The sequence below is a fragment of the Daphnia carinata genome, unplaced genomic scaffold (assembly GCF_022539665.2).
Source record: "Daphnia carinata strain CSIRO-1 unplaced genomic scaffold, CSIRO_AGI_Dcar_HiC_V3 NW_026453017.1, whole genome shotgun sequence".
Lineage (NCBI taxonomy): Eukaryota > Metazoa > Arthropoda > Branchiopoda > Diplostraca > Daphniidae > Daphnia > Daphnia carinata.
Genome location: NW_026712501.1, coordinates 1 through 122,828, shown reverse-complemented (window position 1 = coordinate 122,828; position 122,828 = coordinate 1). Strand labels below are relative to the sequence as shown.

General features: G+C 40.3%; 5 protein-coding genes, 1 long non-coding RNA gene, 4 other non-coding genes and 2 pseudogenes across 11 annotated transcripts; 5 read left to right on the top strand and 7 right to left on the bottom strand.

The window, feature by feature from the left end:
• The first annotated feature begins 7,160 nt into the window (after positions 1-7,160).
• Positions 7,161-7,232, top strand: Trnac-gca (transfer RNA cysteine (anticodon GCA)). The gene has a single exon. It is a non-coding gene; the product is annotated as a tRNA-Cys (tRNA).
• Positions 7,233-8,914: 1,682 nt separating this feature from the next.
• Trnal-uaa (transfer RNA leucine (anticodon UAA)) lies at positions 8,915-8,997 on the bottom strand. The gene has a single exon. It is a non-coding gene; the product is annotated as a tRNA-Leu (tRNA).
• Positions 8,998-10,613: 1,616 nt separating this feature from the next.
• Positions 10,614-11,765, bottom strand: LOC130693974 (uncharacterized). Its single transcript, XM_057517137.1, has one exon. It carries the CDS (start codon positions 11,763-11,765, stop codon positions 10,614-10,616), a length of 1,152 nt encoding a protein of 383 aa, XP_057373120.1.
• A 341-nt stretch (positions 11,766-12,106) lies between these two features.
• Positions 12,107-12,781, bottom strand: LOC130693973 (uncharacterized). Its single transcript, XM_057517136.1, has one exon. The coding sequence runs from the start codon at positions 12,779-12,781 to the stop codon at positions 12,107-12,109; it is 675 nt and encodes a 224-aa protein (XP_057373119.1).
• Positions 12,782-12,917: 136 nt separating this feature from the next.
• Positions 12,918-13,487, bottom strand: LOC130693971 (uncharacterized). The gene has a single exon (XM_057517135.1). It carries the CDS (start codon positions 13,485-13,487, stop codon positions 12,918-12,920), a length of 570 nt encoding a protein of 189 aa, XP_057373118.1.
• Positions 13,488-20,869: 7,382 nt separating this feature from the next.
• Trnal-uaa (transfer RNA leucine (anticodon UAA)) lies at positions 20,870-20,952 on the top strand. The gene has a single exon. It is a non-coding gene; the product is annotated as a tRNA-Leu (tRNA).
• A 1,682-nt stretch (positions 20,953-22,634) lies between these two features.
• On the bottom strand, positions 22,635-22,706 carry Trnac-gca (transfer RNA cysteine (anticodon GCA)). The gene has a single exon. It is a non-coding gene; the product is annotated as a tRNA-Cys (tRNA).
• Positions 22,707-32,924: 10,218 nt separating this feature from the next.
• Positions 32,925-36,840, top strand: LOC130693970 (endocuticle structural glycoprotein SgAbd-1-like). Its single transcript, XM_059497446.1, has 3 exons — positions 32,925-32,982; positions 33,054-33,348; positions 36,486-36,840. The coding sequence occupies exons 1-3, from the start codon at positions 32,925-32,927 to the stop codon at positions 36,781-36,783; spliced, it is 651 nt and encodes a 216-aa protein (XP_059353429.1). The 3' UTR covers positions 36,784-36,840.
• A 4,236-nt stretch (positions 36,841-41,076) lies between these two features.
• LOC130693968 (synaptojanin-1-like) lies at positions 41,077-122,242 on the bottom strand (annotated as a pseudogene).
• On the top strand, positions 59,542-61,460 carry LOC130693979 (uncharacterized). 2 transcript variants are annotated; one of them, XR_009001845.2, is made up of 5 exons: positions 59,542-60,008; positions 60,067-60,224; positions 60,305-60,494; positions 60,569-60,833; positions 60,976-61,460. It is a non-coding gene; the product is annotated as an uncharacterized LOC130693979 (long non-coding RNA). The 2 variants fall into 2 exon arrangements; XR_009001843.2 differs by having other exon boundaries at positions 60,067-60,494.
• Positions 67,477-77,643, bottom strand: LOC130693978 (4-aminobutyrate aminotransferase, mitochondrial-like; annotated as a pseudogene).
• Positions 105,749-106,590, top strand: LOC130693975 (larval cuticle protein LCP-22-like). The gene is made up of 4 exons (XM_059497447.1): positions 105,749-105,789; positions 105,863-105,980; positions 106,041-106,170; positions 106,253-106,590. The coding sequence occupies exons 1-4, from the start codon at positions 105,781-105,783 to the stop codon at positions 106,548-106,550; spliced, it is 555 nt and encodes a 184-aa protein (XP_059353430.1). The 5' UTR covers positions 105,749-105,780; the 3' UTR covers positions 106,551-106,590.
• Positions 122,243-122,828: the final 586 nt, after the last annotated feature.

Here is a 122,828-nt window from a genome sequence, read left to right as displayed (position 1 = left end):
ATTACCTAATCAGGAGAACAACAGAAAACCATACTATGGTTGTGCATGTGAATCGCCTCAAGAAATGGAAAAGCAAGGAAGACGCGGAAAACGTAGCTAAAGAAAGGGAAGAAGGTAACAGCGTTAATGAACGTAACCCTAGGAGGGAATCAGAAAGCGAAGAAAGAGAAACACAGAGTGAGATAGAAATTGAAAGTAGGGAAAGGGAATTGAGTATCCAAAGTCAAGGAGAGACAGCAGCAACCGCTGTAAGACAAGCAACAGAAGGGGAAGATAGCAATCGGCAAGAAACAGCACAGTTACCGACCGAAAGCGGTAAAGCACAAACTAAGCAACCTAGAGTGAGACGGAAAAGGCAGGATGATATCGGAATACCTGTTAGAAGATCGCTAAGACAAGCAATCAAACAGCCACAAAGACTCATTACGGAAATGTAATTACAGATGAGGAACGTTATCGCAACTCTCGTCTTCATTATAGCTGTAGGAATAGCCCACTCAATAACCATCGACACCTGCAACTGCTCACAACCAGTAATAAAAGGTATTTTAGATTTAGACGATCCCGACTACTGTTCACACCCTGAACCAGTAGAAATTCCAACTAAAATCAATTACCGATTCCTAACCAAAAACAAAGAACCCATAACATGGGAAGGGTACGCATGCACCCAGTGGTTATCAACCAAAGAAATATCCACTAATTTCCTTTTAAGTCATGACACTATTTTTAAGAAGCAAATTTTAAAAGTTAGTGCTAATGAATGCTGGAACACGGCACAGTATCCAAATACATGCGTGAATAGCCCGATGGTAAAGGACGGAAAAACATTTAAATACCTCCAGGAGCCTGAGGGAGAAGGTCACTGGATGACAACACAGGTCTACACAACTAAGAATTGTGTAACTCAAATAGTTCAGTTATCAAAGGATTGTCACGATTGCCCAGTAAAGTCACCGTTTGGTATAATAGCGAATTCTAGTAAGGCAGAATTTTCGAATCATAATGAACTAACGATCGTTTGGAAAGCACCAGATGCAAAAGAGCCCACCTGTGAAATAAATTCGGTATTTCAAGGTAGAGGTAACTTAACGAAAAGTAAGAAACAAAATAGGATAGAAGATCATGCAGCTCAGTTAGAATTTATCATATCTGCTAACAAAACGCAAATCTGCACGAACATAACCGTCTATCCGGTAATCGGGTTACCCGATTCCTACATAGATATTATAGAAACCCCTAGCGACAGAAAAGAAGCTATGATAGAGAAGTGATAGGATTATTAATGTTAGCTAGCGATCCTAGTCGTTGTTTGGCGTACATGCCACGCAGTGGAAAATTCTCGACCCCAACTTGTGCATTCGACACCACCCTGTCAATTGAAAAAGAAACGCAGAAGGTGATAACCAACGGTCAAGCTTTCAAATTTCTTGCTAATGGAATGGTAATGCAAAGCTATCTCGAGCATTGCATTCACCAATTTACAGAAAACAACACGGGAGTCAAGAAATGCGGTAGTAGTTTAGATGAACTAAATAACCCGACGGATGTATGGTCATTAGAACCCAACCCGATGACATTTGGATTAGTTCCTTTCCATATGATTCAAGCTCACACAGGTAATTGCTTAACCGTAAACATAACACTGGATTATCCTGTAACTGTTACACCGTGTGAGAATGGTAACGTGAACCAAATATGGTTACTAGAAATTCTAGAATCATCCAATGAGGCAATAGATGGGGAATTACAAGAACAAAGAGGGCCACAAGTAACTAGATGGGACAGGAATCGCACACGAAAGTTCGACAAAATGAGTGACCACATACCGTTTAATCCACCAACTTTATACGGTAAAATTCAGCCCACCACCAATTTGGATTACTGTCTAACTATATCGGAACAACAGACCCTCACGTTACTGTTTTGTAACCAAAGTAGCTCTATCGAAGGTTACCCTAAGCAGGATTTCGGCTACGTAAATGGGAAACTAAGAATTCTCACAACCAACACTTGTGTTACGCCGATGACGGCGCAGTCATGCGACAGTGAATTTAGTAATAGAATGTTATGGAACTACAATGAGATTGACAGGCAATTTGCCTTAAAGGACAATCCATTTTGTCTAGTTCCATTTTACGAAGACAAGACGGTGCGAGCACTTCCCTGCGATTCCTCACAAAAGTTGCAAGAATGGATTTTCCAAAGAACCCTTGCAACCCCATTTTTTCCAATGGACAGAATAGAAGAGGTGACTACCATTTCGAATAGAAGGGAAGAGAGAAACAAAAGAAGACAAGAAAGGTTAATTGAACTAAATGATTCTGGTGAAGTTTTGAACACCAAAGGCAACGAGACAAAAACTCAATTAACAGATAGCGTTAGGACGTTGCTAGACATTGAAAATCGCCAGTACATTGAAGGGCAGGCGATCAAACACGAATCACAATTGGCCAACGAAGTCCGTCAATTATATTGCAAAATTACTTCACTACAGCGTAATCAAGCTATGGTTTTAGCACAAACAAATGGACTGCTTGCAGCCCGTGCACTAAATCTAGATACATGTAGTAGAATAACCGGAAACGGCAAAAGTTTAATTTTACAGAAATGTGAAATTGTACCTGTAAAAATGGCCGCTGTACAAACACAGTGCGGCTATCAGCCATTTTTTCAGGCAGACCCGAAAACCAATTTCACTGTTGGAAAGGATGGTTGGTCACTTCATCCTTTCCAGGATTGTTTCTGGAACGGTCAATATGTAAATTTCAACGATAAAACCTATACATGGATAAATGGAGAATGGAAACTCCAAGAACCATCAATTCATGTGGTAAAACTAAAATTGATTACAGCATTTGAGGAATTACCTCTAAAAACGTACGATTATTTGCCTCAGCATCATTCGATGTATGAGCCAAATAACGTAGAACAATTAAATGTTTTAACGGAATTAATTGGTAGAGTACAACTATCTAATACTAATTCACTTTCTGGATTAGTCTTAGATAACAAGGCCCAGGTTGATTTCTGGGATATATCCAATTGGGTTTCCATATTTAAGTATGGAATACTAGCAGTGAGTGTAATAGCTGTAACAATCTTGATTGGATATGTCTGCATTGCATTTATACCATTTGCTACAATCTTCAATTTGTGTAAAAAGAAAAATAACACTAACAATCACGAGCAAGAAATTCCCATGCTGTCACATATCCATAATGATACACAAATCATTCCGGGTAAGGGACTCTGTTGGAATGATGGATGCCTCATTGCACCCCAAAAATGAAATTTGTAACCAGACAAGTAGAACAAATTTATATGCGATGTTAAACGTAAAATTTGTAACGTCTATGTAACTAATAAACCTACCTATCATCTGTACCTAGCCAAACCTTAAAAAAAAAAAAAAAAAAAAAAAAAAAAAAAAGGAAAAAGGAAAAACGTCCATAGACAACCAACCTTTAAAGTTGTGTATTCTACTGGAAATACAAGGAACTAACCAGCATAAAATCGGTGCCAATCAAAAGCCGACGGAGAAGACGGTGTACGTTCTGCATTGCCACTGAGTGATGGGATTCTTCTTGCAATTGTTCATTGAAGAAGAGCGATGAACGACAGTTGCGGTGATAGATATCCTCACCAGACTCGAGCCACCAGAGGAATCGTGCAAACCGGATCGGGTAAATGTCGCGGTAGCGAGCATAACCTGGAAACTGACTGGAAAAGAAAAACAAGTCAAATGGAATGCTAAGAAAAGAACCAATTTGCGACTTACACATAATAGCGGTCGGTGGAACTGACTCGTCGGAACCCGAAGTCAAGAGGAGGACAATTTTCAACACTCATCGATGGCCGATAGCAATTGAAGAACAGTTCTCGATCAGTGGGAAGAAATCTTCGGAAGAGCAAATGAGGCTTGTGATACGCTATAACTTCGAAAATCCACAAAGCAGTATCAACGGCAGCACGATGAGACACAACGCATGTAAAATCAAACTCCATCATGCACAAGGGAGCTCGACGAAGGGCAAGAAACGAATGAAACACACCGGAACAAAAAGCAACAATTATAAGGTTCGCATCAAAAAAAAAAAAAAAAAAATAACCCTTACCTATCCCCTCCACTATTCCACTCTCTTACTAACAAGAAATGTTTAGCAATTGTAATCCCTACGGAAGAAAGAAAAGAAGCAAATGCATAAATTAGAATTAGAAATTTTGTAGACCTATCTGTTTCATTATAACTTCCGTATACATAAATATATTCTCCAACCCTGTAACCCCGAAGGCAACTTCTGTAAAAAGGGGAGGAATGTGATGAGGACATATACCGAAGAACGCCACCAATTAGTTAGCTTAGCTAATTAATAGATTCCAGCCTTGGATGATTCCACGGCGAACTGGTATCAAACAGTTCTTCATCCTCACGGAGCCTTCCCACGCCAAACCAGTATCTGTCAGCTCTTCACCTCTACGATCAGTTCGTCTTCACGTGATCATTGACGTCAAGAGTGACCTCATATTAACTGATAAAAGCTGTGACAAGAAGGGGGCTCGGGGTCTGAGTTTAGTGTGTTATAGTGCATTGTGTGTCTGTGTCCAGAGCGTTGAAGTGTAGTAGAGTTTTAGAGAATCTTACATTACACCTGTGATTAGTCTTGTTAGTCTTGTGAAAATACACTTAGTAATTAGTAAGCTGAGTTGAAAGTCATTTACAAGTTAAACATTACAAGCCGAACAAGCCGAGCGTCTTCCCTGGCTTGCATCTCTGCTTGTGTGACTTCTCTGTAGAAGTCAGAGCGGCGAGAGGTAGGATGATAAATATCCTGGTCGGACTGAAACCACCACAGCAGACGTGCATGAAAATGCATAAAATAATCTCTATATCCGGCATAACCAGGATATGTACTAAAAAAGAGGAAAAGAACATTAGTGTAGAACTAAAAAAACCAAGTAAAGAAGACTACTTACCTGTAATAGAAGTCATCCACCCAAGGCGCACTGATGGAGATTGAATAATCTAAACGTGCACCGGAATGATGTGCTCGCCCCAAAATCTCTAAAAAGTGGGCTCGATCCGCTTGTGTCAAACGACTAAAACGGCTTCTACCAGTGGAAAAAGTTTCCTCAACAAAACACACCAACGCATATTCAATACGACGCAGATTTTCAAGAACAGACTGAAGAGTAAACATTTTCGTATCTAAGCAAGAAATGAACTAAAAGAAAAAGGCAGCAGTTGAATTTTTTATGCATCATAACGTTGTTTATCTTTTTTTTTTGAATTGCTAATTTAATCGTCTTCCTTACGCTAGTATTGCTTCCATAGTTCTAGCAAATTCCTTTTTGATAAAAGCACATTGACCACGCTTCATCGCATGGCTGACTTCTACTGTCGTTACCCCTTTACCTCTCTAAAGCGACCGCGCTTTATCGTATGTTTGATTTCTACTGTAGTAGCTCTTTTACCTCTCTAAAGCGACCGCGCTTTATCGTACGTTTGTCTTTTACTATAGTTGTTCCTCTACTTCTCTAAAGCGACCTTGCGCTATCGTACGCTTTCTCATTACTATAGTTATTCATTCCCTACTAGCTTTTGATGTTTTTTGAAAATCACGGGTTTTTTCCCCAATATTTGATTATGCCCTTGATTTCCTTTTAATGAATGTTAGTACAGTCGGGTCGCCTGTCTTGAAGAAGGGGGACCTGTCGCGAGGGGAAAATAGTGACGTGGTTGTCATTTCTGAAAAGACGTAACAACCAACGATCAAATTGCGCACAATGCAGCTTCTCCTGAAAAGATGCTGCAACACGCAGATAATTTGATAAAAGATAGTTATCCCTAGAATTTATGTAACCCTAGAGATGGGGCGTATATTCTTCACGAGGGTATAAAAGCCCCTACATTTTTAGCTCTAAGATCAGTTCCTCAGAGTTCTGATAGTTCTTCAAAGTTCTCTTCAAGTTCTCTTACAGTTCTCTTCTCATTCAAAGTAAAGTAAAGTGTAGTTATTCCTCATTTCTGCTATGTCTTGTATTTCTTATTAAAATTCAATACAATTCATTGAAAAAGTAAAGCCCAGTGTGACAATATTTTATGAAAATCACGTGAAAATATTTATCTAATGGGGGATTGTAATTCTTATTTTTTCTACACAAGCTTCCGTGACGCTAATTTGGGACAGCAAACTACATACAACAAGACATGTTATGCTTTTTAACAATATTTTCTCAACCATGGCATAGTTGTAAGACGTACGATTGCCACCGTAAACGATAATGGTTCTATACTGTCAAGGCGCTATTTTAAAGTTTTGTTTTCCTCATTCCCTCATTTTTCCCTTTTTTGTGAGATATTTGTAAATCATTATAGATACCTTACACTACTACATTATCAATAATAGTAGGATCAATAGATTCGTTTAAGTTTTCTCTACATGGCTATTGAATGTTTTATGAAAATCATACGAAAATATGCATCTAATCCGTAATTGCAGCTATTTAAGCTGACCATCGCAATGCTGCCTGTCGAATCCTCATCAAATAACGAAATTTGTTACTTATTTTTAATTTTGTAACAGTAATTTTTTTTCTGACCATTGTTGTGCAATAGGGGTATAGCTCAGTGGTAGAGCATACGACTGCAGATCGTAGGGTCCTCAGTTCAAACATGGGTGCCCACTTGAAACATAAGAGGCATTGGTATCATTTCATTGATTGAGATTTGAAAGGGCATGCAATTATTCCGAGATATTTGTATATAAATTAGTTAAATAATCATCCTAAGCGAAGTCAATTGAAAATGCGCACGCTGAAGGAGAATTATTTACTTTAAATGAGAAACGATTTCCTTGTTTAAAAAGAAATTCAATTACTGTCGTGTGGATGTTGTTTATTTTAATTTACAAGACTTAGCATCAAATCAGATTAACTTGCCACTTTGGAACAAATACTCTCTATTCTAATACTGTATACTAAAGCGAAACAGAAAGATGACTGAATAATTAAAGCGTACAGGAAACTCCAATGCCATAAAACATCAGTTAACCTGACCATCGCAATGTTGCCTGTCGAATACTCATAAAATGACGAAATTTGTTATTTATTTTTAATTTTCTAACAGGAATTTTTTTTTCTGACCAATGTTGTGTAATGGGGGTATAGCTCAGTGGTAGAGCATACGACTGCAGATCGTAGGGTCCTCAGTTCAAACCTGGGTGCCCCCTTGAAACTTAAGAGGCATTGGTATCATTTATTAGATTGAGTTTAGAAAGGGCATGCAATTATTTCGAGATATTTGGATATAAATTAGTTAAATAATCATCCTAAGCTAAATCAATTGAAAATGCGCACACTGAAGGAGAAAGACGATTTCCTTGTTTAATAAGATATTCAATTACTGTCGTATCGATGTAGTTTGTTTTAATTTACATGACCATGCATCAAATCAGATAAACTTTCCATCTTATAACAAAAACTCTTTATTGTAATCTAGGAAATGTCATCCAATCATGCAGTAGATGGCTTCATACTACCAGCCAACGACATCACTCCAACGTAGCCCTGTCTTAGTTGTGTATCCGGAAAAAGGCAGAGATCCCCTTTTCGTGTCGGTAGGACAAGAGCCTATGAAGTCAGACAACAAATTCATTCAGACGTATGTGGCCCTATGCACGTACAGACAAGAAGTGGTTTGCGTTTCTTTAAAATTTTCAGTGATGAATTCAATGGATGGATTCAGTATCGCGATTTTTTTCCGAAAATTCGGTACCACGATACCGATACTTCTTCAAAGTATCGCTTCCCATCCTAGTTGAAGGTTAAATATTTGTTGCATCGGAAACTAAATATATTGTTGGTGAAAAGTCCCAGGAAACGGGATTCGAAGGCTTTTGTAAGACATGAGTTCCAAAACAAAGATTGGTTCAAACATGATGTTAAGTATATTATTCAAACAATAAAATGGTATTTCATTTTAGGTTTCAGCAGGGCATTCAGAAGGGCTGTTACTTCGGCGACGACTGTTCTTAAGACTCGACGGGGACTAGCCGATTCCCTATGCCAAATTTCATGGTACAGGTTTGCAGGATTTTCTTCGCACTCTCCCAAATGCGGTCTATGTGGGTGAGAAAAATGTCATTCGATTTTGTAACAAACAACCTGTATTTTTCCGTATAGTTTGGTCATTTCCTACAAGGCCTGGCGAAGTTTTTGCCGGCTGTGACCAAGTTGGTCCCATTATCGGTTGGTCTTTGGTAAAACAGAGAAGCAAAGGAGAAATTCTTGCACCCTGAATCCGACGAGAAGTATGGCGTACCTTTGGCGATACTCAGTCCCGACTGTATGTGGTAATCTCTATACCATAGTGTATACAGTAACCTTAGTGTGCAGGTAACATATCGCTGAAACTATGAGTTCTATTTCAAACTATTTCAATATTTGGGGATGAACCTGCCAATTCAGTTGGTATTTTATTAGACACCAGGAACGACCCGTTAGCGGTGGAACGGAACACCTTAAGGATTTTTTGCCGCACCGTCATATGCAATAAAGGTGGGATAAAAAAACATTGAAGATCAAACTATTTTCAGGTTCAGGATTTCATAAGACTAATAACGTAATGAATGTGTATGGCACAAGGGGCTATTTAAAAAATAACAAATGCAATTAAATAATTTGCGGTAACTCAAGCATGCACCTTCAATCATACTTGGTGGACATCTTGCAGCAAGTATTTTGCATATCCAGCCTGCAATCCGATAAGATAGATTCGTACAATGAATAGTACATATTCCTGGAACCCAGCTGACTTCCAATCGCCCTCCCAGCTCACTCCGAAGAATGAACCGACTACGAAAGAAAAGAATTTTGCTGTCATTTGCTATTTTCTTGACTGTGAACTCTTTGTTATCAGGTGTGAGGATCGAACTCACGTCTCTATACAGAGACCAGAACTTAAGTCTGGCGCCTTAACCACTCGGCCAACCTGGTGGTATATAACACTATTTCACTTAATTGGAGTCCCATCTTAAAATTCCAATCGTCCAATGAAACACTAAAAAAACGAACAGACTACGATAGAAGAGAAGATTGCTGTTGTTGCTGACTCTCGTGCAAAGTAGCAACAGAGAGAGATGAAAGGATGATGGATGAGGATGAATGAAATGACGGAGATATAAAAAAGGAATGCTTTATTGCTGGACTAGGATATGAACATAAATACCGCACGCTTGATTTAAAGAAAGAAAACGGAGGGGACAAAACTGAGTCTGAATTTGGACAAGGCTGGACAAACTGTCTGGCAAAACGAGACAAATAACTTAGACTACCGTCTGGGTTTGACAAAAGGAGACGGAGACAAAATGACTGTCTGGGTCGGCTAACAAAGTAATACTACCCCTTTCCATAGAAAAGGGTAAAGAGCTCAACTAAAATGGGCACTCAAATACTACGTAGGCCCGTGCCCCCTACAGCCCTGCCCGCGAGGGCAGCACCGTAGGTGACAGCGGGACCCACTGTGACAACAAGTGGATAAACAAAGGGTGAAAATAACAAAAAAAAAGTTTCTGCTGCGATGGATCCGGGTGGCTTCAGTGGCTGGGCAGATCTTTATAAGTCTTCTTTGTGCCGCAGAGAATCTGATGATGGTCACGGGTGTGACACAATTCGCTCTGACAAGGGTGGGAGCAATCTAGGAGTCTCGTGTGCCCAGCCACGGCCGTCGGCACAAAGCAGCCGAAGCACCAACGTTGCTGGAATAAGACCTCCAGCCGATCTTGGTTTGTGAGGAGCATGAACTCCTCACATTCATAAATCTGCTTCTTGCATGGCGTCGGCCCCGAGACATGTGATTTTAAGCACCGCAAGATGTTGGGGGTTTGCGGCGGGACGATGTACGTAGGACGTTCTGGGATGGCGGCCGGCATGGTTACCAAAACCTCGGTCGCCTTCTCTCGATCCTTACGCAGGAGAGACCCGACGTACTTGCTCAGCAGGGTCTCTCTCTCCATCTTGAAGTGCACGTGGACGTCAACGAGATTTTGCTGCATCTGGCTGAGCTCTTTGTCGCTACGAAGAATCACTTTGACACGCATAGACTTTGTCCACGAGTTCCTTTTTTGCCTTTTCCAAGCCTTCCATTGTCTCGTTGATGTTGGCCACACACTCTTGTTCACGTTCTCTACTCACTTTCAGTTTGTCGTTTACCGATGCGGGTGATGGAGACGGATATTCTGCCATTTTCACGTTGGAAGTAGGGTTCGCACCCGTTGCACTTAAACGAAGTTAGGTCGACTGAATGCCGTCTGCTAACATAATATATATATAGGTTAAACAGTTTCCAATTTTTCAGTGTTACTGAACAGCAAGCGAACTGACTTTTGCCCTTTGCCCTATATTTGAACTTGAATATAGGTGGCGTTGAGGGCAAAAGTACTTATTGACTCCTCCACCAGAGTTTAGGTTGCGATTTTCCTACGTTGTTTACATTTGAGTGTTGACATTTTGATTTTACTTGTTACGGTTACAATTTTAGTTTTACACGGGGAGCTACTAATTGTAACTCCAGTACAGACAGTATTTACATTTACGATACTGAATTTGAACGTTTACGCTGTGGAAGATTCCTTTTTTTCTTCTTTTGCGTAAACTTGTTGTTCCTTTGCTGAAACCATGATACATAATTTGGCCACCGGCCGAATACATGGTTTTGGGTGGTTGCTGAGCTTGACTTTTACGACTCGAACAACATTATCTGTAGCACTGGGAATAATTCCCAACACTTTTCCCATCGGCCACTGCCCACGTAAAGTATTTGGTTCAACTGCAAGCACTAAATCTCCCACGGCGACGTTAGGTCTGTTTTCTTGCCATTTTCTCCTTTCTGTTAGGTGTGGAACGTATTCACGTAGCCATCTATCCCAAAAATGTTGGAGGATAGCTTGACTTTGCAGAAACTGCTTGTTGGTTACGTTCAAGTCTTCCACGTCGGCCAATTGAAGAGGCAAGTATGGCCGAGCTCCACCGTATAGAAAGTGATTTGGCGTTAACGGATCCGGGTCTTCTGGGTCCATACTAAGATGTGTTAACGGCCGAGCGTTTAGTAAAGCTGCTACTTCAGTGATTACGGTTCGTAGCACTTGATCCGTAACTAGGCAATTGCCGATGCTGGTCTTCATTGTCCGCTTGCAGGATTGTACAATCCTTTCCCAAACACTACCGAAATGGGGTCCATGGGGTGGAGAGAAGTGCCAGTCTATTTCTTGACAAGCCATTACTGTTTGAAGTTCTTGGTGTTTGGTAACAAGTTCTTCTAGGGCTTGTCGCAACTCGTGCTCGGCGGCGACAAAGTTTGTCCCATTGCCGCTGTAGACGACCTTCGGTTTTCCACGTAGGCTAACAAAACGGGAGAAGCAGAGTAAGAACTCCTCCATACTGAGCCCGTTGGCCATTTCCAGCTGAACTGCTCGGGTGGTGAAGCACGTGAATAGGCTGACCCAGCGTTTTTCATGCCTTCGTCCTCGTCCACCAACTCGTACCGTCAAAGGCCAGAAGTAGTCGATCCCTGTGTACGTGAATGGAGGCAGATGGGGTGTTAGACGATGTATTGGTAGTGAAGCCATCAACGGAGGATTAGGTTTCGCCGACGTCCGCTTGCAAGGCCAACAGTTGTTGATGACAGATTTTACCACTTTGCGTCCGGAAAGTATCCAAAAGCTTGAACGTAAGTCTGTCAGCAATCTTTCGGTCTTGACGTGCATGTGTCTAACGTGGTGATCCCAAATTATCCTTTTCGTCAAAAGTTGAGATGCTGGTAGAAGTATGGGGTGCTTTGCTGAATAGTCGATCGGCGCTTGAAGTATACGTCCGCCAATTCGCATCTGTCCAGCTTCATCCAAGAAGGGCTTGAAGGTGTGAAGTTTTGATCTGAGTGGTAATTCCAGATTCTGCGAAGGGCGTAGAATTCTTCAGCGAAAGCCAATTCTTGCGCGCGCACGATGCATTTCGTCAACGATGTTACCATTTCTTCTACAGTTAGCTCGCCGACAATTGGTTTTTCATCACGTAGTTTTGCTCTAGCGTTGTTGACAAATCTTTTACTCTAGGCCAGCACTCGTTGAAGTCTCAACAGACTGGAAAAACGTTCGACGCATCGGTCGATGACATGATTCTCATCTTCTATCTTGACTGCTAAGACGCGAATCACGTTTACATCCCGTTCTTCTGGCTCCGTAATCTCTTCCCAAGTGTACCACTCTGAGGGGTCTAGGTTCTGGAACGAAGGTCCTCGATGGAAGTAGACCAATTCGTTGACGTCCTTTGGGTCGATACCCCTACTGCAGAGGTCCGCTGGGTTTGAATCTCCGGCAACATGACGCCATTGTCGATGAGCCGTGTTTCGGAGTATTTTTCCAATGCGGTAGTTGACGAAGAATTCAAACCGACAAGATTTGGAATGGATCCACCGCAACACCGTTTGTGAATCCGAGTGGAAGGTTACTTGGCGCAGATTGATTTCTAGTTCACGGCAAATCGTGAGGGCGATGTTGAGACCTTCCACGGCAGCTTGTAGCTCCAAACGTGGAATCGTGAGACCTTTCACCGGCGTGACGTGTGTTTTCGCCATGACGAAGGACACGTTGACGGACTGGTCCTCGAAAACAGTGCGGAAGTAGGCTACTGCTCCGTACCCTTTGGAGCTTGCATCCGTGAAGACCTGGAGGGGCTGTTGAGTCCAACGTCTTGAAACACGTGTCCACGTTTGAAACGAAAGCATCTCGGCACTGATAACGACTCCAAATTTTCCAGATGGCCGTACCAGCAATAGAAACGTTGACTCAATGTTTCCGGTACGACGTCGTCTCAGCCGATCCGTTCTTCGTTGGTCCAGATGCCTTGGAGTAATGATTTCATCAAGAAGATGCAACAAGCCCCAACGGGTCATAGACGCTAGAGATGATGCTTAGGAAGACTCGCTTCGTGAGGGTCACGTTTTTCGGCGGCTTCCGAATCTTGAAAGTCAGCATATCTCGCTCGCTGTCCCACATTACTCCAAGGGTTCTTTCGACGGGGAGTTTCTCCAAGTCCAAATCCAGTGTTGGTGACGCGAGGCCGAATTCTCGTAGAGCTGCTATCACCGTTCTGGATGACGACGTCCATTTGGTCAAGTTGAATCCCCCTAGCTGAAGAAGGGATTTCATTTGTCGGGACCCTTTGATAACCTCGTCTTCGGAGTTGAAGGAGTCGAGATAATTATCGACGTAGAAATTCCGTCGAACGCTATCAGCTACATCTGGAAACTGGCTGCGGTAGTCATCGGCCGTCCTGTTGAGGGCGAAGATGCAGCTCGTCGGGGAGGATATTGCTCCAAATACGTGCACCGTCATCTGGTACGTTAACGGAGCTGAAATACTGCCAGGCGTCCGGTAGAAAAATCTGAAGGCGGTCTGGTCTTCTTCCGGGACTTTCACTTGGTGGAACATTTTCTCAATATCCGCTCCGACTGGTACAAGGTTACGGCGGAAGCGGATGAGCACACCAAGCAGGCTAACGAGTAAATTAGGGCCCCGAAGCAGGTTTTGATTAATCGATGTGCCACCAAACTCAGCAGCTCCATCGAATACGACACGAACTTTGGTCGATGAGCTGGAAGGGCTCACGACCCCGTGTTGTGGTAGATACCACGTCTTGTTTGTCTCCTTCTGGGCTTCCTGCGTCGTTAAGAGTCGGGCATGTTTTAAGCCGAGGTACTCCTTGACCACTGCATCGTACCGTTGGGCAAACTCCGCGTCTTGATGAAAACGTCGTTCGAGGGCGTAGAGTCTCTTCAATGCAGATGCCCGATGGTTTGGGAGATTTACGTCGTCGGCTTTCCACATTAAGCCGACTTGGTACTGGTTACCAATAGGTTTTACGGTAGACTCGAGGATGCATTTTCCACGTAGGTCATCCTCAGATAGAACGGGTGGTTCTATTTCTCCTTCGTTGGCCTCAAGTTGCCAGAACTTCTTCACCAGCTCATTTAGGTCTTCGGGACGTTCCACGGTGCCCAGATGAGCGATGAACGGGCGTCCGTTTTGTGGCGGGCTCGTTTGTCCGCCCAAACACCAGCCAAACGGCGTCTTGAAGGCGATGGGCCCAGTCGTTCCAGCCGGCGGCTTGATGGAAGCTACATGATCATGGGCCTCTGTGACGTCGATTCCTATCAGCACGGTCACGTCCTCTTCTTGAACGGTCGGGACGGCAATACCACGTAGGTGCGTCCATGACTCCAACTGTCGAGGGTCGATCGGTGAATTCGGCGTCACCTTCAAATTGTCGACGGCGTAAGCGTGTTTAACTTCAAACTGGCTATTACCATCACGAGATGTTAGGATGAAGTTTACTACGGAAGCCGTAACGTTAGGCGTGTCTCCGTCATACGAGACAACGTTGATGCATTTCGATGGCCCAACGAGTCCCAACTTCTTTGCTAAGTCGCTCCGAATCAGCGTGGTGTCGCTTCCGGTATCCAGGAAACCGAAAGTGTCGCCCCCCTTTTGCCAGCTCCAACACGAACCGGTACGATCTTGAAACGTACACGTCGTTTTACTGTTTCCAAATGGGTCAAGGTCCCAAGGAATGCCGTCGAAAGTGGCGCTGATGGAGCAGTTGGATCAGCTAGCCTCTTCAATGGGGTGAATTCGGATCCATGAAGCAAGGTGTGGTGGCGGCTTCCAGTACAATCAGCGATATTACAGCTGACGTCCCTGGGACACTCCTTGCGTTCATGTTTACCCGTAAGACATAACAGACATCTTCCGGACTTAAATACTTTCTCAGCCCTTTTCGTGGGCGTGAGAGACATGAACACGGTGCAGGTTGAAAGATGGTGGTTCCTACCGTTCCATACAAAGCATTTCCACCGTTCCGTCTTCTCGGCTTGCATCTTCCCCGATGTTGATCGGCTCCTTGGAGGCATGGTTGCTGAAGATGTTGACGCCGCTACTTTCGAACCTTCCATCGTCGATACGTGTCCAATGGTCGACATGTGTGGGAAGCTGGGTCTCTTGACGGGCTTCCTTTCGTCGAACTTTACACCTTTGGACGTCGACGTAGGTAAAGACTCGAATACATTTTTCCATGTTGCTTGCTCATGGATTTTAACGTTACGCAGTTGTCTAAGTCTAGAACGTTCAGTTCTACTCCTGTCTTTTTACGTTTCTCGTTCCACTTATCTTTGAGGTAGGACGTCAATTTTGCTTCAAGGGCCATCAAAGTTGTGCGGCTGTACAGCTCGTGGATGTACTTCGACTATGAGAGCGTAGCTACTGCTCCATGAAGACAGTTTGCGAAGGTCTTGAGGCTGGCAGCATCTAGGCTCTTCAATGGCGGGACCTGTAAAAGGTCGTCGAGGTACGTCTGATCCATAATTTCCGTACGACCGTACACCGCATCCAAACGTTCCCACACCACGGAGTACATCGTTCCATCGGTAAGACATTCACCGATTTCGTTTCGTACATCTTCGGCTAGTAGCTCCTCCAACAAAAAAAGAAGTACCGGAGAATCTTCATACTCTTCATACAAGGCCTGGAATTTGGCCTTGAATCGCGCGTAGCTCTTCGGGTTAACGTCGAACGGCTGGATCTTGAAGTTTGGAGGTTGTAGACGGCTGCAACAGCTGCTGTGAGGACGATGACTATGGGTATGAGAACGTTCAGAGTGCTCATCTCCGTCGTGATCCATACGGTTGCAACTGGACGTCATCGTGGCCATCGTCCCTTGCCGTGGGTCTCGTAGAGGTGCATCGGCGTCGAACAATCTTCTGTGATGTCGTACTGCATCTTCCATCGTTCGGAGGGGTGACAGGGTAGAAACGTCTTGACGAGTTGGTAAGAATGGTGATCGCCCAGGAGGTCATTGATCTTGAATCGTTCGTGGTTGAACTTTCATGACGTCTACTTCCGTTCGAAGGTCTTCGATTTTAGCGTTTAACTCCACCTTGACTGCATCAATTTTTTTATCTAACCCGTCCAACGTGTGGTGTGCTTCTCTGATTAGCGCGTTGTTGGTCGCTATGTCTTGGGACGTGACTCTTGAACCATCAATGAGCTTACTCAGCTGTTCGCTCATGCTCCTTAACGCCTTGTTGAGGGTTTCTGTGATGGAGGTTGTGTTTGCCTCCATCTGAGCCCTTGCTGTTTCCAACTTCACCTCCAGCTTCAGCATCTGTGCTTCAGTCTCCAACTCCCCTTGGGTTAATTGTTGGAGAAGGCTGGCTGGTTTAACGTTGGTACGCCTCTTTCCAGATAATGTGGTACTACATGTGATGTCCGAAGCTGATGTCCCGATCGAGCTGACGGACTGATTTGAGGAAGTGGCGTTGCGACTTGCGAATTTGATAACTTCAACGTGGTCTGTTTCGAAGTCTGATTCCCACTTGTCATGCTTGACGTTGCTGCTCAGTGAGGTCGGATATACTTTCTGTATATTGGTTGTAAATTGCTTTGACTTCGTCGTAAATACGAATCAATTCGTCACGCCATGCTGCTACTTGCAATTTCTTCAATCTGATGGCTCCCATCTTGTGGTCTTCCACAGCCTTTCTGAGTTGTGTCAATAACTTCGTGTGGGCCGCCTTTCTCTTCCCACGTTTCTTCTTGAGATCGTTTTCGGGAAGTGTGGGCCGTTCACTCTTCTGCCGTTCAGGTTTCGATGCGTCTACCATTGGGTTAGGGCCGTGTTCCCAAATGTGGCCAATTTCCATATTTTCGGCTTTGGGTACAACAACTTTGGGTACAACAAAGTGGCTACCTGTTCTCTGAATGCTATGTAAAAGCACAGGTACAAAGGATGATTGCAACCAATGTAGTGTTTGCGATTCGTGGATCCATAAGGCCTGTTTCTTTATAATTCATATTATTATTTTTCTGAGGTTTTCCTACAAACATTCATTGCGATTCCATAATATCACACAAAGTGTGATTAAAAAACCAATAATGGAAAATAATAAATATTTGCCGCATTAAGAATCAATTATTCAATCCTTTGGTTCCCATTCCAACATCTTACGACAGAGCCACTGCCATCGTAATTTTTATGAATGATACAATTCGCCATTACCGATTACATGAATATTGTCGCTTAGCATGAATATTGCATACATGGAAGTTATGCAACATCCATGTAGAGGAAGCTTACACAAGTCTGTCATTCTGTGTCATGGAATATGTAAGAGTATCTCACAAAATGAAACAGTTAGGCAAAGCAATCTGTTCATATTCTACAATTTGAGTTGAACCATTAATCTTCGGGTTGACAATCCAAAGTCCTACGACTATACCACTGCTTACATATTGAAGCAATAAAATATAATACTTAGTACTTAATATTTAGTACGTGGCGTGCTGTCCCAAATTAGCGTCATGGGAGCTAATGTAAAGAAATATAAGAATTGCTATCCCCCATTAGATAAATATTGTCACATGATTTTCACAAAATATTCAACAGCCATATAGAGAAAACATCAAAGAATCTATTGGTCCTAATATTTTTGGTATTGTTTTAGTTTAAGGTATCTTTAGCGATTTAAAAATATCTCATAAAAAAGGGGATAGTTCAAAAATTTGGAAAAAGAAATTATAGTGCCCAGACAGTATGGAACCATTCTCCTATAGCTTGGCAATCCAATTTCTTTCGAGTATGCCATCTCGAACGACACAAAGTTGAAAAGCCTAATATGTCATATAGTATGTAGTCTGCTGTCCCAAATTGGCGTCTTGAGACCTTATGTAAAAAACATAAAAATTTGCAATTACGGATTAGATGCATATTTTCGTATGATTTTCATAAAACATTCAATAGCCATGTAGAGAAAACTTAACTGAATCTATTGTTCCTAATATTGTTGATATTGTAGTAGTGATTTAGAAATACCTCACCAAAAAGGGAAAAATGAGGGAATGAGGAAAACGAAACTTGAAAATAGCGCCTTGACAGTATAGAACCATTATCGTTTACGGTGGCAATCGTACGTCTTACAACTATGCCATGGTTGAGGAAATATTGTTAAAAAGCATAACATGTCTTGTTGTATGTAGTTTGCTGTCCCAAATTAGCGTCACGGAAGCTTGTGTAGAAAAAATAAGAATTACAATCCCCCATTAGATAAATATTTTCACGTGATTTTCATAAAATATTCAACAGCCATGTAGAGGTAACTTAAACCAATCTATTGATATCAGTATTGATGATATTGCTTTAGTTTAAGGTGTTCTTAGTGATTTCAAAATATCTCATCAAATAAGAAAAAATTCAAAAATAAGGAAATTGAAGTATATGTATAGTACCCATACGGTATAGAACCGTTAGCCTTTTGGTTGTCAAATCAACATCTTACGATTATGCTATGGTGAAAGAAAAATAATTAAAAGCATAAAGTGTGCATTTCAGTATGTAGAATGCTGTCCTAAATTAGCATCACGGGAGCTTATTTAAAAAATAAAAAACTGCAATCACCGATTAGATGCATATTTTCACATGATTTTCATAAAAATATTCAATAGCCATGTAGAGAAAACTTAACTGAATCTATTGTTCCTAATATTGTTGATATTGCAGTAGTGATTTAGAAATACCTCACCAAAAAGGGAAAAATGAGGATAAAAACATTTAAAAATAGTTCCTTGACAGCATAGAACCATTACCCTTTAGGATGGTAATCAATAATAAAATGGTTAACAAAATTCATTTGATAAGCATAACATGCCTTTTTGTAATTAGTCTACTGTCCCTAATGCGGGTTTCTCGAAAATTTCAATCACATTTATTTTTTTGTTTTTTACCGAACCTATGGTCTGTTGGCTACTTAAAGAGCGAAGTGTTTAATACGATCCTAAAAATCAATACTTTATGTTTTTGGGGTGAGTTTCGATCACAAGTTACCAAACCTGAAAAGTTGATGTTTCGTTTTGACAGCTCATTGTTTTGGTTATTGAAACATACATTTTGCTATATTTTTTATTGCACCTTCTTCGGTGTTTTAAGCTATTCGATTCAAAACACAATCGAACGAATAAATTACTTTTGAAAAATAAGACTAATCAGATTAACATAAATGTCCAATGGTTTTTGTCCGAAATTAACAGATCGGCTTTACACACATTCCCCATAAGAAAGAGTGTTAACCCAAACGCTGTCCCAATTCGCTCTCTTACCCTATATGATTATACTGATACGCATTTATTATTTTTTTTTTAGTTTTTGGTTTTATTAGTTTTTTTCTTTTTTTTTCTGTTGTTTGCGTAGAAAATAAACTGAGCGGTAAGGTGGAGAAAGTTTTCAGATCTTTCAGGACATGATAGCTACCCTTAGTTTTTTTATCTTTAGATGAACGAATCCGTCCGACATTCGCTGGTAAAAATATAATGTGAATAATCATAATATAACGCTAAATTCTCATAGTGAACACTCTTTGATTAATTCATTCGCGCTGTGTTTCTTACCATGCTCTATAAGACAAATGATTTCCGTTGGTAAACTTTTTCAAATAACGTTTTAACTGCGCTGCCCATTCATTGGAGGTGGGACCATAAGCTAGGAAACATCGTTAACCACAAGGATTATATTGGCTGAAGATAGAACCATGCCACGTCGAAAAATCGTTAAATGAATTTTATTTCCTGGTAGATTTAGGAATAAATCAATTTGAAAAAGGTAAGAAACAATCATGAAAATAGCAAATGACAGCAATCTTCTGTTCTACCTTAGTCTGTTCATTTTTTTGTGTGTCTCAGTGGGCAATTGGAATTCTAAGCTAGGATTCCAATTAAGTAAAATAGTATTAGTGAACACAAGGTTCACCGTGTTGTTATGGCGCCAGACTTAATTTCTGTCTCTGTATACGGACGTAAGTTCGATCCTCATACCTGGTAACCATAAGTTTGCTACAATAGACGAGTAACGCTAAATTGCATCTATATCCTGGTAAATTCGATTTCTGTTATTAAAATCTGTCGCAACCATGTGCTGATAATACTTTACACAATTATTTGATTGCTAAAGATATATTAATTGATTAGCCTAGATGTTAAGGCACCAGACTTAAGTTTTCGTTTCTTTATAGATACGTAAGTTGGATTTTCACACGTTGATCTTAAATGTATTGTTTAACGGTTGTGTACAACTGGAAAGAAGGAAAATTTCTTTGTAGCAGCTATTACTGCTACTGTTACTGATATTTTAGTGTACCAGGTTGGCCGAGTGGTTATGGCGCCAGACTTAAGTTCTGGTCTTTGTATAGTGCCGTGAGTTCGTTCAACACGCCTGGTAACCACTAGTTTGTAGTCACGAGAATGGTAAATGACAGCTGTCACCTACGGTGCTGCCCTCGCGGGCAGGGCTGTAGGGGGCACGGGCCTACGTAGTATTTGAGTGCCCATTTTAGTTGAGCTCTTTACCCTTTTCTATGCAAAGGGGTAGTATTACTTTGTTAGCCGACCCAGACAGTCATTTTGTCTCCGTCTCTTTTTGTCAAACCCAGACGGTAGTCTAAGTTATTTGTCTCGTTTTGCCAGACAGTTTGTCCAGCCTTGTCCAAATTCAGACTCAGTTTTGTCCCCTCCGTTTTCTTTCTTTAAATCAAGCGTGCGGTATTTATGTTCATATCCTAGTCCAGCAATAAAGCATTTTTTTTTTATATCTCCATCATTTCATTCATCCTCATTCATCATCCTTTCATCTCTCTCTGTTGCTACTTTGCACGAGAGTCAGCAACAACAGCAATCTTCTCTTCTATCGTAGTCTGTTCGTTTTTTTTAGTGTTTCATTGGACGATTGGAATTTTAAGATGGGACTCCAATTAAGTGAAATAGTGTTATATACCACCAGGTTGGCCGAGTGGTTAAGGCGCCAGACTTAAGTTCTGGTCTCTATATAGAGACGTGAGTTCGATCCTCACACCTGGTAACAAAGAGTTCACAGTCAAGAAAATAGCAAATGACAGAAAAATTCTTTTCTTTCGTAGTCGGTTCATTCTTCGGAGTGAGCTGGGAGGGCGATTGGAAGTCAGCTGGGTTCCAGGAATATGTACTATTCATTGTACGAATCTATCTTATCGGATTGCAGGCTGGATATGCAAAATACTTGCTGCAAGATGTCCACCAAGTATGGTTGAAGGTGCATGCTTGAGTTACCGCAAATTATTTAATTGCATTTGTTATTTTTTAAATAGCCCCTTGTGCCATACACATTCATTACGTTATTAGTCTAATGAAATCCTGAACCTGAAAATAGTTTGATCTTCAATGTTTTTTTATCCCACCTTTATTGCATATGACGGTGCGGCAAAAAATCCTTAAGGTGTTCCGTTCCACCGCTAACGGGTCGTTCCTGGTGTCTAATAAAATACCAACTGAATTGGCAGGTTCATCCCCAAATATTGAAATAGTTTGAAATAGAACTCATAGTTTCAGCGATATGTTACCTGCACACTAAGGTTACTGTATACACTATGGTATAGAGATTACCACATACAGTCGGGACTGAGTATCGCCAAAGGTACGCCATACTTCTCGACGGATTCAGGGTGCAAGAATTTCTCCTTTGCTTCTCTGTTTTACCAAAGACCAACCGATAATGGGACCAACTTGGTCACAGCCGGCAAAAACTTCGCCAGGCCTTGTAGGAAATGACCAAACTATACGGAAAAATACAGGTTGTTTGTTACAAAATCGAATGACATTTTTCTCACCCACATAGACCGCATTTGGGAGAGTGCGAAGAAAATCCTGCAATCCTGTACCATGAAATTTGGCATAGGGAATCGGCTAGTCACCGTCGAGTCTTAAGAACAGTCGTCGCCGAAGTAACAGCCCTTCTGAATGCCCTGCTGAAACCTAAAATGAAATACCATTTTATTGTTTGAATAATATACTTAACATCATGTTTGAACCAATCTTTGTTTTGGAACTCATGTCTTACAAAAGCCTTCGAATCCCGTTTCCTGGGACTTTTCACCAACAATATATTTAGTTTCCGATGCAACAAATATTTAACCTTCAACTAGGATGGGAAGCGATACTTTGAAGAAGTATCGGTATCGTGGTACCGAATTTTCGAAAAAAAATCGCGATACTGAATCCATCCACTGAATTCATCACTGAAAATTTTAAAGAAACGCAAACCACTTCTTGTCTGTACGTGCATAGGGCCACATACGTCTGAATGAATTTGTTGTCTGACTTCATAGGCTCTTGTCCTACCGACACGAAAAGGGGATCTCTGCCTTTTTCCGGATACACAACTAAGACAGGGCTACGTTGGAGTGATGTCGTTGGCTGGTAGTATGAAGCCATCTACTGCATGATTGGATGACATTTCCTAGATTACAATAAAGAGTTTTTGTTATAAGATGGAAAGTTAATCTGATTTGATGCTTGGTCATGTAAATTAAAACAAACTACATCGATACGACAGTAATCGAATATCTTATTAAACAAGGAAATCGTCTTTCTCCTTCAGTGCGCGCATTTTCAATTGATTTAGCTTAGGATGATTATTTAACTAATTTATATCCAAATATCTCGAAATAATTGCATGCCCTTTCTAAACTCAATCTAATAAATGATACCAATGCCTCTTAAGTTTCAAGGGGGCACCCAGGTTTGAACTGAGGACATTTCGATCTGCAGTCGTATGCTCTACCACTGAGCTATACCCCCATTACACAACAATGGTCAAACAAATAAATTCCTGTTAGAAAATTAAAAATAAATAACAAATTTCGTTATTTTATGAGCATTCGACAGGCAACATTGCGATGGTCAGGTTAACTTATCTTTTATGGCATTGGAGTTTCCTGTACGCTTTAATTATTCAGTCATCTTTTTTCTTTCGCTTTAGTATACAGTATTAAAATAGAGAGTATTTGTTCCAAAGTGGCAAGTTAATCTGATTTGATGGTAAGTCTTGTAAATTAATACAGCCCCCACCCAGATAGTGAAGCGTCCGAACATATTTCAATATCGGCTTTTCGTGGAAAGAATACCTTCCCATTTGTTAGTTCCAAATTCGCCATCCACCATTTTAAGTCGGCTTCCGCCTCAGACGACAACTTGCATTTGCTACTGAGATCACCGTTCGCCTTCGTGGATTCTAATAGATAAAAGCGCTGCATGCGTCTATAGTGAGACTGTGCAAAAGGAATGGTTGGAATAGCCCACGTGAAATTTCCTAAAATGGAAACCACCTTGCGTAAGGCTAGCTGTTTGGCGCCCAATGCGTCCTCACATAGTCTTTTCACCTCCCGCACCTTGATACCGGGCAGCGCGTATGACATTTTCACAGAATCAACCATCATACCTAAGTACTCAATTATTTGGGTGGGGACGACTACTGATTTTTCCAAATTAATCAAAAAACCTAAGGCTTGTAAAAGACTCAAGGTTTTTGTAAGATCAGTGCGAAATGTTCAAAAGTAGGATGTCGTCTAGAAAAATAAATAGTCTGAGACCTTGTCGTCTCAGAAAGGCTACCACTACTCTCAGTAGCTTCGTAAATATCCGAGGGGCAGGGGAAAGGCCAAAAGCCATGCAACAAAACTGATAAATACGCCCCCTCCATGCAAAGCGCAGGTACTTTTGGTGAGAAATATGCATTGGAATTGTTAAGTATGGGTCCTTGAGGTCTAACTTAATGAACCAGCCCCCTTCCCTAACGATAAACCGGACGGTTTCCAGGCTTTCCATTTTAAAATATGGGTACTCTATGAACCTGTTAACTGGCTTTAAATTCACGATCGGTCGAAATCCCCCAGCCTTCTTGGCACGCAAAAGAACGAACACACAAAACCCTCTGAATTATCCGTAACTTCGGAGATAGCTTGTTTGCCTAATAGGTTAACTACTTCGGCGTCGCAAACCGCCTGCATCTCCTCTGACATAACTACGGAATGTGGAGGAAAGTGTTGCAACGGAGGCGAAATAAAATTCAGTCTTACGCCGTTAGCTACCGCATCGAGCACCCAAGGGTCGTTACTAATCGATGCCCATTTTTCCGAAAAATAACGCAACCTATCCCCGATTTCCACTGCTTTAAGGACGGGAATAGCTAGGGAAAAAAACCCGAGGTCTTAATAATTCATACCTTCCTCTGGAGCTACCGCGCCCGTGGCCACCTCTCGGATCGTTTCTCCCTCTGCCCGCGTTTCGAACCGCTGGATGCAAATCGTCTCCATAATACCGTGGGGCCAGATTATCGACGAATTGGCTGTACCGAACCATCCTAAGCGGGTTTCTTCTTCCCCGGGAAGCGGCAGCTGCCGCTTGATCCCGCTTTGCTAGAGCCTCATCTTGGCTTGCTTCCTTAAGCATGTGGCTCAGAAACTCACCGGTGAAAAGGTGCTCGCGGGCCTCCTTTGCGGTAGTGAAATTGGATTCGTCTTTCAGCAAATAGCCAACCCTAGGGTCTGTGGCGCTGACTACTGCTTCTCGGCGCTTTCTTGAAATGTGCGCAAAAGCTCTACCCCACTGTTGTAAGGCTGCTTGTAATGAACGGCGTACGCGAACACCTGCTGGTGTATCGTCCGGGGTAGCTGACACCCGCGCGTATAAGTCGATCAATGGTGGGCGATGTCCATAACTTTCAGCTGAGTTTTCACTAAGGTCTCCTCCATTGAGTTGACTGTTTTAAGGGCGTTCTTCTCTTTCGCGCGCCTGCTCATCCACCCATCTAACTTCGGGGGTTTAAGAGAAAAACCTTCCTCCTCAAAGAGCAACGGAAATTCTCTTGACACTAACTTTGACTGATCCGTCGAAACCCCAACCGCTAAGAGCGATGCAATCTCACGGCAGATTTCTTTAGGAATAACGGCCGCGGAAAACGATGCCGGATCTCGAGATGCTTCTTCTGGCGGTTGCGGGGAAGGCGGCGTTGGTAAAATTGCACCCGTCACTTCCGTACCTGGCGTACTTGTCAATACTTCGGTCGGTAGCTCTTCGGCGCACCCGGGGCGCCATGAACGTCCTCGCTCCACCGTCTCCTCCTCTTCATACCACTCATCCGTTACCTCTTGCCTATCATCATCGTAGATAGCATCGGACTCGATCGTATAGGTATACGGATCGTCGTGAAATTCGGGGATGCAAAAGGTCGAAAACCGATGGGGCTCAAACTGCGCGTCGTACCGTTGACTGTATACATCACTTCTACCGTAGTACTGAGATGATTCATCAGCCAAGCTATAGTCCAGTCTTCTAGGCGATCTGCTACGAAAGTCGCTGTGATTACGCTGTAACTGACGCTCGTGCCACAAGCGTTCTCTAAGCTCACGATCCCTGAAAAACTGTTCACGCCGGCGATCACCTTCGTAACTGAAAGGAACTTGGTCGTTATAATAATTGCGAAAATTTCTCGAATCACCACGTGGGCCTAGCCCCGAACGAGGGAAATTTTGTGAAATGTCTAGACAAGAGCTAAAAACGTCTGATCGGAGAGGGCGGTTGCAGATGGCGAGGAAAGAAAGTCTTTAAAAGAGCTAAATAGATCTCGTCTACACCCTTAGGGTCGAAAGTAAGTTACTTTCGTAGGTATAATGCAAACCGAAGAACCCTTTTTTTGAAATGCAAAATGTACCTACTCTAGCCTCACCTTATGGAATACCAGGAGCACCCCAAGTGTTGTGGTATGCAACTTCCAATTGTCAGCTTTAAAAGTATCACTGTTTACCAACTTTAGCTTCGCTGAAGAGCTGATGAGTCCTCCATGGTTGATGCCGAAAAATTCCATCAATTATTCTTCCAATTTCAAGAAACAAGGCACTTGAAAACCCAACCTTCATCAGACTACTTTTCCGAGCACTGTATACACAAAACAACGCCAACAATAGTACGGCAAGCGTCTTCACAGATGGCTCCCGTGACTACGAGGACAACTCCACAGCATGCGCCATCTACTGCCCAAATGTTCAACTAAAAAAAGCCTGGAAATTCTCTAGTGATACAAACATTTTCACAGCCGAACTGATGGCTATTCTAAAGGCCATAGAATACACTGAAAACGGCCCAGCGCAGCTGATCAGGATCTTCTCGGACTCATTCAGCGCCATCTCAGCCATCAACAATTTACACCCTAGAAATGAACTAGTCATTAAGATTCGGAATAGGGCTCTAAGTAGCTCTTCCGCCGGCGCAAAAGTTGTTCTCTACTGGATTCCCAGTCACGTAGGTATCCCAGAAAACGAACTTGTGGACCGTCTGGCAAACGATGCAAGAACGGACCCCAGCTGTAAAAAAATCGACTACACCGACCCGTCTAAACTCGCATCAAATGTATTCCGCAGAGCTTGGTCCAAACTGATGACTTCATACCTGGAGAGTCACTATGGTTTCTTTGATTACCACCCCAGGAACTCGCTTTCTCCTGAGCCTTGGATGGTGCATCCTGGCAGACTTAAAAACAGCATTCTCCACAAACTCCGCTCGAACCGGCTACGTTTAAACGCTCGTGTCTCGAAATTTGATCCCTCTGTATCCCCAAACTGTAGCTATGGATGTCCTGTACAGGAAACTCCCTCCCATCTTTTAATAGAATGTCCCTACATCGCTGCCGAAAGAGAGGAGCTAAAAAGCTTCCTATCGGAGCTCAAACTGCAGCTGAACCTGTCCACTCTTCTTCATCCAACGCAAAACTGTGACAACCACGCCAAACTCAAGATCAGGGACCTGGTGTTAAATTTCTTCTGGAAATCAGGAATTCAGGAACTTCACAAACGCTGCTGAACCAAGTCAAAGTCCCCTCATCTACTCAAGTAATTTTCCGGTGCTAATTTTGGTCTCCTAGGACGACCCGTTCCCGATATGGCAACGCCACACGGGAGGCACCTTAAACAACATTTTAAAAAAAAGTTGTTGTGGTGTTTACAAGTATTATTATTCACATTGGTTAAGCTGTGTACCGTGGCCAGATACGTATATACATATTAAAACTACGATGGGATTTCAGTTAAATCAGCTCAAAGGTGTTTTTAGTTACCCAATATGGTACAGGAAAGTGCCATCAAATTACTGTAGGAACGCTTAGCTCCACAGTAGCTCCTACAGTAAGATGAGATAAACATAAACTTGTAGGTCGGCTTGACCTGTGCAATTCTTCGTTCAATGAAATAACATAACAGAAATATCTTTATTTTATTGCAACCAAAGGGAACAAATCAAAGAAAAACAAAAGGGAAAGTAAAATATACAGTCGCCACCAGAAGAATTGGATCACCCCCGTCCAATTTTGCTGTTTTAACACGCGTAGCATAGGCCCTACGGTGTCTCACGCCGGAATTTTTTTCGTATAGAAATATTGCTCGGAAAATTATCGGGTTTGTTGCATTCGAAAGATAAAGGAATGCTCTTTAACTCCAATTTTTTATGTAAAATCCGTTCAGGATTCTATGAAATAAATCATAGACATAAAATATTGGATCACCCCTAAAATCGCACGCATGGAGTGTCCCTACCCGCGGCCTAGCCCTAGGATATGGGGGTGGCAAAAAAAAATTCACGATAATATTGTCGCGACCATTGAACCAAATGTCTCCAGTGTCGGCCGATCACGCCACGTCCGCCGAGATCGGTCAGTGACACACGAGATCGGTGTGGGCGGACGGTGACCGGATCCCTTCCGGTCGGGATCGGCCCATCAGTTGTATTGTGGGAGACTGACCGCTGTTGCTTATGGTCAGTCTTCATGGGGACTCTGTAATAGTTGGTAGACGCAGAAATACACTTCGGTAGTCGTTGACGCGACAATATACAATGCGTCCCATAATTCGAGCAGAACGTGTATAGCATGTAAAACACAGACGAGACTTCCACGCTAAATGCTGACTTCTAAAAGAAGCTGTAGTGCCACTTGTCGATCCCATAGAGGAATGGAACACAAACTATCTCTAAATAAGAAAAGGAGTTCCCGTAATTTTTATTGGTAGGAAAATTTAAAAAAAATTTAAAATCCGTACTCGAAAATAATGGAACGCAGAAATAAGACAGATTTGTTGAGCAACCTGAATCAGAGTCATATGTGCTATTATTCACTTGATGTAGAAGGTGAAAGATAGACGCGAGAGGTCAACTGCGATGTGATTCTAGTGCGTGAATCAGCATCTCAAACCAGGCAACCCCCTCTTCGCCTATTGCAAAACAAGGTGTTAAACATTTTGCCGGCTATAGTAGAATCTTTTGTTTACCTGATTGCCATACGCGACGGAAAAATGCAAACAGAAAGTTAAGTGCAGCATTAGATCCTACTTCAGTTAAGGAAGCAACAATTGTGTGAGGTGACGACGCAGGATTTTTACTCTTCTCTGATGAAATGCTGGCTATTTCTTCATACACCCTTTCATGTACAGTCTATCGCTATGAATACAGTTGTAAGAAAACAAGACTAAAAGGAAAGACTACTACCATTTTCTCTGGATATTAGATTTATCCAGTTCGTTTTTATTCAGATTTCCAATCCCTCGAGTTCTTGAATCCTCCGCAAGGCGAACTTTCCTCCCCTGTTCGATGTATCGACGGGAAAAGGATGAGTTACTTCGTTAAATTTTGAAGATTCAAACTGCTTTGTGAAGATCTGATACAGAGATCCTCTAACTGTGTCACAAGATTCTTTCTACATTCTATCACATCCCTCAAACCTAAAAATAAAAGGTGAGTAATCTTCAACCAACAAATAATAATGTAACAAATGTAAATCAAATCTACCAGCAACCTTGTTCCATGTCCATGTGTTACGAAATTTTATAACTAGTTTCTCAGTACATAAAGATCCAATTGAGCTTTGGGACATGCTTTGACATTTTAACTCACATTCACCATCGCAGCATGCACAAGGGAAATTTCCACTTGGACTTCTTATTGATTTGTTATTTGTAGCTTCAACCAACAGATTAATCTGTTCAGATGTCAGTATCCCATTTTTCTCTAGTTTGTTCCAGTTTTCATTTAAACACTGCCATTCAAGTAGTAATTGGAGATCAAACTTTATGCCAAGATGATGGCCACTTTGAAATGGACTTTTTCTTAGTGCTGAAACAATTGCCAAACTATCCCTTTGAAAACGCATTTGGCTGGGGTCACAAAAAAAGGCGGTATACTCGTTTAGACACCTTTCTTTCAAAAAAAAAAAAAGAAATACGTCAATACTAACGATAAATCTAATTTAAGCATTAAACCAATTTACCCACGATCATAGAGCACTATGAAATTAGGCTAAGAACTGGTTTCTTAACCTCATCGTCACGTATATCTAGCCATACGTCTATTGCCTAAACAGAAAGTGATTGTCACAGCTTGAATACAAAAAATTATATACTTGATTGAGAGCTGTGATGCGATTAGGTACGTCTGCTAGTCTTTGGCAGCGCCGGGTTGTCAACAAAATCTCCATACTTCCGTATGGAGAACAGACTGCAGTCCTGGTGCAATCTATTGCAATGAAAGCTTTCGTTGCGCCAAGGGCCTTTTTCTCCTATTGTAACGAAATGTTTCGTTGCGCTAAGACCCTTTTTTCATCCTTTTTTTCAAACGCTGCAGCGGCGCTTGGGGAGCTTGGACTACGCAAAGGTTTGCTGTTGAAATCGTTTGTCGTAAAAATCGAAATTGTCGTAAAAAATTCATTTTTGAACATCTGATTTCTCCAGCCCCAAATAGGTCCTCCAACTACTTAGCTTCAACAAATATACTGTACCTTTTGGCTTGAACTTTTGGCATGCCTTGCTGTTTATCCAATATAACACTGTCAATTTTTCTTATTCTCAGACATAGTTTTGAATTCCATCATAAAACCATTTGTTTCATATTATAAGCGTATTTTGCCGCGCAATTCGTCACTTTTTATCATGCGCTACCGTTTATCTTATTCACCCTATTTTACGCTTTTTTCCCTTCTTTCACGGCAACATGTTGTACAGTATGAATAAAGCCCATCTGAAAGACACTGCAGCGCAGCTCAGATTGCCGTAGAAACGTCGCATCGAGGCGGGGCTTGCGTTCCAAATATCGTTATTTTTCACGAATGACGAGTTGCATGATTTTCATGCGATACATCGCAACTGGTTATCTTTTCCGTTAACATCGGCAGAAGGATTTTTAAAAATTTAGCAGACATCCAAGATAGTTCTTTGTGTGTTTTCACCAGAAGCTCCATTCAGACGTGGTATTTGCTTTACGACATTTTTCTGGGCATAGGAGATTTCAGTTCTTCTTTTGGCAACTCTCGTCCACCGATGAAGAAACCATCTTTGCGCTGCGTCGGATTAGGCCGACCGTGCAGAATTTTTTCGCAACAATAGCTATCGTGAGCCACGATACTTACTAGCTTTCCTGATATGTAATTGAATATTAAAACCATGTCCTATAAGTTATATCTGTACATCGAACGCATGATGCAAATATAAATGCCGTCAACGTAAGCAAAATGTCCTTTATTTCTACAAAGTATTGGACAGCTTTACACGTTTCGTTGTCATAGATGGTCATGCAAATATTTGCCGTAACGAGCTTGTGGACGTCGTTTATGGAATCACACACTACTCTAACTCTTTCGGTTCGGTAAAATTTTTGTTAGTGACGACTATAAAATTATTAAACAATCATAAAAAATATTTTTGAAGTTTAATTTACCTGTAACGTGAGAAAAGAGTGGGTTTGGTCGCCATATCCGTATTAATCCACCGTTTATAATTCATGTGGACACCAAATTTCCATTTAGAGTTGATAGCGTTTGCTTTCCATGGAACCAGCCAGTGTGGTCACAGCTCATCGTTGTTTTACCTGGCACGACATTTGCGTCACTCTTCCAGCCATTCCCATACCTGCAATTAGAATTAGATAAACATTAGTAAGGCATATACACGCAGTAACGGCGCTAGCGAACCAACACCGTTACCAAACATAAATTGTTTTATCAAGTCTTTTATACTGTACAATAGATGATCTAACTATCACTGATAAAAGGCTACGGTCATTATGGCACAAACTTACGTTTAATGTTAAATTTAGGAAAGAAAATTAACAAAATTGGGAATTTTAATCAATGAACTTTATTCTTTACTTACTTTAATGTCTTCTGGATAGAATTTCTTTTACGCTAGAAAAATAATTACATGCGAAAAAAGCCATAATAGAAAAGTCGGATGGTGTAATCACGGGTCGTGATTGGATCGTGTCCCGCCGTAAGACCGGCAAGCTTCTCCTCGGTCGTCACTAGGTGGCACGTGACTAGCACGCATAACTAAATCTTGCCAGTCCTGTAATTGCGCCTGTCTTGCAACGTTGGCAATATAATCAGAGAATACGTGATTAGAAGCTTCGTTGATTTAATTGGTGTGGAACCGGTCACCTTCGTCGCTTTGTTTTCGACGAATGGAAATGACGGGAATCGGTGGAAACGAAGGTAATAACTGCGCTGGCTACGTCATTCTTCTACAAGTAACGAAGTTCCATTCGTATAATAAAACATTTGTTTAGACTACTAAGATAATTGGCTTTTACGGAAATCAAAGCATAATTTCCGTTTATTTCTCATCAATAAATTACACTAGAATGGTTCATGCCATTCAAATTTCATGTAGGGAAAGTTTACAACTTAGTAAACGGGTCCAGTGCGTGAATAAGGGAGAGCAGGCGTAACTGGGAGCTCGTATTCATGAACGGGGGCGACGGGCAAGTGGTCAGCTTTGGGTTGGAATCCAGCATCATCAGCGGTCCACGTCAAAGGGAATTTCTGGCCTTCAGGGGAAACCCAGTAAGAGGATCCTTTGTTGGTGTTGCCTAGGACTTCACCGTACGATTCTTTGGCGTAGGAATCGTAGGTGACTCCTTGCATCTTCTTCTGAACCTGAGACTCTTCGCGGGTTGTGTAGTCAGACTAGGCATAGCTATCGGTTAAAAAATAAAAAAATTTTAATGGTTATTTTTAGTTCTTAAAATGATGAGTATAAAGTATGAAATAGATTCACCTCCATTTGCTGCTGCCATCGAGATTGCGCTCGTCAGATTGTCTGGTGATGGTGATACCAGCGTATTTGTTATCCTTGTTGTAGCTGGGAGTAGGGTAAGCTGGTGCGGGGTAGGCTGGTGCAGGATGGCCGCTGCGGGGTAGCTAGAAGTAGTGTAATTTGGTGCAGGGTAGCTTTGGGCTGGGGAGCTGGGTGCCTTGTATTCCGGCTTGTAGCTGGGTGGAACAGCGGCAGCGACGGCCAAGAAAGTGGCGATAACAAACTGCGAAAAAAGCTTTTCAATAAGCTATGAAATTGTAAATAAAAGAAAAATTTTAAGAAATTATATTTACTAGTTTCATGTTGAGAGTGGGTTGAAGAGTTGAACAACGGATGTCTTCAGTCACCTTCAGACGGCCTTATATAGTCGAAAAAATATTGGATGTCTTTCATTTTCATTTGATTTCTTTACTTAGTTTTTGAAAGCGGCGTTCACCGCCTTGTGGTGGCGAAATGATTTGGTTTGCATTACAGGACAGAGCCCTTGCAATGCAGTGATTGCTTTCGATAAGTAGAAACCTAACACAATTTGCTGATGATTTTCCTTCAGAATTGTCACATATCACCCCCGACTGATGATTTAGGAATTGAGCAAATTATCGTTCGTCAACCTGATTTTAGTAAGATAAATTATATTATTTGTATTTCATAGACACTGACGTGTGAATACTCCTATAACAAGATATTGATTTCTCATCATCATAGACCAGGAGACAAAATAAATCCTTCACCAGCCAAACGAAATCAAAAATGCACTGTGGTTAAGGGGAAAAGCGAAAGTAAGGTATTATATTCAACGCCCAAAACCTAATTTGCTAGTGCGAATTCTAGTGCCAAAACAACTAGGTCAACTGAACGTTCTATGCCTCTCACTCGACTATAAAAGTGCGAGATGGAAGGACTAAGACCATCAGTTGTTTATCAAACCCTCCTAGTGCAACATGAAGCTCGTAAGGCATTTAATCTTTTATTCTTATTTTGAGCTAAAATCAATTTTATGTTTAAAACGGCATTTTCTGACAGTTCATCGTCGCCGCTTTCTTGGCCGTCGTTGCCGCTGTTCCATCCAGCTACAAGCCGGAATACAAGGCACCCAGCTACCCAGCCCCAAGCTACCCTGCACCAAAGTACCCTACTCCAAGCTACCCCGCACCGGCCTACCCTGCATCAGCCTATCCTGCACCAGCCTACCCTGCACCAGCCTACCCCGCACCAGCTTACCCTACTCCCAGCTACAACAAGGATAACAAATACGCTGGTATCACCATCACCAGCCAATCTGACGAGCGCAATCTCGATGGCAGCAGCCAATGGAGGTGAATCTATTTCATACTTTATACTCATCATTTTAAGAACTAAAGATAACCATAAGGCAAATTTTATTATTTCAACCCATAGCTATGCCCAGTCTGACTACACCACTCGCGAAGAGTCTCAGGTCCAGAAGAAGATGCAAGGAGTCACCTACGATTCCTACAGCAAAGAATCGTACGGTGAAGTCCTAGGCAACACCAACAAAGGATCTTCTTACTGGATTTCTCCTGAGGGTCAGAAGTTCACTTTGACCTGGGTTGCTGATGAGGCCGGTTTCCAGCCCAAAGGTGATCACTTGCCCGTCGCCCCCGTCCACGAATATGAGCTCCCTGTTGCCGCTGTTCACATCCCTTTCAACGGCAAAGGCTATAAGATTTACTAAATTATATAAAATCCTGTCTGAACACATTATTTAAATTTCTGTACTGAATGCACTGACATTCTTGTATTATCGGTACAAAAAATACATGTTAATATGAATGTCAATCTAAAATCACGTCAGAAAAGTGTGGGTTTGTGCGTCGTAGCCGTATTAACTTTAACCACATTTTATAATCGACGTGGGCACCTATAGTTTCTTCCATTTAGAAATAAGTGTTGGTTCCCAATGCAACCAACCCACGTAGTCGCAATTTAAAGTTATTCAAACTGTTCCGATCCTTAAGTCACTCTTTCACCCATTATCGCCTTGGAATTATCATCAGATTTATCACTGAAATTCGAGTGATTAACTTAACCTGTATAGATATTTACCAACAGGCTTTTATTAATAAAATTATTTTCATGGAAGAAAAACAATTTTACGTAAAAAATGTTATGATAGATGAATTGTTTAGTGTACCAGCATTCGTAACGGGAATCTACCAGTCCCCCTACAAAATTTGGAAACTTCTCTTCAGTTTGCCGCTAGGTGGCAGGTAAACCACACATTCACGGATATCTTCTAATATTTTAGTCGTCTGCTGTGTATTCTGTATTGTCACATCAGTAATTCTTCGGGAGCTAAAGTCAACAACAATCAATGGTATTTGCAACATTATCATTTATTGCTTTTAGCCAACAATCAAGCCAAAATATTCTTTACTCCGCCATGCATTAAATGAAGCTGTGCGTGAGACCTGCGTTCGAATGTATGCAAATCGACAAAATTTGTGCTCACACAGAGAAGTAACGTCTTTCAAACTGTTCATGTCCCTGCGTGATAACGGTAAACGGATATGAAGACATATCATACTTTTATTTCACATCAGCAAATTAAACTTGCATAGTACATTAATATTTCAATCTTAATAGCCAAGATCAGTTTGTGAATAAGGAAGAGCAGGTGCAACCTGGAGTTCATATTTGGAACAGGAGCAACTGGGAGCTCATAGATATGGACAGGAGTGACAGGCAAGTGTTCACCGTTAGGCTGGAATCCAGCAGTCCACGTTGAAGTAAACTTCTGGCCTTCAGAGGAAACCCAGCAAGATGACCCTTTGGTGGTGTTGGCTATGACTTCGTCATTAGTTTCTTTTCTGTAAGAGTCGTAGGTAATTCTTTGCATTTTCCTCTGAACTTGACATTCTTCAGGGGTAGTGTAGTCATACTGGGCATAGCTTTAGGTTGGAAAAATAAATTTTTTTAAATGTGAGTGTCTTTAATCCCTTTGTTAATAAGTGTAAAACATGAAATGTACTTACTTCCATTGGCTGCTGCCATCGATGTTGCACTCGTCGGATTGACTGGTGATGGTAATGTCAGCGTACTTGTTATCCTTATTGTACCTAGAAGCAGAGTAGAGGAGTAACAAAGTAGCTGTTAGTTTTGTATTCCAGCTTGTAACTGGATGGTAGGGCAGTAGCAACAGCCAAAACTGCGAAAACAAAATATTCGTTTTTCAATAAGTGATGAAATTGTGAACTGTCAAAATAAAAATATCTATACTGACCAGTTTCATGTTGGCTATTGTGGAAGGTTTAAACAACTGATGACTTCAATGGTTTCCAAACAGTTTTATGTAGCCGACAAAAAAGGGTGTGCAATTTTCCATTCATTTCGCTTCTTAACCTTTTTTTTTTTTTAAAACGTCGATCAACCGTTCCTTGGTGGTTACCTATGGTTTGTATTCCAGACTATCATGTAGTTATTGTTTTCGACAAGTAGGAATCAAAAAGATTTTTTTTTTTTTGTTCATTATAAACCAACATTCACCTCCTCCACTTACGGCTCGCTTTTGAATTGGCATACAACAATTCATTTGCCTAATATTTCCAATAGATTAACATTGAAGTGGTAGCCGGGAATACCAATACCCGATTCAGACAAATGCTATGTTGACATCTAGTTCATGGATTAAATTTACTATCCTTAGCGAAAGTTAACAGTTATCATATTATCGAGTTATCATTTTAAAAAATCAATGAGAGTGAATAATCAGATTCTGTTAAAAATGAGAACGCCAGTAGAGCACTATTAGCTCAAATCATGCACAAAAAAAGCAATTAGCTGTTACTATTAAGAAAAATTTTTTCGATGTGTTGTCTAACGTGAAAAGTGAGAGTGAACTATTTTTTTGCACAACGCCCAAATTGAGCTGCACAACAACAGGTCAGTTGAATGTTTCGTACCATTCACTTGACTATATAAGCTTAGAAACGTAGAAACAGAACCATCAGTTGTTTACCAAGTAAACCTAGTACAACATGAAGCTCGTAAGGCATTTTATTGCTTATATTTTCTGAACAACTAAAAATTTTAGATATTTATTTAATTAATACATTGGACGACAGTTTGTTATCGCTGCCGTCTTGGCTGTTGTTGCTGCCGTTCCTTCCAGCTATAAGCCGGAATACATAGCTCCCAGCTACCCTGCAACAAAGTACGCTACCCCTAGCTACTCCGCGCCCAAGTACCCTACTCCTAGCTACCCCACACCAGCCTACCCCTACCCCACACCAGCCTACCCCACACCCCAGCCTACCCCACACCAAGCTACAAGGATAATAAATATGCTGATATTACAGTCACTAGCCAATCCGACGAGCGCAACATCGATGGCAGCAGCCAGTGGAGGTAAATCATTTTCATGGTTTATGTGTTATAACAAAGAGACTTTAGATTTTCATATTTCAAAACATGAAATCCCTTTAACCCACAGCTACGCCCAGTCTGACTACACAACCCGTGAAGAATCTCAAGTTCAGAAGAAGATGCAAGGAGTCGCTTACGATTCTTACGGAAAGGCCACCTACGAAGATGTTATGGGCAACACCAACAAGGGATCTTCCTACTGGGTTTCACCTGAAGGCGAGAAATTCACTTTGACCTGGACCGCTGATGACGCTGGATTCCAGCCCAAAGGTGATCACTTGCCCGTCGTCCCCGTCCATGAATACGAGCTCCCCGTTGCCCCCGTTCACATCCCCTTCAATGGAAAGGGTTACAAGATTTACTAGATTTCCCGACACATGATTTAATATTTAAAGTACGTCCCATAAATTCTGTATATCTCATTTATCGCGAGCGTGGTGTAAATATAAATGCCATCAATCTACCAAGGTGCGTTTTAGTAAATTTCGACAAGCATATGAAGGTTACATTCAAGTTTAACCATCGAACATTCATGGCATCATGCCAATATTCCAATAGTATTTTAGTTCTGTCAGATAAAAACAAATATTACATTTTTTTAAACCTGAAAAACCTGTCTTTCTACTCTTTCAACCTAATCCAACGTTTTAATATGGCAAGACTTCATCTACAATTGCCGTTTGTGTTGTCATTTTGTTGCATTATTTCTTCATAACAAACTGCTCAAAGATGCTTTGAATCTTGTTAATGGAATCCAGAATCCGTATTTATCGAGTATTGTATCCTGAAGTGTTGTTGCTTATCTGCATTGTAATCAATCTTTAGCCACATACAGCAAGCTTATTGCAATAAATATTGTTTAATTCCTTAGCACATCTCTTAAGAGTATCAAAACTTCCATGATGCGATTATAAATATTATGGTGTAGTTATCTAAATTTTTAACTATCCATAATCCAAATTTATGACTGGTGTTAGGGATGGTGGAAAATGAGCGGCAAATCACAGATATATATACGTACTTTTTTTTCTAATGCATAGTTATACACTCTAATGCACAGCATAAAATCATTACCGACCATGCGCCAAAAATTGCTAATGACCAAAAGAAACCTGGATAATCTACATTGGAACATTGTTCCATAAAGCATTTGATTGAAAAATCTGGTATGTGCTATAATAATGCAGATGTCTCACGCTAGCTATTATTGCGGAAAAATTCCGCACGGTCAGCCTTATCGGGCGCAGCTCAAAGATTGTTCCTTCGTCAGCGGATGAAAATTACCAAAAGAAGAATCTGATATACAATATACAATACAGATGAATATACAATACATATGAATATACAATACACAACAACGTATGCTGCACCGAGGTGCTATTCCGAGGCTCCCAAATACTACTACACCACCACCTGCGCTGTCCCGGCTTATTACACCGAGGCTTTCCAATACTACACCACAAAGGCTAATGAGTATTACACAACAACATACGCTGCTCCAGCTTCTTACACTGATGCCCCAAGTATTACCAAGGCGAAGCCTCAAAATACTACACCACAAATGCACCAGGGCACTACACTACCACATACGCCGTACCCAGCTACTACACCGAGGCTAAAGCTAACTACACAGCAACCTATGCAACCCCATTACTACATTGTTGCCCCCAATTCGAGTTTTATATTTACTACTTAAGCTCGAGGACGGAATAGTCTAATTATTTTAACATTTTAAACTTAATTTAACTTAATTCCTAGTTTCAATCAGAAATTTCTATGTTAAGGAAATACTCAAATAATCGGTAAAGATAGAAGCCTCGGTTTGCCAGTTTTTATTTTAGTTATTAGGAAAATAGTCAAAATGGTTGCGCTAAGCACTTGACTGACATGCTAGTATCCTCCAGAACTGTCACGATGTTGGCCCGGATCATATTGCTGTACTACATGATCCCCACCGTGACATCAGCTGAAAGCTCTTACTTCTCTATTCAGTCTTGCGTTGGAATGGATGGCCAGTCCCATACCAACGCTTGACGTTTCGAGTTGTAATTGCTTACAGACTCTTGGTTACTAGCAATTCCAACATTGGGAGGGTGCCATACCCAGTCATTTCAAGTGCCGCTATATTTAGATATACACGCAACTATTATATACAGTGAATTACGGCACCAAACCATGTTGATAACACAAGCGTGCATTTTCCGTAGTAAAAGTAACTCTCATTTAAATTCAGAGAAACTATTATACAATGTAATAAATGAACATTATCGAGAAAATAGTAATGAATATTATTCAACGTCGTTATAAAGCCAAAAACAAACTAAACGTTTAAAATTCAATTATTATCTAGCATTCACGAATTAGGTGTGGCATCACGCAACAATACCGTTAATGCTATGCAAGAATCCTACGTATCTGCAACACCGTGCGGCCAATCTTGTCACTAATGTGTTGATACATTGGCAAAGTGTTATTCCAGGTGTGCTGTGAAATTATAAGTTGTCGAGCCAAACACATTTTGGATTGAATGATTGGTACCAGTTATCACAAAAATCGTGTATTACAAAATTCTGCATGACCATAACGTATTATTACTACTCAACCACATCCTAAACTCAAACCTGCTTTTAAATACCATTTGACTTCAAGCTAGCATTCCCAACCTTCGGTTTACTACACTACAACAAAGGTTCAATCCCAGCTACTACAGCGAGACTAGTAAAGTACTATTCCTTCCCAAGAATGACTAGCACTGAGACGTTATTTAAATATACAGTTACTAAATTCATTTCATCCGTTTTAATTTCATCCATGACTTTTTCCCTAATCGGAATTTCTGTAAATGTGGCATCGTAGTGTAGAGCATTGTTCAAAATCAGACGAATTATCATGTAAATAAATAACAATGGGTAGCCTGCTATTCTAATTTAATTCATTTCTTTTTTTTAAACGGTAAGTTACGATATTTCTTTTGAAATTTTGAATATTGAAATCGTGTTCCGTTCGTCTCCTTTTGTATGCATTAAACTTGATCTTCATACACAAGCTGAAAAAAGTTGACCTGTTCTGACATCATTTGCTCAGGTAAAAGCCTCAATTTAATCAAAAGGTACAGTAAATTGGCTGGTATTTGTAATACCAACCAAATTATGGCTGCTTGAATGATTTTTTAAACCACATTCGTTTTCAATTTGTAGCTAACTACGCCACAATGCTGATGTTGGCTGTTGCATTTCAGATAGCTGGAAACGCCATGGGTGGACCAATAGGTTCGTCTTATTCTGGATACTATACTACCCCGTCATCCTAGTATACCACCAAGATCGTGACTACTACACAACGAAGAAGACCAAGTATTACACGACCATACAGGCTGCCCCTAGCTAGTGCACCGAACCCCCAAGTACTACATGTCCAAAATCTGGAATACTACACCAACACCTATACTGCTCAAATGTACTGCACCCTAACCACCAAATACTACTCTACTCCAAGTTATTACAAAGAGTTTCCAGTTTACCACATGACAACATCTGCTACTGCAAGCTACTACACCGATGCTCCCAAATACTACACAAGCGTACGTTTAAGTGTAAGATAATTTACTCATTCAGTATTCGCAGGACGTTCACAACATGTACACCTTTCATTCGATGAACTTCATGGTGTGAATTTTGTTCGTGCATTTGCTTCATTTATTCAATGCTGCTGCTACGTCCCACGAGATAAATTTAGCCCTAGCAAACTGTAGTAGCGGGATTCATACGTTTTACTGAGGTTTTTTTTTATGGATTAGTGCCGCTTAGATTTGGACTGTCCAGAATCTAGCTTTTGCGATCAATCGCATTTCATCTGTCAAATATGCCTGCCATGCCAAAGTCTTTTAAATGGGGCAATAACTACTGAAAAATGATTGTGGAGATCTAATTTTTAACTAAATGGGTAAATAATTCAATTCCTTGTGGAATTGCAGAATTTTTAAATGTGTGTTATGTAATTGTACGAGCGTTTACGGAGGTATTGAATTTCTCTTAGATCTGCTTTGATGTAAATAAATTTCTGTCATTAGATCAGCCATAGGTATTTAAACTATTGATCTAGCAGCCGAAACTGGCGCAAGTTGCACACAAAACTTTCTGACACATTGGACGTCTTGGTGTACTAGTAGTTAATACAGGTTTGTCAAATGAACTAGAATAAAAAATTTTAATAATTTTGAACTTAGATACTTAAATTTATTTAGGAGATTGGCGCTTGCAATTCCTAGTCTTGGCTACAGGTTGTGTTTCTGTTGGGAAGATTGGGGTATCTGCAGTTTTTCGCATCTATCAATAGACTTTTATCCCTCTGAAGGGGCCGCAAACAGTAGAAGAAGAATGGGTGACTGAGCGGCTGGAGCTGTTTAACTATGGAACATTCTATTTCCTCTTGTCATCTGGGTAAGACCCAATTGATGCTACATAATGCATCCATAAGCTCCAACAGAATCGTGGAACAAAGAGGAAGAACAGAAGGGGATGATTCACTTAGTGAACTCTTCCAAGCTGTCCAAAAACGCTATTGTGAGTCGATGCCTCATACCGTGATCAACTATCACTAAGAATGCAAGGTGGTAACCTTGCCCTTTAACGAGCGAGGCGAGCGCCGGCATAGATAGATCGTGTACTGTTATGCAAACAGCGTGATCATGGTCATAACCCAGGACGAACTGTCTGTTACGGTCGTGCAGAACTAAAACAGAGCGATCATAGGTATGTCATAGCCTTCATAGACATAGAAATTTTTGCTACACGCATAGAAAAAACTCGATGGGTCTTGGAAGACGTGTTGGGAGGATATGCCCATCGGATGCACTTGACGATCCAGTAGCTTTTCATAATTTTGGCTAGCTTGTCTGGGTCGTCCTTGTAATGAACCAGTAACATGACAGCGAGATCATCTCGTTGACGACGCGTTACTTCACAAAGTAGAGCAGAGGATGGTCCGCCTCCGATACATTTGCCTGATTTTTATGCATTACATTGCTGATTTTCTTGACTATTTTTATTTACGATATTGTTACCTTAAATCCTAGGGCAGACACGGCTGCTTCGAAGCGAAAGAGTCCAAGAGTCTCGTCAGCAAGAACTTGCTGTGCTCCTGACACAGTGACCAATGCTTCGTGATATGATGGTATGGTCGTAATATGCCATCTGGTAATTCTTCAGCTTTCTCACTCAATCGACAATTATGGATGACCTGTGAATTAAAACAATAGATTGAATATCTTGAACAATTTTAAAGAAAAAATATTTAATTACCTAAAGGTATTCGTTTCAATAGTGTAACCAACTCAGATTCTTGGTGAGCCAGTTCACTTCTAATGGTTTCGTTGTAGCAGGTGGCCGTGCCAATTCCAATCCAAACATTTCTACCCTGAAGGCAAGATGGTAATAGTCGCAATTTTCCGCCAAAGCTAATTTGATGACAAGCAGGATTCGTCTTCATTTTCTTGCCATTCTGCGTGATGACAGGAGGCAACTCAACCATCAAATCGGGTGTATTTGCTAATAGTTCTGTTGCCAATTCTATGCCCAATTCACAAGCTTCGGAACTATGCCCATGAGCGTGAAGTCCCTCCGCACTTGCAAAGAGGATCTCCAGTGGATCATCGAGTGGGTTTAACTCGCCAAAGACTCCACCGTTCCGGTTAGGAACGGTAACAACGCAAGGCTCTTGTGGCACGGCACCTTGAGCTGCTGGTAAGCCCATTGTTCTAGATTCTCGAGGACTGGCAGACAAACTGGCCATATCGTCAGTATCTCGTGAAGATCCAGCCACCAATCCTGATCCAGGCAGGAGTAGCACTCCACTGCTGGCTTCAAGTCGTGAATTCTTTAAACGTGCATCAACTCCCAACCAGTCCGAGTCAGCATCAAAATCTTCAGATGATGATTTTTCTTTATCTGTCAAAGTGCAACTATCCACCGCCAAAACTTCCAGCTCATTGGTATCATAGCCCAGAGCCGGATCGTCAATGTCTTGGCGGGTTAGATCCCGCAGACCTGAAGGTACTGCCGGCTCAAACGCTTCGACTGCTGGATCGCCTTCATTTTCGCAGAAATCTTCGATGCTAACGCTGCTTCTATTTGCCCGCTTGATCTATTACTCTTTTCGGCCGGACAAGAGGTGATGCAGGGTGAAATCAGCCAATCCTTTCCCTCACGTGACGCATGTCGTCCATAGCCTGGGCATAATCGCTTTGCACTACCGCTCGTCTTTGGAGCATGTGAACGGGTAGGTCATTGGTGATGACGGCCGATATGAAAGCGACCATGAGCCTCTGTGTGTCGAAAGCAGGTAAAAGGACAATGGTAAAGACGGTGGCCTTGAGTGTAAGTAACACCGGGAATGGAGTAATCGTCCCAGTTAAGATAACGAGCTTCAACTGAAGGTTTGAAGCCAGTAAACACCTCAACTTCTGCTTTTAATGATTGGCTAGTACGACGAGGTGTGGACGGTTCGGCACCATTTCCGCCAGCAACATGGGGTGCGCCATGAGTAGCACAGATTGTTAACCCTTTGCTTTTCGTGACCTTGTCAATGACTTTGACATGCCATTCGCTGAAATGTTGACGAAGTAGATCGCGTTCTTCTCCAGAAAGGCCTGGATTGAGTGCAGCCAATCGCTAAAGGATAACCACTTCGTCACATAAAGAAGAGCAAGCGTGCTCAGAAGCTTGCGATTGGCTTCCCAGGTTGCTTGATTTGATACCGCTACCGTATCCAGCTGCACTTCCATTGTGTAATGCCACCTTGGTGTTAAACCACCAGACCATAATCTAAAATATAAAAGAAGGTGAATTTAACAAACACTTTGTACCTATTGCTGTTAATTGTTTATCACTACCTGTTCACACGACACAATCTCTTCCGTTAAAACCCCCAAACGTGGAACGGCATTGCGGTCATGGCGTTTGAACAATTCGCGCGGACGATGGAAAGCAAGTTCCACGTGCTTTCCGGCTCCCGACCCCTTAATGGGCGCAACAGGCTGCTCCATTCAACCGCTGCGAGGGGTGCAGTCGAGCTCAAGTAATTTACATCACTTATGTATGAAAACTAGACCGTTAGTTTCCTATAAAACTCTTTTTTTTTTAAATTAATAATAATAGCGTTTCTGGTCAGCTTGGAAGGGTTGACTAAGTGAAGCTTCCCCTTCTTTTGCACCGACCATGTAGAGACCGAGTAGATTCACGGTAGCTGTGTCATGATAACGCTCTTGCATGAGCTTCAAATGGCGTTCTAGAGCTGGTGAAGAGGCCTCGGGGCCGCGTGAGAATCTCACTTTGTGCGACCCTACTTGAACTCCTGGTTTCAACGTACGGATTTCAACACTGCCACATGTAACTCGTAACAGCCAGTGAGAAAAATCAATTCCATAGTGTTGCAATGGTAAGTGCAAAAGCCTGCCAATTTTAGAGGATCATTTTTTAAATTATAATTGTACAGTGAACCAGCCTATAGGGAATATCTACCTATTCCAGAAGAATCTGTTGTCTGTTCCACGATTCTGCTGAAGCTTTTGGGTGCATAATGTAGCATCAATTGGGTCTTCACCAGATGACTAGACGAAATAGAATGTTCCAGAGTTAAACAGCTTCCGAAAGCTCGGTCACTCTTTCTTCTTCTACTGTCTGTGGCCCCTTCAAAGGTATAAAAATTGTTTGATTGATGTGAAAAACTTCAGATTCCCCAATCTTCCCAACAGAAATACAACTTGTAACCAAGACTAGGTATTGGTAAGACAACGTATATTACAAGGGCCCATCTCCTAAATAGATTGAACTATCAAAGTTCAAAATTATTTTCAATTTTTATTCTAGTTCATTTGACAAACCTGTATTAACTAGTAGTACACCAACACATCCCTATGTGTCAGAAAGTTTTGTATACAACATTTTTACTATGTCAACCTCAGCATGACCTAGCAAATATTTAGGAGTTATATGTGCAATTTTGTTGGTTTGTTTTTTAGCTTTTTTGTGAAAAAAATTAGTTTCATTACCCAAAGCAGCAATAACTAAAGATTCAAAGAGAAGGGCTTCGTCTCGGTTCCGTTGTTAGAGCAAAACACTGTCCGGTCCCTGTCCATTAATTTTATGCCAAATCTTGTAACATTTTCCCATAGCCATTTTCGTGATCTAAATTTCAAAATACTACCTGGTCGATTGTATTTAGAATGTCATTAGCTAATGTGCGACTTCGAATCAGTTAGCACGTCAGGTGCAGACTTGCCGTTGCGATTGTTTTTTTGATTTTGATCGCCGATCCGATCTTCACTGATTGATTTCGATCGGCGATTCGATCTTTTCCAAATGATTTGATTTGCGATAAAATTTCTGCGATTGCGATCATTTTTTAGCGACATCTGGCGGTCGAAATTTCAATTAATTAAAAACAATTTTTGCTTAATAAAAACTAATTTGAACGAAATGAGATCGCGAATAATTATCGTATTATATCGTATTATTTCTTATTTTCTCCTATCACCCATGCCTCAAGTTAATACGTATTCTATTTATACCAGATAAGATAACATTATGTTTAATGATAGTGCTATTGAAGACATCAATAAAAAAAATATTGCAAATCTGTAACCATCGTCTCTTGTTTATTTGAATTTCAAACAACATTAGCTCATTGATTTATTGCCACTGTTCAAAAGCTGAAGAATTAACTTTTAAGAACAGTAGCATCTCAAAGTGTTTGTCACTTAATTTCAGTCGTTTGGGTGAATAAATTAGACCCGCTTGGCTAAACAATCTTTCGACTGCAGCTGAAGAAGGCAGGGCCACATTATATCGCCTGAAAAAATAATCAAAGACTTGCTTAATAGAAATGGAAAGAAAGAATATGACCTACTTGTAAATTAATGTCATCGTCGGATATTCCTTCAACTGGTCCAAATTGTGGCAGAAATTGAAATATTTTTCCACTTCATCATTGGTTTGCTGTACTTTAATCTTCTTCGTAAGGGACGCAAAATAATTTTTCTTAATTCTTTTTTGGGGACTGGGATCCGACCGTGAAGATGATGTTCCATCACTATTCTCGTCTGAGCTGTAAATGTATAAAAACATGTAAGTTAAGTACCATACTTTAATGCAACATTCACTAAGACATTACTTACGAATCACATTTTTCAAAAAACCCCTGCAAACGGCGGAATTCACATTGTAGCAAAAACTTCGCACGGCAAACATCTTCTTCTGAATCTAGCCAGGACAATTTAAACATGGGATTGGATATCGCAGCCAATCTCAGCTCGTTGTCTGCAAACATAGTTTGAAACCTAAATCAGTGTAAAAAGATTATTATGAGCTGGATAATACAAAATGTAAAAAGTTACCTAATATGAATAGCATCCAATAAGCTCGTCAATAAAGGCTGACAAAGAATAATGGAAGCATCGTCTTTGAGCGTTTTCAAATTGTTTATCAAAACCACAAGAGTTGGCAGTAGGAATCCCATACCCACATTTTTTTCCGCCTGTAAAATGTCCAGCGCTTCTGCCACCGATTTCATGATGGAAAAAACTCGTTCAAAAAACGTTCTTCACCTTGTGTGATAGGCGTGATGTTGAAATCTTCAAATAATTTTCGCATTGCACGACCTTTTTTGTTGTGAAGTCGAACAAAGCAGCAGATTGCGGAATATTCCGAATTCCATCGCGTTTCGTTTTTCAGCACTAACAGCCTACCCAAGTGGCGAATGACAGTGTCGGAATTCAAAGAACTGGAACTCTGCTTGTTCCACAGCTTGTTCAGTTTTTCAAATGCGCCGGTTTTCAGTTTTAGGAAATTGTAGTCTTGAATTTTTTGGACATCTACTTTGGAGACCAGATTCAATAGATGACAAGCGCATCTTCTGTGAACCGGAAGGGTCGCGTTAACAAAAAGTGATTCCTCCGATTCGATAAAATGGTCGTCCAAGATTTCAGCCAGCTCTAAGAAAATCATATCTTCATCTTCTGATTCACCATCAAAGAATTCATCTTCTTCTTCCTCGGAAGTCTGGCATTCATAGTTGGGAAGTGTTGATCTTGCACCCTTTTCCTTGAAACATTTGATGAAATTCGATCCATTGTCGGTTGTTGATCCTCTTAATTTTCCTTTCACTTCGTATTCCTCGTGTATGGATTCAATTACTTTGGACAACACATCAAAGGTGTGATGCCCAATAATGCGACGGGTGGCAAGGCACGCGCTTTTCCTTATTAGGGATTCACTATCGTACCAATGGATAGTTTCGCCGAGGTAGGATCTCCTTCTACACGTCCAAGCATCCACAGTCGTCGCCGCATCAGTGCACTTTAACAGCGCATCCTTTAGCTGCAGTTTCATTGCATAGTACTTAGTTTCCAGCATGTTAGTGAAAAATGTTCTTCCCCGCAACTGCAAGTGCGGTGCCAATTTCGAGATAAGTAACTGAAATCCTTTTCTTTCGACAATGTGCAGCGGGCACACGTCTTCGATGAGGAAATTCTGAATAAGAGAGAATATTAGTAAAAAGTTAAAAATTGAATTATGTGAACAAATTACCATCACATAATTGTCTAAATCACTTTGTTTTGAAAGATGAGGTGTACTCGTACCACAATGTATGTATGAGTCATCCAAGTTTTCCTTTTCTTTTAAGCTGTTAACAGCTACGCTCCACTTGTCTTCGTGGCCGAGTTTATTGTCCGGATCATGTGACTAGAAAAATATTATTAGATGTAATAAAACTCTTCAAAAAACCTACTCAATACATTACCAAGAAATGCCTTTTCGCATTGCATCTTGTGTTATGGAAAACCATAAGCAGTTTTGGAGATCCTTTTCTAATCTTCTCCTTGCAGCCTTCCATTAGGCATTTATACATACTAGCATTTTTTCCATGTGCCACTCGTACAAGCTCGAAATATTCACTAGGCAGCTGAAGTCTTTTTTCTGTTCTGGTATAGGGAAAGACAAACAAAAAAGAATGTTGGAAGAGCTACTTGAAAATAAACAGCTATGAAGACGTTAAATTGAATACTCATTAAAACTTTATCTATGTTATTCTAAAAATTTTTGTTTTTACCTTTTATTGTAATCCAAACTTGTGTTAGAACTCAGAACTTCTCCAAGCTGACGTTCTGACATTGTATGAGTTTAGTGACCACTTCGCAGAAGACTCTTCACAATTGGTAGGTATACCGTCAGAGGTTAATGATACTACGTCCCACTGCAACATAGTTAAAGTATAAGCTTTGATACTGTAATCATGTAATAATAGTATCATATTACCTTAGAAAGAATCCTGATGAAATAAGTTTCAAAAAACCCACAATGTATACAGCACTGCACAGCCTAGTCAGTCAACACCTCTAGTCAGCAACTATATTGTTCTTGAAACTTCTTCGCAAACTTTAAATTTTAGTCAATTATATATACACTATCAAAATTATTGCATAATTACCTTCAAGATGTGAAACATGTGTTCAAGATTTGAAATAGCGTCATCACCAACTAAATTTTACAAGCTCTAGTACTGTGAATGAGGGCTAAACAGCTTCCTCAGGCAAAATGTTTCACAAAAATTTATATGAGTTCTAAACTCCTACGTTTGGTGGCGCAAAATTCAATCGGAATCAACGATCAACGAAAAAATCAAATCAAAATCAAATCAAAATCAAAATGAAAAGATTTGATCGTCGATCGTTTTTTTGATCGTAATCGGTGATCGAAGATCGCGATCGCGGCAAGTCTGGTCAGGTGTGATTCCTTCTGCTCAAATCAATTGAAATCAGCTGTGATAGTCCAAATGGTACCGTGTTTATTGTGTATACTTGGATCGTTGAACGCTATGGCGAGGAAATCACCGTGGAAATCGAGGCGCCATCAATTGTGGAAACCACCACCGGAAGGGTTTTCGCGGAACAAATTTGATGAAATCGTGGAATATTGTCGCGTCGGAAATATTCGATTCGTCACCGCGGTAGCGACAACAGCGCTAGGATGGAAATCCCACCCCAGTTATGGCCGTCCTTTGGAGCACCACCCTCGTCGCCGGATATAAAAGGGGCGACTTGGCACACCTGTTTGGCTTTTTGATTAATTGGTTAGGGCAGTTAGTTAGCAGCTGTGTCATTAAACCTTCTGGTGAAATACACATTATCTTTTAATCTGAAGCACAACGTCTCTATCTTGGTACAAGATCCATGGCCGTGACATGGTGGAGATGCAGGGTACCACCTATTAGGCTGAGTAAGGTAAACGCAATTGTTGTTCTTTTCGCACGGGTCTTGGGAAGTTTTTGAATAAGGGACTTGGAGGCAGGTGCTGTTTAGGGGTCCTTGGGAAGTGTGGCCGGCCGGCTAGAAAGTGCCTTAAATTGCCGTGGTACAGGACCACAGACCTGGCCGATTTCCTTGATTCGCTGTTAGTTTGAGACCTGTCCGAGTAAGTTATGGAAAGCGCGTAGTACAAGCCCGACAGGCCTACCATTGGGTGGGAGAGAGAGACGTAGCTCGGTGCATGAGTACGGATCCGCCTAGGCAAAGCAGGCGTTTACGAGGGTTAGCCGGGTCCCCGATAAGCGAGGAAGGACAACGCAACGATGGTCTTGACGGAAGTCAGGCGGAATCTCTAAAGAGAGTTACAGAAGTAGGGGCACAGACTGCCCAAGCGATCGGCCATACCTTTCCGAGAAGAGGAATCGTATCACTGAACCCGATCGGAAAGTCGAACGCGAGGACAAATTCTTCAGAAGTTGGGGCATAGACTGCCCAAGCGATCGGCCATACCTTTCCGAGAAGAGGAATCGTATCACTGAACCCGATCGGAAAGTCGAGCGCGAGGACAAATTCATCTTGTAGGTATCGGAAGCTTGATCAGGAAGCAAGATCGAGAGATAGTGGTGTAGGAGAACAAATGTGTATTGATCCGAGGGAGCAACGGAAGATAGCCGAAAAGCAAGGAACCTTTTAACGAGTGCTCAAGGGAAGGAAGAGATAAGGGGTTAAACGATTTTTCTGGAGCTTCACCGCTCGTTGTAGCACCAACGCTTGAAATAGCCCAGCGTGCTGAAATTAGAGGAAACGATGGACCCCCCGCCCGTGTACCTGCACAAGCAGGAGGAGCCGCTCAGCGTGCACCGGCTCAACCATCGCAGTATCGTGAAGTACCAGTTTTCCGTGGAGGACCAGACGACGACGCCGCTGAATGGATAGAACGTTTCGAGAGGACCGCCAATTTTAATGGATAGGGTCCCGCTGAGAAAGCGGAATACTTTGGATTATTCTTAGAAGGCACAGAAAAGGATTGACTAGCTTTTCAAATAGGACAGGTGGTCTGGGACGACGTTGCTCCGCGTGAAGCCGCGCCTGAGAGGGAGGCCAAAACCAGGATAAGGGGCCTACGAACCCGATTTTTAGAAACATTTCGATCGGATGATTTCGACCGTTATCATAAAGCTAGGCTACGTAATCGGAAGCAGGAAGCTTCGGAAACAGTCGTAGGATATTTCTATGACGTGCTCAATCAGTGCCGTAGGTTGAACCCTATGATGCCTGAAGCGAAGAAAATAGATTATCTTTTGCGTGGGCTTAATTAGCCTTTGAAGCGAGACATGACAATTAAACAGCCCCGGACGACAGATGAATTTTTGAGGGCACTCAAATTTATACTAGGGCGTATGAGGATTCAGAGAAGCCGAATCAGGCAGTTAATTTTATGGGACAAGCGAAGGATCCTATTCCAGCCAGGCGAGTCACGTATAATGACTACGAAGAAAGGCGAACTCCGTTGAAACAAGAAGCCTACGAGTCCGACGCAAAGCGAGACAGCACGCGCCCAGGGTCGCATGACGAGTTAAAAAAATTAATACGCGATATGGCAGCTCGGATAGAAGAGCTGGAACGAGGCACTAAACAATTATGCCTGGGAGGGGGAGGAGAGAAACCTTCTCGAACAGTAGACGGAAAACCAATCTGCTACCGATGTGGAAGCTCCGGTCATATTGCTCGTTTTTGCGAGACCAGCTCGGATAATACGAGACCACGATCACCAACACCCGATCGGGAAGGAAGGGAGGACGAAAGGGGACCAAACGGACGTGATGGAAGCCGGCGAGAACGTGAGGACATGAGAAGAGACTGAATAGCGTGGTTGGAAAAGGACACTAACTGGCCACGCCATCTCTTGGCTGGTCGGTGAGTATTGATACTACGAGCGCTAGATGGCGTTGCGGCGGTCCCAGCTTTTATTCATGGAAAATGCTTTTATTTACTTTATTCCCCCTGATAAATGAAGTCAATATCGTGTAATTCCTCTAACCCTGTAATCCCTCTACCCCGTAACACAAATATTAGATTTTAGACTTCTATTTTCCTGGCACACGAGCGCGATCGGGACGAGTCGCGACTTAAGGAGGGGGATGTCGAGTCGGAAATATTCGATTCGTCATCGCGGTAGCGACAACAGCGCTAGGATGGAAATCCCGCCCCAGTTATGGCCGTCCTTTGGACGGCCACCCTCGTCGCCGGATATAAAAGGGGCGACTTGGCACACCTGTTTGGCTTTTTGATTAATTGGTTAGGGCAGTTAGTTAGCAGGTGTGTCATTAAACCTTCTGGTGAAATACACATTATCTTTTAATCTGAAGCACAACGTCTCTATCTTGGTACAAGATCCATGGCCGTGACAATATTTATCATACGGATAAGATGAAGAAGAAGAGCAAGAAGGTGGGGGTTCCCATCAGTTATCTTATAATAATAGAAAGATACAACTAGACAATTTGAAAACTATTTATATTTTTTAAATCAAAATGAAAATTCAAACAAAGTTCATTAAACGATTTCTTACGAAATTCATTTATTGACACTAAAAACGAATCACTGTTCGGGACTCCCGCAACTTCTTGCAAACGCAGTTTTCGTGCAGAAAGACACGTATAAAGCACTTGTGTGTGCCTCTGCTTATTGGAGCCGTGGTGGCCATCTCGTGATCCAGTTGTGAGTCGCGGTTCACAACGCATTGCGTCACCGTTACGGTTCCCGTGAGTTGACTTTCATCCTGCTACGCCATATGGGGTGTCATCGGCATGCGTCTGGAACAAACTCATGTAATAAGATGCTAGGCAATATTGAGATGTCTAATCATCACGATATGCCTTCATACGGTGAAGAAACAAGTAAAAGGGCCTCTCGATGCGTTGACATTGAGCATTGAGAACCTAACCGGATTTACACTTCTTCCTTGACGAACAGTAAAGCTTGTTCAAAGTATCTGATGGCCTATAGACTAGGCTTCTTTGGGAGGGATCATCAAGTTGATAGTATCAGCTTGGTGGTGTTGGTTGATTCTCCTGTTAGAAGAAATCTACCCTAGTGGTGATGAAGTTCATCTACCTAAATTAAGTCACAGATGCTTTGGATGCGGGGCTTTAGTAGTTACGTAACGTAGCCTGTTGAAGTCAAGGAGCACTTTTTACCACTATGAATACAGGGCCTTGCGTTAAAAACCCGTGCAAGTTCAGAGACGGGAAACTATGTATTTTACGACCCTCCTGTTGTTTAAGCGAAAGTCTATCCTATTGTGGAGTTAACAGAATAACAGTCGGTAAGGATTACTACGATGCTAGGCAATATTAATATGTCTAATCATCACGATATGCCTTCAAACGGTGAAAAAACAAGTTAAAGGGGGGTTTGAAGCCAATTGCGGAGGGCAAATATTTCCCTTTTTATCACTTACACACGATGTAAACCTTTTCATAAACTCGAAAGAATCTGATTTAAATTTTGTTCCTATTACATTTTAGTTGTCAGAAACTCAGTGGTCGACAATCATGACTTCCATTCACCTCTGGGCTATTCTAGTTGCCCGTTTGGGACATAGTGTAGTATTCAGCAGCCTTTGTGCTGTAGTAAGATGGGACAACATAAGTTGTGGTGTAGTAGGTAGGTTCCACATAGTATGAAAGAGCAGCGTTGCTGTAGTAACTTGGGGCAGCGTAGAATTTCGGGGCTTCAGTGTAGTAGGTCGTCTCAGCGTAAAAAGATGGAGCAGCTGCGGTAAAGTATGTTACGGGCTACGTAATACTGGGCGCCTCTGCAGTGGTGTAGTACAACGCACTTGTCGTGTAGCTCGGAGCAGAGCAATATATTGAGGCCTCAATGTAGTAAGCCGGAGAAGCGTAGATTGTAGTGTAATACTACGAGCGCGAATAGCCATTAGTATAAGTACACTAAAGGACGAAGAGGCGTGTAACAACGAGGGATACGAGTGAGCGAACCAAGAGGTAGTAGAAAATAAAAAAAAGAACGTGATAAAGTGGGCGATACCAGTGAGCGAACTAAAAGGCAATGGGAAGAAAAGTGGGATATACGAGTGAGTGAAATAAAAGGCAATGGGAAAAAAATTGTGCGATTCCTCCTATAGCTGGCGATTGAGGTAGGGTTTAATAGTCGTTTGATTTTTAGTTGGGAGGAAAAGGAGGAAACTTTCGTTTCACAGGAAGCCAGTAAATAGAAGAAGGTAGATATGGCGTAATACAAATCTATCTGTTTAATGTTTAAGGCGGCTAAAAGTATCCATTATGGGTGCATCTTAATCACAGAGGTAATGTAAACGAACTGCTCAGACATGGTAAAAATGTAACGTAGCTCAATCCCAGCGGTAACCTTTCGAGGTTGAAACTGAAACGTGAGACAATATGACAGAAAAAAAAAAGAAAAAGGGATAAAAATAAGGCAGCGGCCATCATTATTATCATATTAAAAATTATTATCATTATTAGAAAAAAACAAGAGAAGGAGTAAAGTAATAAAAAACGAGATTACGTCATAGCTGTTTTTCATAATTAGTTTATTTCAGCAAATTCGCTATTTAATACCAAGGTTTATTGAAAGAGGAACCTTGGACTCTACACTTGAAATTTTAATCGTAAACCGATAATCGAACATGAACAACAATTTTGATTAGTTACTATATTAAGCACTTTTTTAAGTGTTTATCTCTCCGTCCGTTTCTGCTCAATATCCAGCATGGTTTCACATCATGTTGCACCTACATATAATTCAGTCGTATCCCAGTACTCTTCCACAACAAATCAACGCCGAGCACCCAGCTTCGACGCAACAACCCAATTTCATGAAGAACTAAATAAAATTTCAGACGAACACGTTTGCTAGATGCTATTAGTTTTATATGTACACGTTTTTACACCGAAAGCAACAGAGGCGTAAGGCATAGAATAAATGACTTTGAATTATTTACTCAACTGAGGTTTCATTAATTTAGTAGATCTTGTAGCCTTTGCCGTTGAAAGGGATATGGACAGGGGCGACTGGAAGTTCGTATTCGTGGACGGGAGAAACGGGCAAGTGTTCTCATTTGGGCTTGAAACCGGCATCATCAGCGGCCCAGGTCAAAGTGAATTTTTGGCCTTCAGGAGAAACCCAGTAAGAGGATCCTTTATTGGTGTTGCCTAGGATTTCACCGTACGATTCTTTGCCGTAGGAATCGTAGGTGATTCCTTCCATCTTTTTCTGAACCTCAGACTCTCCGCGGGTGGTGTAGTCAGACTGGGCATAGCTATCGGCTGAAATAATAAAAAATTTTTAATGGTTATTTTTAGTTCTTAAAATGATGAGTATAAAGTATGAAATAGATTCACCTCCATTGGCTGCTGCCATCGAGATTGCGCTCGTCAGATTGGCTGGTGATGGTGATACCAGCGTATTTGTTATCCTTGTTGTAGCTGAGAGTCAGGCTGGTCGCGAGGCAATATGTACTACTTAGTACATAATCGCGCCTGCAGTTTTCTTTATGGGGAAAGTGTATGTTTTCACCCCTAGGGCTTTGATTTGGTTGCTTTAATGGCTAAACCGTTAAAGTTAAACCAGTTAAACAAAAATGCGTGTAGCGCATGTCTTAATTTTTTCAAAGCGAATATTATGAATTAGGTTTATATAAATTTATATTTATAATATTATGATAATGTACATAAATGTTACAATATAATAAATACACATATATACAGTATATTACAATTATATATATATATTTATACATACGTACAATTATATTTATATATTTATACATACATACAATTACAATATATATATTACTATTATATATATGTACAATAGTTATGGTAATTGAAATAAACGAATATAAGAGAAACAATTTTTTTATTACTTGTCAGCAAAATTAATTATGATATTCGCTGATTTAATATATAAATAATATAAATATAATATAAATCGATAGCCCTTGGTAAGGGCTATCCATTTTTAGATAATTGTAATCAATATTTTCAAATCGAAAAAATCTTAAACGCAAAATGCGTTTTTGTTGTTTTTCGATCTAAGGTTCTAATGGACGCAACCGATAAAACAAAAAAATTGATGTTACACTTGAACTTTTTCGTTTTCCGAAAATTTAACATAAGTTTTATAGAATTAGATAGCTCTTGATAAGAGCTATCGATTGATGCAAAATTTGTCAATTTTAACTGTTTATTTTCTTCATAAATAATTATTAAAGGATTTCATGATTTTAGAAAGGGGAGGGGTGTGTGAAAAAGACGAAACTTTGCATTGATTGTTTGATGCTTAATCTTCGTCAAAACAGGAAACCATTATAATATTTTTGTTCCTGGTGATTGAGGAACAAGTTGTTCTAAACGTTTACTTTTAAGATGCTATATTTAACCCCAAAAATTACGTTTGAAAAAGTGGTTTTTGATAAACCATTATGGCGGCCATTTTTTTACCGCGCCAAGTTCAAATTTTAAAAAGTGTATATAAGTGTAAAAAATTTTAATTATACATATTTACATTTTGTTTGTGTCTAGAAAATTTCAGCATTCCGTCTTATATTAAAAATTAACTAGATAATTTAAATAAATTTATTTCATGGGTTCTCATTTAATTTACAATTTTAGGTGTCTTTTTTCACATTCCGCATGGAAAACCACGTTTTATCGCGACTTCCGCGTGGAAAAGCTCCAAGCAGACAATATTAAAAAAAAACAATTGACTAACGCCCTGCGCGTTTATCATTTACCCCATAAGAAAAAGTGCATCTGCAACTATGTACTACTTAGTACATATGTAGTGAGACCATGTTGCTGAGAGTAGGATAAGCTGGTGCGGGGTAGGCTGGTGCAGGGTAGGCTGGTGCAGGGTAAGCCGGTGCGGGGTAGCTTGGGGCAGGGGAGCTAGGAGCCTTGTTTTCCGGCTTGTAGCTGGATGGAACAGCGGCAGCGACGGCCAAGAAAGCGGCGATAATAAACTGCGAAAAAAGCTTTTCAATAAGCTATGAAATTGTAAATAAAAGAAAAATTTAAAGAAATTATATTTACTAGTTTCATGTTGAGAGCGGGTTGAAGAGTTGAACAACTGATGTCTTCAATCACCTTCAGACGGCCTTATATAGTCGAAAAAATATTGGGTGTCTTTCATTTTCATTTGATTTCTTTACTTAGTTTTTGAAAGCGGCGATCACCGCCTTGTGGTGGCTAAATGATTTGGTTTGCATTACAGGTCATGGCCCTTGTAATGCAGTGATTGTTTTCGATAAGTAGAAACCTAACACAATTTGCTGATGATTTTCCTTCAGAATTGTCACATATCACCACCGACTGATGATTTAGGAATTGAGCAAATTATCGTTCGTCAACCTGATTTTAGTAAGATAAATTATATTATTTGTATTTCATAGACACTGACGTGTGAATACTCCTATAACAAGATATTGATTTCTCATCATCATAGACCAGGAGACAAAATAAATCCTTCACCAGCCAAACGAAATCAAAAATACACTGTGGTTAAGGGTAAAAGCGAAAGTAAGGTATTTTATTCAACGCCCAAAACCTAATTTGCTCTAGCGAAATCTAGCTGCCAAAACAACTAGGTCAACTGAATGCTCTTTGCCTCTCACTCAACTATAAAAGTCCAGGATGGAAGGACTCAGACCATCAGTTGTTTATCAAAACCTCCTAGTACAGCATGAAGCTCGTGAGGCATTTTATTGCTTATATTTTCCGAAAACTAAAAATTTTAGATATTTATTTAATTAATACATTGGACGACAGTTGTTGTTCGCTGCCGTCTTGGCTATTGCCGCTTGCTTATATTTTCTGAAACAAAGCTCCTAAAAATTTTACCCTGCATCAAAATTCATACATTGGACCTCCTTCGCTGCCGTCTTGTACAAAGTCCTCATGAAGCATGATAATGCCGCTTTATTTAATTAATACTAAAAAAGATATTGTACTTTGCCTATCCAGCTACCCCACACCAGCCCAGCTTTATACATTGGACGACGCTGACATTAGCTACAAACACCAACAGCGCACTTACCAGCTGCCGTAGCCAACACCCCACACCAGCAGCTACATGGAGGATAACAAATCATGGCTGACATTACAGTCACAAAGAGACTATAGATTCTCATATTTCAAAAACATTCCAGCCTAATTTTCCCAGTACAAACTAACACAATTTGGTAACTAATTGCCTTTTACATGCTCAGAAGAATATAGGAGTCCAATTAATTCTTACCTTTAAGTCAGCTAGCCAGTCTGACTACGACAACCGTGAAGAATCTCAAGTTTGCATGGAGCGTAATAACAAAGAGACTATAGAAAGGCTCATATTTCAAAACATGAAATTTTAACCCACAGCTACGGCCAGTCTGACTACACAACCCGTGAAGAATCTCATGCTAGCCGGATGTTTCAGCTCAACAAGGGATCGTGAAGAATCTCAAGTTCAACAAGGCAAGGAGTCGCTTACCATGATTCTTACGGAAAGGCCACCTACGAAGATGATGGGCAACATCCAACAAGAAGCCTACGGTACGGAAAGGCCAACTTCATGGTTTATGCGTAATAACAAAGAGATCTTCTCACTGGATTTCACCTGAAGGCGAGAAATTCACTTTGACCTGGATCGCTGATGATGCTGGATTCCAGCCCAAAGGTGATCACTTGCCCGTGGCCCCCGTCCATGAATACGAGCTCCCCGTTGCCCCCGTTCACATCCCCTTCAATGGAAAGGGTTACAAGATTTACTAGATTTCCCGACACGTGATTGAATATTTAAAGTATGTCCGATAATTTTTGTATATCTCGTTAATCGCAAGTGTGGTGTAAATATAAATGCAATCAATCTACCAGGTGCATTTTGGTAAATTTCGACAAGCACATGAAGGTTACATTCAAGTTTAACCATCGAACATTCATGGCATCATGCCAATAATCCAATACTATTTTATTTCTGTCAGATAAGAAAGAAATATTACATTTTTTGAAAGCTGAAAAACCTGTCTTTCAACTCTTTCTAACCTAATCTAACGTTTTAATATGGCAAGACTATTCATCTACAATTGCCATTTGTGTTGTCATTTTGCTGCATTATTTCTTCATAACCAACTGCTCAAAGATGCTTTGAATCTTGTTAATGGAATCCAGAATCCGTATTTATCGAGTATTGTATCCCAAAGTATTGTTACTTATCTGCATTGCAATCAATTTTTCGCCACATACAGCAAGCTTTTCCGCTATGCTCAACTTAAACGTTTTCATTTACGTATTCGAATTGATCTAGGATTATTAAACTAACTGTGTGATGTAGGTAATGGCCAAACAAATTCGGCCCGCTGGCACCCGCTCTATATGCCGGTCGGTACCACCAAACTGGCTAACATTTCGCATAGACAAGTGTGCATGCTTTTTTGTTCCCAAACCAAAAGTATTGCTGTTCTCCGTTCTTTGTCATCCCACCATGAAAAGTCAACACCGTTGAATTGCAATAGGGCACTGATGGAACCGTACTAGACGATTTAATTAAAGCAATTGAAGAGAAGTGTTGTATCTGAAATTTATTTTCGAAACAAAATGTACCGTGATGGATTGTTGGCATTTCGCGGATAATGAGATCAGTGCAGCAATTTGTCTGCTGGATGCAACGTAGTTAAATGGGTGGCCACGGGCGGCCAAAAAAAGCATCATAACAAAGGACGGATAATTTCACTTTAATTCAATTTTTTTATTTTAGTTTCGGGGCAGCGTAATATTCAAGCTTGTCCCGCAGGGCATCGCGAAAAGGCGGTCGTTTCGGGGTGAAAAACATACATGCTTTTCAAGCGGGGTGGGTTTTCGGGGCAACGGCGGGAACCCCGCTATTTTTCAAAATTATGCCATGGTGGAAAAATGTTCAACAAACAGAAACAAATGTACTATCAGCACCAAGTTTAAAGTCTACAAGAGTTATGAAATTAAATGAATTTTTTCATTTGGTAAAAAAAAATATTGTTTTACAAAGTTTAAAATAAAACTCATATAAGAATGCATGAAATGAATTTGACAATGTCCTAACGGGTTTTGTAACATTAAACTGCTCTATGGAAGGAACATTAAAAGTAATTCGAAAACACATTAAGTTGGGCGTCCATAGCCGAGTGGTTATGGCGTCTGATGATCATCAATGACCCTAGATGAGGCTTAGAGGGATTGAAGGAATGTACATGGAAACATGGGACATGGAACCTGAACTTGGGGCGCGAGTCTACGGTCGATGATCACATTTTTTCGAATTAATGGCATTTGAGAAATAAAATAAAACAAAGGAAAAAGCAAAATGTAAAATTAGCAATTCGACGTAATTATTTTATTAATAATTAACAATAACTTCCGGTAAATTACAACGTTATGTCCGTCCAGACGATCGCCAGGGCCAAAGGTTCAAATCGGGACCCGCACTAAAACATTTTTTCAGCTTCAATTTTAGATTTTATTACATTTTTAGGTTCGTTGTATGTTTTCGATTCATGGAATGGCTTTCTAGAATATTTTCAGCTTATTAATTAGTTTTAACAAAAGTTGAAAGATGCGTGCTTGTCTTTTCAATCTGCCTCGTGTGGGCATGAATTGTACAATACTAACAGGTTAGGTAATGTGTGTATTAAAGTTAATAGAACCCCGCCTTGATTTTGAAAATTAGAGAAAATTATTTTCATTATTTGTGGATCTGGCAACGATTTAGGCTTCAAGCAGACGATGAAATGCGTTATGAAAGTAAACAAACCAACGAACGCCGAACGGAAAAAGGAGAATTCTTAGTTGGCTGGTGCATTCTGCCGTTGTCTGTTAAATAATAAAATCAAAACAATTTGCTGGAGTTTCTTAAAGTTTTGTGGTGCCTTAAGTACTTTTCTTAGCGTATAGTTCTGTGAAATTTTTTTTCATTTCTTTTTTTTTTTTTTGAGTATCTTTGTAGTTTTACCAAAAGAATAGTAATTTTTCTTATTATATAGATTGTATGATTTTCTTACGCCTATTATCGGCCTCCATTTGTATATACACATTTAATTAGGCAATCGTAGGAGCACAGAGGGCGTCGAAATGACGTGCCACATCCTGATGCACACAGACAACCTGAAGAGCAATAATAACACATCTAATTTCTTTACATGAAAAGGAAAGGCAACACAGATTAAGTGTTGGTTAATGTGTACTAAGACTTGTACTAAAGTGTACGAGAAGCAAGCAGGAAATTCCTATTCAGGTAGTATACAATTTGACTTAGAAATCTTTGCATTTCAATTTCTGCAATCGTATTTCAGTTTATTTTGAAAATCAATCGCGTCATTCGCTTCCGAAGTGGAAAACAACTTTAATATGCACAGCACCTTTGACGTTATTCACCATCGTTGTTGACACACAGAACTTCTTTCTACTAGAAACTCGAGATGGTGTTGAAAACTCTTCTAAACCGTTTGGCGTAGCTATTCATAAAACAACAAAGCCTTTACATTATCTTTTCCCAGTTTCTTATGGCAACGGTATTGTTTTCTATTGTAGCGCTTCATCGTTGAAACTGAATCACGCGTGATTGCAAAGATTTCTAAAGGGACCCTATTTAGCGCGTGAATGAAAACTATAACACCAGGTATTAACATCAATAGCAAGTGCTTCATCACAAAACGAAACTCTAGAAAAACAAAATTCCAACTAGTTGGAATGACTCGACGGCATCCGGAATGAATCACAGGTATAGAATTTAAACGTACTGTACAAGAACAAATTAAACTAGGTGACGCACATTGAAAGCAAATTACTAATTAGGTAGCTTTGGAACAACATGTTGGCGGATAGTTTTGACTAGTGGACACACGCAATTGCGCTACTGATGCTCATTATTCATAGCCATTTCGTGCCATTGGATAACTACACCATCGTCAATAATGACGAAATCGAAACAAAAAAAAGGCGGTGAAAAATGATCATTCCGCAACGTTTATGAATGACGAAGAAAAAGAAGAAATATAAATACTTCTGTATACGCGATACATGGGTTTGCAACGATGCTGGAAGCCTCACAGTTCTTCACGTAAGGAATGATATTGAATTAATAATTCTTACTGTTGAACCTTTATTTCTTTTCAGTAAGTTCTAAGATTCGCAGCAAATAATCTTGAATATAATTTCATTATTGTCGATATTACATTTAAATCAGCATTCGTTTTTTCTAGGCGCTTCATTCGCTCGCATAACAATGGTTAGTGGGATGGGGAAGATAATTATGCGTTTCTTCGATATTTGAAAATGCATACGACACGAGCGATTAGAGGTAGTGTAGGAATAGTGGTTGTTATGTCAGAATGAACAGGTGGACCCTCTGGCCTGAAAAGACGAATCAGGATGATAGAAAACCTTATAAAACGAGGTCAAATCGAAGGTAGAGGTTAGTCGAGTGAACATCTCTGACACAGTATAGTACTAGCAGTCTTTCAAATACCAATAGCTGATTTAATATAGTGTCTTCCAGTTCCAACCTGCAATCATGGGTAATGTACACACTTCAACTTGTTTAATGATTTTAGTTAATGTGATGATGCAATTGTTGATTAAATTGATGTTTGAACGAGGTGAAATGATTCTTTATTGTCGTTTTAAGCATTTCAATGTCATAATGGAATTATGAAAATTAATGTTTGTTTTTTTTTCGTCAGGTTATGATGGCATTATGCTGCTACTAGCTGTCGTCTTCTGATGACTGGATCGACTTTAAGTGTGCCGATGGGTTCATCTTGTGGATACGGTATCTATTCATACCAGACAACCACTGCTGTGTCGTATTACGCTACGAAGGCGGCCGAGCACTACACCACGACATATGTGGCCCGTACTTCCTACACCGATGCGCCCAAGTATTACAGCACCAAGGCATCTGAATACTACACCACTACGTATGCAGCTCCGACTTACTATACGGAGGCCTTGAAATACTACTCCGCACCGAGCTATTACACAGAAGCGCCAGTGTATTACACAACAACATATGCCACTCCAAGTTACTACACCGTAGCTCCCACCTACTATACGCCTCTGACTATTACACGACAATCTACGCTTCCCCGCCTACCACGTACGCTGTCCCAGCTTACTATACTGAGGTTCGCATGTATTACAAGACGGAGGGTCCACGATACTACACGACGAAGGCTCCCGAGTACTACACCACCATGTACGCGGCACCAAGTTATTACACTGAAGCTCCAACATACTACACAACAACATCTGCCACTCCTAGCTACTACAGCGAGCCACCAAAGCACTATTTCCAAATACTACACTACCACTTACGCCGCTTATATGTCAGTAATGTGAATGTGCGAAGGAATCTAAAGATTTCCGAAGGAATACCGAAATCGCGAGTTCAATCCTCACCTGGAGCGTTGGGTTTTTATTTCTATCTCTTTACGAGGATTGTAGCTGCCTGCGATCACCTGATTGAACTGTGTTACTTTGGTAAAACTAGCAGACAAAATGCTGGAATACATCTCCTGAAGTTGGAAGTTGGACAAAACTCTTGTGGAAAATGGATACAAAGCACTGACTGTTCATTCAATTAGCAAACGTAGTTTCAATTACTTTCCTCTATTTCATTAAACCTGTCGGGATCGGGCAGGTTAAAAATAACACATTCTCCAGGCGAGCATCGAACTCGTGGCCTCGGCATTACTTAGAGAATCGTTCAATCCCGAAACACAATGAAATTACTGTCGCATAAGTTCCATTCGCCAACCAGCTGCGCTACTGGAAACAGAAATACTAACCTCAAAAGTGGTCCTTTAAATGTATCCGCTAGTGTATTAATATAACCAGAAGAAAACGGACATATTTGCGCTTGGGTCCTTACGATAGTTTGTGGAATAAAGGCAATGATATAAATAACCTAGACCTGACCCAAATGAAAAATTTGCGGCTTGCAAATTGGAAGGCAGGTATACTTTTACAGCCTCTGTGGCCTAATGGATAAGGCCTCGGCCTCCTCACCTAGGGATTGCGGGTTCGAGTCCCGCCAGAGGTTAATTAACTTTCGCTGTATTGATTAAGCTTACCCGTATTAACAGTCTGCCAACATTAGTATTATCTACAGCTTCATTGTCTTGATTCTTGGGTCTGAGTGATGCATTTCCACAGCATAACCTGTGTAAAGAAAACAAAAGTTTGGCTCGTACGTTTTTCAGCAAAGCTTTTCGGTTGCTCTTTGCGTAAAAACGGAAACTACTTTCGTATCGTATAGCCGGATTGCTTCTAAAAGCCAAGGCGATAAATGAAAACTATTTTTGGTGGTAAATGTTTATCATCAGGAAGGTGCGTACTGCCTGACTTTGTTTTCAACCTCATACGAAATACTAACGCGAAACCACATCATTCGAGCTCCGTAATCGTGAGGCATTAGAATATGCTGTACAAGGATTTATTGAATTTATTCTAGTTTGTTTGCGTCTCAAAGAAACTTCATCTTTAGAGCTTTGGTGTGAACGACACATTTCTATCGATTGCATTTCTTCGATTATCCTCATTTACAAGTGATTTCCAGCTTTTATCGTGCGACCAGAATCTTTAAAAAGATCATGGAATGGTCTGATTTGTTTTTCACAAGAAAGTTGGGCTTCAAAATACAAGCCCGACATTATAAGCCCGACTTTTCCTTATTTTTTTTATATTTTGATAAGAAAATATGATATAACTATTAAAATACAAGATTTATATTCAAAATTCAATGAGGATCACGAAAAGTGACTTAATATTTACTTGATACATACATTTTGTGAGTTATTTTACATTTGGATAACTGTGGAATCGGTTCAATGCACACCGGCTGTCCGGGCAGTCCACCTTTAGCAATACTGCGGTGACAACCTCTATGAAAAATGTGACGAAATTTCAGCCAGTTTACATATTAAAATATCAAAAAACGGGCAGCGGAAAGCCTATAGCAAGCACACAGTTGCACTCAGCATGGCTGTATTCCCCTATGCAGAGTTTCACTCAATTTGTCATTTTTTTTAACTTTTCATAAATTTTTGTTTCATAATGAAGTCGAATCGTATTCTACACAATATTTCGAATAATGTCCATTTATTACATTTACCAATTGTTATTTCATTAAATATTTGAAATGAGATAGTTGGCGGAAAACTGCATCACGGCGTTATCAACTGTGTTTCGGGACCCAAGTCACGGTACATAAGGGTTGTAATGCAACTTCACAAGGTAGCGGCACTTCCAACGAACGGGTGTTGCACTCATCCCAGCATTGGGCTTGCTAGGCGGCATTTGTCACTCTACGTGCAGTTGGCATGGCTCGTACAGGTGGCGGCCGATACCAGTACTATCCAACCAAAACTGGTTAGAGAGGTAAGAGCTGTCATAACACTTACGGAATCCGAGGTAAAGAAGTGGTAGCTTGTTGGTTAAACCTCCACCTCCAACAAGGTGGGATAGGCAGTGATGACCCACTTCGAAACTCGAATACTCGGTCTTGAGGATCTATCATGAATATCAGTCATGAATGAATATCATGAGGATAGCTTAGCATGGAGGAAGTCCGCTTTTTGAGGGAGGTACAAGGGGTACAAAGTAGCTTCCATTTTATTTTAATATATTACATATACTATTAGAGATAGCTTTCCCGTTAAAACACATTAGCCGAATATCTACGCTAGAACTCTTAAAAAACAACAACAACTAACTACGCAATGGTGGGGAATCAGGAAAAATTACGCAAAAGAAATGGAACAGTGCAATGAAGGATTCCCACCATACCCTGTACCTGTACCTCACCCCCATCGCTGCCGTATTCCACCTGTCGTGATGGCAATGGAGGAACGGGAATCAGAATAAGTTATCTCAAGAGCAGCAGAAATGAAAACAAAACGACTTGGAACATCCTGAACAGTTTTCCGTAGATGAGCAGAGAAGCAAAAGGTTTTAGTAGAGCAAAAGAAAGCCGAAAGCGTTTCGGTGATACCGAAACAAGTTCCAGTAGGTGTACCCCAACCGGTGCAAGTTCCAGCTGTGCAAACGAAACCGGAACAGGTTCCAATAGAAGAAAAGAAACCTGAAGACGTCCCGGTTATGCGTACGAAGCCATTTGTTTTAGGGAATTCATTTTCTACCAACTGATGATGGGAAGTTTTAAAATTCGGAAATCACTGATCCTCCTACTGTCTCTTCTTGTTGCATAAAAGCGCTCTCATACCAATAGTTAGATGTGAAGATCTTCAGCTCCAGTTTATTAGATGACAAAAGACGGTAGGGGAGGTAGGGCGTTGTTGGAACACAAAACTTATTTTTGTTCCGTACGATTACAAAAATCGTCTAAGTAAATTAAAAAATATATAGATTTGTAGCTAGTTATCTCAGCTACATAACAGTATTTTTTTTGGGTAGGTTCGGCAAAGTTGAACATCTGCTATGTGTAAAAAACTGGAGGTACCCCAAGTTGTTTCAATTGCCAATTGTACTCGGCAATTGAAACAGGGCTTCTGGGCAATTGAAACGTGGGTTTTCCCATAAGAGAGCTCCCTGTTTTATGAAGAAACTAAAATGACGATATCTCAGAATCTGGGATACGTATTTTGATGATTTTTTTACAGTAATATAAAGAATTTTAATCTTTATTTTTTAAGATATTTTATAACTTTCTATAGTAACTAAATATTATTTAATGATTTTCGGTAGTTTTCTGAATTAGGTTCAGAACCCTGTTAGTAATCCAAAGAACGGTTAATAGTATGGAGATCAAATTTTTATTATCGAATATTGCATGTCCAGCTTTACATCATAACTGTTGTTAAATGCAGACTTGCCGTTGCGATTGTTTTTTCGATTTTGATCGCCGATCAAATCATCACTGATTGATTTTGATTGGCGATTCGATTTTTTCAAAATGATTTGATCGGCGATAAAATTTCAGCGATTGCGATCATTTTGGGGCGAAATCTAGTGGTGGAAATTTAAACTAAACTGTCACCATTTCAAGTGATTGCCGGAGAAATAGGACCTGGAGAAATAGGACCCGGAGATTTAGGACCCCAAAATAGGACCTGGAGGAATAGGACCCGGAGAATTAGGACCCAATCATCAATCATATTTTGAAGGGTCCTATTTCTCCCTCATAAGTGTCCTATTTCTCCATAGTAATGGTCCTATTTCTCCTTGGGAAATAGCCCTAAAGCCCGCTGTTGTAAAGGAAGAACCGGACGGCTTATGTAGTTTTCCGCACTCCAAACCACGTTATCAATTGCTCGTGTAATCAGTCCATCATAACTTTTTTGTTTGAATTCATATTTATATTTTTTTTTTGCATGATTACACGCATTATCTATTGCTTTACACAGCTCATGTATAAAAGTTATATTTATTTTTACACAGTGTTTGATTTTTTGCCCTTGACCTTTCGTTAGTGGCGTTTCCAGTCCTAGTATCGCCCTCCCCCCTGGCTGATATCCTTATTCCATGCGAATTCCCGGAGACGAGGGGCATGCTTTCCCCTAAGTACTCCTTAATACACTGATAAATAATAAAAAAATTATATATATATAATTTAAGACAAGCACATTTTTTAATACAAAAAATATATGCCGCAAAACCATAAATAGAGACCTACGTGGCAAGAACGAAAATAATGAGTTCCGCTCGGATCATGGAAGACATGCCAGTGTATTGTTATACAAAACTATCATGGCACGGCTTGTAAATAATGGAACACGAGGCAGCTCATCCATGTCAATATCGGCAATTCATACGATAAGTTTGTTTTTTTCGCTAGTTTATTCAGTTTATGCTTTCCTTTCATTTTTCGTTTTCTTAATGTTGATTTATCCCTTTTCTGTTGTTGTTCCTTTCTCTTTTCTTGTTCTTCGATGCGTTCAACCAACTTCTTTCTCGTTTGTGATGTTGATTTTATTCTCTTTCCTAATTGGTTTATCAAGCTCGCAATCAATTCCACATTTTTTGTAACCTATTGCGCTTAGTATTCTTTTATCTGTTAAAATACAGAAAAGTAAAATTAGTTGAAGGTCTATTTTTTTTTGTCGAAATCAAAGTTTACCTTGGCATCTGTTATTTTTCCTTTGTTTGTTTAGTTTCTTCTTCTCCAACTTATCTAACTTCCGTTTAAGTTGAGTTTTCATTTTATCAGAGTCCTGCTTTTCCCCTGAAATTGGATGACATATGCTGGCTTGCCTTCCTTAAACAAAAAGATTATAGCACATACATACCCTACTAGCCTTTGTCCGTCCCAGGGACATCCCATCTACGTCCTGGCTGGCCGATCGGGACGTCCCATTCTGACGGCAGATGTACGTCACCAGAATGTCCTAATGTCCGGTTTTAGGGACGTCCACTGGAGGACGTCCTACGGACGTAATTAATTGGAAGTCCTGGTAACGTCCTTATTTGGGAGTACTACGGACGTCCTTAGTTGGCCGTCTGCAGGATGGCAAATCCGTACGTTCAGTGAACGTACGTATTGGAACATCCGCGGAATGTCCGGATCGCGGCAGCCAAAGGACGCAAGAAAATTTGTTTAAATTAAAATAATACCATAAATTTTTGGTAATTGATTTACATATCATTTATTTTTACAAAATACAAATAATTAAACAAAAAATTCAAAAAAAACTTTTTCGATTTGACTTCGGTAGCAACAGACGAACTAAATCCAGGTAAGCATATTATTTACATTTGTTGTACCGATCAAAAAGCTCTTCAACTTCCGCCAAACAGCGATGATCTTCTTCCTCATTTTCACAAATTCTTCCAACGGATACTAAAATCACAAGAAATATGAGATCAGGTAATAGTTTGAGCCTAATTGAAATTTTAAAACTAACCTTGTGGCGAGGGAAGGTTCCAATTGGCCAGTCCTTTGTAGGAATGTCCAGTTTATGGACTGGCTTGGTATGAGTCGTGATTAACGTACCAAACGTTCTGTCGTGGAAAGCGCCTTTTGTAACAGAGCAAAGGCTTTAATTAAATATTGATTCAACATTGTAACGTGTTTCTAAATACCTTTGAAAGACATAAGAGTCAGGTCAGAAACACCAGGCAATTGGTTCATTACGCAACTCGTCTTCTCCTCTGGGGTATATGACTTATCTCCCCTCTGTTTCCGGCGATACCAAACGAAAATTGCCTTGTACGCATTTTCGTTTGAGCACGATCCACACGCCATCGTCGTTACCTTTAAATATATTTTTTATTATTTGCAATAGGTCGGAACAATTAAGGAGCTACAACTTACCTCTGTATGGCCTTTGGGAGCAATACGTAACAGAGAATTCTGGACTCGCTTAGGATAATTTTCACCAGGAAATACACCGAGGGCAGGTCGGTTTATGAATCTTTGAGAAATATAAATTAAAATTTTGATGTTGCCCAGACAGGTAAATAATCAATTCAATTACGTTCTGATGTTTTCTTTATCTTGACATCTAATAATTCAGGGTGGTTGTAACCTAATGGAACTGAAGAGGTTTGAGTGTAAACATCAAGCAGAATATTGCCATCGACATCGTATAAATAGTTTCGTATGCTCTTCGAATAATCGGCGAACAACTGCACTGCGTCCGAGATCTGCAAAGATAAATTTGGTAATTTAAAGTCTTACGACGTTAACACAAAGTATGGCAAATAGTATAAAAAAAATGGCAACTGACTTGAATTTTTTTCACTTTTTTTTCACACTGCTATGCGGCCGTTGCTCAGGCTGCTGTTGTTGCTGATGGAAAAAGTCGAATAACTCTGTTGTTTTACTTTGCGGGCCTTTCAACTGCTTCCAAAACTAAGAAAGAAAAAAAAAACTCAGGTTTGATGAATGAAAATTACGAACAAGAAAAACGAACAATAACATATAATATAGCATGCAACAAGAATGAACAACATGGAACGAATCCGGGTTTTTACCATCTTTATTCCTGCTGGATGTTAGGGTTTGCCACCTAAGACGATAATAAATTAAGGTAGTTAATAGTTGAAAATGCGTCTAACTGAAATGATAATTAAACAATGGCTCTCAGATACTATCTAGTAGGAAGATTATAAAAGTTTTTCAACATTCCAAAAAGTTATAATTATCGAGTACTTTAAATTTTAGATAAATACGAAAGAAATTCACCTGTGGCAATAAGGCACTTGTCGTAGGTGATGGTAAGGCCGTCATCTAACTCAGCTTTGCGACCAGCAATGTCCAGTTTAACTACATGATGTCCTCGCACAACTGAAACACCACCATGTTCTTTGGCAACTAATTCCACTGGACTGCAGTAGAATTCATCCTGATCGAAGAACAAACTGGATCCAAAAATAGGTCACATTCATTAAAATAACGCAACACAAAATTATAACTTTAGACAATCACCTTCACTTTTTTCCGTTCCACTGCTTAAACTTCAGTTTGTTTGACACTTCGGGATCGTCACTGAACCACAATTCTTACGCGATAGTGATGGCCTCATGTAAGGCAAGTGGTTTTCTTCACCAATGACTAAGACCTAGAACAAATGATTCAATTAAAAATGGCGAGATATTTTATGGCATGCTTATAAAAGTCCGATTCAATGAGTTGTAGCCTTGAACGTGAACGGAAGAACGAAAAGCCTTTAAACCATAAAAATAAAATTAATTTAGATTCAATTACACATATTTTACCATTCATAGCTGGGTGTGTAGTTGGTTTTCTCATCAACAACAGAATTGGTTGTCTTGCTTATGTAAATTGAAATCCGTTAAAGCTCAGTACTTGCATCTTGAGATTAATGTCTTGACGTAACTAACAGCTGTAATGCTGTTATTTCATCTGAACGATAAGAAAAATGATTACATAAATTTCACGAACAAAAAACTGTGAACATCTAGATTACCAGAAGGATGATAGTTATAAGGCAGCTAACAAGTAGGTTCCCAAATGGTTCATGGTAAATCATCTCTAGTTTCATGATTCTCCTTGAAAGTAACCACCTAAGAAACATTTCGGATTAGTAATCTGTGTCAAATTTCCAAATGCAACTAATAAAATTATGTCTATACTTTAAATACCTTTCCTTCCAAGTAAATTTTTTTCTTCTGTGGTGCTAATGCCAACATGAATTTGAAATGTACCAAAACTGCCAAACCTAGGAAATAAAAATTTTTTAATTTTACTGAAACTAGCCACTTACCTGTCAAACAAACACCGCTTACAATAAGCAACTTCAACGATTCATAGAATTGTAGGATGTTGACACTTCGAGCTTGCAACAGTCGTCTGCTTGTAGTAACCGTTGCCATATATATGGTAAAAAACAATATTTTGCGCAAGGGCAAACAGTGTTTTATTATGAAATTAACGTTTATTAAATTATTTTTATGATGAAATTTTCTTAGTTATCTGTGTATTAAGAGGTACTTATGCGCCCTCCCAAGAATCCTTATTGAGGCACGAAGAAAAAACAAGTGAATAGTGACAATAGTAAAGGGCGGGTGATGGTAGGCCTGAAAACACCAGTAAGAAAATGTAAAATGCAAAAATTCAAATACTGTGTAAACAAAATTACTTTTCTATTAAATGAGCTCTAAAAAGCAATAGAAAAAAGCATATAATCCTGCAAAAATATTATGAATGTAAATTTAAAAAAAAAAGTTATAATGCAGTGAAGAGGCGTCATATTGATAACGGTGTTTGAAGTGCAGAAACCAATATAGGGCGTTCGGGGTTTTTTTCAACACATAGGAAAACCAATTGTACATTGATTTTTTACGATGGAGAAATAGGACCTTAAGGCTGGAGAAATAGGACCCTCAATATGGAGAAATAGGACTCTTCAAAAAATGTTTGAAGATTGGGTCCTATTCCTCCAGGTCCTATTTCTCCAGGTCCTATTTGTAGGTCCTAAATCTTCGGGTCCTATTTCTCCAGGTCCTATTTCTCCGGCTACCTTTCAAGTCAATGGCGACCAAAAAGGCGTCTGCTGCGAAAAAAGGATAAACAGCATCCTCAGCAAAACTTTTTAGCAAAAATTTATATGAATCATAAGTTTTTACGTTTGGTGGCGCTGACTTCAATCGCAAAAATGATCGCTGTCGATCAACGAGTTTTTTGATCGCCGATCAAATCAAAATCAAAATGTAAAGATTTGATCGGCGATCGTTTTTTTAATCGTAATCGGTGATCGATGATCGCGATCGCGGCAAGTCTGGTTAAATGTCGGTAATTTAATTTTTAAAATTTAATTTCTTTCATCAAGGTTGTAAATACAAACACAGACATTGTGGCAGACGATATATGTCAGCCACCCAGCAGACGAAATAATACACAAAACAACAACATTCAAAAACAAATTGAAAAAAGAGCTCTGCTAATACCAACTTGGTCTCCGTCACCTAGGCCAACTGTTTGCCTCTTGCATTGAGCCAGACAGTTGGTTTAGGTGACGGGTTTTTCAAAGTCTCTTCTAACTGATTCCCTTATTCCTATTGAGCGCAATTGCCTGTATGTCGGCTTTGACATTTGAATTTCGTCTGCTTAAGTGACGCTTCAGTGATTTGTTTTGACATTTGGACATTTAAGTGACATTTTTAATTTCGTAGCAGTGAAACCCAAGAGAAGAAATCGTGTAATTTTCAAAATGGAATCTAAAAGCAGGAAGCGAGTCGTAGTATGGGAGGAAAGAGGACCGAAAAAGTGTAGAAAAAAATATATAAAACAACAGATCCCAAGCAAATCGACTTGGCTTCGAGTTAAAAAGCTATTTGTGATCGATAATGTAACGAAGTCACCAAAATACAACTTTTGATTATATTTTATCTTCATTGTTTGTTTTCTTTATATTAAAATTATATATTATGTTTGTTATGCATTATATTTAAAGTATACATTATAAATATAGTAATTCAAGTGTCATTGACATTTCCTGGAATTCTATTTTTATATTATACTTTACATCCTGCTTATTGCTGATTGGATGAGCTTAATGCGTAGAACATCGCGCCATACATTTCCATGAATAAGAAATGTTGCTGCGTGAGATATTCAATAACTTATATCCGGAGCTTATCTGTCGGAAATGCTATGTTTCCCTCAAACATGTAAAACGTATAAAAGGATACCCTTTTTGTTCCCAAAAGTTAGTTCCACAGTTCTTCAGCTCTCTCTTGTTCTAGTTCCAGTTCTAGTTCCAGCTCTCATTCTTAGTGCTCCAAGTGCTATTATTTTCTTCAAATATAGTGAGTTTAATTTGTTCTTATTCAATAATTATTGTGAGTCTCTTCATCGCTTCTTGTGCGACCGACAAGTCCTGTTTTTCCTTATCTTTTCTCTTTCAACGTTTGACATCTTTATTCCATCTTCGCCACAGCGGTGACGGTAAGACTAAATTCGCCTGACTCCATTTTGTATTTCCGTTTCCCATTTATATCTTATATCTGTGTAATGCTTTTATTATCTTTGGCCTATTAGAATAAAATATATTCGGCATTGTGGTAACGCCTTCCCGAGTTCATTTTTCTTATTACAATTTGTCTTTAATAACGTAAAGTCATTCTTTTCAATCACTAAAAGAATGCTTTACATAATGGTGGCAGCGATCTATCGAACTTACCCACAATGACGGATAATATTTTTTCTAGTAAGCATAAACTTTCTCGCACACCTGTATCCACTATTAAAAGTCCTATTGAGCCAGTTATTCAAATTGATGAAGGTATAGCCAGAACCCTTAATTTTGATAAAACTTCCACTTCAAATCTTGCTGGATCTGATAAGTTTACGGGTAATAAAACTTCGAGAAAAGCAACAGAAACTATCAGGAAATCTGCTTCTCCTGTTTTGAAGCCTAGTGCAATTCCAAATAATCCCCAGCTAAGAAAGTTAAGATCGAACTCTGCGTATGAGTTGGTAAAGCCAGTAGACCTTTCAAATGTTCGCAAACCACGAGCCCAAAGTAAAGCTGATACCTCGACCGTAAGAAATTCTCCTTCCTTCATAGCCCAACTAGTAAAACGTCTTTCACCCAAGAAAACCGTTTCCACAAACACTTCCCCAACAAACGCTTTTTTTGAACAAGTCTCGGGTTTGTTTGCAAAAAAGAAGACAACCAATGGAAGACCAGCTCAACGTCAACCTCCAGCACCTGTTCCAAGAGATCAAGAAGAAAGGGGACAGCATCTTCCAACTACCGAACAGCCAGCTACCGTTCCTACTGCTAGCCATCAAGAGCCTCAAGGAGAGGGAGAAGGACTTCCAATCGAGCGACCCGAAAATCTGGGATCATCTTGTCGCGTTGATGCGCGACATTCAGAGGAATTACGACGCCGAAAAATTAACACTAACGGATTGGAAACAACCGTAGACACTTCTGAAGTATCTGACATCCATTCTGGAGGTGAAAGCCAGTGTACCGATCACGAAGAAGACGAAGAAGCAGACGGAGGAAATTGTGACGGAGCTCAAGGAAATTTTCACACGACACGCGAGACAGGTTCTGACTTGCCTACACGGACAAATTTACAACATAATAGACCTTCAAGTGGTCACACCAACAACAAAGCGAGAACTATTCGGCTTCGTTCCAAGACGGAACATCACCGACAGAGACGAGGACGGGAGATACGTGGAAATCATCACCAAAGTGAGCGACAGATCTCTTCATCTGGAAGAGATCTTGCTGGCGTCCCAACGAACGTTCCTGAAGGAAGTAGCCAACCTAGCGGCATACCTAAAGAAACTACAACTCATCAACAATTTGGAGGTACTACAGCCGGAAATCATATTCCTTTTGGACAAACTGAACAATTTTCCGGAAGCCAACAACCCGTTCTTCGCACAGCAGGCGAGCGACATCAAGCCAATAATCACGCAAACGGAACAAAAATTGAGACAATCGCTGACGTTCATACAAACGATACCAACGCAGCAACAAAGCACGCCAATCCAACAAACATCGCCGCTGTCGGGAAGCATTCCAAAGAGGAAACGGTCGCACAGAAGAAACTATCATTTCAATCAGTCACAAACCCTACACTGTCCTACGTACCCTCTACCCTGTCCTCGAGCCCGCCCACCCAGCCAATCGGATACAACGCAGGGGAATTTAAGGCAATTACGAACAACATTTCAGAACACCCTCAGAATTCACAGGGAAGAACTTTGAATTTTTTAAAATTTAATCCAAACATGGCGGAATCTTGTTCTCCATCAAGAGCGGCCACAGTCGATGATTTGAACGATTTCCAAAATAATCAACACACTTTTTTCCGTTTACAGCTACTTCCTTCTTTTTCTGGAAATCCCCTTGTGCGTTTTGACACCTATTTAGAATCTTTTGAAAGTATAGTAGAAGGATCAGGTTGGTCTGAGGGGAAAATTATTCAGATGTTAAGGGCAAAATTGGCTGATAAAGCTTTCTCGATTATTCAGGCAACTTTGAAGGGTCATCCTCACAACTATGCTTTAATTAAAGAATCTCTTCTTGATCATTTTCATGGTGACGAAAATGCTGATTTTTATCAAAAGAAGTTTAAAAAAGCTAAGCGTAAGCCAGGGGAAAAGATTATAGAATATGCTCATCGTTTGCAGGAAATTTTCAAACGCGCATATCCTGTAGGCTATTCAGAAGCATCTTTTGCTATAATTCTTATGCAAAAATGTATATAGGGGTTGGATTCCAAATTACAATCGAAAGTTAAATATAAAGAATTTAAGAATTTTAATGATCTTATTTCGGCAACACGAATGTATGCATTGCGACTGGAGGCCATGGAAACGGATAGGGAAAAACATGATTTTATTAGGGCAGTGACTGAGCCTCCTGACACCAAAGAAGCAGAATTAAAAGAACTAAAGGAAATAATATTGGAGCAAAAAGAATTCGTCAAAAATGCCGTAGCAAATATCAGACAGGGAAGCAAACAAGTCGATGACCCAAAAACTGAAAAGGAGGAAATTAAGAGCGCACTTCTTGAGCTAACGCAAGCGGTAAGGCAATTGCAATTTGATAAAAACGTATCAAGCGCACCGTATAAGAAGCAAGTTTCGTTCCAAACTAGTAACAGTAAACAGGATAGGAATTGGAGACCTCCGCAGCAGAATAACAATAACAATGGCGCACAACCTTTCAATAAATTCCCGGATAGGCCTACAGCTCATAAAACCCCTTTTTCAAAACCAGCTGGTGACTCCCACCATAAGCCTACACAGCCACAGCTGATTTGCAATTTTTGTGGATATAAGGGTCATTCTCAGACAAATTGTTACAAATATCAACGGCAAAGTTTGGAACAAGCTCAGCCACCAATATGCTATTCATGTCGGGAAATTGGCCATAAATCAAACAACTGTCCAAAGGCAAAAAACCAGAATAGGCCTAACATTCCAGGTCCGCCTCCGAATCAGGGAAACCAATAGGTATCAACTGTAACTTCGGGTCAGTTGATAGGGAGCCTCCGTGTAAATCCCGACAAGTCACAAAATTAACAACCATAACGAATGAATCGACACCGAGAATTCCATTGAAAATTCATCAGATCCCATTTCAAGCATTATTCGATACAGGAGCGTCTAAGAGTATTATTCATGAGAAATTATTTAAGAAATTACCCCAAAGAGGTCAAGTGATCTGCAGTCAACTTGATTTTGATTTTTACGATGTAGGGGAGAAACAATTACACACGCTGGGGAGCGTTACTTTACCCGTGCGATACGGAGAGTCAGTTTTGGAACAAGAGTTTATTGTTACAAATGGTGTTTCTGAGGACTGTATCCTTGGATGGGACGCAATCCAGAAACACGGATTTCGGCTTGATGGAGAAGCCAAGAGCATTTATTTAGCAAGAGATAAGCAGGGATCAGCTATTTCTAGCATTCCGGACATGGCAGTTACTTCGGTCAAAAAGACGACGTTATCTCGTCAGACGTCGCTAGTAATTGCCGCGCAAATGAAAGGGTCATTTCCGTTTGTTCCGCCGAATACAGCTTTTATATTTACCCCAGCAGAAGATTTGCCGGCCGGCGTTTTTATTGAGGAGTTCGTAGGAAAAGTATCGAGAGATGGAAAATATAATATTCTAGTTGAAAATCATTCGTTAAATCAAGTCAAAATTCCTAGGGATACGAAGTTAGGTGGCATCGAAGTTACTACTCGAGCGATCGGAAAAATTTCTTTAAATAAAGTTGAGGACAGGCCTAACGTAGTAAAAGAGCCTATTGTAATTCCGGAGGTCGACCCCGAATTTCAAACACAGCTCGCTAAATTATTAAATGACTTTCACGACTTGTTCGCTGCAAAAGATTCAGAATTAGGCAACACAGATCTTATAAAACATACAATTGATATACAGGGACGAGGCCCTATTCGACAACGCCCATATAGAGTTACAAATAATCAAAGAAAATTATTGGAGGATAAGGTACAAGAAATGCTTGATGCGAATGTAATTCAATACTCGCATTCGCCATGGGCTTCACCTGTGGTTTTAGTTGAGAAAAAAGGTGGAGAAGTCAGGTTTTGCGTCGATTATCGGAAATTAAATAGTATCACAAAGAAAGATTCGTTTCCTATGCCAAGGATAGATGAAACATTGGATAAATTGTATGGGAAGAAATTTTTTACTACTCTCGACCTAGCTGCGGGATATTGGCAAATTCAGGTAGATGAGCCAGCTATAGAAAAAACAGCATTTGTTGTAGAAAATAATCTATACGAATTTAAGCGTATGGCATTTGGCTTGTGCAATGCACCTGCCACATTTCAAAGACTAATGAATTATGTACTGAAAGACGTTTTGGGAAGTAAGGCATTAGTTTATTTGGATGATGTAATAATCTTTTCGGATAATTTCGAGGACCATTTGAGGGATATTCGGGAAATTTTTCAACTACTACAGGATGCAAATTTAAAATTAAAACTAAAAAAATGCCAGTTTATTAAACGATCGGTAAATTATTTAGGCCATGTCATTTCGACTGAAGGAATTAAGCCAGATCCAGGAAAATCGATAAAATAGTGAATTATAAAGCACCTTCTTCTGTAGACGAAGTAAGATCATTTTTGGGATTAGCCGGATATTATAGGAGATTTATTCAAAATTTTGGATCAATAGCTAAGCCATTGACCAGATTAACTCATAAAGACCTTAGCAAAAAACCTTTTGTTTGGGGTACTGAGGAGCAAAATGCCTTTGAAAAATTACGAACTTCTCTCGTTACGCCCCCAGTATTAGTTTACCCCAATTTCAATGAAAAATTTTTACTTTTCACAGACGCATGTGATTATGGAATAGGAGCGGTACTTTCGCAGATACAAAATGGCCACGAACATCCGATAGCGTATTCTAGTAGACAATTAACAAAAGCTGAGATGAAATATGCCACTACAGAGAAAGAAGCTTTAGCAGTGATTGATGCAATTAAACATTTTCGACATTATCTTTTGGATAAGCCATTCGAGATTATTAGTGATCATCGTCCACTACAGTGGCTTAAGGATCAAAAAGATAACAATGGGAGATTAGGACGATGGGCTATATTATTAGCTGCGACCAATTATGAGTTAAAGTATAGGCCTGGTCGTATTCACCAAAATGCTGACTGTTTGTCACGTTTAAAGGTGGCGAGTATTCAAACTGGGAAAAATATTAAGTTTATTTGTGAGAAACAATTAGAAGATGAACTTTGTATAGCTATTAGGAATTATTTAGAGAAAGGAGAATTGGATGAAATTTTTCAACAAACTAGGCCAGATTGGGTAAAAGAAATTGAATATTTTGAAGTCATCGAAGGTACTCTTTATCGGCATGAGTTGCCTTTGTCAAATAGCAAGCGCAGCGACGTAAATTATCAATTGGTGTTACCTGTAGCGCTCCGCCATCTAGTGCTCAAGGAATTACATGACGCACCGATGGGAGGGCATTTAGCATTTTATAAGACGTATTTAAAAGTGAAAAACCATTATTATTGGCCTAACATGAGGGGCGATATTAAGGAGTATTGCCAAGCTTGCGAAATATGTATAGCTAACACTTCCTCTACATATAGAGCAGTTTTGCACCCTCATGAAGTCGCCAAAGCTCCTTTTCAAGTAATTGGAATGGACTTTTTAGGGCCTATTACTCCGATTTCGCCTAACGGAAATAGTTATATTTTAGTTATTACTGATTATTTTAGTCGATGGGTAGAAGCAGTCGCTTTAAAAGATCAAACTGCGTTAACAACAGCCGAGTGTATATATAAGACTATAATTGTACGTCATGGGATGCCAAAAGCAATTCTTTCTGATCGTGGGACTAATTTCACTTCAAAATTATTTCGATATTTTTGTAAGAAATTAAAGATTGATCAAAGGTTAACAACTGCATATAATCCAGCCAGTAATGGGGAAACAGAGAGATTCAATAGGACATTAACAACAATGTTAAGGAAAGAATTAAAAGATGGAGAGCATTCCAATTGGGAAGATATGTTAGACGACGTATTATTTGCTTATCGTAGCTCAGTGCACGCCTCAACACTTGACACCCCTTATTATTTACTCCACGGTAGGGATCCCAATATTCCAATAAATGAATTTCTTGATGCGTCCCCAAAAACATTTAAATCTTCTTCGGATTATGTAGGTAATTTAGCGGAACGTTTGCGTTATAGTTTTCAAAGGGTTAGAGAAGAAAGCGGAAAAGCTAGGGAGCGTCAGAGGGAACAATATAACAAACGCGCCAAAGAAAGACGATATGTGGTAGGCGATAGAGTGTTATTGGATATTCGCGTAGTTAAAGATGGGGATAGCAGGAAATTCACTTCGAAATATAAAGGACCATATAGGGTAGTAAAAGTGTATTCTAATAATACTGTAGATATAGCGGATAACTCTTATATCTGTCAACGTACTCACGTTAACAGATTAAAACCTTTGTACGAAACAATGCTTTGGAAGACCGAACATTGTCCACCATTTGAGACCCCTTTTGAGTTTGAGAGTCGATTTCGTAAAACGATTTCAACCCAAACAATTGATTTATCAAAAAACGAGGATGGGCTTATAGATGAGTTTAATGATTTGTGTGATGTCCAAGAAATTGTAAACCCTTCTCTCGTAAACAACGCACTTCTGGATGAAGAGATGAAAATACACACCGGAAATGGATTTGAAAACCAGCAATTTCAAGCAACGGAAAATCAACAAAATTCTATGGAAATCCCAATGAAGACGGATTTCATTCAACGGAATTCACAAGATTCTGGAACTTCTCAAGAAAATTTGAAAAAAGATGATCCTCAAACGGTCTCGAACACCGGACGTCCACAAAGAAATCGCAGGAAGCCTATTCGATACACCGCTGGATTTTAATTTGAAACTTTTTTTTAATGATGGAAAAAGGACTATATAAGCTCGTGACACATAGTGGCAGATATTCAACAGTTTGTTGGTGATCTTGAGCACAACATGGATTCGGACAGTACCGTTGAGCTGAACGCCTGGAACGTCGCCCAAACCATCGAAGTGGCGATGACTTCGCAATTGTCCATGGGAGAGGAAGAGCCCGCGGAAAAAAAGTGCAAGCTCGAAGAAGGAGAGATAGAAAGCACTGACGAAGAAGAAGAAATCAAGAGGGAGAAGGATTTAGAGGAGTTTCTGCATCCAGCAGTGACTAAAGAACAACGAAAGTATAGAGATGAAACCGATAAGATTTGTGATGAAATGTTAGAACCCTACCGAAACCAAGAATGTCATTCTGAAGATTCAGAAGACGAACACAACTGGCGTAAAGAAAAGAGGCGTTTCAACAGGGAGATGCGGAAACGGACCAGGGATTTGGCGGACGAACTTCAACTCCACATCCGCCAGGAAAATTGGAGAAAAGCAGTTGTCAAATTGAAAAGGATTTTGGATCTGGACCCTGAGAACAGGAGCCCACCTCTCTACGGATGGTTTCCTGAGGATTGGAATCCCCACTACCGTTGCAGATTCTGCAAGAATAATTAAAGAAGCAGGACAGCTGAAGATTTTATCGTCTTTATAAAATTTATTTATTTGTTGTAGTGCTTTTCGTGTGGCCTATTATATTATTCCTTTTGTGTATGTGTTATTTTTCTTATGACTATTCATGTGTCCTTTTGTCAACTTTTAGTATCTCTTGCTCTTGCGCTTATCCGACAAACAATATACTTATCCTTTAGGTACAAATTTTGGGTATACAATTTTAATTTTGGCTCTTACGAATGATAATAAAATAAAAAAATGGGTTTTCTTTTCTTTTACGAGCCACAGTTGGTGTAGACATTGGAAAAAAAAATGTTAGTTTAATAATGAATAAAAGAAATTCAAAAATAGCAGAAAGTTATTTTTAAGTTGTACGAATTGTTAATTCTGTTAAGAGTAGTGTTACACTACTGTATTAGAAATTGGATAAGCGAACGGCAAGGGTGCGAATACAGTTCAATATATATATATATTTTCAAATATATATAAATAGAATTTGACGACAATTTTTGTCTGTTTCTTATAGTTATTTTTAAGTTGTACGAATTGTTAATTCTGTTATATATATATATGTTTATTATAAATGAAATTTTTTTTTATATATATGCTTGTACTTCTTGGAAATTGTAATCAATTCCCTTTTTCATGTTACCCATATATGGTTATCTCTTCGTTTGCTTTGCAACAAAAATGGATTCAGAAACAAAAGAAGAATTGCTTACAACATCAAGAAGAAACATTAAAAGTTATTTCAAGAAAGCTGACAATGACACGTTTTGCCTATATAACAAACGTGGGCGCAAGGAAAGGGATCAATCCTTTCTCACAAGTCTTGAAAAATCATTTTAACAAAATGTCTAAGGACCATACGGGAGATTATCGGCTTTCCCCGTAATATATATATATATAATCACCACTCGTACTGTGTATTGTTAAATTTTTCTTATGTATTGTTTTTTTTTTTTTTTTTTTATATATATATAATTTTCTGACATATGTAGAAATGCATAGTTCCAAAAGTGGAAACAAATTCGACATGTCACCATGAATTTTTTTGGACAATTGGTGATTGTGCCTGATAAAATTTCACTACGCCAAATGAGTGCAACGATATGATTAACAGTCTTCGGTGCGAAGATCAAAAAATGACTGCTGCGGAAAATAAATTTGTATTCGACCGTGAACCTGAAATTTTTGGTCATTGGTTACAAACGATCGACGTGGAAATTATTAATTGTGTGCTCGAAAAAGTTCGCCTATATCAAGATGTGGAAGATAGTAATTTTTCTACGCCGATAGGAATTGCTTCTGCCTCAACAGGTCATTTGTCGCATAATCATTTGACATTAGTTTGGGACAAAACATATACTCAACGATCTGAACCAAAAGCTCATCTCATTGAATCTGGTATTGGAAAATTAATACGAAAAACGGGAAATGATAAAATTTTTCGCCTTCAAGATGACAAAAAACAATTGTATTTTCATTTAACTTTTCAACCGCGTTGTATTCCCATACAAAACTCTTGTTCAAAGAAATCTGATGCCTTTAATATTCTCGGCCAATCAAAACTCTTCGTTACAACGGCGGCCATCATGGAAAATTTGTCGACAATAACATTGGCAGACCTCGCGCCACCTGGCGGCCAAAATTTGGACCATTCCGCTACTTTACAATATGTTCGTGATCAACTTACGGACCATGAAAATGAATTATCACGATTAATTCAAATCTTACAGTGTGATTCAAGAAATGCGAAACATGTAAGAGCAATTATTGCAGCACAATATAATGGCTGGTTAGCTGCTTCACATCTAGATCTACCCAAGTGCACAAAATTGCAAGCCTTTGTAAAAACCGCCATTGTCATCTCGTGTAAACCTTTAAATGTGACTTTCGAAACAGTCGTAACGTCTTGCGGACCGCAACCAAAATTTAAAAATTATACAATTAACCTGGACGGTTGGGAACTCGTTAAATATTCGCCGTGTTATTGGACAAATGGATTTGTGAACTTCAATGACATACCTTATGCGTTTCGCAATAACACTTGGAAGCCCGTGAACGCAAGTATCGTGTTACCAATACAAACTCTTGCGCATTCTTTTCGGTATGAAGACGTGAAATTTTTTGATTATGAACATAAAAGTAACCCTGCGTATAGTGAAACTATTATGGATCATATGAGTATAATGGCTGATATTGCCGCAGCTATGAATGAACATTCGCCGAGTGAGTTTTCAACCAATAATCGTCCAAGTGTCACCAACGTCTTATTATCCGCATCTGGAGTGGCTAGTTATACCAGCTGGTGGGAAACTATTAAAAATTATTTCTTCATCGGTGTACTATGCCTCCTGGGTCTACTTTTCTTACGCATTTGTTATGGCTGTGGATTTTTCGGACTTATCAGCAAGTTATGCTGTCGCCCAATTCAAGAACCGGAGCCTGATTTCGCTTACCAAGTCTGATTACGGGACGTAATCTCGCACCGCCGGGAGTGATGTAACGAAGTCACCAAAATACAACTTTTGATTATATTTTATCTTCATTGTTTGTTTTCTTTATATTAAAATTATATATTATGTTTGTTATGCATTATATTTAAAGTATACATTATAAATATAGTAATTCAAGTGTCATTGACATTTCCTGGAATTCTATTTTTATATTATACTTTACATCCTGCTTATTGCTGATTGGATGAGCTTAATGCGTAGAACATCGCGCCATACATTTCCATGAATAAGAAATGTTGCTGCGTGAGATATTCAATAACTTATATCCGGAGCTCATCTGTCGGAAATGCTATGTTTCCCTCAAACATGTAAAACGTATAAAAGGATACCCTTTTTGTTCCCAAAAGTTAGTTCCACAGTTCTTCAGCTCTCTCTTGTTCTAGTTCCAGTTCTAGTTCCAGCTCTCATTCTTAGTGCTCCAAGTGCTATTATTTTCTTCAAATATAGTGAGTTTAATTTGTTCTTATTCAATAATTATTGTGAGTGTCTTCATCGCTTCTTGTGCGACCGACAAGTCCCGTTTTTCCTTATCTTTTCTCTTTCAGCGTTTGACATCTTTATTCCATCTTCGCCACAGCGGTGACGGTAAAACTAAATTCGCCTGACTCCATTTTGTATTTCCGTTTCCCATTTATATCTTATATCTGTGTAATGCTTTTATTATCTTTGGCCTATTAGAATAAAATATATTCGGCATTGTGGTAACGCCTTCCCGAGTTCATTTTTCTTATTACAATTTGTCTTTAATAACGTAAAGTCATTCTTTTCAATCACTAAAAGAATGCTTTACAATAACGTCAGGTGCAAACAGCCTTCGGTCGACACTATATCAAGTATAACTAACACTAACTAACACTACTTATCAACCCATTTTTAAAGTAACATTTGGTTGTTTTCAATAGGTAACATTGCTGCGATGGAATACCCAGGCACTTCAAGTGCTTTCCAATCTGATGCTGGACCTGCTGCGAATACAGATAGCCTTTGTCCGTTTGTTGAGGACTGTAAGTAAAAAATTATCAATGATTGCAATTCTCTCACAAATTCTCGTTTTAGATAACACAGATCTACTCGCTGTCCTACAAGAAGCCGAACAAGAAATAACAATTCAAAAGTCTTCTGGCTACATTAAAACTACCGAAGAATACCAAGAGAGTGAGACACTTTGGAAGAGCCGCATGGAAATGAAAGAAAAAGAATTCAAAGAACACCGGTATTTCCTCTATGAAAAAATTCAAGAACAAACTTGTGGTGCAGGGACTTTTTCTTGTATTCGTTGCCATGCACCAAGCTTTGTACGTTGTGCGACATGTCGTCAACATTTTTGTGGGAAGTGTGATTTGGACACACACTGCCTACTTTTCACCCATCAGCGTACTCTTTTGCATACGTATCTGCTACGTATCCTTGGGCCATCCGAATTTCTAGGTCATGCAAGAGCAATCTCAATCATAGGTATAAATGTATAATCACTATGTTTGGATTCAGACTAATTCCTTTTTCTTTGGACAGATATTCCGGTTCCCCTATATGAGCCAGCTTGCTGCAATTCATGTTTTGCAGCAGGTTCCATGAAGCTCCGATGTGGTCCCACCAAAGTCGCTGTTGTAACCAAAGAAGGCCGCTTTGATTTAAAAAACACAGAATTCTGGTGCTCCGAATGCAAGCAGTCTCGTTTGGCCACTAATGAGGAGTACATGTGTTCAGGATATTGGCCTGGCTCGCTGTCAAATTGCTCCTACTTCTTCGAAGAAAATTTATTAAGAATGTGGCATCACTTAAGGCACAAAACACCAGGAACATCCGAACGGAAATTTATCGAAACCCTTGAGGAAATCTCTTTGGATTGCAACCGGGTAAGTCGAGTAGATATAATTAAATCAAAAATGAAAATTCTTATCTTAAAACTAGTTGTTTTCTTGGGCAGGTTAATATCATCAACATGACACTTTTTAATCGCGCCCGTAGAGAGTTTGAATATTTTACTTACCTGAAAGAAAAGGAAATCCTCCGACGCCATGGCAATTGTAAAATATGTGGTAACCATCCTCATGGAATTCACGCGGATGCGAATCGAAAACTATACCGATTTGCGTCAGCAAAAGAGTAAGCATAATTGGTTTAAAACTATTGTATTTACTTATTAATATCGTTAAATTATTTAAGTCGTCAAGGAGAATCCTTATATGGAGACGTAAAAATGGCTAGCGATCAGTTACAACTGGAACATATTTCAAAAATAGAAGAAAAGATCCCGAAGGTAAATCCTCTTTTATCAACAGTCGCCTATATTTTAAGTATAAATTTTCTTAGGGTAAAGGAGATGATGCATGTGGCTCATCGACATGGAAGGCTGCCCGGGGTGATTCTTCAAGTAAAAGGAATTTGGACATCACCGGTCTGGAAATGATGAGTTGCTCTCATGGCACAGTGATTTTCTCGGCCAACTTGTTCAAGGGAGAAACATTCAAACATACCCATCTCCAGCATCTGAAGTCACACCAAATGGGGACAAAGTTTTTGTGCAACGACGTTGTTTGCAAGTATTGGCCTTTCGCTAATAAAGAGAGCAATCTTTTCGGCGAATCTAATCCGGAATACAAGAAGCTAACTGAGGACATGGTTCCCTTTCTTTCCCGCTTTCATGCTCTAGGCCATTCATGGGCTTGCAGGGTAAATACATATTTAAATATTTCAACCAATATATTGACGAGTCAATCGTAAGCCCTTTTAGGTACTCTATAATGGACATTGGCAAAAGGATGGAGCGGATATGTTAGGAGAAGAACAAGAACAAGTTTTTTCCTATATGGCCCGTCTCGGTACAACGACGAAGCATCAAAGCAGAGCCAGTATATTTGTTTATTTGTACGCATTTAGTTCTTTTAACGGGACATTTTAAATATTTTGTGCAGGTAGGAGAGACGATATAACAAGCGCTATTCTCGCCTACAATGTAGACAAAGAAAAACGTATGATGGCTGCGCTTTGTTTACGGTTAAACAGAGTAAGTCTTATTTATTTTATTGACTCTGAGTTCTCCAAATAACAGAATTTTGTAGGCCAGACGCAAATCTAATTTTTATGGGAAGAAATTACAAGACCTTCTTGACCACCGTGGCCTAAAGGAGGAACTTCTACCACAAATTCTGATCAGATTGAAGAATCAAGCAAAACTTGTGAAAAGTAAAAATCTTAACAGCGATTGGGACGTTGAGCTACTCCAAAAAGAAATTGAAGGTGAATGCCACATGATCAAAGTTCTGCATACTCGTAACGCGACTTTTTTTGGTAAATTTCTTTGACTACTTTTCTAACTAAATATCTCATTGTAGTAATCTATTTTTCCGCTTTAAAATCATTTAGATACCTGCAAGACACGTACAAGCAATAGGAAGATAATGTCGAAAAAGAAAAAACGAGTGGATACAATTGTCAAGTTACTTCAACAAAGGGTATAATCGTGTCCAAGGAGAACACGGACACAGGATTCTTTCCTTGGCATCAAAACAACAAAAGTACGTAAGATGTTTCCTGTTCACTTTGTTGTATTATTTAATAAGTCTTATTTTGTAGATTTCCTCGGCAAAGACTATGAGCTGATCGACACTTGGATGCTCGGGCTTCGTTATCAGGAAGCTATTACCAAAACTCAAAGGGAAATGGGAGAATTCACGCGATCCCTCACGTCTCTCTGCAAGGATCTTCACAGAGATATAAAGAACTATGAAAGTAAGTTCTCATTTATTGTAGTTAATGTAACCATATTAATGATTTTTATATCCAGGATTAAGACCTATTACTCTTCTCGACTATAGTCGATCAGTAATGGCCAACACAGAAATTGTCCGCCTCAGCGGAATCATCAGCGACGCTGTTCATGTGTTTACCGAAGCGCTCCAGTTCAGAGAGGACATAGAAATTAATCCTCAGGAATTCATAGACAGAATAGAAAAAGAAGATAATCTATTAGATTCTCTGCAAGAAGCATCTGATGATGATTATTATACCGACAGCGGAGAAGAATCATCAGAAGAGGAGGGAGAAAACTAATTTTACTGTGTTATGTTTCATCAATAGCGCAATTGTAAAATTAAACAAAAATGAATAACGGAATAAAAATTTCAAAAACTCTATTTCATTCATGAGAACACTGTGTGCTTATTTAAGGAATAGGTACATCAACTCCAAAGAAATTTTATTTGCTAAAATACGCATTGTTCCCTCTGTGCGCTTAATTTCTTTATTTTATTTGCGGTTGTTTTAAGTGAAAACTCATTAAGAGTTCTTAATGTTGTACGCAAACTAACCACATTGACTCAAGCTCTGCAAACATAAATGATTTAACCCGAAAAATTTAAACTGGCGACTATAGGATCAGAAAAAAAAATTTCATATCTGCAAATTGCGCACGGGTTCCATATAGGTTCTTGAAAGCTTTTTGCTTAAGCAAAAAAATGATTTGAAAGTTTTTTTGAGTTATTATTTTATGTTTTATCCTTCAATCGTAGGTTTTTCTAAAGCTCCAGAAAATGCGGTCATTACGCAGTAAAATTTGTTTTCTTTTAGTGAAATTTTGTATTTAATAATATGCTGAAATCTTTCATTAAATAAATTGAAAATTTTGCCATTTACTCGCTTTTATTATTTAAATAAATTTTTCATTTTTTAGGATGTTATAGCCCTGTCTAGTCCCCATCATTTCCGATGAGTAAAATTATCTGGGGTATTAAAGTAATAGAAAAAAAAACCTAAAAGCTGCCATAGTTGTTCATAAATGTCTGAATTTGGACTCAAAAGGTCTCACGTTCGGCTACTTGTCGTAATTATTAAGCATTGCTTTTCCGACATAATGCAGCTCTTTTATATAGCTATGTTTTGATCAATCAGATCAATTTTATATCATTGTCTTTCCATGGAAATTCAGAGTTTAATGGCTATATACCGTTTCGAATTCACGTCCCTTAAGTCGTCCATTATTGCCGCCTGTCGATTTTGCCTTGGGCTACTTGACCAAAACTGGCCAATAGGAAAAAAGGAAATAATATCTTGTGATTTGTTTTGGTTTTTTGAACGTGGTGATTTCCTATTTTTTTTTCTTACAGATACAAAAATGGATAGCATTAACACTGCCATGGAAGATCTATCAAATTCATCGAGCTCTGAGATGGAAAACATCATTTTACATTCAAATTCAAACGAAGAAAAGGAAACAACAAGTGAGTTGGAAGAAGTTTTATTAATCACTGAGACATCTTGTGCAAACAACCAAAAAGTGAAAAGGTTGAGGCAGTCCACAGCATTGAAAAACGTTGAATTTGTTAAAGCAAGTATCTCAAATTACACCTTAACCTTTTATATTGCATTATTATACATTTTCTGCTTAGGCTAATCACAATACCACTAAACGTGCACTGCATTGCAAGACAATAAAGGGCAGGACACGAACCAAGAACAACAGGATGGACCGAGTTACTGAGAGGGTAAGATTCATGTTGACAATAGTAAAACTAGGGTATTTTATTTTAACATTATTTTTTCACAGCTTGCATCATTGGCACAGGATTTCAACGGTCAATATATTTTGCTGGCTGCATCTCCTAATGACAAAGTGTGGTCTTCCACCGTTAAGTCATTTGGGCCACTGGCCAAACAGTTTTTAAAAAGCAGAGTTGGCAATTGTCTTTCTGACCAATGGCAGAAGTTGGTAGATGATCAACAAAAGAGTAAGTATTATACTTTATGCTTCTGTCCAAATATTTACCTGATAACAATTGTTATCTCAACAGTAAGAGCGCAGGGCACAAATTCCTTACCTACCAATGCACCTGTTACCAATAATGGTTCCATTGAGACAAGAGAGCTTCCGCTATCTTCTGCGCAATCACTTCCGGAATTTTGTATGCAAATACCTGCTACGTCGCAAACAGTTGTTATCTCTTCACCGCCGAGCCGCGATACATCTCAAAGTAAAGTAACGAAACGTCCGGTTGCTGTGGGAGTTAATGGTCCAGCTTCTTCGCCATCGGTTACATCACCGCCAATCTCCCTAATTCCATCGGCGAAGGCGCCCCAAGGTGTTCTTGTTAAAACGGCTCAGGGGACTTTTTTGAAATTAAAGAATAGCGAGGTAAAACAGTTAACTTTCCATGTTTTAAGCAAAAAGAATGACTGAAGAACAACTAAATATTTAGGTCCTTATACCCTTTATCTCCAAAGTGGCCCCGGCACCAGGACTCAAGAAATTATAATTTATCTCAATGAATGTAATTCTAAACTTTGTTGTTACCCAGAGGATAAAATCCAGAAATAAAAGTCACGATTCAAAGATTTTTAGATCTTTTATTAATCTTTAAAAACAGAAAACCTACCTTATAATGCACAAGCATCTCCTTTACCCTTGTAAACCAATATTAAAAACATTAAACAATACAGTACATTCCATAAAATAATGATCTACCTTTGGGACCTTTCTTCTGTTCTTGAAATAAGGTCCAGCTATCAAGTATCATGGCTTATTATGTCTCCACATAAGAATGCTTCCTTAATAGTACATCTGTGTTATATAAAACGAAAATTAGTGAGGGAATTGCAATCATTGACAATTTTTTACTTACAGTCCTGGACAAACAGTCACGGGTTACCAGTACTCTAGGCAGGTCCAGTGTCAGATTGGAAAGCACCTGAAGTGCCTGGTTGTTCCATCGCATCAGCAATGTTACATATTTAAAACAAACCAAACATTACTTTAAATAATTGAATTGTGAAACAGCTAGTAGATCTGTGTTATCTAAAACGAGAATTTGTGAAAGAACTGCAATCATTGATAATTTTTTACTTATTAATTAAATACGAATTTTCATTTTTGATTTAATTATTTCTACTCGACTTACCCGGTTGCAATCCAAAGAGATTTCCTCAAGGGTTTCGATAAACTTCCGTTCGGATGTTCCTGGTGTTTTGTGCCTTAAGTGATGCCACATTCTTAATAAATTTTCTTCGAAGAAGTAGGAGCAATTTGACAGCGAGCCAGGCCAAAACACATGTACTCCTCATTAGTGGCCAAACGAGACTGCTTGCATTCGGAGCACCAGAATTCTGTGTTTTTTAAATCAAAGCGGCCTTCTTTGGTTACAACAGCGACTTTGGTGGGACCACATCGGAGCTTCATGGAACCTGCTGCAAAACATGAATTGTCAAGCTGGCTCATATAGGGGAACCGGAATATCTGTCCAAAGAAAAAGGAATTAGTCTGAATCCAAACATAGTGATTATACATTTATACCTATGATTGAGATTGCTCTTGCATGACCTAGAAATTCGGATGGCCCAAGGATACGTAGCAGATACGTATGCAAAAGAGTACGCTGATGGGTGAAAAGTAGGCAGTGTGTGTCCAAATCACACTTCCCACAAAAATGTTGACGACATGTCGCACAACGTACAAAGCTTGGTGCATTACAAAAAAGTCCCTGCACCACAAGTTTGTTCTTGAATTTTTTCATAGAGGAAATACCGGTGTTCTTTGAATTCTTTTTCTTTCATTTCCATGCGGCTCTTCCAAAGTGTCTCACTCTCTTGGTATTCTTCAGTAGTTTTAATGTAGCCAGAAGACTTTTGAATTGTTATTTCTTGTTCGGCTTCTTTGTAGGACAGCGAGTAGATCTGTGTTATCTAAAACGAGAATTTGTGAGATAATTGCAATCATTGATAATTTTTTACTTAGTCCTCAACAAACGGACAAAGGTTATCTGTATTCGCAGCAGGTCCAGCATCAGATTGGAAAGCACTTGAAGTGCCTGGGTATTCCATCGCAGCAATGTTACCTTTGAAAACAACCAAATTTTAAAAATGGGTTGATAAGTAGTGTTAGTTAGTGTTAGTTATACTTGATATAGTGTCGACCGAAGGCTGTTTGCACCTGACGTTATCGATCACAAATAGCTTTTTAACTCGAAGCCCAGTCGATTTGCTTGGGATCTGTTGTTTTATATATTTTTTTCTACACTTTTTCGGTCCTCTTTCCTCCCATACTACGACTCGCTTCCTGCTTTTAGATTCCATTTTGAAAATTACACGATTTCTTCTCTTGGGTTTCACTGCTACGAAATTAAAAATGTCACTTAAATGTCCAAATGTCAAAACAAATCACTGAAGCGTCACTTAAGCAGACGAAATTCAAATGTCAAAGCCGACATACAGGCAATTGCGCTCAACAGGAATAAGGGCATCAGTTAGAAGAGACTTCGAAAAACCCGTCACCTTCCTAGGTGCCAGACTAAAGTAAGGAGACGCGCATACGGAAGGGTTTTGGAACAACGTGTTCCAATTGCCCCTATCATGGGTCTTCACGGAGTTTTTATGTTTATAGGGGATAAAATTTAGCTAGGAAAAAGTTAATGTTATCAATTTATTGCGTAATGAACGAAGAATGATTCAAGACCTTTTTTAATGATTTCCTTCATCGTTTTAGGTGTGAAAACGAAACAATTGTCTGGGCAAAAACTAGAAATGGACAGTCAAAAAACAACTTTCTGGGATAGCTCGAAAACTTTTTGAGTCTAAAGCCTCCAATTTTTTTCTAAAAATGTAAAACCCTAATTCCCGTTACCTCAAATTTTTAAACTAAATCTCTTACATACTTGAAGTGGTAGAATTTTTGTTTCAATTGCCGCGTGTTCCAATTGCGCCCTACCTCCCCTACTCTACGCTACTACACCGATGCTCCCAAATAGTACATAACGAATGCACCCAGAGTACTACACCGCGCATTTCGCTATACCGAGCTGCAGCACTGAAGGACTCGAATGTAACGAGCCGCATATTAAATTTCAGCGCCTCTTTTCATTGGGAACCGCGATTTTCAAACAGGACGAACAATGTTTTATCAAATTCCACTTCCAAAGACGATGTCATTGTCAAAGTGATGGTTTTCGGTAATTGGATATCCTTGCTAATATTGTTGTTTGCATGGAAATTATTTTCTTCTATATTGACTTTTCCTGCTAGGTATGGCCTTAGATCACATAATGCGTCTGCAAGACGATAAGTCTCAATGTTCAAAGTTTAAGAGAGGGTTGACTGAGCTCATGCCAATTCTGGAACATGTCGCTAAACATAACAGAAGGTTTGGGTGAAGCAGTACACGGTCATTTATCCAGCACAATCCAATTATATCCAGTATCTTTTACAATCACATGAGCAACTTGATTCAGGCCAGGCCATCCATTTAACAGTTCAGTTCATTGGTTGACTATATCTTGAGGCATATCACCGTATTTATTGGCATTGAAAATCACGTGACCGAAATTTAATTTTCTTTATGTTATAGGGACAGTGGGATTATCCTATGGAACACAGGTGATTGGATCATTGAAGAATACATCTGTAGTTGTTCCTCGTAACGATCTTGAATTTAACAGAAAAGCTTATTTCAGTTGTCCCGATTTAGTTCATCTGGCTATCTTGTGCAGGCTATGGCATTTTTCTCACAGACACACATTTGTTTCTCAATACTAATGATGATGCCAGATTAGTCATAGCACTAAGAAGAAGACGTGTAATCTTTTGTATCAATTTTTGAGGCAACGTGTTGCGTTGTTATGTAAACCACTCAACATTTTTATCGGTGAAAATTGGCCTCATCGTTGGCCTTGCCAAGTTAGGCGAGTGGGGAACGATTAAGCGAGGGGGGGGGGGTTGAGGGAGAAAGCTGAATGACAAATGAACCATTCATATGTAAGTCCGCAGTTCAAGAATGATTGTCACCGTTTTTATAACATATACTACATTTTTCGAATATTTAAAGCTTCACAGAATGTCTTTCGATTCTCTCGTTAGTTACCAGCAAAAATTATGTATCATTAACGAAGTGTTTAATGCTAAAACTTGAAATGTAACTCGATCTCGTTTGATGTCCTCATTAATACTTACTATTTAAAAAATTTAAAAACACAGGTTAATATGGAACAGAATCCATTTATTGAGGAACTAAACAAAAAACCAAAAACAAATTTGGAACCAAAGTTTGACACTAAAACATGCCCGACGTTTTCTCGTGTGTTGCTCCACTGAAATTGAACGACTCATTTAAGGATAATGAAAGATACGATGACGAATACCCCGTAGAGGTAGTCGTGTCACGGTCGCGAAAATGACAACGACCAACACCTTCTTCTATTGCCCTCATCCAACAGCCGTTAATGTGGTAGGGGAGACCGGACCCACCTTGGACAGTTTCGGTTTAACCCCATATTATTCACCATCCTACTTACGCGAAATTAGGAAAATTTGTTAAAATTGAATTGCCAACATTTCCGCTACCCGACGGCAGAATTTTTTTATTCAAAGATGCAATATCATTTTTTTTTTTCAGAATTTATTACCATTTCTATTTCGCCGTGAATTTCGACCGAATCGGGGTGACTTTGTACGGACACCTGTACCACTTTGGACGGGGTCAAAAGAGGTAGATTGTGTTGAATGAAAATTTTAATTTTTTGTCTACTTTTTGCTACTAAGTTAGTGAACAATTTTAATGTAATTTTAATTGATGTTAATTTTAAGATGTTATGTGAAATAAAATACTTTTGTTATACCGGAAAAATTTCATTTTACTGATAAGGAAGACATAGGGGGAGGTGGAGCAAACATAGAATCGATAATTTGGTAATATCAATTTTTCACGTCGATTTCCCTAATTTGTGTTTGTCATGTTATATTGTAAATGTTTCCTTAAATTTCTAAAATTTCAAATTTTCGCGCTTAGACTTGGCCCATCCCATGCACGCCAATTTGGTGTCCAACATCACCCCTGCCGTTTGTACAACTTGGCCCCCAAAAACAATTTTCGCAGAATAAATCATTGTGCTTAAAGTTGAATAAGGAAAATTATTTTGCTTTTAAAATATTATTTAGAAATCTCTAATCTACTTACTTCTAATATCTATTAACGTATAATTATAAAATAACATTTAAAAAATCATTGATTAAGCACGAAGAAAAATACAGACTTTTTCGTATTTTTATTATTTGTTAATCAATTCAATAAATAATACAGACACGGCAATCAAACTTTTACATCATGTATAAAAACCTATTTTGAACATATTTTGTAATTATTATATTTTTATTATGATAACTTGTATTTTTCGCGGCACTGTACAACTTGGTACAGTGTCCAAGATGGGTCCGGTCTCCCCTACGAAAAGTTGGCCAGCGCCTTTAACGAATTAAAGTGCTGCTACTCTATTACTCATGCAAACAAGCTTGCCGGGCGAAGCCAATTAGAATAGAACGTGAATGGAAGAATCAAATTCGCGACAATGAACAACACCGTGTACGGGTTTGCCATTCAATTCAGTTGAAGTACCACACGATATAAACGACGTTACATGTTTTAGGATTTTTACGTGCCAAAAAGATAAGAATATTCGGCTGACAGAACAGTGATGGGAAAAATAAAAAATGAATATCAGTCACATTTCGCTAAACGGTGGACATAAATTCAAGTTGCATATCTGCAAAGTTGAATTTAATTTCGTTTTTAGGGAAAGCGAATTTAGTTCAAGACGACGCGTCCAGGTGGTTGAGTTACCCAGGATGGATTATTCCGATATTGAGGATTGAGAGGCACATATCTCTGTTCGACGAATGGAGTGGCCTCTTTGACCGGTGGGGGGGGGACGTTTCCGTTTCAGCATAGTAACCCCCCATATATGGTATGTTAGGTCCTTGGGCAGTCCTTCGCCCGTTCGTCAGTGAAGACATGGGGCCAGGCCAAGCAAGTCTTGAGAGTGGTATTCCATCGCCTGCTGGGCAACCATGCTCAGCCACATTTTGCGGTCGTTCACGATAATTGGACGCGTCACGAACCCAATGGCCGGTAGGTTCATACGGTGAGGCTTCAGTGTTCAGGTCTATAAGATCGTCGCCGTCTTTCACTACGAATACCTCTTGCAACGTTGTCTGTGGTGCATATTCGCAGACACGAGCTTCAGCTGTATGCTCTTGCGGCGGAGATGGCGCGTACGAAACGGGCGGCCAGCAAGGCGGCGGAGGTACAAAATTTGGTGGTGGCGCTTGTGGCAGAGGTGGTACGTACGAGACAGGCGGCCATTAAGGCGGTGGAGGTACAAAGGCTAGAGGTGGAGTTCGGTTCCAATAAGCGTCGATGCCTGAGTTACCGCCTCCTTGCGGCATTGGGCCGTAACGGACATAAGAGGCCGATTTGCCTTCGGATTCCACCTCATCGGGCATATCGATGATACAATGCTTGCTTACCTGAATTTTGGGACGGCCTGATGGTGGAGGTATTGGAACGCAGAGGGTCTTACCATAGGGTGGTAGAGGCGGTGAAGACTTAAGCCGAGAAGTGGTACGCGAAAACACTGGGGAAAACTAGAGAACTATGCAAGAAGAAACCGACATGATGAAGAACAGCTACAGTATGTACACACATTATTTCTCGTGCATTTGTGTTATTTTATGTGGGTACAAAATTGATTCTCTCGTGCCACCCGTAATTTGTTTTTCCGCTCTACGCGTTACAATTAGCGCCATAGAAATAGAATTAACAAGTTCACGTAAATGCACGTCCCCCTTTTAAAAATTTGCAATTGTTTTAAAAACTTACATTTTGTGGTTATAAATTAGGATGAAAGATGGCGTCCTTGTATTTTGTCGTCTGCTTGAAGTCCGTGTAACTTGTGAAACCTATCGCAAGCGGTTTGCTATTATTTGTTAATTGTGTTACATCCAATGGAAGGTTCGACATAAACCAATAGTGTGCCATTTACTTTTTAACCTTTTTCATTCTTTTGGTTTTTATTTCATTCATATTTCTACTGAGCCTACGCGTCGCATTTCTTCTGGCTTTTTACCGAACATCGGCCCCAATTGTTAGCCAAAGCGTAAATTATTACGAAAACACATTGGCTGACCGGTCTTCTTTCAAGTTACGCGATTTCAATATTTTTTTTATCAAACTAATAGCGAATCACCAAATGAAACGTTGAAACACGTTACCCAGTTCCACGCTTTGAAACGTAAGAGCGTGGCTTATTACGCTTACAAAGCAACTTATCGCTTTACAGTAGGGATGTCGACTATCGATATATCATATCGGAAAACACGGCTGAAACCGATATGATATATCACATCGGAAAATCCGATATGTAAATATGATACCGATATTTCGCCATGCCATCTGCCAGTAAAAATAACAACCAAGCACGGATTTCCCACATAATTTAACAAAAGATTTTTTTAAAAACTCATGAGGAATATATTCCTCTACCTGGAAAAGAAGTTGAGGAATACGTTAAAAGCACACTTCACTTTCACTACTTTACAGTAGAAATTTGAATGCTACTATGAGAAAATAATCAAGTGGGTTATGAAACTCTTACATCTGTTGTTTTTTTTTCCAGTTTGGAATTAGAAGGAAAGGAATCAAACGTCCATTACTCTCATTTATGATTGAAAAGAGTTCTATTTTGGTAGAAGGATAGTTTTTTTCAGTACAGCCCAACCAGAATGGCAAAGGCATCGAATGAAGATTCTCATAGATTTGAAGAAATGGTAAATGAAGAAAAGATTACCCTAGTGCAATAGCCCAGCACCAAATGAAAATTAATTTAACCTTTCCTTATCCATTGCAGGAGCGTACAGGCCACAGATCCTCAAATTTGCTGGGTTTTATATGATCACTCTTTCACCACAGCACATATGGTAAACTTAAAATAATAAGTAAATAAATTCAGTGGCAGATTGTTTGTGGAAAGATTAATGAGGAGTGTTTATTTAAAAGAATACCTTATCAACTACTAAGACAAACATCTAGACCAGAGCAGACATTGAAAGCTTAACACTGTATGTCTCCATCATAATATTGACATATATCGATTTCTTAATATGACAATTCTTTTGTTAATAGAACTTAATGTCTGCAAGAAAGTATGATGTTAAATTCGAAGCCACATGCATACAAAATATGTTGCAAAATTATGTAAAGTGAATGTATTCTAACTTGCTAAATAATTTGTATTTACATTCAGGTATAGCAATTCTAATCTAAAGTAAAAAATTACAAGATGACCTCTGGTAGTGGTGACACTCGTGTAGAAACAACACACCTAAAGTATGCTACAGTTACCTACTTCTTAAAATCAAGTAGTACAAAATAATTTTCAGTTCTTCATTCAATGCAGTCGGACAGGCACTTGGAGTTAATGCATCATCAGCTACTAACAAAAATGGCCTGACCAACCGTCGAAGTAAATAAAACCTTTTGGTAACGGAGTGTGATTAAAGTTATTATTAGTTTTGTCAACATTAGATTTAGAACTAATGTTTTACGAAGTTGATATACTCGTAGTTTCTTCAACAAAATAAGGCAACGAATCAAAACGTCAAAAACCAATTTACCCGATATGCGAAGCGTCCCCCGACGGAACTCACTACGTAAAAGCAGCCAGAAATGTGTCTGCTTTTAAAGCTTGCCTAAAGTTTACATTATACAATAGTTATAGATTACAAAAATTTTACAAATGAGATATTTACGCTAAGTTACTGCGATAAACAGTACGGAAGGAAACAAGGCTTTACACGAAAGAACTTGAGCTCCGCATGTTGTGCCCTATAAATGAAGTTTCTGCTGTTTAATACGCCATCGCCGCAGTAATATACGTAGCTGAAATTGTTTTCAGGCATTACTACTGCTAAACTTTTTGTCGATTTAGTACTGAACTGCAGCATAGACGAGAAATTCACAAGACGCATATCATGGCAGCATACACGTTTTAACCTCTCATCGTTAATCGTGAAAATTTTCTCGTGTTGGAAAGGTTGTTGTGGCAGTCTCGTTCGAACCGCCGCACACCTTAGAGGTAGCTCTCTGAAAACTCGCGCCGGTAAATGAATACCTTTGTCATGAACGCAGACGCGCTAGAAATGGACTTAAGTCCTCCATTCGAGCCCACACCATTGAAGCGTCCAAGAAATTTCTCATCTTCACCCATCGACAGCCACCTTTCCACAGATCATCGGCCATCTCCTTCTCCATTACCTGTCATCATATCCTCATCCGAACACAAGTGCTTCAAACTACTATCCATCAAAGATCGTAAGTCACTGATGTCTGCCCTGACTGCCTCATTCCCGACAGCCTCACATCGTGTCACCGCGAGCGGAGATTTACTAGTCGTTCCCCCGGATGAGGCGACAAGGAACTCACTCCTTGCCTTAAAAAAATTAAGTTCCATCTGCGTCCAGACATCACGTACAAGACGGGAAATGGAGCCGAGGAAAATTATCTTCGGTGTTTCAGTTGACGATTCAGAAGAGGAAATAGTGGCAGAGCTAGCGTCGTACGGAGCGATCAAGGCTCTAGATTACAGAAGAAGGTTGGCGACACTCTCATCGCTACTGAAACTATCATCCTCACTTTCAACTGCCCACCCCCAGCAAAGGTTTTGATAGCCAATCAATCGTTCACTACTCATGAGCTCCGACAACGCCCACTACTCTGCAACCTTTGTTGTCTCTTAGGTCACTCTGCCCGAAACTGCCGCCAAAAGCCACACTGCAAAAATTGTGCCACACCGCACGCGCCTATTCCGTTATGCTCAGCCCCAGCTCTATGCCGCAACTGCGGAAGCAAGTACCACCAGGCAGACGATAAGAACTGCCTCACCTATCGGGAAAAAGCTCACATCCTAAACCTAGCCCATTCTCAAAATATTTCATTCCACGAAGCTCTAAAGTTACGACCATGCTCATCAAATGATACACCGGTTAGCAAAGCCTTCCTCAAACCTTCTACTCTCTCTACAAAGTCGGCCGCTCGCGTGCATTTAGGGAATAGCTACCCATCCCCTCAAAACGAAGCCATAGAATCCAAGATCACTAGCTTAACCCAGGAGTTAGAAAAACTCCATTCAGAAATCTCGGGGATCAAAAGAAAACTCCACAGCTGCACTCCAATTTCTGTTGCTCTCAAGATCCAAGAAAACTGTAACGCGAATACCAAACTCCTAACATCCTTGAAATCGTCCATCGAAACGTTAGCTCCAACGATTGCGAGATTAGCTCCGCGCCTTCCACTGATCGAAGAAATGTGCAACTACATAGTGCAATAATCGAATCCCAGTCACGTCTGACGCGACTGGGAGATTACCATACGCAACAATACTGACAACGGTCAGGTTAATTTCTTAATCTAGTATTCTGGTCAGCATTTGGTGCGTGGTACACAAATAAGGTTTGTTAGGATCCGCCAGCCGGTCACGTCGGCTGCACGGATATGATAACAATGGTAGAAAGTTAAGAAGGATGAGGGCGTGAGGATACTTACATGGAGGCCATGGCTCTGGCGGGTCGGAGATGTTACGGCGCGGCGTCGGGGAGAACGGAAGGCGGCGTCGGAAAGCACGGCGGTGGCGTCGGGGAGAACGGAGGGTGGCGTCGGAAGCACGGCAGCGGCGTCAGGAAGAACGGAGGGCGGCGTCGGACAGAGTGGGAGCAGCGCCTCGGCCGGTGCTCGTAGCGGTAGATTAAGGAACACGGTAGATGTGTGTTGGGTCACAGTGTATTCACTCTCACAGTCAGGGTTACGCGACACAAGATAACTAATACACTCTAACACAAGGCAAGCTACATACTCGAACGTGGCTAAAACGCTGCTACACTACTACACGACTACACGGATGGCAAGGCGCGAGAAGACTAAAAAAAGGCACAGCTCAGGCGTGGGTTTTATACCACGCTTTGGCTTGGTGATGCTAAAGTTAGCGTGGGTGCGCTAAAGTTAGCGTGGGGACGCTAAAGTTAGCGTGGGGACGCTAAAGTTAGCGTGGGGTAATAAATCAGAAAAAGAGTGTCAAGAGGGGAAGCGAGGTCAACTGATAAGGTTGGTGTCGTTGACACCTCGGTCAAACGGGAAAAGGTAATAAAAGGGAAATTCGAGTAAAAGGAGGTCAATGAGGGTAAAAAAAAGCAACATGAACAATATACGAAATACTTAACTAACTTATTTTTAACTTTAAGTCCTTACAATAGCAGAAAAACAAGCTCTCCTCACCGACCACGTAATCGTGCAGATTCCAACTGACTCTACAAGCGACTCAACTTCGACGCACCCGGAGCCTGCTAATGACACTCTCGATGATTAGTCCAGCAATCATCCAATGGAATGCCAACGGTTTAAAAGGTACACAAAAAGACTTATTTCTTCAACATCTGGCGAGTCTCAACGCAAAAGTTGTTCCTCTCAATGAAACTCATTGGAATGGGTCTGTTGCTGCTCACATGATCGGAAAACTCTCTTCATACAATCTAGTATACCAAAATCGACCTGACGGCTACGGCGGAGTAGCTATCATCCTCAAAAAACACCTCCACTACTCACATCTTCCAGCTGTAACTGTAAATCGGAATATCCAAGTGTTAGGCATTAAAATACATAACTTACTCGCAAGTGAAGTGTCCATCCTTTCAGTTTACTTTCCCAACGGCAACAATTACAACACAGAAGATGTTACATCTATTCTCAATTCATGTTCTGGACCAGCTATCGTGGGTGGTGACTTCAATGCTCACCAACGTCTCTGGTCGTCCACTCACGAGGACAACCAAGGAGGCAGAGTGATCCTAGAGTTCCTACACGAAAACACAAACTGGGTATTAGCTACTCCAAAAAACCTAATTACCAGAAGATGCGCCAGGTCCAGCCGCGGATCCACGATTGACCTCACTTTTGTAACCACTGATCTGGGTTTCCCGGAGAACATCGCGACTGGTCCATATTGGAACAGTGACCATCTTCCCATATTCATCTCACTGTTGTGTCACACCCCAACAGCACCCCTTAGCAAAGCCTGGACCTTTAGGGCTGGAAAATGGAGTTCATGGAACGAAGCCATCAACAGTTCGCTGACTGCAAGCAACTTCACTAACATTGACAACCCGTCCACGGCCTACAAAACATTCAAATCCATATTGATTAATGAAAGCTTGAAGTTATTCTCACCACGGTCCCAAAATGTCCAAAAACAGGAGAAGCTAAGGCCTTGGTGGACTGCAGACTGCAGTAAAATCGTTGCTAAAAGTCGCCTGGCGTGCAGGAATTGGCTGCTAACACCGTCGGCCGCAAACAAACAATACCTCAACAAGATTGAAGCCCTGCTATATTTTCCTAGAGAACATTACCCAACGCAAGAAATCAGTCCTGGGAGAACCTAGAGGAAGACATCAATAAAACGACCAATATGAAAAAAGTCTGGAACTTTACCAAAAGCTTGCTTGTCGCAAAAAAAACAATTTCAATAAATGGTCCAACATTCCAGCCCCTCCAACGGTTCCACTGTCCGATAAACACAAGGCTCTAGCGGAAAGGTTCATAAGCCACTTCACCGGTCACATCTCCAACTCCAATACTCAAAGCGACGCAACCTCAAAGGGCCTCCTGAAGCAAGTCAAAATCGCCATTAAAGATATTAGAAATCCTCTAAATGAAGCAATAACATTTGACGAACTTACCTCTGCTCTTGAAGTGTCTAAGAGCAATGCCACAGGCCCCGACCTTATCCACAACAAAATCATTTCCAATCTGAACGCCCCAAATAGAAGCCACCTTCTTCACCTTTTCAACATCTTGCTAGCCAACGGATACTGCCCAGTCGATTGGAAAACGTCAAACATTATCCCCCTTCTTAAAAAGTGGAAAGATTGCAAGGACCTGGACTCCTACATGCCAATCTCTCTTACCTCCTGCTTTGGAAAACGATTTGAAAGAATTTTGAAGAATAGACTTGCCTGGCACCTCGATCACTACAACATACTCCCATCTAGCCAAGCAGGATTTCACAAGGTTGTTCTCTACTGGATTCCCAGTCACGTAGGTATCCCAGAAAACGAACTTGTGGACCGTCTGGCAAACGATGCAAGAACGGACCCCAGCTGTAAAAAAATCGACTACGCCGACCCGTCTAAACTCGCATCAAATGTATTCCGCAGAGCTTGGTCCAAACTGATGACTTCATACCTGGAGAGTCACCATGGTTTCTTTGATTACCACCCCAGGAACTCGCTTTCTCCTGAGCCTTGGATGGTGCATCCTGACAGACTTAAAAACAGCATTCTCCACAAACTCCGCTCGAACCGGCTACGTTTAAACGCTCGTGTCTCGAAATTTGATCCCTCTGTATCCCCAAACTGTAGCTATGGATGTCCTGTACAGGGAACTCCCTCCCATCTTTTAATAGAATGTCCCTACGTCGCTGCCGAAAGAGAGGAGCGAAAAAGCTTCCTATCGGAGCTCAAACTGCAGCTGAACCTGTCCACTCTTCTTCATCCACCGCAAAACTGTGACAACCACGCCAAACTCAAGATCAGGATCTGGTGTTAAATTTCTTCTGAAATCAGGAATTCAGGAACTTCACAAACGCTGCTGAACCAAGTCAAAGTCCCCTCATCTACTCAAGTAATTTTCCGGGTGCTAATTTTGGTCTCCTAGGACGACCCGTTCCCGATATGGCAACGACACGGGAGACCTTAAACAACATAAAAAAAAAGTTGTTGTGGTGTTTACTATTACCGGGTTTGTTGCATTCGAAAGATAAAGGAATGCTCTTTAACTCCAATTATTTATGTCAAATCCGTTCAGGATTCTATGAAATAAATCATAGACATAAAATATTGGATCACCCCTAAAATCGCACGCATGGAGTGTCCCTACCCGCGGCCTAGCCCTAGGATATGGGGGTGGCAAAAAAAATTCACGATAATATACAATACGTCCCATAATTCGAGCAGAACGTGTATAGCATATAAAACACAGACGAGACTTCCACGCTAAATGCTGACTTCTAAAAGAAGCTGTAGCGCCACTTGTCGATCCCATAGAGGAATGGAACATAAACTATCTCTAAATAAGAAGAGGAGTTCCCGTAATTTTTGTTGGTAGGAAAGTTTTAAAAAAATTAAAAATCCGTACTCGAAAAAATGGAACGCAGAAATGAGACAGATTTGTTGAGCAACCTGAATCAGAGTCATATGTGCTATTATCCACTTGATGTAGAAGGTGAAAGATAGACGCGAGAGGTCAACTGCGATGTGATTCTAGTGCGTGAATCAGCATCTCAAACCAGGCAACCCCTCTTCGCCTATTGCAAAACAAGGTGTTAAACATTTTGCCGGCTATAGTAGAATCTTATGTTTACCTGATTGCCATACGCGACGGAAAAATGCAAACAGAAAGTTAAGTGCAGCATTAGATCCTACTTCAGTTAAGGTAGCGACAATTGTGTGAGGTGACGACGCAGGATTTTTACTCTTCTCTGATGAAATGCTGGCTATTTCTTCATACACCCTTGCATGTACAGTCTACAGTTGTAAGAAAACAAGACTAAAAGGAAAGACTACTACCATTTTCTCTGGACATTAGATTTATCCAGTTCGTTTTTATTCAGATTTTCAATCCCTCGAGTTCTTGAATCCTCCGCAAGGCGAACTTTCCTCACCTGTTCAATGTATCGACGGGAAAAGGATGAGCTACTTCGTTAAATTTTGAAGATTCAAACTGCTTTGTGAAGATCTGATGCAGAGATCCTCTAACTGTGTCTCAAGATTCTTTCTACATTCTATCACATCCCTCAAACCTAAAAATAAAAGGTGAGTAATCTTCAACCAACAAATAATAATGTAACAAATGTAAATCAAATCTACCAGCAACCTTGTTCCATGTCCATGTGTTACGAAATTTTATAACTAGTTTCTCAGTACATAAAGATCCAATTGAGCTTTGGGACATGCTTTGACATTTTAACTCACATTCCCCATCGCAGCATGCACAAGGGAAATTTCCACTTGGACTTCTTATTGATTTGTTATTTGTAGCTTCAACCAACAGATTAATCTGTTCAGATGTCAGTATCCCATTTTTCTCTAGTTTGTTCCAGTTTTCATTTAAACACTGCCATTCAAGTAGTAATTGGAGATCAAACTTTATGCCAAGATGATGGCCACTTTGAAATGGACTTTTTCTTAGTGCTGAAACAATTGCCAAACTATCCCTTTGAAAACGCATTTGGCTGGGGTGACAAAAAAGGCGGTATACTCGTTTAGACACCTTTCTTTCCAAAAAAAAAAAGAAATACGTCAATACTAACGATAAATCTAATTTAAGCATTAAACCAATTTACCCACGATCATAGAGCACTATGAAATTAGGCTAAGAACTGGTTTCTTAACCTCATCGTCACGTATATCTAGCCATACGTCTATTGCCTAAACAGAAAGTGATTGTCACAGCTTGAATACAAAAAATTATATATTTGATTGAGAGCTGTGATGCGATTAGGTACGTCTGCTAGTCTTTGGCAGCGCCGGGTTGTCAACAAAATCTCCATACTTCCGTATGGAGAACAGACTACAGTGCTGGTGCAATCTATTGCAATGAAAGCTTTCGTTGCGCGAAGGGCCTTTTTCTCCTACTGTAACGGAATGTTTCGTTGCGCTAAGACCCTTTTTTTCACCCTTTATTTCAAACGCTGCAGCGGCGCTTGGGAAGTTTGGACTACGCAAAGGTTTGCTGTTGAAATCGTTTGTCGTAAAAATCGAAATTGTCGTAAACAAGTCATTTTTGAACATCTGATTTCTCCAGCCCCAAATAGGTCCTCCAACTACTTGGGCTTCAACAAATATAATGTACCTTTTGACTTGAACTTTTGACATGCCTTGCTGTTTATCCAATATAACACTGTCAATTTTTCTTATTCTCAGACATAGTTTTGAATTCCATCGTAAAACCATTTGTTTCATATTATAAGCGTATTTTGCCGCGCAATTCGTCACTTTTTATCATGCGCTACCGTTTATCTTTTTCACCCTATTTTACGCTTTTTTCCCTTCTTTCACGGCAACGTGTTGTATAGTGTGAATAAAGCCCATATGAAAGACACTGCAACGCAGCTCAGATTGCCGTAAAAACGTCGCATCGAGGCGAGGCTTGCGTTCCAAATATCGTTATTTTTCACGAATGACGAGTTGCATGATTTTCATGCGATACATCGCAACTGATTATCTTTTCCATTAACATCGGCAGAAGGATTTTTAAAAATTTAGCAGACATCCACGATAGTTCTTTGTGTGTTTTCACCAGAAGCTCCATTCAGACGTGGTATTTGCTTTACGACATTTTTCTGGGCATAGGAGATTTCAGTTCTTCTTTTGGCAACTCTCGTCCACCGATGAAGAAACCATCTTTGCGCTGCGTCGGATTAGGCCGACCGTGCAGAATTTTTCGCAACAATAGCTATCGTGAGCCACGATACTTACTAGCTTTCCCGATATGTAATTGAATATTAAAAACATGTCCTATAAGTTATATCTGTACATCGAACGCATGATGCAAATATAAATGCCGTCAACGTAAGCAAAATGTCTTTTATTTCTACAAAGTAGTGGACAGCTTTACACGTTTCGTTGTCATAGATGGTCATGCTGTGGACGTCGTTTATGGAATCACACACTACTCTAACTCTTTCGGTTCGGTAAAATTTTTGTTAGTGACAACTATAAAATTATTAAACACTCATAAAAAATATTTTTGAAGTTTAACTTACCTGTAACGTGAGAAAAGAGTGGGTTTGGTCGCCATATCCGTATTAATCCACCGTTTATAATTCATGTGGACACCTAATTTCCATTTAGAGTTGATAGCGTTTGCTTTCCATGGAACCAGCCAGCGTGGTCACAGCTCATCGTTGTTTTACCTGGCACGACCTTTGCGTCACTCTTTCCAGCCATTCCCAGACCTGCAATTAGAATTAGATAAACATTAGTAAGGCATATACACGCAGTAACGGCGTTAGCGAACACACACCGTTACCAAACATAAATTGTTTTATCAAGTCTTTTATACTGTCAATAGATGATCTAACTACCACTGATAAAAGGCTACGGTTCATTATGGGAAAAGCTTACGTTTAATGTTAAACTTAGAAAACAAAATAAACAAAATTGGGAATTTTAATAAATGAACTTTATTCTTTACTTCCTTTAATGTCTGCTGGATAGAATTTCTGTTACGCTAGAACAACAATTACATGTGAAAAAACCCAAATAGAAAAATCGGATGGTCTAATCACGGGTCGGAATTGAGCAAATTATCGTTCACCCAACCTGATTTTAGTAAGATAAATTATATTATTTGTATTTCATAGACACAGACGTGTTAATACTCCTATAACACGATATTGATTTCTGTTCATCAAAGACCAGGAGACAAAATAAATCCTTCACCAGCCAAACAAAATAAAAAATGCACCGTGGTTAACGTGAAAAGCGAAAGTAAGGTATTTTATTCAACGCCCAAAACCTAATTTGCTCTGGCGAAATCTAGCTGCCAAAACAACTAGGTCAACTGAATGCTCTTTGCCTCTCACTCGACTATAAAAGTCCAGGATGGAAGGACTCAGAAAATCAGTTGTTTATCAAACCCTCCTAATACAACATGAAGCTCGTAAGGCATTTCATCTCTTATTCTTATTTTGAAATAAAATTAACTTTATATTTAAAACGACATTTTCTGACAGTTCATCGTCGCCGCTTTCTTGGCCGTCGCTGCCGCTGTTCCATCCAGCTACAAGCCGGAGTACAACGCACCCGGCTACCCAGCCCCAAGCTACCCTGTACCGAAGTACACTACTCCTAGTTACCCCGCAGCGGCCTATCCTGCACCAGCCTACCCTGCACCAGCCTACCCTGCACCAGCCTACCCTGCACCAGTCTACCCCGCACCAGCTTACCCTACTCCCAGCTACAACAAGGATAACAAATACGCCGACATCACCGCCACCAGCCAATCTGACGAGCGCAATCTCGATGGCAGCAGCCAATGGAGGTAAATCTATTTCATACTTTATACTCATTATTTTAAGAACTAAAGATAACCATTAGACAAATTTTATTATTTCAACCGATAGCTATGCCCAATCTGACTACACCACCCGCGAAGAGTCTCAGGTTCAGAAGAAGATGCAAGGAGTCACCTACGATTCCTACGGCAAAGAATCGTACGGTGAAGTCCTAGGCAACACCAACAAGGGATCTTCTTACTGGGTTTCTCCTGAAGGCGAGAAGTTCACTTTGACCTGGGCGGCTGACGAAGCTGGATTCCAGCCAAAAGGTGATCACTTGCCCGTCGCTCCCGTCCACGAATATGAGCTCCCAGTTGCACCTGTTCACATCCCTTTCAACGGCAAAGGCTATAAGATTTACTAAATTATATAAAATCCTGGCTGAACACATTATTTAAATTTATGTTCTGAATGCACTGGCATCTCTTGTATTATCGGTACAAAAAATACACGCGAATATGAATGTCAATCTAAAATCACGTGAGAAAGGAGTGGGTTTGTGCGTCGTAGCCGTATTAACTTTAACCACATTTTATAATCGACGTGGGCACCTATAGTTTCTTCGATTTAGAATTAAGTGCTGGTTCCCAATGCAACCAGCCAACGTAGTCGCAATTTAAAGTTATTCAAACTGTTCCGATCCTTAAGTCACTCTTTCATCCATTATCGCCTTGCAATTAGCATCAGATTTATCAATGAAGTCGAATGATTAACTTAACCTGTATAGATATTTACGAACAGGCTTCTCTAAATTTTTTATTAGGAACATGAAATCAAGGTGGGATCGGTCGAATTACCGGTCGGTAATCCGTGTAGACTCTAGCTTCCTTCATTTAGGGGTACAGCGTTCGCTTTCAATTCGAGCCAAGGTTGTTCAGACTATATGGATCTTTACGACAGTCTTGAAGGCATTTCGACATGGAATGAGCGTCAGACAATCTCCAAATGGTCGGACTACGTTCATCACAATATAGCCACCATATACCATGAGTGCAGCCATGTGTAATAGCATATTGTAGCTAATGTGGATCTTTACGACAGTCTTGAAGCCATTTTGACCTGGAATTAGTGTCAGACAATCTCCAAATGGCCGGACTACGTCCATCACCATATTAGCCACTGTATGCCATCGCACATAGTTGTACCCAGACTTGCCGTCCGATTATTTCTTGAGCGATTATCGGTAGCCGTCGATAATCGCAAAAAAAAATGATCGGCGATCATTCGTCTGTTGAAAAAATTTGATCGGCGATTAAATTTGTTAGCGATTGTTTTTCCGATTATTTTTGAGCGCCATCTAGCAGTAAGAAAATAGCTTAACACTGTTTAAATTGAAAAAAATTGAAAAAGTGAACATTTCAAAAAAAGCGTCTGCTACAAAAATGACAAAGCTATGAGTAGACTTTCATATAGTCTCATCTACCGTTCATAGATGTCGCTAAATAATTGAAAAATAATCGCGATTAAAAATTAATTTTTTTCCACTTTAATCGCCGATTGCGATTATTTTAAAATAATTTGATCGCCGATTAAAATTTTAATCGAAATCGCAATCGCGATTAATTTTCAATCGCGATTACGGCAGCTCTGGGTGTAACAAGCATTCGTGACGGGAATCTAGCAGTCCCGCTACAAAATTTGGAAACTTCTCTTCGGTTTGGCGCTAGGTGGCAGGTAAGCCGCACATTCACGCATATCTTCTAATTTCTTTAGTCGTCTGCTGTGTAGTGTCACATCAGGAATTTTTCAGGAGCAAACAACAATCAATGGTATTTATAATATTATCATTGATTGCTTTCAGCCAACAATCAAGACAAAGGTATTCTTTTCTCCGCCATGCATCAAAGAAGCCTTGTGTGAGACCTGCCTTCGGTTGTGTACAAATCGACAAAACTTATGCTCACACAGAGAAGTAACGTTTTTCAAACTGTTCATGCCCTGCGTAATAATGCTAAACGTAAATGGAGACATATCATACTTTTATTTCACATCAGTAAATTAAACTTGCATAGTACGTTCGTATTTGAAGGCAAGAGATCCGGCATGAGCTTAACGATTTTTAAGGCCTCGGTGTACCAGGTATTAGCTGACGTTGTTACATGCACTGAAAGACCTTATTTAAATACACTGAGTAATCGCTTTTCACACTCAATAGCACACAGATATTTCCCTAATGTATGGAGTGGGTGAGGGGGGTTATCCTTACGGAAATAATCCTCTCATTATTACGATTTCCACCCTCTCATCTCTTAACCTAGGCCATCTGGGCGGCGTCCAACCCATAGAAAACAACTTGATTTTTATTGCAACACACGTGGAACACAACATGCTCAACTGCTTTTTCAAATCGGCTGCATAATACAGTAGCTCCCCAGTTACTAATTCAGGAGTGTTAAGACAAAAAAACGTCACATGAGAAGCCGCCCAGCATCACCATCACCATAGTTTCACTTATTTATTAATTTGTCTCATGAAAACTGATAAGAATCAAAATCGGCTACTACTTGAGACAGACACTGGTTCGTGAACTAACGTTGGCAAAGTTTCCGCGTGACCGCTCCATATGCGGGCAGGACAACTCGGCCGTTCAGATTTTGTGTATTTGAAAATTTCTAGATGTTTTTCTAATTTCAGAAAAATAATTTACTGCATCTAGTCATTTTGCTATGGCTTTAAGCATATGCTGCAACTTACAGTTCATAAAGAAACGTAGTTGTCAGTAACTTGGTCTTTATTACCTTGTATTTTTATGTCTCTTCCCAGCAATCATGTGGCTCCCACAATTGCAGGGCCTGCGAGTACACGTCCATGTTAGGGAGCTGAACTGCCAGGTTGCCAGTTCCCAACAGGACGTGGTGAGAAACAACAGAATGCAGTCATTACAAGGTGCATGTGGTAAAAAAAAATAAAAGACTGATGTTCTGTGTTATTGTAACTGTGGGGAAAAAATAAGTTGAAGCAAATTTAGGATCGTCATTATTCATTTTTGTCATTTATTGTTAATCCTGTAATTCTAGGCTTGACATGGCGTTATCATTATAGGACGTATCTTTATTTCCCCTGTAAACTGGTGAAAATCAAGGCGAAAGGTTTCGATTTGTGCAACAGTAGAGAATACCCTAGTTTTCACAGATTATGTGGGTTTCAATCGCAATCGCCAACAGCCGGAAGGGAAGAGAATGTCTTCAGGTACATGACAACGTCATTAAAGGACAACAATATTATACCTCATTTCTTATTACCAATGCCACAGGCTAGTGGCGTGCATTAGGGGTGCAAAATTCTTATAAAATGAGGATAAAACAAATATGGAATACGTCGAATGGGCTCATGGAACAGCAACGGTAGTATATCGAGTGTCACACAGCTGTTCGCTATCAAGTCTACATTATTTTACAATCATGGGTAAGTATCACGTTTTCAAACTTAATAACACGTTTTATTAATAAATTCGTGGTAGATTCTTTCAGAGTTTTGACTTTTCCTTCAATTAGTTGCACCATTTTGATAAGGCCCTTTGTTTGATTCATTTATTAAATCGCATTCGTTTTCCACTTGTAGCTAACTAGGCCATAAGGCTGCTGTTGGCTGTTGTATCTTGATGGCTGGTGAGTCCATGGGTGGACCAATGGGCTCGTTTTCTTCTGGATACTATACACCACTCCGGCGTCCTATACGACACCACCAAGGCACCCGAGCACTACACAGCGAAGAAGCCGAGTATTACACAACAGCATACGCTACTCCAAGCTACTACACCGATGCTCCCAAATACTACGCAACGAAAGCACAGGAGCATTATACAATGGCCGTGTGGGTATCCATCAGTCATCACCAAGGAAAATGATACTCTCTCGATGAGTGTATACAAGGAATATGCACTCGAGGGATATCGTGTTTGCTACCTACTAGCAAACCAGTTCAGTGGTTTCTCATTTATAACGGCCTGGACGAAAGTCAATCAAAAAAGTATGGTTTCTGAGATTATGAAACTGTTATATATAATATTCAGTGGTCGCCAAATCATAAACGATTTAAATAAAAAATGATTTAAATCACGATTTAAATCGGATTTTTATGATTTTGATTTAAAAATCATTTTTAAAATGGGGATTTTGATGATGATTTTATCGTTCACACAAATCGATTCCAAATCAAAATCAAATAGTGTTTAGGTTTACTTTAAGTACAGGCCCATTAGCCATTGTTCGTATTCCCTTTTGACAGGATTATAACAGAACATAGTGTTTATAGTAAAGTATCTAGTGCTGAAGTGTTTGTGAGGATAATAAAAACATGGCTTCAAACGAATCGTTAGATGAAATTGATTTTGAGGACATTAATGTTGTTGGCTTAGAGCATAGTTCGACTCAAAATTCTTTCTTGTGGTTCAAGGTGGGTATTTTTTCCCTGTTTGTTTTTCCAAAAGATTTGACTGATTCAACTCCCCCTTACAACCAAAACATTCGTGGGAAGTGTGGATTGTGTAAGAAATTGATTTCTGGGCGTCGAGGTGCAAATACCAATTTTTCGAGACACTACGATCAGGTACAAACAATTTTATGCGAAAAGTATTGATTCTTTAAACTATGCTATTTAGATCCACCCAATTAGATTTCGCAAAATTTCATAGCAATTTAAAACCCCTGCCAAGACTAAACTACATTTGCAGCTAAAGTAGCATTTTTTTGGATTCCTATTTTCTCATCAAAGATGTTGCATTGGCCTTTTTTTCAAAAGATGTCAAAAACTATTTTGTTCTCGTCCAAAACTCTTTGCTCTTTGATCGCTAAAGATTTCGCAAAATTTCATAGCAATTTAAAGGCTACATTTAGCAAAGTAGCTGTTGTTTCTTTGACTACCGATATTTGGAGTTCGAGGCGCAGAAGTTTTCTGGGTGTGACTGCCCATTGGCTAGATGGAATTACATTAAAGCGCCACTAAGCAGCAATCGGTTTAAAGAGATTCATACGTATTACTTTATACATTATATACATTATGTCATGATTTTTTTCCATAACTTACTTTTACTTATAGGAAGTCATACGTATGACAAAATCGCAAATTTCATCCATTCCATCATTCTCGACTACGAACTTGCAGGAAAAGTCCAACATATTGTCACAGACAATGGGTCTAATTTCGTCAAAGCTATGCGGATTTATTTTGCCTCTCCCTCCATGGCTTCTGCTGATGAAAACAATAGCCAAGAAATCAGTTCTAATGTTTGTGTTGAAACTATAGAAACAGACAGAGACATGGAAGAAATTCCAGAAGAAATTCTATCCCAATTAGCTGGAGAGGAAGTCGATAGCGTGTCAGTGAATGACAATATTGAAGAAATTGATTCTTACGAGCTTCTAAGTTCTACTGTTTGTGACGACGATGAAGACAGAAACATTTGGCTACCGGCTCATATTCGTTGCGCAGCTCATACTTTAAACTTATTGGCAACAACCGATATGGAAGCTATCTTAAAATCTAACTCGTCTTTTAAGGTTTTTTTCAATCGAGCTTTGAAAAGAGTTACAGATCTATGGAACAAGTGTGGCAGAAGTACCAAAGCTAGTGATCTGGCAAAACAAATACTAGGTACAATTATTGTGTCACAATCATATAACAGTATAATTTTCATCTCTCGAAATCGTTCGGTTTGCCACCATATAGGTCGTTATCTCCCAACTCCTTGCCCAACGAGGTGGAATTCTTTGTTCGATTCCATAAACTCCTGATTTCCTTATTTGGCTCCCATGAAGTACTAAACCTATTTGAATATGTTGCAATAAACTCCTGGATTTCCTTATGTTTTGCGAAACCAGAATTCTTGCCATCCCATCTTGATAAACGAAAAGGTAACTAGTATTGATTAGTAGCCTACTGACCATAATGTATTGCCTACTATTTGAATATGTTGCAATATTGGCATCCGTCTCCCATCCTAAATTCAAGTTTACCTGGATGTTCTTCAGATGATAAACACGAGAATTAAATTCAAAAACTGTTGATTTTTCTTTGTCCTCAAATGATTTAGCCGATGAGACTAACCAAAATACGAGATCTAAGTCTGACAAAGACACTTTTGAATGTTAGATCCATTAATTAAATCTTTTTTATTAAGTACAATACTGTGCTTCCAGTGGAAAAGGGCAATTTAATCATGATTTTGCTGAAATTACTTCTAGGAAATTTACAAATTCATAGATTTATTCAACTTGAGATTTGTTTTGATTTGATTTTGATTTGATTTCAACTAAAAATGATTGATTTTTGATTTGATTGCTTTTTGAAATGTAGTTTGATTTGATTTAAAATCATTTTTCAAGTGACCATGTAATATTGTATGTTGCAATCAATTTTGTCTGATGAGTTTATTTTAAAATTTTTTTATTTCGTTGGTTTAGTGTTAAACAATATTTTTTATTTAATTATCACACGGTGCCCAAAACAAACGGATGAAAACACTTTCTCTGTGTGAATGTCGTTGGTTTATTGTTTTCCTCTACTTTCGCCATTATGTTCGCCATCAATAGGATTGCGCGTTGAGATTGTTGTCTACTGTTACGGATGTTGCCGGCGTCGGACCCAGACCGTGGGAAGCAGTGGATGATGCGGCGAATAGCGGGGAAGACGAAGATGAAATAATCCGATGGATATACAGGACAAGTATATTTACTACACAATTGGGGTACAACACAATTCACTTAGGGGTTACGCGAAGGGAAGCCAGCAATATGCGGAGCTCCTTCTTAGGACCACTTGGTAGACGGCGAGTAAACTAACTGCTTTTCATGATTGACAGCAGATGACCCGTCGCATACCTTTCGGTCTGCCATCTAACAAGGGGAGGTGGAATCGGGACACTAGATGGGGGTACATGATAGGATATAGGGTTTCTCGTAATATTCGGCTCTTCCTGACTCGAAGTTCCACGTGAAAAACACAAATAAAACACAGAGGGTTTTCTGGAACTTCGAAATGGCCCCGAAGAAAAGAAGATAAACCAAAAAGAAAACAAAAAGGAAAAACACTACTGACTACTGAAGAAGAGAAAAAAAAGTACGAGAGAATGAAAGAAAAAAAAATTCTCCCTGAGGCTCACGGCTCTTTACACCCACCCAAATGACGGCGATTTACGAAAGCAAAAAATAATAAATAACAAACAACATCCCCGGCATAAAGAAGAAAGAGAAAAAAAAAAGAAAACAAACAACGATTTATCAAAACAAAAGAAAAACAAAACATCAAATGACATCATCACTCCCCGCCCCAAGAAAAAAAAAAGAAAAAAAAACAAAAAAACACTGTAGCAAAACCAATAACTTTACCCCAAAAACGAACACGATAGAGAAAGAAGAGCGTGTACGTGTTATGTGTGGTAGTCTTTCATCCACGCAGGCCTTTTTGTCCGTCTCCTAGCTCTAGTAGTTGTTGTTGGCCTGTCTTCTTGTGGCAGCTCTTCCGACTCGGACGAAGATGCGTCGCTCGAAGATGACGAAGATGAAGACTCGTCGACTGCCACATTTTCCGAAGCGTCCCACTCCACATCCGACCGACCATGGAAGCGACGAATCTGGCAGACGTGGACGTTAAAACGCCTGTACGATGATTTCTTCCGTTGCGCGGGCAGATCTTCGACTAGGTAGATTGTTTGTGATAGCTTCCGCACCACCTGGAATGACCCACAAATTTAGGAAGAAATTTTTTGGTGGAATTTTTCTTTCTAGGCTTCCGTCGAACTAGAACAAGGTCACCATGGAGAAGCTCGGATTCCGGCTTCCGAACTCGATCTGTTCTTTCCTTGCTTTTCCGCTGTTTTTCCACAATGCGCAAACGAGCTGACGACCTCAATTCCGAAACGCGTGACAAAAAAGTGGTATGTGGTTCTTGTTCGTTCTCTTGCCAAGGAAAGAGATTCTCTATGGCCAGGACTGGTGGACGACCATTCACTAATTCAAACGGCGTTACCTCGGTTGGGGCTTGGCGGGCAGTATTAACAGCGTACGTTGCGGCTGCTAAATGTAAGTCCCAGTCCGTATGTTCGGCGTTGACGAAGGCGCATAATGCAAGGGTTAATGTAGGATTAACTCATTCCACTAATCCATTGGTCTCCGGATGGTCTGCAGTGGCCAAAATGTGTTTAATATGCCAGCGCGTTACCCACTCGGCAAATATCTGAGACGTAAAGGCTGATCCCTGGTCGCTAATAATACGTTGTGGTGTACCGTGGCGAAAGATAATGTTCGTCTCGAGGAACGACGTAACAAATTTTGTCGACGTGTCAGGAACAGCAGCAACCTCGACCCACTTCGACAAATAGTCTATGGAGACAATTATATGACGATGGCCAGAAGCAGTTACCTTAAACGGGCCCAAGTGATCAATTCCGATCAGCTAGAACGGAGAAGACGGTGGTACGATGGGCTTGAGCCGGCCAACCACCTGACCAATTGCGTGTTTGTGTGTTTGGCAAAAAGAACAAGATTGTACAAAAATTTTTACGCTCCTATCCAGCCGTGGCCACCAAAATCGACTTTTAATTTTAAAAAGAGTTCTCTCCACACCCTGATGTCGAGATGAAGGAGAATCATGACATGCTTCCAAGATTTTTCTACGAAGGATAGAGGGAATAACGAGTAGCAACTTCCTGCCAGAATGTATGTTTTTTTTATACAGAATTTTACTACGGATGACAAAAACTTGGGAAATTTTACAGGGCGTAAGGGTGTCTAATGCTACAAATATTTTCCGTAGCTGGCCGTCTTGTTGTTGCAAGAGGGCGAGCTCTTTTGAGGCATAACCGACTTCGGGTTCCCTTTACAGTGACTGCTAGACAATCATCTGGCCGAGAAACAATGCCGTCGGCAGGGTTCCTGGACAGTGTGTCCGCAACAATATTATCCGTACCTTTCACGTGCTCTATCGTGAAGGTAAACTCCTGCAAATCAAGCACCCACCTAGCAAACTTCCCCTTTAAGTCCCTTTTTTCCATCATCCACTTGACGGCTGAACTATCCGTCTTAACAAAAAAATGTCTCCCATAAACGTAGGTACGCAATTTCTTGAGTGCCCACACCACCGCCAAACATTCCAATTCATTGGCGTGATATCGTGTTTCGGTGTCCGAAAGCCTTTTGCTGATGAAAGTCACAGGTCGATGTCCTTCACCAGCATCTTGCGTCAACACTGCTCCAAGACCAGTTGAAGTAAACAAGACACATATGCCATTTTAAGCCAGCTAAAACCCTATCCATTAAACGTTGGAACGTCGCCGGAGCATTGCTCAACCCGAACGGCAGACGTGTAAACTGATAAAGACCGTCTGGGGTTACAAATGCTGTCTTCTCCCGATCTTCCAACGCTACAGGCACCTGCCAATATCCACTGGCCAAATCCAAACAAGAAAAAAAGTGCGCACCTGCTAGCCTGTCCAAAACATCGTCAATGCGAGGTAACGGATAAACATCACGTTTCGTTACCGCATTTAGACGTCTAAAATCAATACAAAAACGATAGTCACCACATTTTGCTTTACGAACTAAAACGACGGGCGAACTCCACGGGCTAAAAGATTCTTCGACAACACCGTCTTCTAACATCTCTTCAATCTTTCCCGCAATAATCTGACGTTCGAATGCTGACACCCTGTATGGCGCAGACTTCACCAGACAAGCATTCCCCGTGTCAATATGGTGCTCAACTTCGGTGGTTTGCCCAATTTCCCTTTTTGACGTCGGGAAGCATTTTCGTCGGCGTCCAAGCATACCCAGAAGTTTTTCTCGTTGACCAGAGTCTAGTCCCTCCCCAATTTTAACTTGAGTGGTGAATTTGGCTTCATCATGTGCTGGAAAAACGGTGGCACAGATCTCAGAGGCCCCGTCTGTCAAAGTAGACAAAACGGCGTCGTCGTTGACTTCAACGGCATAAAAGAAATGACGTCGCCTTAGTTTCAACTCTACAGGGGAATAATTTACAAGGGGTATCTCCGTCAGTCCTCTATTTACCGTCACGACACTGGCTGGTATCACCCACTCCTTCCCCGGCTTCGAACAACAATTGAACTTAACAAAAGCCGTACCAGAGACATTTGACGATAATCTTCACTTCACAAAGACTAGCGAGTTGGGCGGAACTACCTGGTGTCCATCTGCCTTAACTGGCATCCATCCACGTCGTTTCGAAGGCGATTCCTCCGCGAAAGACTCTATCAGACCGTAGCTTACGTCAAAATCTTCTTCATTACTCCCCTCTTCATCCAAAAATGTTTCCTCCCTGCTGCTTTCCTCGTTAATTATGTGCACCTCTTCCGCCCATCGCACTATCTTTTTCTCCTTCGTCAAAACTTCCTCTACCCTCTTTCCTTCGCCCTCTTCGATTTCCCTGTACCGTTTATTTAAATTTCTCTCAATTAACCCTATTTCCTCCCCCTTACACCTTTCCCCGTTACGTTAATCTCCCCCTTACTTGATCTAACTCCCTACTTTCCTTCGCCACTACACCCTTATTTTGCTCCTCAACTAACCCTTCCCCGACTAATTCAATTCTCCCTTCCCTTACTACAATGCTGGTTTTACTTTCCACTACCCAAGATTAACGCGAATGGAGCGGTCCTTAGTACGGTGACGGACTTGAGTTTGACAAAATTGTGCTTCCATTTAACGTTCAACGGTAGTGCTCCCTCTACTCGCACTAGCTTGTTGTCGACGCCTCTCAGTTTAGTTTTCGTGGCCTTCCGATGAGGGTCCATAAATTTCCGCACGACGGTTAGCCGTACCGCACTAACGCTAGCCCCCGAGTCGACGAGTGCCGTAACTTCCCCAACGTTTTCTACCCAGACCTTGATAAGAGGCCGGGCTGGACGACTTTCAGACAAAAAAAAACCTTTTAAGGGCGCCATTGTCCTCGACGAGATACCCCGTCGTTTTTTGCCGGACAGTCCCTAGCGATATGGCCGTGTCGATTGCACGAATAGCACAATCTTTGCGCGGGCCCTCTTGGTGCAAAGCCTCCATCACCCATCCGCGGAGCACTAGGTCCGGGATTAACAGGGAGTCGTGATAGCGACGATGAAATTTGGTTGACCAAGCGGTCTCGTAGACTTTGAAAGAGTGCGGTCAAATCCTGTGTTGCTGGCGCAGGGACAGTTGACTGAGTGGCTGTTAAAACAGGGGGCGTTGGTTGTAATGTATGTGCATTTGTAGACGCTGGCACGCTGGGCACTGGAGGCGTTAACCCAAGTTCCTCCAAGTCTCTGAGTCGCGTCAAGAAGGCCATAAAGTCTACCGGTAAGGGAGAAGTTAAGGCTGCGACGTGAATGGGGTTCACGAGACCTCTCAGCAACATCTTGATGACGTCAGCCTCCGGTAACGGGACGGGACAACGAAGGCACAATCGTCGCTTGTCCAACCCGAATTCAAGGCAAGATTCCCCTGGTTTTTGTACCCTAGACTCTACGAGCGAACTCCACTCCAAAAACGAAAGCGCTCGAGCAAAGTTTGTCACTAGTGCGGCTGACCAAAAAGCCCAGGTAGTGTGATGGTGTCCCGTTTGCACGTGCCATTAGGAGGCAGTGCCCTCGAGACGTGTCACAGCAACCAAAAGTCGATTCTCCTCTGTCCAACCCTCTAACCCACCAACGCGTTCCACATGGTCAATAAACCCTTGCGCATCTTCGCCAACAGCACCCGAGAAGCGTGGTATAGAACTGACAGCAATCGTCGACGGACGGACTGTCTGGGCAGCTGGCAAAGCGGCAGCAAGTGCTTGGATAGCTTCGTTGTTCTGTAGTTGTTGCACGTTAATCATTTCGACGAGTTGGGCAACCTGATTTTGCCTCGCCGCACCGTCAGCCGCTGCTACTTCAGCAAACCTATTCAATGCCACGATTAGCTCGTTATTGTCTGCCATGTCTGTTGATGGAGATGCTTCTGCCGCCAGTACAAACTCCAACTTCGGACAGCTCGTTTTCGTCGCAGGTGAACGCGGCACCGGACGAACAATACGTGCTCTTGCTGTTGTTTGACGAGCTTTTCCCCTCTGATTCCGCAGGTAGTACTGTGGTTCGAAGCCAAAAAAGGGATCTGGGACGTCGGGATTCAAATCCAACATGCAGAACCAACCGTACGAAAATTCCAAAATACCAAAACAAAAATAGAAAAAAAAAAAAAAAACAAGCGCGAAAGGCAAAGAAAACAAAAAGAAGGCCCAAAAAATGAGAAGAAAAAAAACAACAAAAGAGCAGAGAAAAAAAACAAATAAGTACGTTCCTACTAAGACACCTCCCCAAGATCAGGGGGAGGATCCCCAAGGTCGACAAAACAAAGCAAAAGCCAAAAAAAAAAGTTGTTGAACGCAACCAAAATGGCGAGCCAAAAAAAAAAAAGCAACACCATAACAAAAAAGTACAACAAAAAAAAAATATTCTCTGTGGGTGAGAGGGGAAACAAATCACAAAAAAAACACAAAACGCCGTCAAACCCAAAAAAGGAAAAGTGAGAAGCCGAGCGAGGTCTCACAGCGTAATTCGCACCCAAAAATCTTTTCCTTGTCCACACGAAAAAAAAGTAGAAAAGAAAAAAAAAACACTTCCGCACCGTAAATCCGATCGCTAAGGGAAAAAAAGAAGAAAAAACAAAATATCACACGTGACAAAAAAAAAACGTGTGAGGCGTCCCAAAAAAGAAAAGAAAAAAAAAAAAAAAAGGCGGAACGTGCAAGACAAAGCGGGGCGGACAAAAGGCACACCGCAAAAAAGATACAATTCCTAACTACACACAGTACAAACCAAAATCATGCGCTGGAATTGTTTATTTAATAGCCCGTGGCTATAGGTAACAAGGGTTGAAATACTTACCTGTACCGTTCCTCCACCCTTTAACAAAGACGTCGCGGCGGGATGGGATCCACTCCCCTTCGGCGCAGGTAAGGACCATCCACAATGGCGGCGACCAGGTACGCGAAAATTTTCCTTCTCACGTGGGCGGTACGCGGGTCCGCTGCAGGCAACTTTTTTTTTTTTAAAGTTGTTCGATAGCCTGGCGGAGATGAACATCCTCGATCTTCAATCCTCCTCAATCCCTATTCTGACACCAATTGTTATGGATGTTACCGGCGTCGGACCCAGACCGTGAGAAGCAGTGGATGATGCGGCGAATAGCGGGGAAGACGAAGATGAAATAATCCGATGGATATACGGGACAAGTATATTTACTACACAATTGGGGTACAACACAATTCACTTAGGGGTTACGTGAAGGGAAGCCAGCAATATGCGGAGCTCCTTCTTAGGACCACTTGGTAGACGGCGAGGTAACTAACTGCTTTTCATGATTGACAGCAGACGACCCGTCGCATACCTTTCGGTCTGCCATCTAACAAGGGGAGGTGGAATCGGGACACTAGATGGGGGTACATGATAGGATATAGGGTTTCTCGTAACATCTACCAGTCAGGTGGGCATTATAGCGATACAAAACCGACACAGCAACGCCAGGCGTGAGTGTATCGCATTCACCAGTGACGAACTTCAGGTTGGCATGGACGAGTAAAGGCAAGACAAAAACCGCATCCAACAAAAAACTCTGCGTATTTTTATACTGTACGCAATAATTTACCGTATACGCGGAACTTGACCACCGGTGTGACGTTGTCGGAACGGACATCGGCCCGTGCTGCTCGTACATAACAGCACCGGGTTTACTATTGGGATGTTACTACTTGTTGAGTTTCCTGTCAAGTTTGATGGTACAGTTGTGCCATTGAGGGTCTGACGTGCGTTAGCTGGACGACGATGCTTGACTCACTACGTCCCACTTATTTCTAATCGAAACTGCTCAGAACGTTGTAACAGAAGGAACTGAAGGCGAATTGATCATCTTATCTGTATAACTTTGTACCGTATAAGAAGGAGTCAATACGATAAGTTTGTGTTTGGAATTTTTAACTTAAATGGATGCAATAGATTTCATTTTATTATCTAAGACGGTTTCCTTGTACCTTGTGATACAAAATTAGGAAAGACAAACAATATAAACGTCGTACCAGTGCCGATCGGTAATACCACAGTTACAGGCCGTGGAGCGCTGCCTTCCGTGCAAAGGTATCAGATTATACTATGCCAACTCCATTGACGATCTTTTCCTGTCACGCAAGTGCCCATTTCGCACATATTCACATTGTCTCGAAGCAAAGCAAACAAACGACCCACAAGCCACGGATAAAACGAAAAAACTACCGGGAAAGCTAAAAGGCAAAAGAAACGACACCGAGTGCCCCAATATGATACCAGGAAACATTTCTTCCATACCTGAGTCGCAATTTCTGTTACGCAACGCTAGTTAGACATTATTTTCGCTACCTTATTTTTAATAGACGCCTAGTGGTACATGTCACAAGGAAAATTTTTCCACAATAACGTTGGGTAACCAACGTAATCCCTCACCGTACTCGAGAACACGTAGTTTCGCAATGACGATGAATTCACCATAAGCCGTAATTGATTTGAATTCACTACTTCCATTACTAGAACTAAAGTCAAGGACTATTACGGATTATGCATTTTCCTGTACTCTCTATTATGATAAATTGTATGGATAAAATCTGCGTACGTAGTAGTCCTGTTAAGCAATCTGCTTTCTTTACACGATTAGATTTCATTTGAGGACAATCACTTAATGATGTTCTTGATCAATCGCATAAAATTGAATGAAAAATATCAAATATTTTATCTCTGGGGCAAAATATAAAAAAAAGGTGAATTTAACAAACACTTTGTACCTATTGCTGTTAATTGTTTATCTCTACCTGTTCGCACGACATGATCTCTTCCGTTAAAACCTCTAAAAGTGGAACAGCATTGCGGTCATGGCGTTTGAACATTTCGCGAGGACGATGGAAAGCAAGTTCCACGTGCGTTCCGCCTCTCGACCCCTTAATGGGCGCAACAGGCTGCTTCATTCAGCCGCTGCGAGGGGCGCGGTCGAGCTCAAGTAATTTACATCACTGATTTATGAAAACTAGACCGTTAGTTTCCTGTAAAACTCTTATAAAAAAAAAACGGCGTCAAATTTTGTTACCTGAATACCGTCGGTGACGGTACCGCAAAATTTAATCAGGATTTTCCGAATATTCTCGTGAAGTGTATTTTCATCGAGGCACCATGACGTCTGTTCACTAGCACACGCACCCGCAATCGGGTCAGAGCCTCCCAACCACGTCTTCCAAGACCCATAGAGTTTTTTCTATGCGTGTAGCAAGAATTTCTATGTCTATGAAGGCCATCACAGGCCTATCATCACTCTGTTTTAGTTCTGCACGACCGTAACAGGCAGTTCATCCTTGGTTTTTGACCATGATCACGTCGTTCGCGTAACAGTACACGATCTATTCATGCCGGGGTGTCATAATCGTGAGAGAAAGGATAGTATTTGTGCATTGGCGAAAGCTGAATTCACATTCAACGTAATTCACGAATGCCTTGCGCTTGTTGAATTTTTTAAAACGAAATCTGCTGCTCCACTTTGCTTCCATGATGGAGAGAGATGCGTCGCGTGACCTTGCGTAGTCAGCATTGCGCTCAACCCACTGAGATTGGCCACCGGCAAAGTGGCTGCAGATAAAACACAGCGAAGTGTTGCGCAGCAAAAAGCGGATAGGTACGCCACTTTTATTTCCCATTGCACCACCAAGCCCGGTTTTGACTGACTCTGTGGCCACGTCTCGCACGTCAACCGCTAATTCGTGTCGAATAAAAACGTAGCGACATACGCCAACAAGTTGAACATAGGTCAGTAACGCGAATGGGCGATCCCGTGAAAGCACCTTGAACGAAATCATTCACACATTGCTGAATGTCTAATTGGTTGATTTCATGTCCACTAAAACCTTTGTAGCTCAGTTGCCTAGGCTTTGGCGTTCTCACTGCTCGCTGCCATCCATAGTCTTTGGTCCACCATGTTAAAATAATACCATGGTTGTTAGGTAGAAGTTAAAGCAGCTAACACAAACAGTCACTGTGATTCTGGAGGTTTCCACTCTGCATTCTTGGTGATAGTCGAACATGGTATGAGGCATCGACTCATAACAGCGTTTCTGGTCAGCTTGGAAGAGTTGACTAAGTGAAGCCTTCTTTTGCACCGACCATGTAGAGACCGAGTAGATTCACGATAGCTGTGTCATGATAACGCCCTTGCATGAGCTTCAAATGGCGTTCTAGAGCTGGTGAAGAGGCTTCGGGGCCGCGTGAGAATCTGACTTTGGGGGCCGCGTGAGAATCTGACTTTGTGCGACCCTACTTGAACTCCTGGTTTCAACGTACGGATTTCAACACTGCCACATGTTACTCGTAACAGCCAGTGAGAACAATCAATTCCATAGTGTTGCAATGGTAAGTGCAAAAGCCTGCCAATTTTAGAGGATCATTTTTAAAATTATAATTGTACAGTGAACCAGCCTATAGGGAATATCTACCTATTCCAGAAGAATCTGTTGTCTGTTCCACGATTCTGCTGAAGCTTTTGGGTGCATAATGTAGCATCAGTTGGGTCTTCACCAGATGACTAGAGGAAATAGAATGTTCCAGAGTTAAACAGCTTCCGAAAGCTCGGTCACTCTCTCTCTTCTACTGTCTGTGGCCTTCAAAGGTATA

What these genes read in the sequence shown, in the direction of transcription:
- LOC130693974 (XM_057517137.1), bottom strand. Translation starts at nt 11,765, where the DNA reads ATGCACGTCAAGACCGAAAGATTGCTGACAGACTTACGTTCAAGCTTT.
- LOC130693973 (XM_057517136.1), bottom strand. Translation starts at nt 12,781, where the DNA reads ATGCTTTCGTTTCAAACGTGGACACGTGTTTCAAGACGTTGGACTCAA.
- LOC130693971 (XM_057517135.1), bottom strand. Translation starts at nt 13,487, where the DNA reads ATGTTCCACCAAGTGAAAGTCCCGGAAGAAGACCAGACCGCCTTCAGA.
- LOC130693970 (XM_059497446.1), top strand. Translation starts at nt 32,925, where the DNA reads ATGGAAGGACTAAGACCATCAGTTGTTTATCAAACCCTCCTAGTGCAA. An exon ending in CCTAGTGCAACATGAAGCTC is followed by an intron (nt 32,983 to 33,053) that starts GTAAGGCATTTA and finishes GCATTTTCTGAC; the next exon opens with AGTTCATCGTCGCCGCTTTC. An exon ending in GATGGCAGCAGCCAATGGAG is followed by an intron (nt 33,349 to 36,485) that starts GTGAATCTATTT and finishes TTTAACCCACAG; the next exon opens with CTACGCCCAGTCTGACTACA.
- LOC130693975 (XM_059497447.1), top strand. An exon ending in ACCGAAGTACACTACTCCTA is followed by an intron (nt 105,981 to 106,040) that starts GTTACCCCGCAG and finishes ACCCTGCACCAG; the next exon opens with CCTACCCTGCACCAGTCTAC. An exon ending in GATGGCAGCAGCCAATGGAG is followed by an intron (nt 106,171 to 106,252) that starts GTAAATCTATTT and finishes TTCAACCGATAG; the next exon opens with CTATGCCCAATCTGACTACA.